Raw genomic sequence first — 105,000 nt, forward strand, 5'->3', positions numbered from 1 at the left:
CAGTGTTTATGTTTATTTATTTACAGTATTTATATTTATTTACTTACAGTATTTATGTTTATTTACAGTATTTATATTTATTTACAGTATTTATATTTATTTACAGTATTTATATTTATTTATTTACAGTGTTTATGTTTATTTAGTTACAGTATTTATATTTATTTACAGTATTTATATTTATTTACAGTATTTATATTTATTTACTTACAGTTTTATGTTTATTTAATTATGGTGTTTATATTTATTTATTTATTTATTTATTTACAGTATTTATATTTATTTAAAATAATAATAATAATAATAATAATAATAATAATAATAATAATAATAATAAAATTCCCATCATCCTCATCGTCAGACAACAATTTCCTACTTGACAGATGCAACTGTCTTTCGAGCTGCATGGGTCAACAGCAAGCTAGACTATGAATGGTTGGGAGCTCACTCTGACCCGAGCTGGCTTTGAACTCATGGTCAGTAGTGATTTAGTACAACTGGCTACTAACTAGTTGCGCCACAACTCGGTCCTTGTACTCCGCTTTTTCTCTCCACCAGGAGATTCAATGTGTTGTTGTTGTTGTTGTTGTTGTGATGGTGTTGATTTACCCCCGTCTTGCGTGTCAGGCGGTCATCCAGGGGGCCTTCACGAGTGAGGATGCGGTGGAGACAGAGGCGGCGGCCACAGAGACGCACTACACGTACTACCCCGCCACAGCCGTGTCCGACTCGGGCGCCTCTTCCGGGACCGGGAATGCCACCGCCACGGCCGTGGTCACCGCCCAGAACTCGGACGCCTTGCTGGGCCAGGCCACCCCCACCGGCACCGGTCAGTCCCCTTCCTGCCCTCGTCCCTTCTCCCATTGCTTCCTTCCTTTCGTTTTTTCCCCCTTTCCTATTTTCTTTCTTTTTTATTTTTCCTTCCTTTCTTTTCCCCCACCTTTCTTTCCCTTTCCCCCTTCCCTCCCTTCCTTTTCTCCCTCTTTCCCTTCTTCTTTTCCTCTTCCATTGCTTCCTTCCTTTCTCTTTTTTCCTTTCCATTTTTCTTCCTTTTCTTCCTTTCTTCTTTCCCTTTTCCTCCCTCCCTCCCTCACTCCTTCTTTTCCTTTTCTTTCCTCTCTCCCTCCTTCCTTCCTTCCTTCTTTCCTTCCTTCTTTTTTCATATTTTATATTATATTATTATTATTATTTATATTATATGTTATTGTTATTTATATTATTATTAATAATATTATATATTATTATTATTAATAATAATAATATATTATTATTATTTATATTTTACATTATATTATTATTTATATTATATATTATTATTATTAATAATATTATATATTATTATTTATATTTTATTATTATTATATATTATTATTATTTATATTATATATTATTATTTATATTTTATTATTATATATTATTATTATTTATATTATATATTATTATTTATATTTTACATTATATTCTTATTATTATTTATATTATATATTATTATTATTTATATTTCATATATTATTATTATTTATATTATATATATTATTATTTATATTTTATATTTTATTATTATTATATATTATTATTTATATTATATATTATTATTTATATTATATATATTATTATTTATATTTTATGTTTTATTATTATTAGATATTATTATTATTATTTATATTTTACATTATATTCTTATTATTTATATTATATATATTATTATTTATATTTTATAAAACGAAACGAATTTTGACGATTAAGGATTGGTAATTACAGACGACGAATTTGGATTGTGATTCCAGTTACGAGATGCATTTGGATCGTTATTGGTGGCCCAATAATTCTGTATTTTATATGTGTTTTTATGTTTTTAAATTGAATATTGTTGTTTTAGATGTTGTAAACCGCAATGAGTCGCCGACTTAGGCTGAGATATTAGCGGTATACAAGTGTAATAATAATAATAATAATAATAATAATATATATTATTATTTATATTTTACATTATATTATTATTTATATTTTATATTTTATTACTATTATATATTATTATTATTTATATTATATATTATTATTATTTATATTATATATTATTATTAATTATACTAATTATTATTATATATTATTATTTATAATTGATTTTATATATTATTATTATTTGTATTTTATATTATATTATTAGCAGAGTGCAGGATTTGCCTTCCTTTCTGCATCAGCGAATACTACTACTAAGAATAATAATAATAATAATAATAATAACAATAATTAATAATAATAATAATATTCTGTTTAAGACTGATGTTTTCTCCTCTCCTTTCCAGGCCAGTTTTTTGTCATGATGTCTCCGCAGGAGATCCTGCAGAGCGGGACGCAGCGCTCCATCGCTCCCAGGACCCACCCCTATTCGCCGTGAGTCCGCTCTTATCCACACGGCTCTTGTTTACATATTTCAAAACCCAGCCTTCTCTTATAAACACATCCCAAAGGACATCTAGTCCAGCCTCCTCCCTATATTCTATTCTATTCTATTCTATTCTATTCTATTCTATTCTATTCTATTATATTATATTATATTATATTATTAGCTGTAGTTGCTGTGGCCAACCTTCCCTCCCTCTTTCTCTCCTTTCTTTCTCTCCTTTCCCTCCCTCTTTCCTTCCTTCCCTCTTTTTCTTTCCCTTCTTCTTTCTTCCTTCCCTACCTGTTTCTTTTCTCGCTTCCTTTGCTCTTTGGTTCCATCCTTCCTTGTCTCTTTCCTTCCTTCTTTCCCTCCCTCTTTTTCTCTTTTGTTCCTTCTCTCCTTCCTTCCCTCTTTAACTTTTTTATTTCCTCTCTCCTTCCTTCTTTCTCTACCCTTCTCCTTTCACTTCTTCTTTCCCTCCTTCTCTCCTTCCTTCCTACTCTACCCTTTTTTCTTTCCTTCTTTATGTCCTTCTTCTTTCCCTCCTTTTCTCCTTTCTTCCTTCTCTACCCTTCTTTTTTCCTTCCTCCTTTCCCTTCTTCCTCCTTCTCTCACTCCTTCCTTCTCTACCTTTCTTTCCCTCCTTCCCTCCTTTATTCTCTCATTCCTTCTCTCATTCCTTCCTTCTCTACCCTTCTTTCCTTCTTTCTCTCCTTCTCTCCTTCTTTCCCTCCTTCTTTCCTTCTTTCTCTCCCTCCTTCTCTCCTTCCTTCTCTACCCTTCTTTCTCTCCTTTCACTTCTTCTTTCCCTCCTTCTCTCCTTCCTTCCTTCCTTCCTTCCTTCCTTATCTACCCCTCCTTCTTTCCTTCCTTCTCTCCTTCTTTCCTTCTCTAACCTTCTTTCTTTCCTTCCTTCTCTACTTCCCTCTTTCTCTCCCTCCTTCTCTCCATCCTTCCTTCTCTACCCTTCTTTTTTTCCTTCCTTCTCTCCTTCTTTCCCTCCTTCTCTCCCTCCTTCCTTCTCTACCTTTCTTTCACTCCTTCCCTCCTTCATCCCTCCTTCTCTCTCTCCTTCCCTCCTTTCCCTCCTTCTCTCCCTCCTTTTCTCCTTCCCTCCTTCTTTCCCTTCTTCTCTCCCTCCTTCTCTCCCTCCTTCCTTCTCTACCTTTCTTTCACTCCTTCCCTCCTTCTCTCCCTCCTTCTCTCCTTTCCCTCCTTTCCCTCCTTCTCTCCCTCCTTTTCTCCTTCCCTCCTTCTCTCCCTCCTTCTCTCCTTCCCTCCTTTCCCTCCTTTCCCTCCTTCTCTCCCTCCTTTTCTCCTTCCCTCCTTCTTTCCCTTCTTCTCTCCCTCCTTCTCTTCTCTCCCTCTTTCTCTCCATCCTTCCTTCTCTACTCTTCTTATCTCCCTCCTTCTCTCCTTCCTTTCTTCTCTACCTTTCCTTTCCTTCTTTCCCTCCTTCTCTCCCTCTTTCTATCCCTCCTTCTCTCCGTCCTTCCTTCTCTACCCTTCCTTTCTTTCTTCCTTCTCTCCTTCCCTCCTTCTTTCCCTCCTTCTCTCCCTTCTCTACCTTTCTTTCTCTCCCACCTTCTTTCCCTTCTTCTTTCCCTTCTTCTCTCCTTCCTTCCTTCTCTACTCTTCCTTCCTCCTTTTTGTGTATGTTTTGTGTGTATATATGTATGTTTGTGTGTATATATATATATGTGTGTGTGTGTGTGTGTGTGGTTTTGTGCCTGCGTTGTAATGTATTTTTTTAATTTGGGGCTTTTTAAGAGGAATGCTAAACACTGGTTCTTCCTGTCTTCAGAAAATCGGAAGCCCCGCGGACGACTCGGGATGAGAAGCGGAGGGCCCAACACAATGAAGGTCAGGCAGAATGCGCTGACATGCAAATTTTGCGCCAATGGGGAGAGAAGGGAACACTGGGGTGCCTGTGGTGGAGGGAACACAGGAAATGTAGGATGGGCGTGCCTGTCTTGCAGTGGAGCGCCGTCGCCGGGACAAGATCAACAACTGGATCGTGCAGCTGTCCAAGATCATCCCCGACTGCTCGATGGAGAACACCAAGTCTGGGCAGGTGAGAGGACACCATCCGATCCCTCCCGACAGATGGACGCCCGGCCTCTGCTTCACAGCCTCCAGAGGAGATGCTGTCATCCTCATTTATTATTATTATTATTATTATTATTATTATTATTATTATATTGTCAGAGAGTTGGAAGGGACAATCCAATCCCTCCCAACAGATGGCCATCCAACCACCAGAGGAGATGCCATTATTATTATTATTATTATTATTATTATTATTATTGTGTCATTTATTATTATTATTATTATTATAGTGTCAGAGAGTTGGAAGGGACAATCCAATCCCTCCCAACAGATGGCCATCCAACCACCAGAGGAGATGCCATTATTGTTATTGTTATTATTATTATTATTATTATTGTGTCATTTATTATTATTATTATTATTATTATTATTACTATTATTATAGTGTCCGAAAGTTGGAAGCGACAATCCAATCCCTCTCAACAGATGGCCATCCAACCACCAGAGGAGATGCCATTATTGTTATTGTTATTATTATTATTATTATTATTATTGTGTCATTTATTATTATTATTATTATTATTATCATTATTATAGTGTCCGAGAGTTGGAAGGGACAATCCAATCCCTCCCAACAGATGGCCATCCAACCACCAGAGGAGATGCCATTATTGTTATTGTTATTATTATTATTATTATTATTATTATTATTATTGTGTCATTTATTATTATTATTATAGTGTCCGAGAGTTGGAAGGGACAATCCAATCCCTCCCAACAGATGGCCATCCAACCACCAGAGGAGATGCCATTATTATTATTATTATTATTATTATTATTATTATTATTATTGTGTCAATTATTATTATTATTATTATTATTGTGTCAATTATTATTATTATTATTATTATTATTATTATTATTATTATCATTATTATAGTGTCCGAGAGTTGGAAGGGGCAATCCAATCCCTCCCAACAGATGGCCATCCAACCACCAGAGGAGATGCCATTATTGTTATTGTTATTATTATTATTATTATTATTATTATTATTATTGTGTCATTTATTATTATTATTATAGTGTCCGAGAGTTGGAAGGGACAATCCAATCCCTCCCAACAGATGGCCATCCAACCACCAGAGGAGATGCCATTATTATTATTATTATTATTATTATTATTGTGTCAATTATTATTATTATTATTATTATTATTATTATCATTATTATAGTGTCCGAGAGTTGGAAGGGGCAATCCAATCCCTCCCAACAGATGGCCATCCAACCACCAGAGGAGATGCCATTATTATTATTATTATTATTATTATTGTGTCATTTATTATTATTATTATTATTATTATTATTATTATTATCATTATTATAGTGTCCGAGAGTTGGAAGGGACAATCCAATCCCTCCCAACAGATGGCCATCCAGCCACCTGAGATGCCATTATTATTATTATTATTATTATTATTATTATTATTATTATTATGTCTATTATTATTATTATTATTATTATTATTATTATAGTGTCCGAGAGTTGGAAGGGACAATCCAATCCCTCTCAACAGATGGCCATCCAGCCACCAGAGGATATTCCATCATTATTATTACTATTACTATTATTATTACTGTTATTATTAGAGAGTTGGAAATTACCCAAGGGCCATCAAGTCTGACTCTTTTCTGCCAGGAAGGAAGACACAATCTAATCCCCCCTGACAGATGGACATGTAGCCTCCAGGGGAAATGCCATAATCATTATCATCATCATTAAGAAACATTATTATTATGGTTACTATTGTTGTTGTTGTTGAGTCGTAGTTGGAAAGGGAACACAAAGGGCCATCCAGCCCAACCCCCTTCTGGAAGGCATTATTATTATTATAATAATAATTATTATTGAATCAGAAGAAGGAACCCAAGGGCCACTCAGTCTGACATTATTATTATTATTATTATTATTATTATTATTATTATTATTATTATTGAATCAGAAAATCAGAAGGAACCCAAGGGCCACTCAGTTTGACATTATTATTATTATTATTATTATTATTATTATTATTATTACTACTACTACTACTACTACTAGTACTAGTACTATGTTATTGAGTCAGAGTGTTGGAAGGGACCCCCAAAGGCCATCCAGTCCAACCCCCTTCTGGAAGGCATTATTGTTGTTGTTGTTATTATTATTATTATTGAATCAGAAAAACAGAATGAACCCAAAAGCCACCCAGTCTGACATTATTGTTATTGTTATTATTACTATTATTATTATTATTATTGAATCAAAAAATCAGAAGGAACCCAAGGGCCATCCAGTCTGACATTATTGTTATTGTTATTATTATTATTATGTTATGGAGTCAGAGTGTTGGAAGGGCCCCCCAAAGGCCATCCAGTCCAACCCTACTCATCGTTTGACCCTTTGGTGCCTCTCCTTCCTTCCTCCCTTGTGCAGAGCATTATTATTATTATTATTATTATTATTATTATTATTATTATTATTATTGAATCAGAAGGAACCCAAGGGCCACTCAGTCTGACATTATTATTATTATTATTATTATTATTATTATTATTATTATTATAAAATCGGAAAATCGGAAGGAACCCAAGTGCCATCCAGTCTGACATTATTATTGTTGTTGTTGTTGTGTTACTGAGTCAGAGTGTTGGAAGGGACCCCCAAAGGCCATCCAGCCCAAACCACTTCTGGAAGGCATTATTATTATTATTATTATTATTATTATTATTATTGAATCAAAAAATCAAATATTATTGTTGTTATGTTATTGAGTCAGAGTGTTGGAAGGGACCCCCAAAGGCCATCCAGCCCAAACCACTTCTGGAAGGCATTATTATTATTATTATTATTATTATTATTATTATTATTGAATCAAAAAATCAAATATTATTGTCGTTATGTTATTGAGTCAGAGTGTTGGAAGGGACCCCCAAAGGCCATCCAGTCCAACCTCCTTCTGGAAGGCATTGTTGTTGTTGTTGTTGTTATGTTATTGAATTAGAGTGTTGGAAGGGACCCCCAAAGGCCACCCAGCCCAACCCCTCTTCTGGAAGGCATTATTATTATTATTATTATTATTATTATTATTATTATTATTTAATCGGAAAATCAGAAGGAACCCAAGGGCCATCAAGTTTGACATTATTGTTGTTGTTGTAATGTTATTGAATCAGAGTGTTGGAAGGGACTCCCAAAGGCCATCCAGTCCAACCCCCTTCTGGAAGGCATTATTATTATTATTATTATTATTATTATTATTATTATTATATCAGAAAATCAGAAGGAACCCAAGGGCCAGACAGCCTGACATCATCATTATTGTTGTTGTTGTTATGTTACGGAGTCAGTGTTGGAAGGGCCCCCCAAAGGCCATCCAGTCCAACCCCACTCATGGTTTGACCCTTTGGTGCCTCTCCTCCCTCCCTCCCGCAGAGCAAGGGGGGCATCCTTTCCAAGGCCTGCGACTACATCCAGGAGCTGCGCCAGGGCAACGTCCGCCTCTCCGAGGAGCTGCAGAGCCTGGAGCAGCTCCACGTCGACAACGAGGTCTTGCGGCAGCAGGTGAGGACCCCGCCCGGCGACGTGTTGGGGACCCCACCTCCGCCAGCGTGCTAATCCTTGTCCCGACTCCTCCGCTTCTCCCGCAGGTGGAAGACCTCAAGAACAAGAACCTGATCCTGCGAGCGCAGCTGCGCCAACACGGCGTGGAGGTCATCATCAAGGACTCGCACTGACCGGACGATCCGTCGCTTGGCATTTTGGATTAATCGGCGCAGAAGGACGACAACGACACCGAGGTCGGTCCCAACCCAGCGCCACCTTGGTTGTATATAGGACCTTATGAAAAAACCCGCAGTCCCGTGGGATGGGAATATGGCCGTCGCTGTGGACATTCGGCCCGCTTTCCGGCCTCCGGCTTTGCCTACGGAAGGACCCTCATCTCTCTCTCTCTCTGGCACGCATGCGGAATCACGGTCGCCATATTGCACGCCCCTATAGATGCCCCCCCCCCCGAACCCGCCTCCCTGGAGAACAAGACCTTCCCTCTTTCTTTTTATTTCCTGTATTATTATTATTATTATTAATTAATTAATAAGATTAATACTGTTTTGTGTTCTGCTGAAGAGAACGGGACGCTGTGTTTTGGTGGACGGAGCCCAGGAACCCGAGTGCCAAGGACCCCAAATAGTCGAGGAACCCGAGTGCCAAGGCACACAAATAGTCGAGGAACCCGAGTGCCAAGGCACCCAAATAGTCGAGGAACCCGAGTGCCAAGGCACCCAACTAGTCGAGGAACCCGAGTGCCAAGGCACCCAAATAGTCGAGGAACCCAAGTGCCAAGGCACCCAAATAGTCGAGGAACCTGAGTGCCAAGGCACACAAATAGTCGAGGAACCCGAGTACTAAGGCACCCAAATAGTCGAGGAACCCGAGTACCAAGGCACCCAAATAGTCGAGGAACCCAAGTGCCAAGACACCCAAATAGTCGAGGAACCCGAGTGCCAAGGCCACCAAATAATCGAGGAACCCGAGTGCTAAGGGCCACCAAATAGTTGAGGAACCCGAGTGCCAAGGCACCCAAATAGTCGAGGAACCCGAGTGCCAAGGCCACCAAATAGTCGAGGAACCCGAGTGCCAAGCCCCCCCCCCCCCCCCAAATAGCACCGCGTTCCTTCACTCCTTCCTTTCTGCTTTTCCTCTCCTGTCTTTTTAAGAAAAAAGAAGAATAAACCTGGGAAATATAACCGGGGAAATAATTGTGTTCTCTTCTGGAAGGTTCATTCCGCGGCTACCAAATGCCTGGATGTGGCCAGTAATCACATTATTATTGCACTACTAGCCGTACCCGCCACGTGTTGCTGTGGCCAACCTTCCCTCCATCTTTCTCTTCTTTCTTTCTCTCCTTCCCTCTTTTCTTCCTTCCCTCCCTTTTTTTCTTTCCTTCCTTTCTTCCTTCTTTCCTTCTCCATCTTTCCTTCCTTCCTTCCTTCCTTCCTTCCTTCCTTCCTTCCTTCCTTCACTTTTTTCCTTCCTTCCTTCACTTTTTTCTTTCCTTCTCTAATTCCTTCCTTCTCTCTCTTTCCTTCCTTCTTTCCTTCCTTCCTTCTCTTTTCTTCTTTCTTCTCTCCTTCCTTCCTCCTCTCTCTCTTTCCTTCTTTCCTTCCCCCTCTCTTTCCTTCCTTCCTTGTCTTTTATTCTTTCCTTCTCTCTCTTTCCTTCCTTCCCTTTTTTCTTTCCTTCCCTTCTCTCCTCCCTCCATCTCTTTCCTTTCTTCCTTCCTTCCTTAATTCCTTCTCTTTTCTTCTTTCCTTCTCTCCTTCCTTCCTTCCCTTTTCTTCTCTCCTTCCCTCCTTTCCGTCTCTCCTCCCTCCCTTCCTTCCCTCCTTCCCTCTTTCCTTCCTTCCTTATCTTTTCTTCTTTTCTTCTCTCTCTTTCCGTTCTTTCCTTTTCTTCTTCCCTTCTTCCCTTCTCTCCTCCCTCCCTCCCTTCCTTCCCTCTCTTTCTTTCCTTCCTTCCTTCCTTCCTTCCTTCCTTCCTTCCTTCCTTCCTTCCCTTTTCTTCTCTCTCTTTCCTTCCTTCCTGCCCTTTTCTTCTTTCCTTCTCTCTCTTTCCTTCCTTTTCCTCTTTCCTTCCCTTCTTTCCTTCTCTCCTCCCTCCCTCCCTCCCTCCCTCCCTTCCTTCCTTCCCTCCCTTTTCTTCTTTCCTTCTCTTTTCTTCCCTTTTTTCTTTCCTTCTCTCCTTCCTTCCTTCCTTCCTTCCTTCCTTCCTTCCTTCCCTTTTCTTCTTTATTTCCCTTCTTTCCTTCTCTCCTCCTTCCCTCCCTCCCTTCCTTCTCCTTCCTTCCTTCATTCCTTCCTTCCTTCTCTTTTCTTCTTTCCTTCTCTCCTTCCTTGCTTCCTTCTTTCTCTTTCCTTCCTTCCTTCTCTTTTTTCTTTCCCTTCCTCTTTCTCCCCTTTCTTCTTTCCTTCCCAGTTCCCTTCCTTCCCTTTTTTTCTTTCCTTCTCTTCTTCTTCCCTTCCTTCCCCCCACCTTTTCTTCCCCTTCCCCTTTCTCCCCTTCCTTCCTTCTCTATCTATTCTTGGACTTCAACTCCCAGCACTCCTCCTGATCGATCGATCTACCTACCTATCTATCTCTCGCCAATCTATCCATCTGGAGGACTTCTGGGAGTTGTAGTCCAGGAAGAGGAAATGGGGGGACGCTCTCAAAGAGACCCAAGGAGAAGGAAGCTTGCATCTTGGAAGCAGTGCATTTGGATCCTCCTCCTCTGGTCTAGGGGATGCTGGGAGATGTAGTCCAAAAGAGAGCGTGGATATGCTCTTGTGTGTTTTGTTTGCCGGAGGAGTCGTTTTTGCGCATGCGCTGTAGCGTCTTTTTGTTTTTGGGGTTTTTTTTAAGCCCCTTCCGCTGAGTTTTCCAGTGTTTTTCTGAGTAATGGTCACTCGTTGGCCTGAGAGGGGTCTTGTGTCCAAATTTGGGGTCCATTCGTCCAGTGGTTTTGGAGTTACGGCAATCCCACAAACAAACATTACATTTTTATTTATATGGATGATTATGATTATTATTTATGGTATTTATTATTATTTATCAGAGGCTGGATGTCCATCTGTCGGGAGGGATCGGGTGGTGCCTTCACGTTGGACCAAATGACCCTGTTGGTGTCTCCCAATTGGGATTCTACGACACAGAGGCCGGATGTCCATCTGTCGGGAGGGATCAGGTGGTGCCTTCCTGTTGAACCAAATGACCCTGTTGGTGTCTCCCAACTGGGATTCTGTGATGCAGAGGCCGGATGTCCATCTGTCAGGAGGGGTCGGGTGGTGCCTTTCCATTCGCCAGAATGACCCTGGGGATCTCTCCCAACTCGGGAATGATATGGGATTATTCATTGATTATGATATTATTATGATTAATATTTATTGAATTTATTATTATTTATTGTTTATCAGAGGTTGGATGACCACCTGTTGGGAGGGATCGGGTGGTGCCTTCAGGTTGGACCAAATGAGCTTGAGGGTGTCTCCCAATTGGGATTCTACGATGCAGAGGCCGGATGTCCATCTGTCGGGAGGGATCGGGTGGTGCCTTTCCGTTCGCCAGAATGACCCTGGGGCTCTCCCCCAACTCGAGAATGATATGGGATTATTTATTGATTAGGACATTATTATGATTATTATTTATTGAATTTATTATTATTATTTATCGTTTATCAGAGGCCGGATGCCCATCTGTCGGGAGGGATCGGGTGGTGCCTTCACGTTGGACCAAATGACCCTGTTGGTGTCTCCCAATTGGGATTCTGTGATGCATTGGCCGGATGTCCATCTGTCGGGAGGGATCAGGTGGTGCCTTTCCGTTCGCCAGAATGACCCTGTTGGTGTCTTCCAATTGGGATTCTATGACGCAGAAGCTGGATGTCCATCTGTTGGGAGGGATCGGGTGGTGCCTTCCTGTTGGACCAAATGACCCTGTTGATGTCTCCCAATTGGGATTCTATGACGCAGAGGCCGGATGTCCATCTGTCGGGAGGGATCGGGTGGTGCCTTCCTGTTGAACCAAATGACCCTGTTGGTGTCTCCCAATTGGGATTCTATGACGCAGAGGCCGGGTGTCCATCTGTCGGGAGGGATCGGGTGGTGCCTTTCCGTTCGCCAGAATGACCCTGGGACTCTCTCCCAACTCGAGAATGATATGGGATTATTCATTGATTATGATATTATTATTATTTATTGAATTTATTATTGTTTATCCGAGGCCGGATGTCCATCTGTCGGGAGGGATCGGGTGGTGCCTTCCTGTTGAACCAAATGACCCTGTTGGTGTCTTCCAATTGGGATTCTATGACGCAGAGGCCGAATGTCCATCTGTTGGGAGGGATCGGGTGGTTCCTTCCTTGGGGGGGGGGGCCTTCCCTAGACCAGGAACCCGGTGGGCCTGGGGAAGGGGCCGGGGGCGGGGAGGGGCTCTTCCTCTTCGAGGGGCGCGTGGGGGTCAGCGGTCCCGCCCGGCAGGGTGGGCGTGGCCGCGGTGGTCCTCCACTCTCGGTGGGCGAAGGTGGCGTTGGGGGCGGCGCTGGTGAAGACCCAGAGGGGCCGGGCAGGCGGGGGACCCCCTTTGGCCACCCGCAGGCGCCCCAAGGAGAAGCTGTCCATCCTGCGGAGGAAGAAGGGATCATCACAACCATCATCCTAGAAACCCATTTTCCGTGGTCCACCCCCCCCCCAAACCACACCTGTGGGTCATGTAAAGTGGGTCATGGGGGGTCCTTGTTCCAAGTGTGGTTTAGGTCCGTCATTCATGGTGGTCACAGTGGTCTCCCTGGAAGTGAGTGAGGCTACTGCAAATCCCATCATCTGTGGTCCATCCCCCCCCCAACCACACCAGTGGGTCATGTATTGTGGGTCATGGAGGGGTCCGTGTGCCAAGTATGAATCAGGTCCGTCATTCGTGGTGGTCGCAGTGGTCTCCGGAAGTGAGTGAAGCTACTGCAAATCCCATCACCCGTGGTCCATCCCCGTGGGCCATGTATAGTGGGTTATGGGGGGGGGGGGCTCTTTGTGTCAAGTGTGGTTTAGGTCCATCATTCATGGTGGTTGCAGTGGTCTATGGAAGTGAGTGAAGATACTGCAAATCCCATCATCTAGGGTCCACCACCCCCCAAACTGCACCAGTGGGTCATGGAGGAGGGTCTGTGTGCCAAGTGTGATTCAGGTCCGTCATTCGTGGTGGTCACAGTGGTCTCCAGAAGTGAGTGAAAGTACTGCAAAACCCATCATCCGTGTGTCATGTATAGTGGGTTATGGGGGGTAGGCTCCTTGTGTCAAGTGTGGTTTAGGTCCATCATTCGTGGTCTCTGGAAGTGAGTGAAGGTACTGCAAATCACATTATCTGTGGTCCATCTCCACCAATAGTGGAGTCCGTGTGCCAAGTGTGGTGTAGGTCCATCATTCGTGGTGGTCGCAGTGGTCTCTGGAAGTGAGTGAAGGTACTGCAAATCCCATCATCTGTGGTCCACCTCCCCCCCAAACCAGTGGGTCATGTATCGTGGGTCGTGGGGGGTCCGTATGTCAAGGGTAGCTTAGATCCATCATTTGTGGTGGCCACAGTGGTCTCTGGAAGTGAGTGAAGGTACTGCAAATCCCATCACCCATGGTCCATCCCCGTGGGTCACGGGGGGGGGGGGGTCTGTGTGCCAAGTGTGGTGTTGGTCCATCATTCGAGCAAATTCCACACCCATGGAGAGAGAAAGGAACATAGGGAAGGATCAAGGGAGAGGCAGTGGGCGGGGTCATGCAAATTCCCCACCAATGGAGAGAGCAAGGAACACTGGGATGTGGTGGTCACTCTAACCCGCAAGGTCAGTGGATTATTACGTGTAGAGATTGATTGTTGTTATTACCGTATTTCGTTATGGGACTCCTCGTCGTCGTGGTCGTGGTGGGCGCCTTCCCTCTGCTTCCGGAGTCCACGCTGGTGGAGCCAGAGGACGAGGGCCATCAGAGCCAGGAGGACCGTGCCCATGGCCAGCAGGAGGGCAATGCCCACCACCAGCGAGGTGGCCCCGTCCGGAGCTGGAAAAGAAGGAGCCCAGAAGGTGACGCGGCAGCCAAGGCGGTTCTAGATCACCCAAGGCGGTTCTGGAAAGGCCAAGGCGGTTCTGGAAAGGCTAAGGTGGTTCTGGAAAGGCCAAGGTGGTTCTAGAAAGGCCAAGACAGTTCTGGAAAGGCCAAGGCGGTTGTGGATTGCCAAGGCGGTACTGGAAAGGCCAAGGCGGTTCTCAAAAGGCCAAGGCGGTTCTGGGTCGCCAAGGCGGTTCTGGAAAAGCCAAGGCGGTCCTGGATCGCCAAGGTGGTTCTAGAAAGGCCAAGACAGTTCTGGAAAGGCCAAGGTGGTTCTAGAAAGGCCAAGGCGGTTCTGGAAAGGCCAAGGCGGTCCTGGATCGCCAAGGTGGTTCTAGAAAGGCCAAGACAGTTCTGGAAAGGCCAAGGCGGTTCTGGAAAGGCCAAGGCGGTTCTGGATCGCCAAGGTGGTTCTAGAAAGGCCAAGACAGTTCTGGAAAGGCCAAGGCGGTTCTGGATCGCCAAGGTGATTCTAGAAAGGCCAAGACAGTTCTGGAAAGGCCAAGGTGGTTCTGGATCGCCAAGGTGGTTCTAGAAAGGCCAAGACAGTTCTGGAAAGGCCAAGGCGGTTGTGGATCGCCAAGGCGGTTCTCGAAAGGCCAAGGCGGTTCTGGATTGCCCAAGGCGGTTCCGGGCCGCCCAAGGCTGTTCCGGATCGCCCAAGGCGGTTCCGGATCGCCCAAGGCGGTTCTGGATCGCCAAGGCAGTTCTGGATCGGAGGGCCAAGAGGGGGTCACTCACGGAGGTGGACGTGGAGCTCCAGGGCGCAGGAAGCTGAGCCCAGCATGTTGGAGGCCGTGCAGCGGTACAGTCCGGACGCCGACGACGTCACGTTGTGCAGCGTCAGCAAGGCCCGGCGGTCGCCTGTCCATCATCATCATCATCAATAGTAATAATAATAGTGAAATAATAATATTATATCAATAATAATAATAATATAATAGCAATAATAATAATAATAATAATAATATTGTTATCATTTAATAATATTAGGCCCGGCGGTCACCTGCCCATCATCATCATCATCAACAGTAATAATAATAGTGAAATAATAATATTATATCAATAATAATAATAATAATGTAATAGCAATAATAATAATAGGTAAATAATAATATCCCAATAATAATAATAATAATATACTATAATAATAAACTATAAAATAATAATATACTATACAGTAGTAGTAGTAGTAGTAGTAGTAATAATAATAATAATAGGATGCTAGTTTGAAGGCCACAAATAAACACAAATAAATCCCTCCCTACAGATGGCCATTCTGCCCCTGCTTAATAATAATAACAGTAATAATAATAATAACATATTACTATAATAATAATAAACTATAAAATAATAATATACTATATTTAATAATAATAATATATTACTATAATAATAATAAACTATAAAATAATAATATCCTATACTATATTAGTAATAATAATAATAAAAATAATAGTAATAATAGGATGATAGTTGGAAGTCCAAAAATAAACACAAATAAATCCCTCCCAACACATGGCCATTCTGCCCCTGATTAATAATAATAATAATAATAATAATAATAATAATAATAATAATAATAATAATAATACTATAATAATAATACTATAATAATAATACTATAATAATAAACTATAAAATAATAATATACTATATTAGTAGTAGTAATAGTAGTAATAATAATAATAATAATAGGATGCTAGCTGGAAGGCCACAAACACAAATCCCTCCAAACAGATAGTCATTCTGCCCCTGCTTAATAATAATAATAATAATAATAATATATTACTATAATAATAAAATATAAAATAATAATATACTATAATAATAATAATAATATATTACAATAATAATAAACTATAATATAATATACTATACTATATTAATAGTAATAATAATAATAATATATTACTATAATAATAAACTATAAAATAATAATATACTATAATAATAATAATAATAATATATTACAATAATAATAAACTATAATATACTATACTATATTAATAGTAATAATAATAAGAATATATTTATATAATAAACTATAAAATAATAATATACTATATTAATAGTAATAATAATAATAATATAATAATAGGATGCTAGTTGGAAGGCCATTAATAATAATAATAATAATAATAATATATTACTATAATAATAATAAACTATAAAATAATAATATACTATACTATATTGATGATGATGATGATGATGATGATGATAATATTGAGATGCTAATTGGGCGGGAACCTCAAAGGCCATCCAGTCCAACCCCATTCTGACATTCGATTCAATCCCTCCTGAAAGATGCCCATCTGCTGAAAGTTCCTCGAAGAAGGAAAGCCCATTGGCATTTGCTAGAGTGGGAAGGGGCTCCCAAAGCCCATCTAGTCCAACCCTGTTCTTTCCACCAGGCAGGCAGGCAGGGAGACGCAAGGAAAACCCTCCCGGCAGATGGCCATCATCCCCTCCTTGCTTACCTTCGTAGGTGGTAACCAAAGGGTGCCAGGCGTCGGCCGGGATTTTCTCCCAGGTGAAGGTGGGGTGGGGCACCCCGTCGCCCACCGAACACGCAAATCGTAGGCCGTCCCCTTCGCCCGAGTCGCCCTCACGCCAGCACTGCGGGCCCGATGGCGGCACTGAAAGGCAAGAGTCCATATAATAATAATAATAATAATACCATATCATAATATCATAATATCATTATAATAATATATGCATAGAATAATAATAAAATAATACATAATAATAATATATAATAATATGATGATATATTAAAATAATAATATATGAATCTTAGAATTGAGAGGGGGCCCCAAAGGCCATCTAGCCCACCCCGCAATGTGGGTTACCGAAGACGGTGAGCTGGACGACCCCGATGTTGGGCAGCTGGTTGTCGGGCGGGTTGAGGACGCTGCACTGGTACCGGCCGCTGTCGGAGCCTCGGGTGTCGTTGAGGAGGAGGGTGGCGCTGGCCGTGGGGGGGAAGGCGAAGGACGCCCGGCCCGTGAAGCCCGACACGCTCTCCACCACCTGGCCCCCTTCGTAGGACAACACCTGCCCCACACGCACAGGGAGGGAGGGAGGGAGGGAGGGAGGGAGGGAGGGAGGGACACAAGCATCAGCTGGCAGGCTGCTAGGGATTGTGGGAGTTGTAGTCCAAAACACCTGGAGGACCAAAGTTGGCCCGTGTCTGGTCTATCATCTATCTAGCCTTCCTTCCTTCTTTCCGTTCATCTATCTATCCATCCGTCCATCCATCCATCCTTCTTTCTATCTATCTGTCCATCCATCTTTCTTTCTATCCATCCATCCATCCATCCATCCATCCTTCTTTCTATCCATTCATCCATCCATCTTTCTATCTATCCATCCGTCCATCCATCGATCCTTCTATCTATCCATTCGTCCACCTATCCATCTATCCATCCATACATCCTTCTATCCATCCATACATCCTTCTATCCATCCATACATCCTTCTATCCTTCTATCCATCCATCCTTCTATCCATCCATTCATCCATCCATCCATCTATGCATCCATCCATCCATACATCTATCCATCCATCCATCCTTTTATCCACCCATCCTATCCATCCATCCATACATCTATCCATCCATACATCCTTCCATCAATCCATACATACATACATACATACATACATACATACATACATCTTTCTACCCATCCATCCTTCTACCCATCCATCCATCCATCCATCCTTCTATCCATCCATCCATCCATCCATCCTTCTATCCATCCATCCATCCATCCTTCTATTTATCCATCCATCCATCCTTCTATCCTTCTATCCATCCATACATACTTCTATCCATCCATACATCCTTCCATCAATCCATCCATACATCCATCTATCCATCCATCCTTCTATCCATCCATGCATCCTTCTATCCATCCATCCATCCATCCTTCTATCCATCTATCCATCCATACCTCCGTCTGTCTATCCATCTGTCTTTTGATCTATTTATCTTTCTATTTATCTATCTATCTATCTATCTATCTATCTATCTATCTATCTATCTACCCTTTGATCTATCTTTCTATTGATCTATCTGTATCTATCTATTTATCTTTCTATCTCTTTTCTATATGTTCCTTTCTATCTCTCTATCTCTCTGTCTATCCTTTGATCTATCTATCCCTCTATCTGTCTGTCTGTCTGTCTGTCTGTCTGTCTGTCTGTCTGTCTGTCTATCTATCTATCTATCTATCTTTCTATCTCCCTGTGCAATGGATGCAGTTTGGACTCACCTGTTGGGGTCTCCCGGGGTCCGAAGACGGGTCCACGGTCCAGATGATGTTGAGCCGGTCAAGCGGAGCCGTGGTCTGGAAGGAGCAAGGCAGGAGGGCGCTGCCCCCTCGGACCACCTGGATGCTGCTGGCCGCCACCGAGACCCTCACCGCCAACGAGGCTGCAGGAGAACCATAATAAAAACCATATGTATTTTCTTATCTGGGTTCTAGCTCACTCTTCATTGGGGTCTGCGTTCTAGACAGCTCTACTGCTGGGTCTAATTTCTCCTTGGTTCTACTTTTCGGTCTAACATTGGGTGTAACTTCCAGGTAGCCCATACTTTCATATTCTCATTTCAGTTCTGGATAACTCTACTGTTGGTTGTGATGCTGGTTCAAAAGTTATAGGTAGCTCTACTGTGAGGTCTAGTTTCTCGTTGGTTCTAATTTTAAGCCCAATTTCCAAATAGAGTTTCCTGCTCTAATTTGGAGTCTATGTCCTAGATAACTTTACTATTGGGTCTAGGTTCTAAGTAGTTCTACTGCTGGTTCTAGTTTCTTGTTGGTTCTATTCTCAGGTTCTATTCTCAGGTTCTCTTACGTTCTGGTCCGCTCTACTTCATTGAGTTCTAGGTAACTCTTTGGGAGCCTCACCATCTGGGTCCCTCTACCTCAGTGAGTTCGAGGTTCTAGGTAACTATTTTGGAGTCTTATGTTCTGGTCCACTCAACTTTATTGAGTTCTAGGTAACTCTTTTGGAGCCTCACCACCTGGGAGCCTCACCATCTGGGTCCTTCTACTTCAGTGAGTTTGAGATTCTAGGTAACTCTGTTTTGGAGTCTTACGTTCTGGTCCAATCTACTTCATTGAGTTTTAGGTAACGAGTTTTGGAATCTCACCACCAGGAAGACTCACCATCTGGGTCCCTCTACTTCAGTAAGTTTGAGGTTCTAGTAACTCTGTTTTGGAGTCTTACGTTCTGGTTCGCTCTACTTCATTGAGTTCTAGGTAACTGTTTTGGAGGCTCACCACCTGGGAGCCTCACCATCTGGGTCCCTCTACTCCAGTGAGTTTGAGGTCCTAGGTAACTAGCCTCACCATCTGGGTCCCTCTACTTCAGTGAGGTTGAGGTTCTAGGTAACTCTGTTTTGGAGTCTTACGTTCTGGTCCGCTCTACTTCATTGAGTTCTAGGCAACAGTTTTGGAGCCTCACCACCTGGGAGCCTCACCATCTGGGTCCCTCTACTTCAGTGAGTTTGAGGTTCTAGGTAGCTCTGTTTTGGAGTCTAATGTTCTGGTCCACACAACTTCATTGAGTTCTAGGTAACTGTTTTGGAGCCTCACCACCTGGGAGCCTCACCATCTGGGTCCCTCTACTTCGGTCAGTTTGAGGTTTTAGGTTACTCTGTTTTGGAGTCTTACGTTCTGGGTTGCTCTACTTCAGGGACTCATTTCTGAGTGCAAATTCGGAGTATAACTTCCAAAAGCATTGGAGTTGACCAGACCTTGGGACCCAGACAATGCTTCTTTGTGTCTGTCTCCCCATGAAAGGGATGTTTTGCATTGACCTCAATGGGAACGGCCCCTCGCATGCCTTCCCAGGCCAGAAAATGCACTAATTGGGGGGGGGGGGAGTGGCATCGCTCGTCAAGGATAATTGGCGCTAATTGGGAGGGAGGACCCGGCGGGGCAGAAGACTCCGGCAAATAACTCAATCACCATTTACCTAATATTACATACATTGCTTTAATAATAATGTAACATAATAGTATTACTCACAATAAAATAATAATCTAATAATAATAATAATAATAACAATAATAATAGTATTAATCGCAATAAGATAATCTATAATAATAATAACAATAATAAAAATTATGTAATACAATGTAATATAATAATATCAATAACAATGTAATATAATAGTATTAATCACAATAATAATCTATAACACTAATAACAATAATAATGTAATGCAATTTAATATATTAATATCAATAATAATATAACATAATAGGATTAATCACAATAAGATAATAATGTATAATAATAATAATAATAACAATAATAATGTAATATAATAATATCAATAATAATGTAATACAATAGTATTAATCGCAATAATAATCTATAAAAATAACAGTAACAATAATAATATGATGCAATATGATGCAATGTAATATAATAATATCAATAATAATGTAATATAATAGTGTTAATCTCAATAAGATAATAATCTATAACAATAATAATAACAATAATGTAATGCAATGTAATATAATAATATCAATAACAATGTAATATAATAGTGTTAATCAAAATAAGATAATAACAATAATAATAATAATAATAATGTAACATAATAGTATTAATCACAATAAGATAATAATCAATAATAATAACAACAACAATAATAATATCAATAATAATGTAACATAATAATGTTAATCACAATAAGATAATAATCTATAATAATAATAATAATAATAATAATGTAATGCAATGTAATATGATATCAATAATAATGTAATATAATAGTATTAATTAATAAGAATAATAATGCAATGATAATAGTGTAATATAATAACAGTATTGATAATAATATTAATGTAAAGTAATATAAAATAATAATGTAACAATATTAATAAGAATATAAGAAGAAGAAGAAGAAGAAGAAGAAGAAGAAGAAGAAGAAGAATTTAATAGAATAGAAAAATGAATAATCCAAAATCCAAAACATGTATGCGTCCTGAGCTTTTGGGATAGGGAAGCTTGACCCACATAGAGAGATAAATTGATTGATTGATTGATTGATTGATTGATTGATATTCCCCATAAAGGGGTCCCTACCTGTCCCACAGCCGAGGAGGAGGATCCCGAAGCCAAGGAAGCGGGCGCAGAGACCCTTTGCCTTTGCCGGACATCCCATGGCAAAAGTGGACGGGTGGGTGGACGGACGGGTGGGTGGGTGGAGGCGAATAGCCCGAGCCCGCCCCCATTGGCCCCCATTGGCCTGTGCCTGGGCTCCTCCAATCGGAGGCCATCCAGCCCAACACCACTATCATATTATTATCCATTATTATTATTATTATTATTATTATTATCATTATACAATTCATATTACATTATTACCCATTATTTGGGGTTGGAAGGGAACCCACAAGGCCATCTAGACCAACCCCACTATTATATTATTATCCATTATTATTATTATTATTATTATTATTATTATACAATTATATTACATTATTATCCATTATTATTATTATTATTACTACTATTATTATTATACAATTCATATTACATTATTACCCATTATTTGGGGTTGGAAGGGAACCCCAAAGGGCATCTAGTCCAACCCCACTATAATATTATTATCCATTATTATTATTATTATTACTATACAATTATATTACATTATTATCCATTATTATTATTACTATTATTATTATTATACAATTCATATTACATTAGAAGGGGTGGTTCTGATCTCCGGTGGGAGAGAGTTCCAGAGTCGAAGGGCCACCACCGAGAAGGCCCTGTCCCTCGTCCCCACCAGATGCATTTGCGAGGCCGGTGGGACCGAGAGCAGGGCCTCTCCAGATGATCTTAATAATCTTGATGGTTCGTAGGGGAGAATATGTTCGGAGAGGTAAACAGGGCCGGAGTTGTTTAGGGCTTTATAGGTCAACACCAGCACTTTGAATTGTGCTCGGAAGCGAATTGGCAGCCAGTGGAGCTGGTGTAACAGCGGAGTGGTGTGCTCCCTGGACCCAGCACCCGTTAGTAATCTGGCTGCTGAGCGTTGGACTAACTGCAGCTTTCGGGCAGTCTTCAGGGGCAGTCCCACATAGAGAGTGTTGCAGTAGTCTAAACGGGATGTAACCAAAGCGTGGACCACCATGGCCAAGTCAGACTTCCCAAGGTACGGGCGCAGCTGGTGCACAGTGAGCAACCAGGGCATCGACAGAATCACCATCCAAGGCAGCAGAAACATCCCCAAGAACCATCAGGAATCCTTCTGGATCCATAAGCCTCCTGGGGCGGACCATCTTAATGGGTCCACCACCCCTGCGGAGGTTAGAAGTTGCAGCCAGTATAAACCTGATCAGGTGGTGGTCAGTCCACGGCAAAGGAGAGATTGAAAACTCCTCCACACCGCCACCTTCTTCCCAGCCCTGACAGAAGACCAAGTCAAGTGTGTGTCCAGCACACTGGGTAGGGCCAGATACTAGCTGGGACAGCCCCATAGTTGCCATGGTGGCCATGAAGTCCTGAGCCGCCCCTGAAAGAGTGGCCTCTGCATGGACATTGAAGTCCCCCAGCACTACAAGCAGCCGGGACTCCAATGCCAGGCCCGAGACCAACTCTGCAAGCTCAGGTAGGGCGGCCGTGGTGCAGCGGGGTGGTCGGTACACCAACAACAGCCCTATTCTGTCCTGATCTCCTTACCTCAGGTGGACACATTCATAATAATAATAATAATAACAACAACAACAACAACAACAACAACAACAACAACAAAAATGCATTTCCACATTGGCAACGAATTACAGAATTGTGTGAGTTGAAGTCCAAAACGCTGGAGGGCCAAAGTGTGACCAGACCTGCTTTAAAGAATAATATACTGGTTGTGGGTTCTAGAACCGACCACTGTCCAGGGTTCCGTGCAAGAGAAGCCACCCTGACCTTTAAACCGTGCCGAGAGAAGGAAGGGGAACGGAGAACGCGTTGCACAAAGTCCGGAGGCGAAAACGCAGGGCAAGTTGAGACGGAGCGAGTTCCCATCCTGGGAAACAGGTGGGGCAAAGGAGAGCGGAGCGTTCCAGGCTCGGATCCAGAGCGGCTCTTCTGGGATGCGGGGCATTCGAACCCAAGGCTTCCCCAAGGAGGGACGGACCCGCTCTCGGCCACCATGAAGAAGATGTTCTCCTGCTCCAGCAACCAAGTGGCCGTGAGTCACACAGGACTGCTCTCTCTTCCGTTCCTCTATTCTTTCGCTCTTTCGTTCTTTCGCTCTTCTTTCCTTCTGTCATTCTTTCGTTCTTTCCTTTTTTCATTCTTCTGCTCTTCTGCTCTTTTTCATTCTTTCCTTCTTTCAGCCTTTATTTCCTTCTTTTGCTCTGTTGTTCTTCCATTCTTTTGTTCTTTCACTCTTTCCTTCTTTTGCTCTTTCTTTCATCCTTTTGCTTTTTTTCTTTCGTTCTTTCATTTCTTCCTCCCTTCACTCTTTCCTTCTTTTTTTATTTCCTTCTTTCCTTCCTTCCTTCTTTCGCTCTTTCCTTCTTTCCTTTTTTCATTCATTCTTTCCTTTCTTTCTTCTTTCTTTCCTTCCATCTTTCTTTCTTTCCTTCCTTCTTTCTCTCTTTCCTTCATTTATTCATTCCTTCGTTCCTTCTTTTTTTCTTTCTTTCATTTGTTCTTTCATTCCTTCCTCCCTTCACTCTTTCCTTCTTTTTTCTTTCCTTCCTTCCTTCCTTCTTTCTCTCTTTTCTTCTTTCCTTCATTTGTTCATTCCTTCCTTCTTTCTCTCTTTCCTTCTTTCATTCGTTCATTCCTTCCTTCCTTCTTTCTCTCTTTCCTTCTTTCCTTCTTTCCTTCATTCCTTCCTTCCTTCTTTCTCTCTTTCCTTCTTTCCTTCATTCGTTCATTCATTCATTCCTTCCTTCTTTCTCTCTTTCCTTCTTTCCTTCTTTCACTCTTTCAATTTTTCCTTCTTTCATTCTTCTGCTGTTCTGCTCTTCTTCCAACCTTTCTTTCCTTCTTTGTTTCTTTTGCTCTGTTGTTCTTCCATTCTTTCACTATTTTATTCTTTCTTTTGCTCTTTCTTTCTTCTTTCATCCTTTTGCTCTTTCCTTATTTTCTTCTTTCCTTCTTTCATTCCTTCCTTCCTTCTTTCGTTCTTTCGCCCTTTATGTCTTTCTTTTTGGTTCTTTTGCTCTTTGATATACACAGTAGACTCCCCATTAACCGGCACCTAGATTGCATCCGTGTCGCTTTCTGGTTGCTTGAGAGTTCCTCTTAAAGTGACAGGCCTCAGACTCTACTCCATTGACTTTGTATTGACTTGTGAAACATAGTCATCATTTATATTGACTGCATATATATAGATATATCTATATATAGATATATATATATATGTATGTTTGCAGTGATGGGCCAGCATCATGACTAATCCCGGGGAACAACGTTCCCAGGCTCGGAGAGGAGCGGCCTCGGGGCTTTGCACGGGCTTCCCTTTCCCAGAGGGATTGTGCAACCCGGTGTGTGTTTGTGTGTTGTGTGGTCCTTGTGAAAGATCCCCGTACGGCGCCTCTCGGGGCGGGACGCCTCCCCAACCGGATTGACTGCCTTCCCTTTTTACAATCACTTTCATATTATTATTATTATTATTATTATTATCCATTATTATTATTATTATTTGCAATTACTATCATATTTGCAATTATTGCCATATTATTATCCATTATTATTATTTGCAATTACCATCATATTATTATTCATTATTATTGTTGTTGTTGTTGCTTGCAATTACTATCATATTATTATTATTTGCAATTACTGTCATATTATTATTATTTGCAATTACCATCATATTATTATTCATTATTATTGTTGTTGTTGTTACTTGCAATTACTATCATATTATTATTATTTGCAATTACTATCATATTATTATTCATTATTATTATTATTATTTGCAATTAATATATTATTATCCATTATTATTATTTGCAATTACCATCATATTATTATTCATTATTATTGTTGTTGTTGTTGCTTGCAATTACTATCATATTATTATTATTTGCAATTACTGTCATATTATTATTATTTGCAATTACCATCATATTATTATTCATTATTATTGTTGTTGTTGTTACTTGCAATTACTATCATATTATTATTATTTGCAATTACTATCATATTATTATTCATTATTATTATTATTATTTGCAATTAATATATTATTATCCATTATTATTATTTGCAATTACCATCATATTATTATTCATTATTATTGTTGTTGTTGTTGCTTGCAATTACTATCATATTATTATTATTTGCAATTACTGTCATATTATTATTATTTGCAATTACCATCATATTATTATTCATTATTATTGTTGTTGTTGTTACTTGCAATTACTATCATATTATTATTATTTGCAATTACTATCATATTATTATTCATTATTATTATTATTATTTGCAATTAATATATTATTATCCATTATTATTATTTGCAATTACCATCATATTATTATTCATTATTATTGTTGTTGTTGTTACTTGCAATTACTATCATATTATTATTATTTGCAATTACTATCATATTATTATTCATTATTATTATTATTATTTGCAATTAATATATTATTATCCATTATTATTATTTGCAATTACCATCATATTATTATTCATTATTATTGTTGTTGTTGTTGCTTGCAATTACTATCATATTATTATTATTTGCAATTACTGTCATATTATTATTATTTGCAATTACCATCATATTATTATTCATTATTATTGTTGTTGTTGTTACTTGCAATTACTATCATATTATTATTATTTGCAATTACTATCATATTATTATTCATTATTATTATTATTATTTGCAATTAATATATTATTCTCCATTATTATTATTTGCAATTACTATCATTGTTATTCATTATTATTATTTGCAATTACTATCATATTATTATTCATTATTATTATTATTGTTGTTGTTGTTACTTGCAATTACTGTCATATTATTATTCATTATTATTGTTATTACTTGTAATTACTATCATATTATTATTATTTTTTTGCAATATTATTATTATCATATTATTATTATCATATTATTATTATTTTTATATTATTCTCCATTATTATGATTTGCAATTAATATTATATTATTCTCCATTATTATTATTTGCAATTACAATCCTATTATTATCCATTATTATTATTATTATCAATTATTATTATTATTATTTGCAATTACTATCATATTTGCAATTATTGCCATATTATTATCCATTATTATTATTTGCAATTACTATCATATTATTATTATTTGCAATTACCATCATATTATTATTCATTATTATTGTTGTTGTTGTTGCTTGCAATTACTATCATATTATTATTATTTGCAATTACTGTCATATTATTATTATTTGCAATTACCATCATATTATTATTCATTATTATTGTTGTTGTTACTTGCAATTACTATCATATTATTATTATTTGCAATTACTATCATATTTTTATTCATTATTATTATTATTATTTGCAATTAATATATTATTCTCCATTATTATTATTTGCAATTACTATCATATTATTATTATTATTATTTGCAATTACTATCATTGTTATTCATTATTATTATTTGCAATTACTATCATATTATTATTCATTATTATTATTATTATTATTATTGTTGTTGTTACTTGCAATTACTGTCATATTATTATTCATTATTATTGTTATTACTTGTAATTACTATCATATTATTATTATTTTTTGCAATATTATTATTATCATATTATTATTATCATATTATTATTATTTTTATATTATTCTCCATTATTATGATTTGCAATTAATATTATATTATTCTCCATTATTATGATTTGCAATTACTATCATATTGTTATTCATTATTGTTATGATTTGCAATTAATATTATATTATTCTCCATTATTATTATTTGCAATTACAATCATATTATTATTCATTGTTATTATTATTATTATTATTTGCAATTAATATTATATTATTCTCCATTATTATGATTTGCAATTACTATCATATTGTTATTCATTATTATTATTTGCAATTAATATTATATTATTTTCCATTATTATTATTTGCAATTACTACCATATTATTATTATTATTATTATTATTATTTGCAATTGCTATCATATTATTATTTATTATTATTGTTGTTGTTACTTGCAATTACTATCATATTAGTATTCATTATTATTGTTATTACTTGTAATTACTATGATATTTTTTTCAATTAATATTATATTAATCTCCATTATTATTATTTGCAATTACAATAATATTATTATTCATTGTTATTATTATTATGATTTGCAATTACCATCATACCATTAATCATTCTTCTTATTATTATTATTTGCAATTACTATCATATTGTTATTATTATTATTATTATTTGCAATTACTATCATATTATTATCCATTATTATTATTATTAATATTTCTATCTAATGCATCATTTTCTACCTGACACCATATGTCGACGATAGGCAATTAATTTCCTTCTCTACGCTGACGATATGGTGCTGATCTCTCCCTCGCAGGTGGGCCTGAGACAGCTATCAAAGGCATCCTTTCCATTGTTATTATTATTATTATTAATATTTCTATCTAATGCATCATTTCTATCTAATGCATCATTTTCTACCTGACACCATATGTCAACGATTGGCAATTAATGTCCTTCTCTACGCTGACGATATGGTGCTGATCTCTTCCTCGCAGGCGGGCCTGAGACAGCTATCGAAGGCATCCTTTTCCATTATTATTATTATTATTATTATTATTATTATTATTATTTCTATCTAATGCATCATTTCTATCTAATGCATCATTTTCTACCTGACACCATATGTCGACGATTGGCAATTAATTTCCTTCTCTACGCTGACGATATGGTGCTGATCTCTTCCTCGCAGGCGGGCCTGAGACAGCTATCGAAGGCATCCTTTTCCGTTATTATTATTATTATTATTATTATTATTATTATTATTTCTATCTAATGCATCATTTCTATCTAATGCATCATTTTCTACCTGACACCATATGTCGACGATTGGCAATTAATTTCCTTCTCTACGCTGATGATATGGTGCTGATGTCTCCCTTGCAGGTGGGCCTGAGAGCTATCGAATGCAGCCTTTTCCCTGTATTCTACCTATTTTCTCTTCCTGAGAGTAAGATCTCTCCTTGTTTGCCTTCTCTCTGCAGTTTGAGAGTTGGAACAAGCAGGACCAGAAGCTCCTCGATGCCGTGGAAAAGGGGGACGTGGGGAGGGTCTCGGCCCTGATGGCCAAGAAGGCAGCCAAGCCCACCAAACTCAATGCGCTCGGCCAGTCGGCGTACGTACCCCCTTCCCGTAGACTGAGTTTTGCATTGGAGGTTGCATTATTATTACTATAGGTTTACTATTCTCTTCAATCTCCTTCTCGCCTAGGTTCCACTTGGCGGCCTCCAAAGGCCTCACCGAATGCCTCACCATCCTCCTGACGAACGGGGCCGAAGTCAACGACACAAACGATGATGGTGAGCCCGTCCCATAATAGTATTATTATTACATTATATTGTCGAAGGCTTTCATGGCCGGAATCACTGGGTTGTTGTAGGTTTTTTTCACGCTATATAGCCATATTCTAGAGGCATTCTCTCCTGACGTTTCGCCTGCATCTATGGCAAGCATCCTCAGAGGGAATGAGGTCTGTTGGAAGTAGGAAAATGGAATCCATAGAATGACCAGGGTGGGACAAAGGACTCTTGTCTGCTGGAGCTAGGTGTGAATGTTTCAACTGACCACCTTGATTAGCATATATGGCCTGGCTGTGCCTGGAGCAATCTTTTGTTGAGAGGTGAGTAGATGTCCTTGTTTGTTTCCTCTCTGTTGTTGTGCTGTTCTAATTTTTTTAAGTTTTTTAATACTGGCTCCGGTGATCTGCTTCCTTTCAAAGCCATCTTCTATGTGCTGAGTCAGGTTCAGCACTTGCCATGTGCAGCTTCTGCCTCTCCTGAAGCACAGTGTGCTCTGGATGCAGGTGAACTACATTGTTGCTGTTGTTGTTGTTGTTATATTTCTATTATTTGGACCTGGGGGCACCCCAGAGTCCATGTAGTCCACTATTATTATTATTATTATTATTATTATTATTATTATTATTATCATTATTTCCTTATTAATATTATTAGATTACATTATTTTATATTATTATTATTATTATATTGTTATTTTTCTATGACATTATTGTAATTGTGATATTTCTTAATTTTCCCACTAGGCAGCACAGCCTTGCATCTGGCCACCATCGCCTGCCAACCTCAATGCGTCAAAGTCCTGCTGCAGGTAAATAATAATAATATTATTATTTGCTGAATTTGGGGTTCGAATCCCATAATTGCCCATATATATATATATACACACACACACACACACACATATATATTCAAATATATTTTGCAGTACGGAGCCAACGAAGACTGCGTCGATGGGGAAAACCGAACACCCCTCCATTGGGCAGGTGAGTTCGGAAAACCCATTGAGATAATAATAATAATAATAATAATAATAATAATAATTGTAATAATTGTAATAATAATATAGATTGTGCCCTCTAATGGTCAAGGAAGATATTGTTAGGTTAATGCAAATAATAATAATAATAATAATGATGATGATGATGATGATGATGATGATGGAGTGATGGAGAGCTCCCTCTACTGGTCTAGGAGTATATTGTTAAGTGAAAACAATAACAATGCTAATAGTAATAATAATAATTATTATTATAATTATAATAATGGAGAGCTCCCTCTACTGGTTAAGGATTATTATTAAGTGAAAACAGTAATAAGACTAATAGTAATAGTAAAAGTAAAGTTAATAGGGAGATGGTTATTATTATTATGTTGTTGTTGTTGTAACTGTTGTTGTTATAGAGCCCCCTAGTGGTTAAGTGTGAGATGGTTAGATAGATACTATTATTATTATTATTATTATGTTGTTGTTGTTGTTGTTGTTGTTGTTGTTGTAACTGTTGTTGTTATAGAGCTTCCTAGTGGTTAAGTGTGAGATGGTTAGATACATTTATTTTTATTGTTGTTGTTGTTGTTGTTGTTGTTATTTGTTTGTTGTTGTTGTTATTTTGGTTATTATTATTTTGTTGTTGTTGTTGTTGTAACTGTTGTTGTTGTAGAGCCCCCTAGTGGTTAAGTGTGAGATGGTTAGATACATTTATTATTGTTGTTGTTGTTGTTGTTGTTGTTGTTATTATTATTATTATTTGTTTGTTGTTGTTGTTATTTTGGTTATTATTATTATTATTATTATGTTGTTGTTGTTGTTGTTGTTGTAACTGTTGTTGTTGTAGATCCCCCTAGTGGTTAAGTGTGAGATGGTTAGATACAATTATTATTATTATTATTATTATTATTATTATTATTTGTTTGTTGTTGTTATTTTGGTTATTATTTTTATTATGTTGTTGTTTGTTTGTTGTTGTTGTTGTTGTTGTTGTTGTTTCTAATGCACGGTCTTGCTTTCCCCAGCCTTGTCCGGATGCGCCTCCAGTGTCTTGCTCCTTTGCGACCAAGAAGCCTTCCTCGACGTCATGGATAATGTATACACAAAATAATATTTTCACATTTGGGGGGTCCGCTCCTAGTTTTAGTCCGAACTTGGGGCGGATTTTGAACCCTAGAAATATTTCCAACCCTAGAGGGCGCTTATATAATCCTGTTGTATGATTCCCTTTAAAATTCGTACTAAAACCCGGAACGGATAGAAGACACGCACACACACACACACACACATATATATATACACACACCCCACAATTAATAATTAATTAATCAGATCTTCTCGTTTGTGATTGCAGGACGGACAGACACCCTTGATGGTCGCTGCGCAAGGAAACCAGCCCGCTATATGCGCCCAGTTGCTCCAACGAGGCGCCAAGGCCGACCTCGCCGAGAAAGAAGGGAAGTGAGTCTCTTTCGTGCCTGGTTTTAGTCCGAACTTTGGAGGAATTAGTCAACGAGCCAATATCAACATCCCTTGAAGTCTGTCCATTCCTGGATTTAGTCCAAACTTTAAGCGAACTAGTTCGGAGTAAAGCTTGGAACAGACGTGACACGCCATTGAATACAGCCATATTAATTGTTATTAATAATAACATGAATAATAATATGAATCCTCTATCCACTCCTGAATTAAGTCCGAACTTTAAGTCAAATTGATCTTAAAGTTCGGAGTAAAACTCGGAACAGACATGACACGCCATTGAATACAGCCGTATTAATTATCATTAATAATAACATGAATAATAACACGAATCCTCTATCCACTCCTGAATTAAGTCCGAACTTTAAGTTACACGGATCTTAAAGTTCAGAGTAAAACTCAGAACAGACCTGGCATGCCATTATTACTATTACTATTATTATTATTATTATTACTATTATGGAGAGCTCCCTCTACTGGTTTAGGAGTATATTGTTAAGTGAAAAAAAATAACTATGCTAATAGTTATAGTAATTATTAATTACTTATTATTATTATTAATTAATAACATGAATAATAACACAAATCCTCCATCTGCTCTTGAATTAAGTCTGAACTGTTAAAAATCAAATGGATCAAAGTAAAGCTTGGGACAGACCTGGCTATGCTTTCTCTCCTTCCCGGCACTCTATGCTCCTATAGAGGCCGCCTAGATTCGTATCAGCCTTGTTCGCTGCAACATCACACTCTTTCGTCCTTTCATTCTGGTAGCTGATATCCAAACAGAGGATGGGCCAGAGATGCCACTGCCTTGGTCCTTTCACTATTGTCTAGCCTGCCACTTTTGGACTCTTGCTTGCTGAGGTGTTCCTGCGAGTATCTCTGTACATCTTAAGAAGCTGTTCCTTAATTTAAGGCAGTGTCTTGGTAGCTGATATCCGTTCTGTCTTTCATTCTTTCACCCAGGACGGCCCTGATCCTGGCTTGCCAACAAGGCCACTTGGAAGTGGCGGAGCTCCTCCTCCAAAACGGGGCCGACGTCTCCGTCGCGGACAAGACGGGGCGCGACGCCCTCCATTACTCTGCGCAGAATAAGAACAAAAAGCTGCGGCGATTGGTCCAGAACGCCCTCCGGAAGCGGAGGAAAAAAGGTGAAGGGCAACGGAAGGAAATCTACGGGAGCTGTAGTTTTCCAAGGTCTTCGTCGGCCTCTCCGTTCGAACATATTTTTTCCTCTCTTTCCGCAGAACGAGGTCTCGATCTTTCGTCTGAAACCGTCTCCCAGGTAAGAAGGAATTGCTATGGAAAATACCGTATCGTTGGATATATGTTCCGGGTTTTTAGCCTGCCACTTTTGGACTCTTGCTTGCTGAGGTGTTCCTGCGATTATCTCTGTGGATCTTAGGAAGCTATTCCTTAATTTAAGGCATTGTCTTGGTAGCTGATATCCGAACAGAGGATGGGCCAGAGATGTCACTGCCTTGGTCCTTTCACTATTGTCTAGCCTGCCACTTTTGGACTCTTGCTTGCTGAGGTGTTCCTGAGAGTATCTCTGTGGATCTTTGGAAGCTATTCCTTAATTTAAGGCGATGTCTTGGTAGCTGATATCCGAACAGAGGATGGGCCAGAGATGTCACTGCCTTGGTCCTTTCACTATTGTCTAGCCTGCCACTTTTGGACTCTTGCTTGCTGAGGTGTTCCTGCGAGTATCTCTGTGGATCTTAGGAAGCTATTCCTTAATTTAAGGCATTGTCCGAACAGATATCCGAACAGAGGATGGGCCGGAGATGTCACTGCCTTGGTCCTTTCACTATTGTCTAGCCTGCCACTTTTGGACTCTTGCTTGCTGAGGTGTTCCTGAGAGTATCTCTGTGGATCTTAGGAAGCCGTTCCTTAATTTAAGGCATTGTCTTGGTAGCTGATATCCGAGCAGAGGATGGGCCGGAGATGTCACTGCCTTGGTCCTTTCACTATTGGCTGCTTCTTCCCGACTGATGTCCGGTGATACAATACCGGCAAAACAGTATAATTTCTCCAGCCTCCTAGGGTGTAGACATCCTGTAATAATGTGGCATGTCTCATTAAGAAACACTTCCATTGTTTTAACGTGGTGAGATGTGTTCTACACTGGGCATGCGTACTCAGCAAAGTGCAAGGACAGATGCCGTCACTGTGTCTAGTTGTGAACCCCAGGATATGCCAGTCCACTTGCGTATGATGTTATTTCTAGCACCCACCTTTTGCTTGATAGTCAAGTAGTGATTCTTGTAAGTCTGAGCATGGACCAGAGTGACTCCCAGGTATTTGAATGTGCTGCAATGCTCCCGTGGGATTCCTTCCCAGGTCATCCTCAGAGCTTGAGATGCTTGTCCATTCTTAAAGTGAAAACCACACGTCTGCGGTTTAGCTGGATTAGGAACCCACTGTTTTTCCCTGTAATAGGCAGTAAGAGCACTTAGAGCTTCGGAGAGCTTCTGTTCTACCATCTGAAAGCTCCCTGCTTGAGTGGTGATGGCACGATCATCAGCATAGATGAAGCTCTCTGTCCCTTCTGGCAGTGGCTGGTCATTTGTGTAGATGTTGAACATGGATGGAGCAAGCACGCTCCCCTGACGCAGGCCGTTCTTCTGTTTCCGCCATCTGCTTCTCTGGCCCTGGAACTCAACAAAAAAGCTCCTGTTTTGTACTAATATTATTTCCAATATTTTCCATTATTTCTCTAGCTCCTCCAAGAACATTTAATAATAATAATAATAATAATAATAATAATGCCATAATTATTATTTGCAATATTATTTTCCATTTCTTTCTCTAAATTCTCCATTTAATAATAATAATGCTATTGTTATTATTACTTGCAATATTTCCTAATATTTTTCTAGTATTCTCTACGTCCAACAACATTTAGTAATACTAATCACAACATTGTTATTATTATTATTTGTAGTAGTAACATTTTCAATTTTCTTTCTCTAGGTTCTCCAACAGTTAATAATAATAATAATAATAATAATAATAATAATAATATTTTCCATTTTTCTCTAGGTTCTCCAACATTTGATATTATTACTATTATTATTATTATTATTTGTAATATTTCCTATTATTTCTCTAGGTTCTCCAACAGTTAATAATAATAATAATAGTAATAGTAATATTTTCCATTTTTCTCTAGGTTCTCCAACATTTGATAATATTATTGTAGTAGTAGTAACATTTTCAATTTTCTTTCTCTAGGTTCTCCAACAGTTAATAATAATAATAATAATAATAATAATAATATTTTCCATTTTTCTCTAGGTTCTCCAACATTTGATAATATTATTATTATTATTTGTAATATTTCCTATTATTTCTCTAGGGTTCTCTAGGTTTAACAACATTTAATAGTAATATTATTTGTAATATTACTTGTAATATTACAAATTTATTGGTAATATTTTCCATTTTTTCTCTAAGTCCAACAACATTTAGTATTATTATTATTATTATTATTATTTGTAATATTTTCCATTTTTTCTCTAGGTTCTCCAACATTTAATAATAATAATAATAATAATAATTCTATTATTATTATTTGTAATATTTCCTAATATTTCTCGAGGATTCTCTAAGTCCAACAACATTTAGTAGTAATATTATTATTATTATTATTATTATTATTTGTAATTATTGTATTATTTGTAATATTTTCAATTTTTTCTCTAGGTTCTCCAACATTTAATAATAATTCTATTATTATTATTATTAATATTAATATTTCCTATTATTTCTCTAGGATTCTCTAGGTCCAACAACATTTAGTAATAATAATAATAATGTTCTTATTAATATTATTATTATCATCATTATTTTCAATATTTTCCATTATTTCTCTATATTTTCCATTTAATAATGATAATGATAATGCTATTATTATTTCCAATATTTCTATTATTTCTCTAGGTTCTCCAACATTTAATAATAATTATAATAATAATGCTATTCTTACTACTACTATTTCCAATATTTTCTATTATTTCTCTAGGTTCTCTAACATGTAATAATAATAATGATAATAATGTTGTTTTTATTATTATTTGCAATATTTTCCTTTATTTCTCTATATTTTCCAACATTTAATAATAATGATAATGATGATGATGATGATGATGATGATAGTAATGCTATTATTATCATTATTTCCAATATTTTCTATTATTTCTCTAGGTTCTCTAACATGTAATAATAATGATAATAATGTTATTAGTAATGTTGTTATTATTATTATTTGCAACATTTTCTGTTATTTCTCTAGATTTTCCAACATTTAATAATAATATTAATAATAATAATAATAATAATAATAATAATGCTATTATTATAATTATTTCCAATATTTTCTATTATTTCTCTAGGTCCTCCAACAACATTAAATAGCATGGCATGATCGTCAGCATAGATGAAACTCTCTGTCCCTTTTGTAGAGATAGATCGATAAAGACAGATCCATAGAGAGCGAAAGAGAGAGAGGTAAAGATAGAAAAATCGATATCGATAGAAAGAGATACTGATAGATAAAACATATTTGTGTTTGTAGTTCCTGTCGGAGAGCGGGAAAGAGACGGAGGTGAGCAGCCTCAGCCTCAACCTCAACGGCCGGAACGACGGTGACGACGACGACGGAGACAACGACAAGGACGACAGCGAGGAGGAAGAAGACCCGGAGCTGAAAGAGTGGAGGAGCCGGTACCGAGAGGAGAAGCTGAAGGTGATCCAGCTGGAGCTGTCTCTGGCCCAGAAGACGAGGGAGTGCGAGGCCCTTCTGGAAGGAGGCAAGGCCGTGAAGGAACGAGTGTGGGACCAGGTCCAGGAGATCAACCAGCTCCTTCCGGACGGAGAGGGCGAGAGCCGCGGATGGAACGAGCTGAGTCGGCGATACAGCCGGGACGCGACGGAGGAGGACTACTACCTCAACCTCTTGGCCGAACAAGTGCGAGAACTCAAGAGGAGGAAGGAGAGAGCGGAGAAGGAGAAAGAGGAGGAGAAAAGGTCTTCTTCTCGGAAGGAAACGAGTCAACCTAGAGAGATCCAGTGGCCGGGAGTGGAAGACGAGGAGGAGAGGCGACGCCATGAAACCGAAGTCAAGTGTCTACAATTAGAAGTGGCCACAGCCCTCGAGGAGAAGATCGAAGCCCTGAAACGGGTCCAGGAGATGGAGGGACACATGGAGAACATGAGAGCGGTCATCAAGGTATACGAATCCAAGAAGAAGCACCAGAAAGAGGTGGAGGCCCGGGCGGCGGAGATGGAGGAGGAGAACCGACGTCTATGTGAGATGTTGGCAAAGAAGCGTCTGGACGGAGATCCTCAAAAGGGGTTCTCTGCATTCTTAATGGAGATGGAGGCAACATACAAGGAAACATGTAAGGAGAACGAAGCTATGAAAGCAGAGAACGCGGCTCTGAAGCGAGAGGCCGAGGAGACCCTCGGGAGCCGCCTCCTGTTCCAAGCGGTGCCATCAGGAGTGGTGAAGAAGGCCATGTTTGCTTGGAAGAAGGCCATCGAAGGCCTCGAAGGCGCCTTGGATAAGGTGGAACGAGCTCATTCAACGCTCCTGGAGAAGGCGAGAACGCTTCGGGAAGATGTTTCGTTAGAAGATGTCAACAACGGACACCATGTCGAGGAGAACATCTCAAAGAACGAGAATGTGGAGGTCAGCGTCACCAACAAGGGACACCATGTTGAGAAGAACATCTCAAAGGACAAGAACGTGGAGATCTGCGTCATCAGCAATGGACACCGTGTTGAGGAGAATGTCTCAAAGGACAAGAATGTGGTCTGCATCATTGACAATGGACACCATGCTGAGGAGAACATCTCAAAGGACACCAAGAAGGCCCGCAACGAAGCCGGAAACGTGATGTCGGGCAAGAACGGGGAGGTCAAGCTCAGGCCGAAGCCTAGCTCGACTGAGGGCAAGGCCCGTCCGTGCCGGAAAAGTTCCGACTTGGAGAAAGAGGTGTGGGACCTCAAGGAGAACAATGGCCACCTCGCGACGGAGTTGTCCCGACTCAGCAAAGAACGGGAGAAGCTACAACAAGAACTGAGAACCTTGTACAGTCCTAAAGAAGGATCTCGACAACCGGAACTGATGCAAGAGCTGAAGCGGAGGGTGGAGTCGTTGTCCAAAGAGCTCTCGGCCGAAAAGGAGGTCTCCGAGAACTTGCGGATGAAGCTGGAAGCTCAGACGGAGGAAACAGCGGCCATGAAGGCCCGCTTCCTGGAGAAGATGGAGGCCACCCGCCTCTTCGGGGCCGAGACCCTCAACAGCTGCATCTTGAAGGAACTCCACTGGAAGCTGGACAACGTGGCCAAGAAGCAGAGCAAGGCTCTACAGCTGGTGTCCGAGATGGAGGAGGAGAACCGCAACCAAAGCTTCCACCAAAGCGAGAGGACAGTGCCGGACATCCCTACGGAAGCCCTGGACGCTGTGGGAGACAACTCAAAGGTCCGGCAGATGTTGGTCAACTTGGAGGACATCCTTCACGAGCTGAAAGAGGCCTTGAATGGTGCTGAGAAGAACGAGGTGGTCTCCAAGTTGAAAGGTCTGGTGGACCGAATGGTGGCCACAATGGCCGCCCTGCGCCAGGAGGAAGAGGAGGCGCTGAGGAAGCACGAGAAGGTCCGCGGGATGCTCTCCGTCCGGGCACAGGTCTTGGCCGAGGAGCTGGCCACGCTCCGGGATAAGTACGAGGAGGCCAAGGGTGAAGCTGGTCGCCGGGCGGAAGCCCTCGAGAGTGAGGCGCGGATGAACCGGGAGCTGCTGGCGGAGATGGCGGAGCGCGAGGAGGAAGTGGAGGAGCTGAGGGGGAAGTCCAGGAGGATGGAGGCCACCATCGAGAAGCTGGGCAAGAAGGTGGAGGAGGTCTCCAAGGCTGGACAGGAAAAGGAAGAGAAGGTAGGAACCGTCTCTGTTGACTCACAAAGCAGTATTGAGTTTGGAGGGACTCCAAAGGTCATCTAGTCCAGGTCTCCTGATAGACATTGCATTGTAGAAGTGGGATAGACCTCAGGGAACATCTACAATCATCTAGTCCAAGTCTTCTGATAGACAAAGCGGTATAGAGTTTGGAGGGACCCCAAAGGTCATCTAACCCAAGTCTTCGGATAGACATTGCATTGTAGAAGTGGGAGGGACCTCAAAGGTCATCTAAGGTCATCTAGTCCAGGTCTCCTGATAGCATTATAGAGTTTGGAGGCACCCCAAAAGTCATCTAGCCCAAGTCTTCGGATAGACATTGCATTCTAGAAGTGGGAGGGACCCCAGGAGTCATTTAAGATCATCTAGTCCAAGTCTTCTGATAGACAAAGTAGTATAGAGTTTGGAGGGACCCCAAAGGTCATCTAGTCCAAGTCTTCTGACTTGGACTTGTAGAAGTGGGAGGGACCCCAAAGGTCATCTAGTCCAGGTCTCCTGATAGATATCGCAGTGTAGAAGTGGGAGGGGCCCCAGGAGTCATCTTAGATCATCAAGTCCAAGTCTCCTGATAGACTTAGCATTGTAGAATTGGAAGGTACCTCAACGGTCATCTAGTCTAGGCCTTCTGATAATCATTGCATTATAGACTTGGAGGGACCCCAAAGGTCATCTAGTCCAGGTTTCCTGATAGACATCGCACTGTAGAACTGGGAGGGACCCCAGGGGTCATCTAAGGTCATCCAGTCCAAGTCTCCTGATAGACATTGCATTGTAGAAGTGGAAGAGACCCCAGAGAACATCTAAGATCATCAATTCCAAGTTTCCTGATAGATGTAGTATTCTAGAACTGAGAGGAACCCCAGGGGTCATCTAAGATCATCTAGTCAAAGTCTTCTGATAGACATGGCATTATAGAGTTTGGAGGGACCCCAAAGGTCATCTAGTCCAGGTCTCCTGATAGACATGGCATTGTAGAAGTAGGATAGATCTCAGGAAACATGTACGATCCTCCAGTCCAAGCCTTCTGTTAGACAAAACAGTGTAAAGTTTGGAGGGACCCCAAAGGTCATCTAGCCCAAGTCTTCGGATAGACATTGCATTGTAGAAGTGGGAGGGACCCCGGGGGTCACTCTAATCCAAGTCTCCTGATAGACATAGCATTATAGATTTGGTGAGTTCCAAAGGTGATCTAGTCCAGGCGTTCTGATAGTCATCGCATTATAGAGTTTGGAGGGACTCCAAAGGTCATCTAGTCCAGGTCTCCTTATAGACATCACAGTGTAGAAGTGGGAGGGACCCCAAAGGTCATCTAAGGTCATCCAAGGTCATCTAGTCCAAGTCTCCTGATAGACGTAGCATTATAGACTTTGGAGGGACCCCAAAGGACATCTAGTCCAGGCCTTCTGATAGTCATCGCATTATAGAGGTTGGAAGGACCCCAAAGGTCATCTAGTCCAGGTCTCCTGGTAGATATAGCATTCTAGAAGTGGGAGGGAACCCAGGGGTCATCTAAGGTCATCTAGTCCAAGTCTCCTGATAGACATGGCATTGTAGAAGTGGGATAGACCTCAAGGGTCATTTAAGATCATCTAGTCCAAGTCTCCTGATAGACATAGCATTATTGACTTCGGAAAGACCCCAAAGGTCATCTAGTCCAGGTCTCCAGATAGACATGGCATTGTAGAAGTGGGATAGACCTCAGGGGTCATTTAAGATCATCTAGTCCAAGTCTTCCGATAGGCAAATCGTTATAGAGTTTGGGGGGACCCCAAAGATCATATAGTCCAGGTCTCCTGATAGATATAGCATTGTAGAAGTAGGAGGGAATCCAGGGGTCATCTAAGGTTATCTAGTCCAGGTCTCCTGAAAGCATTATAGCGTTTGGAGGGACCCCAAAGGTCATCTAGTCCAGGTCTCCTGATAGACATAGCATTCTAGAAGTGGGATGGACCCCAAGGGTCATCTGAGATCATGTAGTCCAGGCCTTCTGATAGACATAGCAGTATAGAATTTGGAGGGACCTCAAAAGTCATCTATGGTCATTTAAGGTCATCCAGTCCAAGTTCCCTGATGGACGAAGCAGTATAGAGTTTGGAGGGACCCCAAAGGTCATCTAGTCCAAGTCTTCTGATAGACATCACAGTGTAGAAGTGGAAGGGACCCCGGGGGTCATCTAAGCTCATCTAGTCCAAGTCTCCTGATAGTCATCACATTATAGAGGTTGGAGGGACCCCAAAAGTCATCTAAGGTCATCTAGTCCTGGTAGACATGGCATTATAGGCTTTGGTGGGACCCCAAAGCTCATCTAGTCCAGGTCTCCAGATAGACTTTGCATTGTAGAAATGGGATAGACTTCAGGGGTCATTTAAGATCATCTAGTCCAAGTTTGGAGGGACCCTAAAGGTCATCTAGCCCAAGTCTTCTGATAGTCATTGCATTATAGACTTTGGAGGGACCCCAAAGGTCATCTAGTCCAAGTCTCCTGATAGACATCACCATATATTTTCTGTTTTATCTCAGTTCAAGAAGCTGTTGAAGGAAACGGAGAAGCTTTCCAGCGAAATCTTGAACCTCCGGAGCGAACGCACCCGCCTCCGCCTGCAAAACGAGGTGAAATAAATATGGAAAAAATAAATAGAATTAATAATAATAATAATAAATGCAGGAAAATTAATAATAATAATAATTAATTTTCCTGCATTATTTATTTATTTATTTATTTATTTTTCCTGCAATTATTATTATTTATTTTTCCTGCAATAATAATCATAATAATTTTTCCTGCAATTATTATTATTATGAATTTTCTTGCAATTATTATTATTTATTTTTCCTGCAACATTAATAATAATAGCAGGAAAATTAATCATAATAATAATTATTATTGCAGGAAAAATAAATAATAATAATCGCAGATTTTTCCTGCAATTATTATTATTATGAATTTTCCTGCAATTATTATTATTATTTATTTTTCCTGCAATAATAATAATAATAATAATATTTTCCCTGCAATTATGATTATTATTAATTTTCCTGCAATTATTATTATTTATTTTTCCTGCAATAATAATAATTGCAGGAAAATTAATTATTATTATTATTATTATTATTATTGCAGGAAAAATAAATAATAATAATTGCAGGAACATTAATAATAATAATAATTATTATTGCAGGAAAAATAAATAATAATTGCAGGAAAATTAATATTAATAATAATTGCAGGAAAAATAAATATTATTATTATTAATAATAATAATAATAAATAATGTAGGATAAATGAAATATTCACAGAATATTCAACAGCACATACACTAAAATTGGAATGATACAGATTAGCAGAATTAACAATTAATTGAAAATCCAATTGGATATATAAATAATTTATCAATTACTTTTCCACCATCAACATTTAATAATATTAATATTCCTAGAATGCAATATATTCCTATTTTTCTGCAAATATTTAATATTAATAATATTTATATCAACATTTATCCTAACAGGTGGCCCAGAAAAACCATCAAGAGATTGTGGCCATTTACCGAACTCACCTGCTCAATGCGGCCCAGGTAAGACTCATATTATTATTATTATTATTATTATTAGTTCCCATATTTCTCATTATTTCTCTTGTCTTTTGGAGGCAAGTGGGAATGTTTCAATTGGCATTGAATGGCCTTGCATCTTCAAAACATTTATTATTATTATTATTATTATTATTATTATATAATTATTATTATGCTATTATTATTTCCAATATTTTCTATTATTTCTCTAGGTTCTCCAACAATATTTAATGCTATTATTATTATTATTATTATTTCCAATATTTTCTATTATTTCTCTAAGTTCTGCAACTATATTTAATAATAATAATAATAATAATCCTCATCATCATCATCATTAAATACTGAACCTAGAAAATCCTAGAGAAATAATGGAAAATATTGGAATAATAATAATAATAATAATATAAATATCACATTTATTATTATTAAATATTATTTATTTTATATAATTATTGTGCTATTATTATTATTATATAATATTATTTATTTTATATAATTATTATTATGCTATTATTATTAATTTCCAATATTTTCTAGTATTTTTCTAGATTCTCCAACAATAATTAATTTAATGCTATTATTATTATTATTATTATTATTATTTCCAATATTTTCTATTATTTCTCTAGGTTTAACAGTATTTAATTTAATGCCATTATTATTATTATTATTATTTCCAATATTTTCTATTATTTCTCTAGTTATTATTATTATTTCCAATATTTTCTATTATTTCTCTAGTTATTATTATTATAACCAATATTTTCTATTATTTCTCTAGTTATTATTATTATTTCTAATATTTTCTATTATTTTATGTGATTATTATTATTATTATTATTTCCAATATTTTCTCTAGGTTCTCCAACAATATTTAATAATAATGATAATAATGATACTATTAATGTTATTATTATTATTATTATTATTTGCAATAATAATCATATCATTATTATATATTATTATATTATTTTTGTGATATGAGAGCCAGCTTATGGACCTCATTTGCTGTGTCAGTATAATAAATAATAATAATAATAATAATAATAATAATGAAAATATGTCTCCAATTTAGGGCTTCATGGACAAAGAGGTGCACGAGATGCTGCTGCGGATCCTGAGGACAAATGACGACTGATGGGCAGAAAAATAAATAAAATGAGATTAAAATAAAAGTCAGTGGTCATCCTTTGTGATATTATACATTTTTCTCAGGGGAAGGGCTGCGAGTTATGGTTCTGAAAGTGTTCTACCATACAAGTCCCGTATCCACAGGGAAAGATTTCCGAATGTACTTTGGGAACAGCACACTACAGCAAACTCGGGTGGTGATGGCATGATCGTCAGCATAGATGAAGCTCTCTATCCCTTCTGCCAGTGGCTGGTCATTCATGTCAATGTTAAACTTGAGGAACCGTATTAAGAGGCATTAGGAAGGTTGGGAAACACTGACTTAAAGCTTTGGAGAGCTTCTGTTCAACCATTACAAAGCTCTCTGCTTCGGTGGTGATGGCACGATCATCAGCATATGTTAAACTATCCCTTTTGGCAGTCGCTGGCCATTTGTGTAGATGTTAAACACAAGGACGTGTATTAAGAGGCATTGGGGAGGTTGGGAAACACTGACCTAAAGCTTCGGAGAGTTTCTGTTCAACCATTACAAAGCTCCTTGCTTGGGCAGTGATGGCATGATCATCAGCGTATATTAAACTCTCTGTCCCTTCTGGCAGTGGCTGGACATTTGTGTCAATGTAAACATGAATGCTGCAAGCTGGTTTTCCCTGTAATAGGCAGTAAGAGAACCTAAAGCTTTGGAGAGCTTCTGTTCAACCATTACAAAGCTGCCTGCTTGAGTGGTGATGGCATGATCATCAGCGTATATTAAACTTGCTGTCCATTCTAGCAGCGGCTGGTCATTTGTGTCAATGTTAAACATGCACGGAGTAAGCACACTCCCCTGATTCAGGTCGTTTTTCTATCTTCGCCATCTGCTTCTCTGGCCCTGAAACTCAACAGAAAAGCTCCTGTTTTGTAGCAGATTTCCTATGAAGTCCTTTTTGATTTTATACATTTTTCTCTGCATTTTATATGTATTAGAAATCAGTCGATTTTCCCTGTAATAGACGGTTAGAGCACTTCAAGCTTCAGAGAGCTTCTGTTCAACCATTACAAAGCTCCCTGCTTGAGTGGTGATGGCCTGATCGTCAGCGTATATTAAAGTCTTTTTCCCTTCTGGCAGTGGCTGGTCATTTGTGTCAATGTTAAACATGAGGAATTGTATTAAGAGGCATTAGGAAGGTTGGGAAACATTGAGCTAAAGCTTTGGAGAGCTTCTGTTCAACCATTTCAAAGCTCTCTGCTTGGGCGGTGATGGCACTGTCATCAGCATATATTATTATTATTATTATTATTATTTCCAATATTTTCTATTATTTTATGCTATTATTATTATTTACCAATATTTTCTATTATTTCTCTAGTTTCTCCAACATTTTATTATTATTATTATTATTATTATTATTATTATGCTATTATCATCAATATTTTTATATTATTTCTCTAGTTATTATTATTATTTCCAATATTTTCTATTTATTATTTATTATTATTATTTCCAATATTTTCTATTATTTATTATTATTATTTCCAATATTTTCTATTATTTATTATTATGCTATTATTATTTCCAATATTTTCTATTATTTCTCTAGTTATTATTATTATCATCAATATTTTCTATTATTTCTCTAGTTATTATTATTATTTCCAATATTTTCTATTATTTATTATTATGCTATTATTATTAGCAATATTTTCTATTATTTCTCTAGTTTCTCCAACATTTAATAATAATTATAATTATTATGCTATTATTATCATCAATATTTTCTATTATTTCTCTAATTATTATCATCATCAATATTTTCTATTATTTATTTATTTATTATTATTATTTCCAATATTTTCTATTATTTCTCTAATTATTATTATCATCATCAATATTTTCTATTATTTATTATTATTATTATTTCCAATATTTTCTATTATTTATTTTTATTTTTATTCTTTCCAATATTTTCTATTATTTATTATTATTATTCTTTCAAGTATTTTCTATTATTTCTCTAGTTATTATTATTATTTCAAATATTTCTATTATTTCTCTAATTATTATTATTATTTCCAATAATTTCTATTATTTATTAATATTATTATTTCCAATATTTTCTATTATTTATTATTATTATCGTTCTTTCCAATATTTTCTATTATTTCTCCAGTTTCCCCAACATTTAGTAATAACTATTCCATCCTATTCTGCGTCTGCTGCGAGGGTTAGCTCTTTAGCGACGCTCCCTGGAGCTTCCCAAGCCGTTCTTTACCGAGGCTGCCTTCGGCCCCGCCCCTTTGTGGGCGTGGTTTCTGGAGGCCCCGCCCCCTCCTGCGTGGCTTTGGCTTCGGCTTCTTCTGCGCCTGCGCCTCAGCTTGGGAGTTTGCCTCCGCTCCCTAGCGAGGATGCCTCAAGATGGCGGAGGCGGCCGAGCTGAAGGTAGGCGGAAATCGGGGAGCGGGCTCCGAAAAAGGGAAAAAGCCGGCCTCGGGGGACCACGGGGGTGTCCCCAAAGGAAGCGGGGTGCCCGAAATATAGGGGGGCCCGGGAAGCCCGGCTCGGGGTGAAAAAGTACCGCCAAGGAGGCTTCGTGAGGGGAAGTAGGCCGCACAAGATGGCGGCGATTCGGGCTTGGGAGAGGGCGGAAGTGACGTCACGCAGGAGGAGGATCTCAAGGCAGAATGGTCAGGCTGATGTCAATAATATATAATAATAATGCCGTAAAATAAATATAATTATATTAATACAAGAATAACAGTATTTAATGTAGTATAGTTATAATAATTTTAATTAAAATAATATTAAATAGTAATGTAATATAATATTTATTAAATAATATTAAATAATAAAGTAATATAATAAGATTGATTAAAATGATATTAAATAGTAATGTAATAAATATAACATACTATAGTAATATAACTTAAAATATTAAATAATAAGGTAATATAATAATATTGATTAAAATGATATTAAATAGTAATGTAATATAATAAATATAATAAAATATAGTAATATAACTTAAAATATTAAATAATAATATAATATAATTAATATAATATAATATAGTAATATAACCCCTGCCCATCCTGGCTTCTGAAGGAGGCCAGAGGGGGATTGGCCGAGTGGGTGAAGGTGGTGGTTAATGCCTCCCTTCGGGAAGGCAGAATTCCAGCCAGCTTAAAGCAAGCTGTGATAAAACCGCTGTTGAAGAAACCATCATTGGACCCCACTCAATTTGACAACTTCCGGCCAGTTTCCAATCTCCCCTTTTTGGGCAAAGTCCTGGAACGTGTGGTGGCCTCACAACTCCAGGTATTCTTGAGAGACACGGATTATCTGGATCCGGCACAGTCTGGTTTCAGACCGGGACATGGTACCGAGACGGCCTTGGTCGCCTTAGTGGATGATCTGCGCCGGGAGCTCGACAGGGGGAGTGTGTCCCTGTTGGTGCTGCTGGACCTCTCAGCGGCCTTCGATACTGTTGACCACGTTATCCTTCTGGGACGCCTCGCGGGAATGGGTCTTGGAGGGACTGTTTTACGGTGGCTCCGGTCCTTCCTGGAGGGTCGCACCCAGAAGGTGTTATTGGGGGACACCTGTTCTACCTCACAACCTTTGTCTTGTGGGGTTCCACAGGGTTCAATACTATCCCCCATGCTGTTTAATATCTACATGAAGCTGTTGGGAGAGATCATCTGGAGGTTCGGGGTACAGTGCCATCTGTACGCGGATGATGCCCAACTCTGTCACTCCTTCCCACCTGCTACTAAGGAGGCTGTCCAGGTCCTGAACCGGTGTTTGGCCGCTGTGATGGTCTGGATGAGGGCGAACAAATTGAAATTAAATCCAGACAAGACAGAGGCACTCCTGGTCAGTCGCAAGGCCAAACAGGGCATAGGGTTACAGCCTGTGCTGGATGGGGTCACACTCCCCCTGAAGACACAGGTTCGCAGCTTGGGTGTGACCCTGGACTCATCGCTGAGCCTGGAACCCCAAGTTTCAGCGGTGACCAGGGGAGCATTCGCACAGCTTAGGCTCATGCGCCAGCTGCACCCGTACCTTGGGAAATCTGACTTGGCCACGGTAGTCCACGCTCTGGTTACATCCCGCTTAGATTACTGCAACGCTCTCTATGTGGGGTTGCCCTTGAAGACGGCCCAGAAGCTTCAATTGGTCCAACGCGCGGCAGCCATGTTACTAACAGGAGCGGGATGCAGGGAGCACACAACGCCCTTGTTGTACCAGCTCCAGTGGCTGCCGATTTGCTACTGGGCTCAATTCAAGGTGCTGGCATTGGCCTTTAAAGCCCTAAATGGTTCTGGCCCAAGATACCTATCTGACCGCATCTCGGCCTACGAGCCCACCAGGACTTTGAGATCGTCCGGGGAGGCCCTGCTCTCGATCCCGCCTGCCTCACAGGCACGCCTGGCGGAGACGAGAGACAGGGCCTTCTCGGTGGTGGCTCCTCGGCTGTGGAACGCCCTTCCCGTGGACATCAGACTGGCTCCTTCCCTAAAATAATAATACTGTAAATAATTGTAATTATATTAATATAATAACAGTATTTAATACAGTATAATTATAATAGTACTAAGGCAGAATGATGAGGTTGATGTAAATAATATTATAATAATAATATAACAATAATAATGTAATAATATAATAATATAGTAATATTATTAAAAATAATAATATTATATTATATAATAATATAATAATAAGGTAACAATAATAATGTAATAATAATATAGTAATGTTATTAAAATAATAATATAATTAAAATAATGATACAATAATAATATAACAGTAATAATATAATAATATAGTAATATTAAAAATAATAATATAATATAATTATATTACATAATAATATAATATTATAATAAAAATATATAACAATATAATTAAAATAATGATATAATAATATAACAATGATAATGTAACAATATAGTAATATTATTAAAATAATAATGTAATATTATTATAAAATATATAATAATATTATTAAAAATAATAATATAATAATATAATATAATGCCTCTAGACCATGGCCATATAGCCTGAAAAACCTACAACAACCCAATAATAATAATAATAATAATAATAATGCTGTAAAATAAATGTAATCATATTAATAGAAGAATAACAGTATTTAATATAGTATAATTATAATAATAAATAATACTAAATAGTAATGTAATATAATAATATTGATTAATATGATATTAAATAGTAATGTAATATAATAAATATAATATATAGTAATATAACTTAAAATATTAAATAATTTAGTAAATATAATATAATATAGTAATATAAAACATTAAATAAAATAATAAATATAATATAGTGATATAACTTAAAATATTAAATACTAATGTAATATAATAATATTGATTAAAATGATATTAAATAGTAATGTAATATAATAAATATAATATAATATAGTAATATAACTTAAAATATTAAATAGTAATGTAATATAATAATATAAGGCATGATAATAATAATAATGCTGTAAAATAAATGTAATCATATTAATAGAAGAATAACAGTATTTAATATAGTATAATTATAATAATACTAATTAAAATAATATTAAATAGTAATATAATATAATAATAATAATAATAATAATATTAAATGAAATGTAATGCAACAATTACAATGAAAACAAAATAATAAATAAAATAGAATGATTGTTTTAATAAAATAAATAATACTGTAAAATAAATGTAATTAGATCAATATAATAATAACAGTATTTAATATAGTATAATAATATTAAATAGTAATGTAATATAATAATATTAATTAAAATAATATTAAATAGTCATATAATATTATTTTTGTTGCTAACCCATAACTGTAATTTTGCTACTGTTACGAATCAGCATGTAATTATCTGATATGCAGGATGTATTTTCATTCCCTGCACCAAATATGGCACAAATACTTGATATGCCCAAATTTGAATATTGGTGGGGCTGATTTTTTCATTTGGGAGTTGTAATTACTGAGATTTACAGTTCATCTACATTCAAAAAGCATTCTGAACTCCACCAATGATGAAATAGGAACCAAACTTGGCACACAGAACTCCCATAACCAACAGAAAATACTGGAAAAGTTTGGTGGGCATTGACCTTGAGTTTTGGAGTTGTAGTTCACCTACATCCAGAGAGCACTGTGGACTCATGCAATGGTGGATCTGGACCAATCTTGATATGAATACTTAACATGCCCAAGTGTGAACAATGGTGGAGTTTGGGGAAAATAGACGTTGATGTTTGGGGGTTGTAGTTGCTGGAATTTATAGTTCACCTACAATCGAGCATTCTGAATTCCACCAATGATAGAATTGGGCCAAACTTCCCACGCAGAACCCCCATGACCAACAGAAAATACTGTTTTTTTCTGATGGTCTTTGGTGACCCCTCTGACACCCCCTTGCGACCCCCCCCCCCCCGGGGTCCCGACCCCAGGTTGAGAAACGCTCTAGATCTTCCAACATAGAATAATAATGCTATTATTTGCTATATTTCCTATTATTTCTCTAGGATCCTCTAGGTCAAACTACATTTAGTAGTAGTAATAATAATGTTATTATTAATGTTATTATTGGTTTTTTTGCAATATTTTTTGTTATTTCTCCAGATTATCCAACATTTAATAGTAGTAATAGTAATAATAATAATAATAATAATAATAATAATAATCTCTCCCTTCTGAGACAGAGACTTTCTGTATATATTCCATATTTCAACATTAATATTGAAATATCAGTATTTCTGTATATATTTCATATTTCAATATTAATGTCAAACATACGTAGTAAGATTTTACATAGGATTTGTTCTACTTTGGAAGAGTAAAGACAAATACCACTTAAGTAAAATAAACATTAAGTATTAAATAACGAATAACTTCAACATGGCAGCAACCTACCTGTTGACACGTGTCCTTTCCCTCTTTCTCCCGGCAGCACATGGTCATGAGCTTTAGGGTCTCGGAGCTGCAGGTGCTGCTGGGTTTTGCCGGTCGTAACAAGAGCGGGCGCAAGCATGAGCTGCTGACCAAAGCCCTCCAGCTGCTGAAGTCCGGCTGCAGCCCGGCCGTCCAGATGAAGATCAAGGAGCTCTACCGCCGCCGCTTCCCCCGCAAGATCCTCTCCCCCTCGGACCTCTCCATGCTCCACCTCCAGGCCGCCGCCGCCACTGCCTCAGCCTCCTCCTCCTCCTCCGCGGGGCAGATCCCCTCGGCCGCCGCGCTCACCCAGGGCGCCATGTGCCACCTCTCCTACGACGGGGGCCCCTCCGCGGGGGGCTCCTCGGGGGCCTTGCCGCCCGGCCTGCTGCCCCCGGTGCCCCTCCTGGGCCCCAAGCGCGAGGGGGACGGGGCCCCCCACCTTCCGCCCCCCGTCCACCCTGTCCACCCCGACGTCAAGATGCGCCGGCTGCCCTTCTACGACGTCTACGACGAGCTCATCAAGCCCACCACCCTGGGTGAGTCCTGCGGGTGGGGAGGGGACACCGCTATTATTGGGTTACTATGAGTTTTCAGAGCTCAACATTCTCACCTGACATTTCACTTATTATCATTATTATTATTATTATTACTACTACTACATTCTCACCTGACATTTCACTTATTATCATTATTATTATTATTATTACTACTACTACATTCTCACCTGACATTTCACTTATTATTACTACTACTACAGTCAGAACTGACCACGGAACAACAGACTGGTTCAAGATTGGGAAAGGCGTACGGCAAGGCTGCATCCTCTCACCCAACCTTTTTAACTTGTATGCAGAACACATCATGCGAGGATGTGCGGGGCTTGAGGAATGCAAAGCTGGGGTGAAAATTGCTGGAAGAAACATTAACAACCTCAGATATGCAGATGACACCACTCTGATGGCCGAAAGCGAGGAGGAGCTGAGGAGCCTTCTAATCAAGGTGAAAGAAGAAAGCGCAAAAGCCGGGTTGCAGCTAAACGTCAAAAAAACCAAAATTATGGCAACAAGAATGATTGACAACTGGAAAATAGAGGGAGAAACCGTGGAGGCCGTGACAGACTTTGTATTTCTAGGTGCAAAGATTACTGCAGATGCAGACTGTGGCCAGGAAATCAGAAGACGCTTACTTCTTGGGAGGAGAGCAATGTCCAGTCTCGATAAAATAGTAAAGAGTAGAGACATCAGACTGGCAACAAAGATCCGCCTAGTCAAAGCCATGGTATTCCCTGTAGTCACCTACGGATGTGAGAGCTGGACCTTAGGGAAGGCTGAGCGAAGGAAGATCGATGCTTTTGAGCTGTGGTGTTGGAGGAAAGTTCTGAGAGTGCCTTGGACTGCGAGAAGATCCAACCAGTCCATCCTCCAGGAAAGAAAGCCCGACTGCTCACTGGAGGGAAAGATACTAGAGACAAAGTTGAAGTACTTTGGCCACATCATGAGGAGACAGGAAAGCCTAGAGAAGACAATTATGCTGGGGAAAGTGGAAGGCAAAAGGAAGAGGGGCCGACCAAGGGCAAGATGGATGGATGGCATCCTTGAAGTGACTGGACTGACCTTGAAGGAGCTGGGGGTGGTAACGGCCGACAGGGAGCTCTGGCGTAGGCTGGTCCATGAGGTCACGAAGAGTCGGAGACGACTGAACGAAGGAACAACAACAACTACTACTACTACTATTTTATTACTATTACTATTATTATTGCTATTATTATTATTACTACTACAACATTCTCACCTGACATTTCACTTATTATTATTATTACTACTATTATTATTTTATTACTATTACTATTATTATTGCTGCTATTATTATTATTATTACTACTACTACTACTACAACATTCTCACCTGACATTTCACTTATTATTATTCTTATTCTTATTATTATTATTACTACTACTACATTCTCACCTGACATTTCACTTATTATTATTACTACTACTACTATTATTTTATTACTATTACTATTATTATTATTGCTATTATTATTATTATTATTATTATTATTATTACTACTACTACTACTACAACATTCTCACCTGACATTTCACTTATTATTATTACTACTACTACTATTATTATTTTATTACTATTACTATTATTATTGCTATTATTATTATTATTACTACTACTACTACAACATTCTCACCTGACATTTCACTTATTATTACTACTACTACTACTACTACTACTATTTTATTACTATTACTATTATTATTGCTATTATTATTATTATTATTACTACTACAACATTCTCACCTGACATTTCACTTATTATTATTACTACTACTACTACTACTACTACTATTTTATTACTATTGCTATTATTATTGCTATTATTATTACAAAATAATAGATTGCCATCTGTTGGGGGTGCTTTGTGATTTTCCTGCGTGACAGAATAAAAGGTTGGACTGGATGGCCCTGTGGTTATGTTATTATTATTATTATTATTACAAATGCTGAATGGGCATCTGTTGGGGGTACTTTTATTGTGCTGTCTCTGCATGACAGAATAAAGGAGGTTGGACTGGATGGCCCTGGGGTTGTATTATTATTATTAATTATTATTATTGCTGTTATTACTATTACAAGTGCTAGATGGCCATCTGTTGGGGGTGCTTTGATTGTGCTTTCCCTGCATGGCAGAATAAAGGACGTTGGACTGCATAGCCCTAGGGTTGTTTTTTTATTATTATTACTACTACTACTACTATTGTTATTACTGTTATTATCATTATTATTATTACAAATGCTAGATGGCCATCTGTTGGGGGTGCTTTGATTGTGCTTTTCCTGTGTGACAGAATAAATGAGGTTGGACTGGATGGCCCTGGGGTTGTATTATTATTATTATTGCTATTATTATTGCTATTATTACAAATGCTGGATGGCTATATGTTGGGGGTGCTTTGATTGTGCTTTTCCTGCCTGGCAGAATAATAGTGGGTTTGAGTGGGTGGGCTCTGGGGTCTTCCACTGAAATTCTCTTAAGCTTACGTTGCTTAAATATAATAATAATAATAATAATAATAATAATAATAACCAGATTTTTTCTCCAACAAGGAGACTCAAAGCGGCTTATGTTAAACACTAATAATGATAATTATTAGCATAATAATATTTTATTAAAAGTACATTATTGTTATCATTGCATTATATTAGAATTATATTAAAAACATAAAATATTATTTTATAAATAATTTTATATTATTTTATAAATACATATAAAATATTATTTATTAAAAGTACGTTATCATCATCGTGTGACATTATAACTGTCATTAAAAACAAAATATTATTAAATATAAATATATATATTATTTTATAAATAAATATAAAATACGTTATCATTATCTTTGTGTGACGTTATAATTAAAAACATATTAAAAACATAAAATGTTATCATTTTATAAATAATAATTATGTATTAAAAGTACGTTATATTATCGTCGTGTTACATTATAATTATATTAAAAACAAAATATTATTTGTTAAAAGTACGTTATAATTATCTTCGTGTTATGTTATAATTATATTAAAAACATAAAATGTTATAATTTTATAAATAATTTTATAAATATATATTATTTTATAAATAAATATAAAATATTTATTAATGTACGTTATTGTTATCATTGTGTGACGTTATAGTTATCATATTAAAACATAAAATGTTATTATTTTATAAATAATTTTAATAATTAAATATAAATAAATATTTATTATTTTATAAATAAATGTAAAATATTATTTATTAAAAGTACATTATTGTTATCATCGTGTGACGTTATAATTATCATATTAAAAACAGAAAATATTTTTTATAAATAATTTTATAAAGAAATATATATTATTTTATAAATGAATATAAAAAATTATTCATTAAAAGTATGTTATCATTATCATCATGTGATGTTATAATTATATTAAAAACAAAGTATTTTATAAATAATTTTATAATATATATTATTTTATAAATACATATAATATATTATTCATTAAAAGTACGTTATCATCATAGTGTGATGTTATCATTATATTAAAAACAAAATATTATTTTATAAATAATTTTATAAAGAAATATAATTCTATAAATGAATATAAAATATTATTTATTAAAAGTACGTTATCATTATCATCGTGTGACATTATCATTATCCTATTAAAAACATAAAATATTATTATTAATATATTTAAAAATACAATGCAACTGTTTAGTTTGTTCCTGACACGATAAATCAAAGTGCGATGGTGACGATGTTATGAGCCACGTTGTTTCACAATTAAGAGAGAAAAGTGGCGTATCAATGAATATATTAATAATAATAATAAATATTTATTTTAATATTTGCAGCGTCGGTGAACAGCCAGCGCTTCGAGGAGGCCCACTTCACCTTCGCCTTGACCCCTCAACAGGTACAGCAGATCCTCACCTCTCGGTAAGAGGAACAGCTTCCTGTTTCCCGTGTCGTTTTCCTCCCCGCTTCCGGTTGTTTGGATGATGTTTTCTCGGCCTTTCCCTGACTCCTCCCCTTCCTTTTCCCCTTCCAGCGACATCTTACCTGGCGCCAAATGCGACTACACCGTGCAGGTACAATTGAGGTAAGGACGCCGGAGATTCGGCCATCTTTGGGGATGGAAAGGTGACCCTTCCTCCTCCTCTTCCTCCTCGACATATTTCCTCTTCCAGGTTTTGTTTGTGCGAAACCAGCTGCCCGCAAGAGGACTACTACCCTCCCAATTTGTTTGTCAAAATCAATGGGAAGCTCTGCCCTCTCCCAGTAAGTGAACCCTGCCATCAACATTCATTATTATTATTATTATTATTATTATCTGCTTTTCTCTCTTAATTGTTAACCAAAGTGACTCACAACTTCATCATCATCATTATTCTGCTTCTATCTCCTGATCGTGAAGCAAAGCAGTTCAAAACATTATTATTATTATTATCATCATTATTATTTTCTTCTATCTCTTAATTGTGAAGCAAAGCAGCTCAAAACATTATTATTATTATTATATTCATTTACATGTCATGGTCACCATTGCACTTTGATCTCTTGATTGTGAAGCAAAGCAGCTCACAGTATTATTAATAATAATAATATATTGATTGATATGCCACTTTTCTCCCTTAATTGTGAAATAACGTGGCTCATAACATCGTCACCATCGCACTTTGATCTCTTGATTGTGAAGTAAGGTAGCTCACATTATTATTATTAATAATATATTCATTGATATGCCACTTTTCTCTCTTAATTGAGAAGCAAAGTGGCTCATAACATCGTCACCATTGCACTTTGATCTCTTGATTGTGAAGTAAGGCAGCTCACATTATTATTAATATATTCATTGATATGCCACTTTTCTCTCTTAATTGTGACATAACGTGGCTCATAACATCGTCACCATCGCACTTTGATCTCTTGATTGTGAAGTAAGGCAGCTCACATTATATTATTATTATTAATAATAATATATTCATTGATACACCACTTTTCTCTCTTAATTGAGAAGCAAAGCAGCTCACATTATTATTATTATTATTATTATTATTATTATTATTATATTAATTGATATGCCACTTTTCTCTCTTAATTGTGAAATAACGTGGCTCATAACATCGTCACCATCGCACTTTGATCTCTTGATTGTGAAGCAAGGCAGCTCACATTATTATTATTATTATTATTATTATTAATATATTCATTGATACACCACTTTTCTCTCTTAATTGAGAAGCAAAGCAGCTCACATTATTAATATTATTATTATATTCATTGATACGCCACTTTTCTCTCTTAATTGTGACATAACGTGGCTCATAACATCATCACCATCGCACTTTGATCTCTTGATTGTGAAGCAAGGCAGCTCACACTATTAATAATAATAATAATAATAATAATATATTCATTGATACACCACTTTTCTCTCTTAATTGAAAAGCAAAGCAGCTCTCATTATTATTATTTATTTTATATATATATATATATATATTCATTGATACGCCACTTTTCTCTCTTAATTGTGAAGCAAAGTGGCTCATAACATCACCACCATCGCACTTTGATCTCTTGATTGTGAAGCAAGGCAGCTCACATTATTATTAATATATTGATTGATACGCCACTTTTCTCTTTAATTGTGAAGCAAAGTGGCTCATAACATCGTCACCATCGCACTTTGATCTCTTGATTGTGAAGTAAGGCAGCTCACAACTATTATTATTATTATATCAACCAATTCTTTTTCACTTGACACCCCCGCTTTCATCTTGTAATTTAATCCCATTATATACCAAATTTATTATTTATTAATGATTACAAGGGTTTCAGGATAGTGGTCAGTGTCTGTTTGTGTATTTTTTGTCTTTGTCGATCTACCGTCAGTGGACTGATTTGTAAACAGACCACTGCAATACACCATTTGGAAACCTAAAGGTGCCCGCCAATCACAACAGAATGCCATCTCGTTTGCAGGGCTACCTTCCTCCCACCAAGAACGGGGCGGAGCCCAAGCGCCCCAGCCGGCCCATCAACATCACCCCGCAGGTCCGGCTTTCGGCCACCGTGCCCAATACCATCGTGGTCAACTGGTCCTCCGAATTCGGCAGGGTGAGCTGTGTACAAATTGTCAGGATTAATTTAGACTAGCTGTCCCCTGCCAGGCGTTGCTGTGGCCCAGTCTGTTGATCTGGAAAATAAAATAACGAGAAAGTGTTGGTTTCCAATTATATGTAATTTCTTTCTGCTTGTGGGTAAACAGTATTTCTTGCTATTTCTTTGTCAGTGTTGATGTGGAGATGGTCTGGTTTGCTTACTCTGGAACATGTGACATATAATTGTCCTTCTTTAGGGGTCCTTTTCAAATCTATGATACTATATCTGTGTGTATTTGAATAATATCTATCTATCTATCTCTATGGCTGAATGGCTCTTTGTCGGGAGGACTTTGATTACGTTTTCTTGCCCTGGTGAAGGTAGTTGGACTGGATGACCTTAAGTATTTTCTGTTGGTCATGGGGGTTCTGTGTGGGAGGTTTGGCCCAATTATGTCGTTCGTAGGGTTCAGAATGCTCTTTGATTGTAGGTGAACTGTGAATCCCAGTGACTACAACTCCCAGATGTCAAGGTCTATTTCCCCCAAATGCCATCTGTGTTCATATTTGGGCGTATTGAGTGATTGTGCCAAGTTTACTCCAGATCCATCATTGTTTGAGTCCATAGTGCTCTCTGGATGTAGGTGAACTACAACTCCCCAACTCAAGGACTATACCCACCAAACCCTTCCAGTATTTTCTGTTGGCCATGGGAGTTCTGTGTGCCAAGTTTGGTTCAATTCCATCATTGATGGAGTTCAGAATGCTCTTTGATTGTAGGTGAACTATAAATCCCAGCAACTACAACTCCCAAATGACAAAATCGTAATTTTTTGAGTGATGGTCACTCCTTGTGTAGTGAGACGTTTTGTTGCCAAATTTGGTGTGATTCCGTTCATTGGTTCTTTTGTTTTTAAGGAACTAATTATGCACAGAGCATTTTTATATATATAGATGTATGTGTGTTTTCAAATGTGTTTCTATGTAATTTCAAGATGGAGTCTCCTGTGTGTTAGAAATTGCTATGCAGAATGTCCATGAGGCTGTGATTAAGTAACCTTGAGAGAAATGAGATAATGTCTGCTCTAGCTGGGAACAGAAGGGAGTCACCCGTCTCAGCCAGAGAGAGATAAGCAGGTGTGCAGAGAGACTTTCGGTTTTCCACTAGTTCCTGTTTGTAGCTCGCTGTGTTAAGACGTGTGTTTGATGTACTTAATAAAACTTAGTTTCTTTTGCAACTGTAAGCCTGCAGAGTCCTTATTTCGCATCACAAAGTGTCTGTTGATCTAGCAATCCTTCTGCTGCGCACCCCCAAACTCTGACACAAATTAGGTATATAATTATATTATTTATCTGGCTCTGAATATGTAAACAACCCCCTTTTGCTTCTCTCCAGAATTACTCCATCTCGGTTTACTTGGTGAAGCAGCTGACGTCGGTGACGCTGCTGCAGAAGCTGCGGGCCAAAGGCATCCGGAACCCAGACCACTCGCGAGCCCTGAGTACGTATTATTATTATTATTATTATTATTATTATTATTAATATTATTGCTATTACTATTTACCTGACATCTACCAATTTCCATGGGTGCCAGTTAACTAACAGTCTACATTGTTGTTGTTGTTATTGTTATGGAATCTACCAATCCCCATGGGTGTTGAGATTCTGTTTTGTTGTTGTTGTTGTTGTTGCTATAATTATTATGGCATCTACCAATCTCAGTGGGTATCATAGGTTAACTGAGAGTCTACTTTAATGTTGCTGTTGTTGTTATGGCATTTACCAATCCCAATGGGTGCCATAGGTTAAATTAGAGTCTATTATTATTACATTATTGTTATTATTATTATTATTATGGCATTAACCAATCCCAATGGGTGTCATAGGTTTAAAAAGTCTATTATTATTATTATTAATATTATTATTATTATTATTATGGCATTTACCAATTTCAATGGGTGTCATAGGTTAAATTAGAGTCTATTATTATTATTATTATTATTACATTATTATTATTATTATTATGGCATTTACCAATTTCAATGGGTGTCATAGGTTAAATTAGAGTCTATTATTATTATTATTATTATTATTACATTATTATTATTATTATTATTATTATGGCATTAACCAATCCCAATGGGTGTCATAGGTTTAAAAAGTCTATTATTATTATTATTATGATTATTATTATTATTATTATTATTATGGCATTTACCAATTTCAATGGGTGTCATAGGTTAAATTAGAGTCTATTATTATTATTATTATTATTATTATTATGGCATTAACCAATCCCAATGGGTGTCATAGGTTTAAAGTCTATTATTATTATTATTATTATTATTATTATTATTATGGCATTTACCAATTTCAATGGGTGTCATAGGTTAAATTAGAGTCTATTATTATTATTATTATTACATTATTATTATTATTATTATGGCATTTACCAATTTCAATGGGTGTCATAGGTTAAATTAGAGTCTATTATTATTATTATTATTATTATTACATTATTATTATTATTATTATTATTATGGCATTAACCAATCCCAATGGGTGTCATAGGTTTAAAAAGTCTATTATTATTATTATTATGATTATGATTATTATTATTATTATGGCATTTACCAATTTCAATGGGTGTCATAGGTTAAATTAGAGTCTATTATTATTATTATTATTATTATTATTATGGCATTAACCAATCCCAATGGGTGTCATAGGTTTAAAGTCTATTATTATTATTATTATTATTATTATTATTATTATTATGGCATTTACCAATTTCAATGGGTGTCATAGGTTAAATGAGAGTCTATTATTATTATTATTATTATTATTATTATTATTATTATTATTATTATGGCCAATCCCAATGGCTGTCATAGGTTAAATGAGAGTCTATTATTATTACATTATTATTATTATTATTATTATTATTATTATTATTATTATATCTGCTAATCCCAATAGCTGCCATAGATTAAATGAGAGCCTACTTTATTGTTATTGTCATTATTATTGTCATTATTACTACTACTACTACTATTATTATTATTATTATTATTATGGGGCTCTATGGTTCTGCTGAGCCTACCAATGGAGAGGGCCCCTGTTTTTTTAAAGCATGGTGGTTGTTAATATTATCAATTATTATTATTATTATTAAACTTTATTTGTACCCCGCTAGCATCTCCCAAAGGACTCGATGCGGCTTGCAAAGACCAAGGCCTCAACATAACAACAACAAACAATAACAATGCAAGCAAATTAAAAACATAAGCAATAAGACAACAAAACATGACACTATTACACAATAAAATCAGGGCCGAGCCAATGATGGGTACAAGTTAAAAATGCTGGGTGGTGTTGTTGCTGCTATTATTATTATTATTATTATTATTATTATTATTATTATTGGGGCCCTATGGTTCTTTTGTGGCTACCAATGGAGAGGGCCTCTTATTTTTTTCAGAGCAAGGTGGTGGTTGTTACTATAATAATATTCCCCTTTCAGTCAAAGAGAAACTGACGGCCGATCCTGACAGTGAGATCGCGACCACCAGCTTGCGGGTGTCCCTCATGTGCCCGGTGAGTCTAGTTTCCCGTCCGTGGGTCAGTAATTGGCCCCATCTCGGGGGGGGGGGGTCCCGACCGCCTCCTTTCCCCCTCCTGACCCTCTCCTTTGCAGCTGGGCAAGATGCGCCTGATCGTCCCCTGCCGGGCCTTCACCTGCACCCACCTGCAGTGCTTCGACGCGGCCCTTTACCTCCAGATGAACGAGAAGAAGCCCACCTGGACCTGCCCCGTCTGCGACAAGAAGGCGCCCTACGAGACCCTCATCATCGACGGGTGAGGGGTTGGCTCGGAAGGGGTGCGGCGTCTCGTTATCGTTCTCGACCCGGGTCTGTTTGGACCCTTTGCTCATTTGACCGTTGTCCTCCCCGAATCCGCAGCTTGTTCATGGAGATCCTGAACTCAGTCACGGACTGCGACGAGATCCAGTTCATGGAGGACGGCTCCTGGTGCCCCATGAAGCCCAAGAAGGAGAACCAGGAGCTCTGCCAGCCCTCCGCCTACAACGGGGTGGAAGGTAGGAGGTCAACGCCTGTCCGGGAGATTAGGAAATAAAGAGACGAGAGATATTGGGGCGGGCGGTGGGCCACAACGCTTTTGGTGCATGGACCGGGACACGAGAAAATGGTTTCCCTTTCAGACCTCCTGTTTCCAATTGGAAGACGCAGGTTCGCAGCTTGGGAGTGATCCTGGACTCGCCGCTGAGCCTGGAACCCCAGGTCTCGGCGGTGGCCGGGAGAGCTTTTGCGCAATTAAAACTTGTGCACCAGTTGCGCCCGTACCTTGGGAAGTCCGATCTGGCCACGGTGGTCCATGCTCTTGTTACATCCCAAATAGACTACTGCAACGCGCTCTACGTGGGGTTGCCCTTGAAGACTGTTCGGAAACTTCAACTAGTCCAGCGAGCGGCAGCCAGGATGCTCACTGGAGCGACATACAGGGAGCATACCACCCCCCTGTTGTGCCAGCTCCACTGGCTGCCGGTTCAATTCTGAGCACAATTCAAGGTGCTGGTTTTAACCTACAAAACCCTATACGGTTCTGGTCCAATGTATCTGTCCGAACGTATCTCCCTTTACGTACCACCTCGGAGTTTGAGATCATCTGGGGAGGCCCTGCTCTCGACCCCACCACTCTCACAAGTGAGGCTGGTGGGGACGAGAAGCAGGGCTTTCTCAGTGGTGGCCCCTCACCTGTGGAACTCACTCCCGGGGGAAATCAGAACATCACCATCCCTCCTCTCCTTCAGGAGGAGGGTGAAGACATGGTTGTGGAACCAGGCCTTTGGGCAACCAGGCAATTAAATAAGACAACTAAGTAAGACAATCAGATGTGTAAGAGCAGCAGGACTGTCGAAATGGAATCAAAACAGATCTTTGAGTTAGTGCACACTGATGGGTAGGAGGAAGAACTAGGTTTGTATGTTTTATTGATTTTATCATTTTATTGATTTTATTGGGATATGGCTGAATTGTGGGAACTTGAATTGTTGTACTTTTGTGATGATTGTTTGTGTGGCAGGCGTCTAAGTGCGCCTTGCAGCTGTAAGCCGCCCTGGGTCCCCTTCGGGGTGAGAAATGACCCACTCTGCATTCTGGTCAGGTCTGGGGGAGAACAAACTATGGGTGATGGGACTTGCAGTACCTTAACTCACTTTCTGAGACCACTGTGACCCTCATCCAATGACTGATCAGGACCAAACTTGGCACACAGGGCCCCCATGACCCTCTTTACGTCTTCGTGAGGATTGGGGGAGGTGGACCACGGATTATGGGATTTGTAGTACTTTCAAACAGTTTGGTTCCCATGGATCACTGTGGCCCCCAACAAACACCAATAAACACCAAACTTGGCACACAGAGCCCCCATGACCCACTCTGCATTCTGGTCAGGTCTGGGGGAGAACAGACTATGGATGATGGGACTTGCAGTACCTTAACTCACTTTCTGAGACCACTGTGACCCTCATCCAATGACTGATCAGGACCAAACTTGGCACACAGGGCCCCCATGACCCACTCTACATCCAGGTGCTGTTTGGAGGAGGGTGGACCATTCACGATGGGATTCGCAGTACCTTCACTTATTGATAACTGATAAAGAACACCTTTGCCACACAATGCCTTTCTCAAATAACCCGGGCAGCGCTGGGTCCTCAAGCTAGTAATAAACAAATCTAATGGAGGCTCGGCCATCCCAGAATCCTGAGCTACATCACTCTCCTATCCAAAATCCCCAATCTGCAGGATCTTGGTCATTTGACCTCAGGGAATGAGACAATCGCAGGCTGTCCCACAACTCTTTTCCATCCTTCCCAGCGTCCCTGTACGCCGTGGGTTCGGAGGGGAAGGCGCTGGGCGAGAGCAAGAAGAAAGTGGAGGTCATCGACCTGACACTGGACAGCTCCTCGGACGACGACGAGGAGGAGCCTCCCGCCAAGAAGCAGGGCCCCCTCACTACAGCCGCCGTCCCCTCGGCCCCGGGGACCAAGGGGTAAGGACACGGACGGGGTTCGAATCCTGGGCAGGTCACATTCTCTCCGCTTCGGGGGACGGCAAGGAAACCCCTCAAGTAAAAAAAAAATCACTCCCATTGAATCAACTGTTCCATGACATTAAAAAAATCTAATATTATTATCTGGTTATGCAGATAAATTACTACAATTTTCCCTTTTTCCCAGAAACAGTTATTCCTCTGCTCCTTATATTATTTTCTTTGTTCAATCATTAATATTGTTTGATTTAATTCCTTATATCCTTTGGCCTTCCGTGCTGGGCCTGACGCCCCTCCCATTTCGTCCCTTCCCAGGGTCCTTAGCGGCGAAGCTCCACCCCCTTCCGTCTTGCGCAGCCCCCCGATGAGCAACGTGGGCGGTGACTTCCTGTCCAGCCTGCCCCTCCCGGACTACCACCCCTCCTACCAGGTGCCCTCCGACATCCAAGGTAAGGCGGGTCTCCTGTCACCAACAGGAAGGTGTCAGGTAGCGAAAGGCTGCGTTAGATAGGAATGCATTGGGAAAATACAATTCTAATCGACATGTGTTCCCAGCTCAGTCCACGGAAGGGTTAAGAAAAGTAGAGATGAAATCTCTGCAAACTGTGACCAAGACTCTGCAGAGTTCCTCTTTGCCATGTGGCCAGAGCTCAAGTGGGCTTATTTAAGGTCATCGGGGAAATCTCTGCAAACTCTGACCAAGACTCTGCAGTGTGCTTACTCTCTGCCAACTGCAGACCTGTAAATACTTGTATGTAGCAATGGCTGAGGAATCAACCTCCAGAGGAGTTTGGGTGGAAGCCAGAGCTCAAGTGGGCTTATTCCAGGTCAGAGGCTGGGATATGAAATCTCTGCAAACTCTGACCAAGACTCTGTAGCATTTCCTCTTTGCCATGCGGTCAGAGCTCAAGTGGCCTTACTCCAGGTCAGAGGCTGGGATAGGAAATCTCTGCTAACTCTGACCAAGACTCTGCAGGGTTTCCTCTTTGCCATGCAGCCAGAGATCAAGATGGCTTATTCCAGGTCAGAGGGTGGGATAGGAAATCTCTGCTGACTGTGACCAAGACTCTGCAGCATTTCCTCTTTGCCATGTGGTCGAGCTCAAGTGGGTTTATTTAAGATCAGAGGTTGGGATATGAAATCTCTGCAAACTGTGACCAAGACTCTGCAGCATTTCCTCTTTGCCATGTGGCCAGAGATCAAGACGGCTTATTCCAGGTCAGAGGGTGGGATAGGAAATCTCTGCTAACCCTGACCAAGACTCTGCGATGGGCTTGTTCTCTGCCAACTGCAGACCTGGAAATAGTTGTATGTAGCAACAGCTGAAGAATCAACCTCCAAATGAGTTTAGATGGAAGCCAGGGCTCAAGTGTGCTTATTCCAGGTCAAAGGCTGGGATAGGAAATCTCTGCAAACTCTGACCAAGACTCTGCAGCATTTTATTATTTTTCACCTTTTTTTTCCAGGTTTGGATTTGTTCCCATTCCTTCAAAGCGAAAACCAGGTACATCTCCTTCCTGGACATCCTTATAATTTCATACTAATTTAATACTTTAACACTAACACTGTGCTGTGCTAATCATATAATACCTTCTATACAATATAATATTGATAATATTATAATGTAATAATAATAATATTATAATGTAATAACAATATAATAATTCTATATTTTATTTTTAAATGTAATATTACTAATAATATTGCAGTATAGTGGTATAGTACAACATACTAATATCTAATATTAATGTTGTGCTATGCTAATCTATATATATAAAAATGCTCCGTGCGTCATGAGTGCCTTAAAAACAAAAGAGCCAACGAACGAAATCACACCAAACATGGCAACAAAAGTCTTGCAATACAAGGAGTGACCATCACTCATGATTTTGTCATTTGGGAGTTGTAGTTGCTGGGATTTATAGTTCACCTACAATCAAAGAGCATTCCGAACCCCACAAACGAGAGAATTGGGGCAAACTTCTCACACACATAGGAGATGGGTAATACATTTATTATTATTGTTATTATTATTATTATTATTACACGTGCCTGCATGTGTATGCCTCACATGCCAGCCATAGATGCAGGCAAAACGTCAGGAGAGAATGCTTCCGGAACATGGCCAGGCAGCCCAGAAAACACGCAACAACCCAGTGACTGGCCGTAAAAGCTTTCAGCAATACAATATTTATTTATTTACATTATTATTATTATTATTATTATATACATTATTATATACATTATTATATAAATTTATATTATTATAATAATAATAGCAGAAATTCTAGTAGCCATCCAGCCTTTGCAATAATAATAATAACAACAACAAAGCACCCCCCAACAGATGGACACCCAGCCTTTTTATAATAATAGCAGTATTATAAAAATATAATAAATTTATATACATTTATATACATTTATATATATATAAAATAATAATAATAATAATAGTAGTAGAGGCTCCGTGGAGCGCCCTTTGAGAGCCGCTGTTGTGCCTAACGGAGCCTTGTGTTGGGGTCCCTCTCGCTCACGGGGCGCTCTGTCTCCTTCCAGCCGCACTACAGCCCTTCGGTGATCACGTCTCTGGACGACCAGGACAGCCTGAGCCACTTTTTCCAGTACCGTGGGGCCTCCCCGCACTTCATGGGCCCGCTGGCCCCCGTGGTGGTCAGTTCCCACGCGGCTCCGGCCAACGGGCGCCTGACCAACATGGTCTCCTCCTCCTCCTCGCCCTCGGCCGCCCACCGGCCCCACAGCCCCCCCGCCTTGACCGCCTGCCGGCCGGACATCATCTCCCTAGACTGAATGGACATCGGCGGGGTCATCGGATGCATCACGTCGCAGCTCGTTCCCCGTTTGGCTTTGGAGATCTGTCTTATCGCTTCGGATTGGAACTTCGTCTTGGATTCATTCGATTTCGTTCCGAATTTTTTTCTGCTCTGTGGATTAATTCGTCTCGGTTTTTTCTCGCGTGTTTTTGTGGCGTAACATCAAACAAAGACCTCAAACCACAGAAATACGGCTTTGCTCTTGGCTTTCTGGATCAATTCGATTCGTCCAGGACGTGGAAGTTTTCCGTCTATTTGAATTTTTTCTCTCTGCTAACTGTGACCAAGACTCTGCATTTTCCCCCTTCGGCGTAACGTCCAGTGAATTCCACCGAATTTTTATTTTTTTTAAAGATTCATTTGTTGCTTTTGGAGAAATATCAAATGAATTACCCCCCAAAAAAACACTGAAATATGGCTTTGGTTTTGGACGTTTGCTTTATGGATTAATTCGATTTCATCCAGGATGTGGGAATATTTGGATTTTTTTCAAGCTATTTTTTCCCCGGCGCAACACCCAATGAATTCCACCAAAATGAGGATTTGTACTTGGATTATCCATCTGATTTTAAGATTCATTGGTTGCTATTTTTCGGGGGAAACATCAAAACAATTACCCCCAAAAACACCTTTGAAATATGGTTTTGGGCTTCCCTTTGCTCTAATAATGATATTAATTATGAATAATATTATTAATATTCTTAAATATCAATATCAAGCAATATTAATGATTAATATTAATTAATATTACTATTTAATATTATTTATTATTATGCTTTGAAAGGAGTTGACCTTGTGATTATTGTTACAAATATCAATATTATTAATATTAATATTAACTATTCATATCAATTAATATTTATTTATATTGATAATTAATATTACTATTTAATCTTATTTATTATTATGCATTAAAAGGAGTTGACCTTGTGATTATTGTTACAAGTATCAATATTAATATTAATTATTAATATCATCGATATTTATATTAATAATTAATATTATTATTTAATCTTATTTATTATTATGCATTAAAAGGAGTCGACCCTGTGATTATTTTTACAAATATCAATATTATTAATATTAGTATTAATTATTAATATCATCAATTAATATTCATTTATATTAATAATTAATATTACTATTTAATATTATTTATTATTATGCCTTAAAAGGAGTCGACCCTGTGATTATTGTTACAAATATCAATATCATTAATATCATCAATATATTAATAATGAATATTAATATTTAATAATATTAGTATTATTCACTGAAAGGAGCCGATCCTCTGATTATAAATATCAATATTATAAGAATTAATATTAAGAATTAATATTGCTATTTAACATTATTTATTATTATTATTCATTAAAAGGTGTCGACCCAGTGATTATTGTTACCAACCTCAATATTATTAGTAGTATTAATTATTAATATCGTCAATATATTAATAATTAATATTAACATTTAATAATTTTAGTATTATTCACTAAAAGGAGCCGATCCTATGATTATCGTAATAAATATCAATAATAATACCAATATTAATTATTAATATCATTGATTAATGTTGATTAATATTAATATTTAATAATATTGCTTATTAATATTATTCATTAAATGGAGCCAACCCTATGATAATTGTTTTCTCCTGGATATGAACTTGGCTTCAGTCTTGGCCAACATGGGGTTTTTTTAAAGTGTGGAGTCTGCACCTATATATATATATATATATATATATATATATATATATATATTTGCTTATCTAAGGACAATTGCGTTGGACTGAGTTCAAAAAGATGCCGGTCTTAAAGGATCTAAGAAGGAGAAATATACCAGAATGAAGATTGCAACAGCCATCAAACGTGAGTAGAAATATTATTATTATTATTTAATTGTTAATAATATTTATTTTATTGTTAATAATAATAATTATTATTATTATTCTTTATTAATAGTTAATAATGTTTATTTTAGTTTATTAATAGCTGGTTTGATTCTACTTTGTGGAAAGAAGCAGGATATAAATAATAATAACAATAATAATAATAATGCATTCTAATACTAATAAAAGACGCATAGCTGGTTTGAGTCTACTTTGTGGAAAGAAAAAGAAGGCTATAAATATAATTATAATATTAATGCATTATAATATTAATAATAGACACATGGCCCCTTTGAGTCTCCTTGTGGAGAGAAAACAGGGTAATAATAATAATAATAATAGATGCAAAGCTGTTTTGAGTCTCCCTATGGAGAGAAAACAGGATAATGATGATAATGATGATGATGATGATGATGATAATAGATGCACAGCTGTTTTGAGTCTCCTTTGTGGGGAGGAAAAGTGGGAGTATTATTATTATTATTATTATTAGATGCAAAGCTGTTTTGAGTCTCCTTGTGGAGAGAAAACAGGGTAGTAAAAATAATAATTATTATAATTATAATAATAATAATAATAGGTGCAAAGCTGTTTTGAGTCTCCTTGTGGAGAGAAAACAGGGTAGTAAAAATAATAATTATTATAATTATAATAATAATAATAATAGGTGCAAAGCTGTTTTGAGTCTCCTTGTGGAGAGAAAACAGGGTAGTAAAAATAATAATACTAATATAATAATAATAATAATAATAATAATAATAATAGGTGCAAAGCTGTTTTGAGTCTCCTTTGTGGGGAGGAAAAGTGGGAGTATTATTATTATTATTATTAGATGCAAAGCTGTTTTGAGTCTCCTTGTGAAGAGAAAACAGGGTAGTAAAAATAATAATAATAATAATAATAGGTGCAAAGCTGTTTTGAGTCTCCTTGTGGAGAGAAAACAGGGTAGTAAAAATAATAATACTAATATAATAATAATAATAATAATAATAATAGGTGCAAAGCTGTTTTGAGTCTCCTTTGTGGGGAGGAAAAGTGGGAGTATTATTATTATTATTATTAGATGCAAAGCTGTTTTGAGTCTCCTTGTGGAGAGAAAACAGGGTAGTAAAAATAATAATTATTATAATTATAATAATAATAATAATAGGTGCAAAGCTGTTTTGAGTCTCCTTGTGGAGAGAAAACAGGGTAGTAAAAATAATAATTATTATAATTATAATAATAATAATAATAGGTGCAAAGCTGTTTTGAGTCTCCTTGTGGAGAGAAAACAGGGTAGTAAAAATAATAATACTAATATAATAATAATAATAATAATAATAATAATAATAGGTGCAAAGCTGTTTTGAGTCTCCTTTGTGGGGAGGAAAAGTGGGAGTATTATTATTATTATTATTAGATGCAAAGCTGTTTTGAGTCTCCTTGTGAAGAGAAAACAGGGTAGTAAAATAATAATAATAATAATAATAGGTGCAAAGCTGTTTTGAGTCTCCTTTGTGGGGAGGAAAAGTGGGAGTATTATTATTATTATTATTATTATTATTATTAGATGCAAAGCTGTTTTGAGTCTCCTTGTGGAGAGAAAACAGGGTAGTTAAAATAATAATAATAATAGATGCAAAGCTGTTTTGAGTCTCCTTTGTGGGGAGGAAAAGTGGGAGTATTATTATTATTATTATTATTATTATTATTAGATGCAAAGCTGTTTTGAGTCTCCTTGTGGAGAGAAAACAGGGTAGTAAAAATAATAATAATACTAATATAATAATAATAATAGGTGCAAAGCTGTTTTGAGTCTCCTTTGTGGGGAGGAAAAGTGGGAGTATTATTATTATTATTATTAGATGCAAAGCTGTTTTGAGTCTCCTTGTGGAGAGAAAACAGGGTAGTAAAAATAATAATACTAATATAATAATAATAATAATAATAATAATAATAGGTGCAAAGCTGTTTTGAGTCTCCTTGTGGAGAGAAAACAGGGTAGTAATAATAATAATAATAATAATAATATAATAATAATACAAGTTAATAATAATAATAATAATAATAATAATAATAATAATTCCTCCTTCCACAGCCATCCTTTTAGCCTTCTAACCAACGGAGCTTTCCAGGAAGTGGTTGAGAAGAAAGGATATAAGGAACACACCGCGAAATTGCGAAAACGGATGGGGACGTATCGAGATTTGAGTATTACGACAGTATTTTATATTTTGCAAGAAGCAACTCCTCGTATTTCCCCGCTTCCCTCTTTATCGCTCTTCTTGTACAGAGAACAAAAAGATCTATATTATATTATATATATTAATATTATATGATAATAATCTATATTTTCGGGGGGTTTTGTACATAAGCGACTCCAAAGATCCGTTTTGTGTTGTTGTCGTTGTTTTCTTTTGAGGACTCGAGGAAGGTTGCGCTCGAGGTGACGATTCCGACGTCCTTTGCACAATTTATTTATGGTATTTAAACGTGTATAATTTTGTGTATTGTTTTTTTGTTGTAACGGCGGCTTCTTCCTTCTCGACCTTGCTCTCGTTTCTTATTTATTCCGTCTGTCCAAAGCTTTGGTGTATTTTTTAGAGGAAAATAAAGGGGTTTTCACGGACCGCCTTTCATTTATTTATTCGATTTTATTGATTTTATTTGGCCGGATCAAGTCCATTGACCTTCGTTCCTTTACAAAAAAAAACTTTACGCAATTGTGAAAATACTTTTCTTTTTGGGAAAATAATATTTAATTGGTTTTGTTATTGGCACGTGAATGGGAAAAGCAAAATGCGAAATATTTTACAAGGGAATAATATAAAGTTGGAATAATATTCTATATATGTGTGTGTGTGTGTGTGTGTATATGTATACATATTATTCCAACTTTATATTATTCCGTTATAAAATACTTAATTATTATATATTGTTATATAATATATAATTATATATTATTACATATTATTATATAATAATATAAATTAATAAATAATAATGATATAATAATATCATATATTAATATATTATATTATATTATATATATTATTATATAATAATATTATAATAATATTATTTCCTTATAAAATACTTAATTATTATATATAATTATATATTATTACATATTATTATATAATAATATAAATATATAATAATGATATAATATATATTATTATATAATAATATTATAATGTTATTTCCTTATAAAATACTTAATTATTATATATTGTTATATAATATAATTATATATTTTTACATATTATTATATAATAATATAAATTAATATATAATAATGATATAATAATATATTATCATATATTAATATAATAATACAATACAATATATATTATATAATTATATAATAATATTATATTTCATTATTATATAATATATAATTATATTATTATATATTATAATAATATGTATTATTATATAATAATATATAATAATACTATATATTATCATTATATAATAATATATAATAAACAATAGGTAAGAATGAGGTTAAGAATGGGAATATGGATAAGAGTAAGGCTAAGGTATATTATAATAATGATATAATAATATATTATCATATATTAATATAATAAATTATTATAATATATAATTATATAATTGTATTATAATAATATATTATATATCATTATATAATGATATTATATATTATATATTAATACAATAATATAATATTATTATATTATATATAATACTATATATTATCATTATATAATAATATATAATAAACAATAGGTAAGAATGAGGCTAAGAGTGGGAATATGGATAAGAGTAAGGCTAAGGTTATGGGTAAGAGTGGGAATGTGGGTAAGAAGGAGAGTCAGGCTACGAATATGGGTAAGGATAAGGGTAAGAACATAGAGAAGAGTAAGGGTCAGCCATGGAATATAGGTAAGAAGGGAATGGAAAGAATGGGGGTAAGAATAAGGATCAGAATAAGAATAATTGAGAGTAAGGATCAGCCGTGGAATTCGGCTAAGACGGAAACGCTAAGAATATGGGTAAGAATAAGGTTAAGAATATCATTGAGAGTTAGGGTAAGCTGTGAAATTTGTATAAGACCGCGGTTCTCAACCTGGGGGTCGCAACCTCCAGAGGGGTCGCATGGCCATTTTATAGGGGTCGCGACGTTGCTTTTTTTGGCCCCGCCCCCTCTGACTTACTGGCTTAGCTGCTAAGAATAGGGGTAAGAATACGGTTAAGAATATCATTAAGAGTAAGGGTAAGACGTGGAGTAAGATAAGGTTAAGAATATCACTGAGAGTAAGGGTCAGCCGTGGAATTTGGGTAAGAGGGAAATGCTAAGAATAAGGTTAAGAATATTGGTGAGAGTAAGGGTCAGCAGTGCCATATGGGTAAGAATAAGGCTAAGAATATCATTGAGAGTAAGGGATATGGGTAAGAGTAAGGTGATTCCCTGTCCGCCAGGCCAGACCAGGCCAATGCCATGACCAGCGTTGTCTTCCTAAGCAAAGCCCTTGGCCGTCCACCAGCTCATCCTTCCGCTTGCATCGTCCGGAGCCACCTCCACAGGGCGAACCGTGTCCCAGCACTGACCCCTTTGCTGTTGCTGGCGTCGTGGTCGAAGAACGTGGCCGTCGGGATCGGGACCCTCCTGGACGAGCCGTTGTCCACTTCGGTGATGCTGCTCCAGAGAGAAAGGAAGGAAAGAAGAGGAGGACATCAGATGATTTGTCTGTCTCATTCTCTTTGCTTTCCTACTTGACAGGTGCAACTGTCTTTTGGGCTGCATAGGTCGACAGCAAGCTAGACTAAGGGCCGGAAGCTCACTTCGACTTGGGCTGGCTTCGAACTCATGACCTCTTGGTCAGTGGGGATTTAATGCATCTGGCTATCCGCTAGCTGCATCACAGCCCGGTTCTTGTTGGTTCTCGTTGCAGTTTTTGTTTCAATGTTTTCAATACCTGACGGTCGGCGGGAGGGTGGTCCCTTCGTGGTCGCCAATTCCTGCGCCGGCGATTGCTGCTGCAACGGGCACATCGAGCCACGCATAGGCACTCACTTCGCCTTCGTTGGGCTTCAGCCTCGCCTGAAATATTGTAATATTATTATCTAATGCTTCTGTTATTTTATATTATTGATACTATATTATTATTGTATCAATCATCAAAATCATTATCTATTAATTTATATTATTGCTATTACATTATTATTATATCAAACATCACAATAATTGTTATGTTTTATTTTAATTTATTGCTATTATATTACTGTTATTCTTATCTATTATTACTTTATATATTTGCTATTATATTATTATATAAATCATCACAATCATTGTTATTATCTATTGTTTTATATTATTGCGTTTTGTCTATTATTATATATTATTGCTATTATTATATCAATCACCAAAATCATTATCTATTATATTATTGCTATTACATTATTATTATATCTAATATCACAATAAATGTTATTTTTTGTTTTATTGCTATTATATTACTATTATTTTTATATATTTTTATTTTATTTTATTGCTATTCTATTACTATTATTCTTATCTATTATTATATATTATTATTGCTATTATTATTATATCAATCATCAAAATCATTATTTTATATTATTGCTATTATATTACTATTCTTATTATTCTTACATTGCTATTATATTACTATTGTATCAATACTCAAAATCATTGTTATTTATTATTTTGTATTATTGCTATTACTTTATTATATCTAACATCACAATAATTATTTTTATTATATTGCTATTACTATTCTTATTTATTATTATCTTATTGCTATTATTACTATATCAGTCATCACAATAATTATTATTTTATATTATTGCTATTACTTTATTACATCTAACATCACCATAATTTTTATTTTATTGCTATTTTACTATTATTCTTATCTATTATTACTGTTATTATTATATCAGTCATCACAATCATTGTTATCTGTTATATTATATTATTGCTATTATATTATTATTGTGTCAATACTAAAAATCGTTACTTTTTTATATTATTGCTATTACTTTATTACATCTAACATCACAATAATTATTTTTATTTTATGTTATTGCTATTATATTACTGTTATTCTTATCTATTATTATTATATATTATTGCTATGATTGTTATATCAGTTATCACAACTATTGTTATCTGTTACTTTATATTATTGCTATTATATTACGATTCTTATTCTTATATATTATTGCTCATCACAATAATTGTTATTTTTTATTTTATTGCTATTATATGACTATTATTTTTATCTATTATTATTATTGCTATTATTATTATATTTTTATTTTTTATTATTTAATTAATAAATAATATTTTATATATTATTGTTATTTTATATATTATTGTTATTATTATATTTATCTATTATTATATATTAATGCTATTATTATATTTTATATATTATTGTTATTGTTATTTTATATAACTTTTTATTATTATTTCAGTCATCACAATAATTACTATTATTTTTATCTATTATTATATATTATTGCTATTATTATATTTATCTAGTATTATTTTTATGTTATTGCTATTATTATTACGTTTTATATATTATTGTTATTATTGTTATATTATATATTACTGTTTTTAGTATTATATCAGTCATCACAAAAATTACTATTATTTTTATAAATTATTATTATATATTATTGCTATTATTATTATATTTATCTATTATTATTATTATTATACATTATTGCTATTATTATTATATTTATCTATCATTATTATTATATATTATTGCTATTATTATTATTATATTTTATATATTATTGTTATTTATTGATGTTTATTGTTTGCTTTATGAGTTTTATTGCTGTATTATTATGTTGTTTTGTTGGCCACATCGAGTCCTTCAGGAGATGTTAGCGGGGAATAAATAAAGTTAATAATAATAATAATAATAATAATAATAATAATTGTTATTTTATATTTTATATATTATTATTATATCAGTCCTCACAATAATTGTTATTTTTATTTTTTTTATTTTATTGTTATTGTTATTATTATTTTATGTTATTGTGGAGAGGAAATAAAGCGGGGAATAAATAAACATTGTAATAATAATAATAATAATAATCCTACCTCTAATTGGCCGTGGCTCTCGTACGAACGCAAAAGGAGGTAGGCCACAACGTGATGGTGGGTTGGCCATCCAAGGCTCAGCAATGGCGGATACACAGACTGGACGGGAAATTATATTAGAATATTTAGAACAATATAAAATAATACACTATACTACATAATTCATTGTGATGTTATTTATATATTATATCATTTAGAATAATTATGACGACATAAAATGATACATTATAACATATAAATATAAAATATAATATGTAATATATTATGTATAGTTGTATAATGAGAACAGTATAAATAATAACATGTATACTGTGATATTATTCGTATTATAATTATAACTATAACGTATATTGTGATATTATTTAGAATTATTAGAACAATATAAAGAATATAATAATTTATATTATTATAATATAAATAGTATTGTGATATTATTTATATTATAATAATTATAACATAATGTATAATATTGCGATATTATTTATATTATAATTATAACAATGTATAATGTTGCGATATTATTTATATTATAATAATTATAACATAATCTATAATACTGTGATATTTATATAATAATAATTATAACATTATGTATAATATTGCGATATTATTTATATTATAATAATTATAACATAATGTATAATATTGCGATATTTATATTATAATAATTATAAGATAACGTATAATATTGTGATATTTATATAATAATAACTATAACATTATGTATAATAGTGCGATATTTATATTATAATAATTATAACATTATGTATAATATGGCGATATTTATATTATAATAATTATAACATTATGTATAATATTGCGATATTATTTATATTATAATAATTATAACGTAATGTATGATATTGTGATATTATTTATATTATAATAATTATAACATAATGTATAATATTGCTATATTGTTTATATTATAATAATTATAATGTATAATGCGATATTATTTATATTATAATAATTATAACATAATGTATAATACTGTGATATTATTTATATTGGAATAATTGCAATATAAATAATACATTCTAACGTATAATATATTGTGATGTTATTCATATTAGAATTAGAACAATAATAATAATACTTGATTTGCCTCCCTTACCTCCCAAAGTCCCAGCATGCTCCAGGAGAACTCTCCTTCACTCAGCTTCAAGCCCGTTTCCTCTTGCAATTCTCTCAGCCCCGCGTCCAGCAACTAGGGAAAGGAAGCAGAAGTTCGGAGCAGAATCCGGACCGTTTCCAGAACACATCAGGGTCTTTGGAGCCATTGCAAGAGGTCGCAAAACACCTATTTACCTGCTCATTTGGTTCAATGTGGCCACCTGGAAAAAGGGAAAAGGGACATCTCTTGCAAATCAATTATTATTACCATCGTTATATTATTTTTTTATTTTTATCAATATCATCATATATTATTTTATTTTATTATTATATATTATTTTATTTTATTATCATATATTTTATCAATATTATCATATATTATTTTATTTTCATTATTATCATATATTATTTTATTTTTATTATATATTATCACCATATAATTTTATTTTATTATGTTATTATTTTTTTCAATATCATATTTTATTTTTATTATTATATAATTTTATTTTATTTTATTATTATATTTTTTATTTTATCAATATTATATATTATTTTGTGTTTATTATATATTATTTTATTTTTATTATCATATATTATATATTATCACCATATAACTTTATTTTATTTTATTATTATTATCAATATCATATATTATTTTATTTTTATTACTATATATTATTACTTTATTTTTATTATTATATATTATTATTTTATAATTATCATATATTATCAATATTTTCACATTATTTTATTATATTATTATTTTATTTTATCAATATCATATATTATTTTATTTTTATTATTATCATATATTATTTCATTTTTATTATCATATATTATCACCATATTATTTTATTATATTATATTATTATTTTATCAATATATTTTATTTTTATTATCATATATTTTATTTTATCAATACTATCATATATTATTTTATTATATTTTATTTTTATCATTATCACATATATTATTTTTTCATATATTATTATTTTATCACATATTTATTATTTTTATCAATATTATTATAGCATTATCATCATCATTATATTTTAATATTATATTATTAATTTTATCATATATTATTATTTTATTATCGCATATTATTTATTATTTTTATCAATATTATTATAGCATTATCATTATATTTTAATATTATTATATTATTAATATATATTCTTTCTTACATGCCTCTCTTCAAAGTGGGATGAATTATTTATTATTATTATTATTATTATTGGAAACACAACAAGATGAGTACACAGCAAACAAGATCACTCTGTTGTCATTTATTATTATTATTATTGTTATTATTATTATTATTATATCATATATATAGGGTGCCAAGTTGTTGTATACAATGGGTCTTGAGCATTGGAGGAATATATATAAAAATAGAAATTTTTATATATATTGCTTTGAGCATCCTCCTCCTCCTCCTCTTCCTCCCAGTGCTTACCTGGCGGGACCCAGACGTCCGGGAAGAGGGCCATCCTTGGGGATCGGCGGGTCAGCAGGACCTTCCCTCCGGCCGATTGCAGGAGTGTGGCCACGGCAGCGTCCACCCCGCCATGCAAAGGCTTGACCGCCGGAAGGGAGGCCGAGGGGTCGCGGCTCAAGAGCTTCATGGGGCAGGACGCAGGGCGCTGCGGGGACGAGAAGGATTCATACACGGAGGGAGGCATCGATAAGTAGGCGGATGGACAGGCGGACGGGATTGATAGATAGATAGAGATAGCTAGATTAAATAGAGAGAGAGATGATGCATGGATGCATGGAGAGGTAGATAATAAATAGGTTGGTGGATGGATGGATAGATAGAGAGATAGATAGATAAATGGAATAGATTGATAATATATAATTAGATGGATGGATGAATAGATGGAATAGATAGATAATATATAATTGGATGGATGGGTAGATAGATGGATAGGTAGGTAGGTAGGTAGATAGATAGATAGATAGATGGAATAGATAGATTATATATAATTGGATGGCTGGATAGATAGATCGATAGATAATATCTAATTAGATAGATAGATAGATAGATAGATAGATAGATAGATAGATCAATAGATAGATAGATGGAATAGATTGATAATATATAATTAGATGGATGGATGGATGGATGGATAGATAGATAGATAGATAGATCAATAGATAGATAGATGGAATAGATATAATTGGATGGATGGATAGATAGATAGATCGATAGATAATATCTAATTAGATGGATGGATGGATAGATAGAGGAATGGATAGATAGATAGATAGATAGATAGATAGATGGATGGATGAATAGATAGATAGATAGATAGATAGATAGATAGAAGTAGATGATGAATAGCTAGATGGATGGATGGATGGATGGATGGATGGATGTATAGATAGATAGATAGATAGATAGATAGATAGATAGATAGATGATAGATGATAGATAGATAGAAAGAGGAATGGATAGATAGAGGGATGGATGAATAGATAGATAGTTCGATAGAAGTAGATGATAAATAGCTGGATGAATGGATGGATGTATAGATTGATAGATAGCGGACGGACAGATGGACGGACGGACGGAAGGGTGGATGGATAGATAGATAGATAGATAGATAGATAGATAGATAGATAGTAGAGATTCTGGATGGATGGATAGATGGTTAGATGGATGAATAGCTAGATGGATGGATGGATGGATGGATGGATGGATGGATAGATAGATAGATAGATAGATAGATAGATAGATAGATAGATAGATAGATAGGAAGATAGATAGCTAGGAAGATAGATAGCTAGGAGGATAGAGAGATAGATAGAGAGAGAGAGAGAGAGATAGTTGAGGTCTTGGTGGGCTTCTGACCTGAATCCAGGCCCCTCTTGACCCGGGAAACTCCTTGTTGGAGATGAGGAAGCGGCTTTGCTCCATCCCGCAGTGGACCCTCAAGGCGTCCTCTTGGACTCCTTGGCAGAAGAAGCCCACGATGCTCTGCAACGACACGGGAAAGGACCCTCTCAAGACCCTTTCCACCCAAAACAATCCCACCATTGTTCTTTAGGACTTACCTGCTGGAAGTCTGCAGCTTTGGGGATGCCATTCTCCTTGGAGAGGTGCACCAGGACCTTTCGGAAGGTTTGCATGGTCATTTAGATGGAAGGATAGGGAAAGAACTCAGTCAAGAAGAGAGCCAAGGTTGCAGTGTTGCATCCCATGGAAGGATGGAGAGAGAAAGAGCTCAGTCAAGAAGAGAGCCAAGGTTGCAGCGCAATGCACACAGCAGCCTCCCTCCCAGGGACTTTGCAAACATTTGCAGGAAATGCATGCTGCAGATTTAATGCATGCATGCGATGGAGGAATATTGAGACAAATAGATGGAGAGATCGGTCAGAAAGAGAGCAAAGGTCAGTGCAAGGCACGAAGCTGCATTCCCAGCATGTGCCGGAAATGTGTGCCGCATGTTTCATGACAACAGGAAGTGATGTGCATGTGCAGGAAAATGCATGCCTCCCAATGCTTCCCTCTTGCCTTCTGGAGGAGGCATTGCAAGCAAGGCCTTCTGCACTTATTATTTTGCATTAGATGTTACTTATTATTATTATACTTTAATATTATTTATATGTTTATTATATTATATATTACTATATTTATTATTTTATATTACATTATTTTAATATTTTATTTTACTTCATATTATATATATTATTATATGTCAATTATTTTGTATTATATATTACATTATACTTTTATATTATTTTATATTTATTATTTTATATTATTATATTATATTTTTTATATTTTTTATTTTATTTGACTTCATATTATTATATATCATTTTTTATTATATATTACATTATACTTTTATATTATTTTATATTTATTTTTATATTATTATATATTTTTATTTTTATATTGTATTTGACTTCATAATATATATTATTTTGTATTATATATTACATTATACTTTTATATTATTTTTATATTTATTGTTTTATATTCTTATATATTTTTATTTTATATTATTTTTATTTTAGATGTATATATTTTATATTTTAGTGTTTTATTCTTATTTTATTTTTATTTCTTCATTATATATTATATTTAATATTTTATATTATTGGTAACATTTTATACTAATATAAAAATCTATAATAAAGAAATAAAAATAGTATAAAATAATAATATAAATTTATTTTATATTATGTAGTATATTTATTATTTATATTCTTATTTTATATTCTTATTTTATTTTTTATTTCTTTATTATATATTGATTATTTTATATTGATATTTATTCTTATTTTGCTTTATATTATTATAACATAATAAATAATAATATAAAGTAAAATGAAAATAAATACGAATAATAATATAAACGAAAAATATAATATATAATAAAGAAATAAAATAAAATAACAATATAAAATTATTTATATAAAATAATTTTATATTGTTATTTTATTTTATTTCTTTATTATATATTTTTCATTTAAATTATTATTCGTATTTATATAAAAATATTTATATAAAATAATAAATATTATATATATTATATTTATTATTTTATATTCTTATTTTTTATATATCATATTTAATATTTTATATTATTGGTAACATTTATTTTTATTTTACTTTGTATTACTATTTATTATGTAAATAATGTTATATTATTATTTATTTATGTAGAATAAATACTAATAATATAAAATAAAAACATAATATATAAAGATAAAGAAATAAAAACTATAAAATAAAAATAATATAAAATTATTTTATTTTTATATTATATATTATATTATTTTATATTCTTATTTTTATTTCTTCATTATATGTTATATTTAATATTTTATATTATTGGTAACATATATTTTTATTTTACTTTGTATTATTTATTATGTAAATAATGTTACATTATTATTTTTGTAGAATAAATACTAATAATATAAAATAAAAACATAATATATATAAATAATAAAGAAATAAAAACGATGAAATAAAAATAATATAAAATTATTTTATTTTTATATTATGTATTATATTTATTATTTTATATTCTTATTTTTATTTTTTCATTATATGTTATATTTAATATTTTATATTATTGGTAACATTTATTTTTATTTTACTTTGTATTATTATTATTTTTATTTTTATTATAACATAATAATATAAAGCAAAATAAAAATAAATAATAATATAAAATAAAAATATAATATAAAAAATAATAAAGAAATAAAAACTATGAAATAAAAATAATATAAAATTATTTTATTGTTATATTATATATTATATTTATTATTTTATATTTTTATAATAATAGAAAGTAAAATAGTATGTTCTGGTATGTTCAGTTGCTGATCAATTCCTGTGTTTGCTGTGTGCCATAGAAAAGATTAGGAAATGGTTGAAGGAGAGGCAGTGGGCGGAGTCATGCAAATTCCACACTAATGGGGGGAGAGAGGAACACTGGGATGCCTGTGGTGGAGGAGCTATAGATGTTTGTGTCTGTGTAAGTGGACACCCCAGCCACAGATACACATATACATATTTATGTGTATAGATCGCTTATGTCATTATATTATACATTATCATTATCATATATTATTCTTAAATATTATTTTATATTAGATATTATTGCTTTATGTTGTTGTTATTTTCAAAAGCCAAAACCACAACATTCGAGATCAAGCCTTGGCTGCATTTCCAAAGTTGGCCATGAGGGGGCAGGCTGCACCAAGATTAAGGATACATAGATGGGTTCCAGCAGCATTCTCTCCTGACGTTTCACCCACATCTACGGCAGGCATCCTCAGGGGTTGTGAGGTCTGTTGGAAACGAGGCGAGTGCGGTTTATATGTCCAGGGTGGGAGAAAGAACTCTCGTCTGTTAGACAAGGTCAATGCCCACCAAACCCTTCCAGTGCTCTCTGGATGTAGGTGAACTACAACTCCCAAACTCAAGGTCAATTCCCACCAAACCCTTCCAGTTATTGGTCATGGAAGTCCTGTATGCCATGTTTGGTTGAATTCCATCATTGGTGGAGTTCAGAATGCTCTTTGGTTGTAGGTGAACTATAAATCCCAGCAGTTACAACTCCCAAACGTCAACGTCTATTTTCCCCAAACTCCACTATTGTTCACACTTGGGCATATTGAGTATTTGTGCCGAGTGTGGTCCAAATCCATCATTGTTTGGGTCCACAGTGCTCTCTGGATGTAGGTGAACTACAACTCCCAAACCCAAGGTCAATTCCCACCAAACCCTTCCAGTGTGTTCTGTTGGTCATGGAAGTCCTGTATGCCATGTTTGGTTGAATTCCATCATTGGTGGAGTTCAGAATGCTCTTTGGTTGTAGGTGAACTATAAATCCCAGCAGTTACAACTCCCAAACGTCAACGTCTATTTTCTGCAAACTCCACTATTGTTCACACTTGGGCATATTGAGTATTTGTGCCGAGTGTGGTCCAAATCCATCATTGTTTGGGTCCACAGTGCTCTCTGGATGTAGGTGAACTACAACTCCCAAACCCAAGGTCAATGCCCACCAAACCCTTCCAGTGTTTTCTGTTGGTCATGGAAGTCCTGTATGCCATGTTTGGTTGAATTCCATCATTGGTGGAGTTCAAAATGCTCTTTGGTTGTAGGTGAACTATAAATCCCAGCAGTTACAACTCCCAAACGTCAACGTCTATTTTACCCAAACTCCACTATTGTTCACACTTGGGCATATTGAGTATTTGTGCCAAGTGTGGTCCAAATCCATCATTGTTTGGGTCCACAGTGCTCTCTGGATGTAGGTGAACTACAACTCCCAAACCCAAGGTCAATGCCCACCAAACCCTTCCAGTGTGTTCTGTTGGTCATGGAAGTCCTGTATGCCATGTTTGGTTGAATTCCATCATTGGTGGAGTTCAAAATGCTCTTTGGTTGTAGGTGAACTATAAATCCCAGCAGTTACAACTCCCAAACGTCAACGTCTATTTTACCCAAACTCCACTATTGTTCACACTTAGGCATATTGAGTATTTGTGCCGAGTGTGGTCCAAATCCATCATTGTTTGGGTCCACAGTGCTCTCTGGATGTAGGTGAACTACAACTCCCAAACCCAAGGTCAATTCCCACCAAACCCTTCCAGTGTGTTCTGTTGGTCATGGAAGTCCTGTATGCCATGTTTGGTTGAATTCCATCATTGGTGGAGTTCAAAATGCTCTTTGGTTGTAGGTGAACTATAAATCCCAGCAGTTACAACTCCCAAACGTCAACGTCTATTTTACCCAAACTCCACTATTGTTCACACTTAGGCATATTGAGTATTTGTGCCGAGTGTGGTCCAAATCCATCATTGTTTGGGTCCACAGTGCTCTCTGGATGTAGGTGAACTACAACTCCCAAACCCAAGGTCAATTCCCACCAAACCCTTCCAGTGTGTTCTGTTGGTCATGGAAGTCCTGTATGCCATGTTTGGTTGAATTCCATCATTGGTGGAGTTCAAAATGCTCTTTGGTTGTAGGTGAACTATAAATCCCAGCAGTTACAACTCCCAAACGTCAACGTCTATTTTACCCAAACTCCACTATTGTTCACACTTAGGCATATTGAGTATTTGTGCCGAGTGTGGTCCAAATCCATCATTGTTTGGGTCCACAGTGCTCTCTGGATGTAGGTGAACTACAACTCCCAAACCCAAGGTCAATTCCCACCAAACCCTTCCAGTGTGTTCTGTTGGTCATGGAAGTCCTGTATGCCATGTTTGGTTGAATTCCATCATTGGTGGAGTTCAAAATGCTCTTTGGTTGTAGGTGAACTATAAATCCCAGCAGTTACAACTCCCAAACGTCAACGTCTATTTTACCCAAACTCCACTATTGTTCACACTTAGGCATATTGAGTATTTGTGCCGAGTGTGGTCCAAATCCATCATTGTTTGGGTCCACAGTGCTCTCTGGATGTAGGTGAACTACAACTCCCAAACCCAAGGTCAATTCCCACCAAACCCTTCCAGTGTGTTCTATCGGTCATGGAAGTCCTGTATGCCATGTTTGGTTGAATTCCATCATTGGTGGAGTTCAGAATGCTCTTTGGTTGTAGGTGAACTATAAATCCCAGCAGTTACAACTCCCAAACGTCAACGTCTATTTTCCCCAAACTCCACCATTGTTCACACTTGGGCATATTGAGTATTTGTGCTGATTGTGGTCCAGATCCATCATTGTTTGGGTCCACAGTGCTCTCTGGATGTAGGTGAACTACAACTCCCAAACCCAAGGTCAATTTCCACCAAACCCTTCCAGTTATTGGTCGTGGGAGTCCTGTGTGCCAAGTTTGGTTCCATTCCATCGTTGGTGGGGTTCAGAGTGCTCTTTGGTTGTAGGTGAACTATAAATCCCAGCAGTTACAACTCCCAAACGTCAACGTCTATTTTACCCAAACTCCACTATTGTTCACACTTAGGCATATTGAGTATTTGTGCCGAGTGTGGTCCAAATCCATCATTGTTTGGGTCCACAGTGCTCTCTGGATGTAGGTGAACTACAACTCCCAAACCCAAGGTCAATTCCCACCAAACCCTTCCAGTGTGTTCTGTTGGTCATGGAAGTCCTGTATGCCATGTTTGGTTGAATTCCATCATTGGTGGAGTTCAGAATGCTCTTTGGTTGTAGGTGAACTATAAATCCCAGCAGTTACAACTCCCAAACGTCAACGTCTATTTTCCCCAAACTCCACCATTGTTCACACTTAGGCATATTGAGTATTTGTGCCGAGTGTGGTCCAAATCCATCATTGTTTGGGTCCACAGTGCTCTCTGGATGTAGGTGAACTACAACTCCCAAACCCAAGGTCAATTCCCACCAAACCCTTCCAGTGTGTTCTGTTGGTCATGGAAGTCCTGTATGCCATGTTTGGTTGAATTCCATCATTGGTGGAGTTCAGAATGCTCTTTGGTTGTAGGTGAACTATAAATCCCAGCAGTTACAACTCCCAAACGTCAACGTCTATTTTCCCCAAACTCCACCATTGTTCACACTTGGGCATATTGAGTATTTGTGCTGAGTGTGGTCCAGATCCATCATTGTTTGGGTCCACAGTGCTCTCTGGATGTAGGTGAACTACAACTCCCAAACCCAAGGTCAATTTCCACCAAACCCTTCCAGTTATTGGTCGTGGGAGTCCTGTGTGCCAAGTTTGGTTCCATTCCATCGTTGGTGGGGTTCAGAGTGCTCTTTGGTTGTAGGTGAACTATAAATCCCAGCAGTTACAACTCCCAAACGTCAACGTCTATTTTACCCAAACTCCACTATTGTTCACACTTGGGCATATTGAGTATTTGTGCCAAGTGTGGTCCAAATCCATCATTGTTTGGGTCCACAGTGCTCTCTGGATGTAGGTGAACTACAACTCCCAAACCCAAGGTCAATGCCCACCAAACCCTTCCAGTGTTTTCTGTTGGTCATGGAAGTCCTGTATGCCATGTTTGGTTGAATTCCATCATTGGTGGAGTTCAAAATGCTCTTTGGTTGTAGGTGAACTATAAATCCCAGCAGTTACAACTCCCAAACGTCAACGTCTATTTTACCCAAACTCCACTATTGTTCACACTTAGGCATATTGAGTATTTGTGCCGAGTGTGGTCCAAATCCATCATTGTTTGGGTCCACAGTGCTCTCTGGATGTAGGTGAACTACAACTCCCAAACTCAAGGTCAATGCCCACCAAACCCTTCCAGTGTGTTCTGTTGGTCATGGAAGTCCTGTATTCCAATATTTGGTTGAATTCCATCATTGTTGGAGTTCAGAATGCTCTTTGGTTGTAAGTGAACTATAAATCCCAGCAGTTACAACTCCCAAACGTCAACGTCTATTTTCCCCAAACTCCACCATTGTTCACACTTGGGCATATTGAGTATTTGTGCTGAGTGTGGTCCGGATCCATCATTGTTTGGGTCCACAGTCCAACAATATAAAATAATAGAAATAAAATAATAGTAATAAAATAATAATAGTATAAAATACTATTAATAAAATAATAATATTGTAAAGTAATAACAATATAATAATATAAAATAATGGCAATAAAATTAAAATATACAGTAATAGTAATAAAATAACAATAATATAAAATAATAGTAATAAATGTATTGTCGAAGGCTTTCATGGCTGGAATCACTAGTGGGTTTTTTCGGGCTCTAGGGCCATGTTCTAGAGGCATTTCTCCTGACGTTTCGCCTGCATCTATGGCAAGCATCCTCAGAGGTTGTGAGGTCTGTTGGAAATAGGACAATGGGTTTATATATCTGTGGAATGGCTGGGGTGGGGCAAAGAGCTCTTGTCCGCTGGAACTAGGTGTGAATGTTTCAACTGATCACCTTCATTAGCATTTGAAGGCCTGCCTGAGCCTGGGAAAATCTCTTGCTGGGAGGTGTTAATCTGTGCCTGGTTGTTTCCTCTCTGTTGTTTTGCTGTTGTAATTTTAGAGTTTTTTTAATACTGGTAGCCTGATTTTGTTCATTTTCATGGTCTCTTCCTTTCTGTTGAAATTGTCCACAAGTCTTCAAGTTCTTCCTAAAGACAGCCAACGTGGGTGCTAGTCTAATGTCTTTGGGGAGGGTGTTCCAAAGTCGGGGGGCAACCACAGAGAAGGCCCTGTCCCTCGTCCCCACCAAATGCGCCTGCGACGCAGGTGGGATCACGAGCAGGGCCTCTCCAGATGAACGAAGGGAGCGGGTGGGTTTGTAAACGGAGATGCGGTCACGCAGGTAGGCAGGTTCCAAAACGTTTAGGGCAGTGTTTATCAACCTGGGGGTCGGGACCCCTGAGGGGGTTGCGAAGGGGTGTCAGAGGGGTCACCAAAGACCATCAGAAAACAGTATTGTCTGATGATCATCTGGATTCCATGTGGGAAGTTTGAGGGAATTCTATCGTTGGTGGAGTTCAGAATGTTATTTGATTGTAATGAACTATAAATTCCAACAACTACAACTCCCAAAAGTCAAGGTCTATTTTCCCCAGGCTCCACCAGTGTTCACATTTGCGCATATTGAGTATTTGTGCCAAGTTTGGTCCAGATCCACCATTGTGTGAGTCCATAGTGCTCTCTGGATATAGGTGAACTACAACTCCCAAACTCAAAGGTCAATACCCACCAAACCCTTCCAGTGTTTTCCGTTGGTCATGGGAGTTCTGTGTGGCAAATTAGGTTCAAATCCATTGCTGGTGGAGTTCAGGATGCTCTTTGATTATAGGTGAACTATAAATCCCAGCAACTACAACTCCCAAATTACAAAATAAATCCTCCCCCAACCCCACTAGCATAGTGGGTGCATTGGGTATTTGTGCCCAGTTTGGTCCAGTGAATGAAAATACATCTTGCACATCTGCTATTTAATTATGATTTATAACAGTAGTAAAATGACTGTTATGAAGCAGCAACAAAAACAATGTTATGGTTGGGGGTCACCACCACTGTTATGTATTAAGGGGTCACGGCATTAGGCAATGTTATGTATTAAGGGGTCACGGCATTAGGAAGGTTGAGAACCACTGGTTTAGGGCTTTGTAGGTAAGCACCTGCACCTTGAATTGGGTTCGGTAGGTAAACGGCAGCCAGTGGAGCTCCTTAAACAGGAGGATTGACCTCTCTCTGTAAGGAGCCCCAGTTAATATCCTGGACCAACTGAAATTTCTGAGCCGTCTTCAAGGGCAGCCCCACGTAGAGCGCATTACAGTAGTCCAGTCTAGAGGTGACCAAGGCATGGACCACCCCGGCCAAATCAGCCTTCACGAGGTACGGTCGCAGTTGGTGCACGAGTCTCAATTGTGCAAAAACCCTCCCGGACACTGCCGACACCTGAGCCTCAAGCGTGAGCGATGAATCCAAGAGGACTCCCAAGCTGCGGACCTGTGGCTTCAGGGGGAGTGTAACCCCGTCCAGCACAGGTTGCCACCCTAGACCCCTTGACCAAGAGGACCTCTGTCTTGTCGGGATTGATCTTCAGCTTGTTCCTCCTCATCCAGATAGACACAGCGGCCAGGCACTCGTCCAGCACTTGAGGGGCTTCCTTGGAGTTAGGTGGAAAGGAGTAGCAGAGTTGGGCATCATCTGCGTAGAGGTGGCACCCAACTCCAAAACTCCGGATGACCTCTCCCAGCGGTTTCATGTAGATCAGTGGTTCTCAACCTTCCTAATGCCGTGACCCCTTAACACAGTCCCCCATGTGGTGGTGACCCCCAACCATAATATTGTTTTGCTACTTCATAACAGTCATTTTACTACTGTTATAAATCATAATGTAAATATCTGATCTGCAGGATGCATTTTCGTTCACTGGGCCAAACTGGGCACAAATACCCAATACGCCCAAATGTGAATGCTAGTGGGGTTGGGGGAGGATTGCTTTTGTAATCTGGGAGTTGTAGTTGCTGGGATTTATAGTTCACCTTTAATCAAAGAGCATTCTGAACTCCACCAGCAATGGATTTGAAATTAATTTGGCACACAGAACTCCCATGACCAATGGAAAATACTGGAAGAGTTTGGTGGACATTGACCTTGAGTTTGGGAGTTGTACTTCACCTATAGCCAGAGAGCACTGTGGACTCACACAATGGTGGATCTGGACCAAACTTGGCACAAATACTCAATATGTCCAAATGTGAACACTGGTGGAGTCTGGGGAAAATAGACCTTGACTTTTGGGAGTTGTAGTTGCTGGGATTTATAGTTCACTACAATCAAAGAACATTCTGAACCCCACCAATGATAGAATTAGCTCAAACTTCCCACATGGAATCCCCATGACCATCAGAGAATACTGTGTTTTCTGATGATCTTTGGTGACCCCTCTGACACCCCCTCACGACCCCCTCAAGGGTCCCGACCCCCAGGCTGAGAAACACTGATGTAGATGTTAAAAAGCATGGGGGACAGAATGGAGCCTTGCAGGACCCCACAGGTCAACGGCCAGGAGTCCAAGCAGGCGTCTCCCAGCTTCACCATCTGGGTCCGTCCCTCCTGGAAGGACCGGAGCCACGACAGGACCGTGCCCCCGAGACCCATCCCGGAGAGACAACCCAAAAGGATACCATGATCGATGGTATCGAAAGCCGCTGAGATGTCCAAGCGAACACTCCCCCTGTCCAGCTCTCTATAGTAATAAAATAAAAATATAAAATAATAGCAATAAAATAACAATAGTAATATAAAATACTAGCAATAAAGTAATAACATAAAATAATAGTAATAAAATAATAATAATATAAAATGCTAGCAATAAAATAAAAATATAAAATAATAGCAATAAAATAACAATAGTAATATAAAGTAATAGTAATATAATAATATAAAATAATGGCAATAAAATTAAAATATACAATAACAATAATAATACAAAATAATAGTAATAAAATAAGAATAATATAAAATAATAGCAAAAATAATAATATAAAGTAATAGCAACAAAATAATAATAATAATATAAAATGCTAGCAATAAAATAATATAAAATAATAGCAAAAATAACAATATAAAATAATAGCAAAAATAACAATACTATAAAATAATAGTACCGTAATAAAATAATAGCAATAAAATAATAATATAAAATAATAGTAATAATATAAATAATATAAAATAATAGTGATAAAATAAAATAATATAAAATAATAGCAATGAAATAATAATATAATGTAATAGAAATAATAATAGTAATATAAAATAATAGCCATAAAATAACAATAATATAAAATAATAGTAATAAAATAATAATAATATAAAATAATAGTAATAAAATAATAATAAGTTATAATATAAAATAATAGTAACAAAGTAAAATAATAGCAATAAAATTATAATATAAAATAATACCAATAAAATAATAATATAAAATGATAGTAATAAAATAATAATAATATAAATAATAATATAAATAATATAAAATAATAGTAATAAAATAATATAATATAAAATACTAGCAATAAAATAATGGTATAATATAATAGCAATAATAATAGTAATATAAAATAATAGTAATAATATAAATAATAATATAAATAATAGTAATAAAATAAAATAATAGCAATAAAATTATAATATAAAATAATAGCAATAAAATAACAATAATAATATAAAATGCTAGCAAGGGAAGGCCCAAGTTGGCCCAGGCCTGAGGCCTTGAGGAATGATGGGAGTTGGAGTCCAAAAACACCTCAAGGGAAGGCCCAGGTTGGCCCAGGCCTGAGGCCTTGAGGAATGATGGGAGTTGGAGTCCAGCAACACCTCAAGGGAAGGCCCAAGTTGGCCAGGCCGGGCCTAGCGGGACCCCAGAAGCCTAAAGTAGAGTAGCAATCCCTGTCATGTCTTGGAAAGCGCCACTCCCTTCGCCTCGCCTCCTCATTGGCTCCCCTTGACTCCCCTTTCCCCATCCTCGTCCTCCGATTGGCTCTCCCTCCTGTCACTCCGAGGAAATCCCCCCGCCCCCGCTCTTACTACCTTCTCTCTCTCAGTTTCCCTCAGCGAGGCATCCTCTCTGCACACGCTGTCCACGCGCCGCCGGCCGCGCGCTGATTGGTCCGCCGGGTTGTAAACACGGCGCGTCGGCCAATGGGAGCGCTGTGCACGAGGGCAGCACGAGGGCGGCATGGAGATCAACAGGAAGGGCGGGGGTATAAAAGGGAGACTCCGGGGCGGAGCTGGCCAGACGCCGAGAAGGCAGCCGAGGGGAAGGAGCTCCTCAGCGCGCAACATAATCATTTTTTTGGGGCAAAAAGGGCTATTTTGGAGATTCTTTTAACATTATAGGAAATCATTACTATATTATACTAATATAATTTCCTATATTTAATATTATAGGAAGTTATTATTGGATAATAATTCATAATAATTACTAAAATTGGCAGTTTGGGAAATAAAAAATACTTCTGAGTTATTACTATTATTGTAATTAAAATATAGTATATAATTTGGATTTTTGGGGAATTAAAAATACTTTATTACTATTATAGTAATTATAATATTACTATTATAGTAATTTTATATAATTTGGATTTTTGGGGAATTAAAAGTACTTCAGATTTATTACTATTATAGTAGTATATAATTTGGATTTTGGGGGAATTAAAAATACTTTATTACTATTATAGTAATTATAATACACTGATAATTGATTTCAATTGGCTGTTATATATTGCATATAATTACTGAAATTATTTTAATTTTTTTTAGAAATTTATCGTAATTGGGAAATTTATAGAATCTAAAAATATTTGAGAAATTTATCATAACTGGCAAATTTAAAAGACTCAAAATACTTCAGAATTTATTCTAATTGGGAAATTTATAGAATCTAAAAATATTTTTTGAAATTTATTCTAATTGGGAAATTTAAAAGAATCTAAAAATATTTTTTAAATTTACTATAATTGGCAAATTTATATATATTTGCCCCCTTTTTATGCTCCATTGGGAGGCACAACAAGACCCCCGTGCCCCTTTCGTGTGGTCAGTTGACCCCTTGAGCGTTTGGCCCATTTGATCAGGAGGACAAAACCAAGGTGTGAGCCATGGTGATGTTCAAGAAGCTGAAGGTCTTCCAGCTGTCCTTCTCCGAACCAGACGAGAAGGTCTACGGGAGCGGCGAGAAGGTCTGCGGCCGTGTTGAGGTCCAGGTCTCGGAGGTCACGCGGGTCACGGCCTTGCGCCTCCTGGCCTGCGGGGTGGCCAAGGTCTGCTGGACCGCCGGGCCGCAGCAGCGCAAGCAGTGCATGGAGTACCTGCGCTATGAAGAGGAGCTACACCTGGAGGACCAACCTCAAGGTGAGCATCTCCTGATTTCCTACAGCAAGTACGGGCCAGATTTGGCCCTCCGGGTGGTCAACAGTAAAAATGTGGGAGTGGGGTTAAATAAATGGGAAGGTGAGCATCTTCTAAGGAAGGTACGGGCCAGATCTGGGCCTCCAGGTGGTTTGGACTCCCAAGTCAACAATGCAAGGGTGGAAGTGAGATTCAATAAATAGGAAGGTGAGCATCTTCTAAAGAAGGTACAAGCCAGATCTGGACCTCCAGGTGGTTTGGACTTCAGATCAACAGTGAAAATGTGGGAGTCGGGTAAAAGGAATGGAAAGGTGAGCATCTTCTAAAGAAGGTATGGGCCAGATCTGGACCTCCAGGTGGTTTGGAGTCCCAAGTCAACAATGAAAGGGTGGAAGTTGGGTTCAATAAATAGGAAGGTGAGCATCTTCTAAGGAAGGTACGGGCCAGATCTGGACCTCCAGGTGGTTTGGATTCCCAAGTCAACAGTGAAAATGTGGGAGTTGGGTTAAATAAATAGGAAGGTGAACATCTCCTGAAGAAGGTATGATCCAGATTTGGCCCTCCAGGTGGTTTGGAGTCCCAAGTCAACAATGAAAGGGTGGAAGTGGAGTTCAATAAATAGGAAGGTGAGCGTCTTCTAAAGAAGGTATGGGCCAGATCTGGACATCCAGGTGGTTTGGAGTCCCAAGTCAACAATGAAAGGGTGGAAGTGGGATTCAATAAATAGGAAGGTGAGCATCTTCTAAAGACGGTACGGACCAGATCTGGACATCCAAGTGGTTTGGACTCACAAGTCAACAATGAAAGGTTGGGGGTGGGGTTCAATAAATAGGAAGGTGAGCATCTCCTAAAGAAGGTAATCTTTCAGAGTTGGCCAGGCCCGTTCCGAAGTATCGTTCTCCCATTGCTAGGTCTGGGAAGTCTGCACAAAGGTCACACAATTTGGATGGTCAGTGTCAAAACCAGGCCGAGCTGGACGCTGAGAGTCTTGAGACAGAAGGACGGACAGGAGAAAGGAGCAATAATAATAACTCTTAATCGCTCCTGTCCACCTGCTGCTACTGGCGTTTGGCAGCTGTGACGATCTGGATCGAGGGTGTACGTATCGAAATTGGATCCAGACAAGACGGGAGTACATCCTGGTCAGCCAAAAGGCCAAACAGGGTCTAGGGTTACGGGTCTGGGCAGTGGCCAGGGGACCTTTTGCACAGTTAAGACTTGTGCCCGTACATTGAGAAGCCAGTCTTGGCCACGCTCTTGTTACATTCCCCGAATAGACTACTGCAACGCGCTCTGGGTGGGGCTGCCTTTGAAGACTGTTCAGAAGCTTCAAATGATCCAATGCAGCAGCGGGCATAGAGATCTTGTTTGTTGTGTATCAAGCAATAATAAAAAATAATAACATAGCTACTTTATAAATAACCACTTTGAGTCTCCTTCGTGGAGAGGAAAAGAGGAATATAAGTAAACATCGTAATAATACGGTTGTTTTGAGAGGTCTTTTTTGTAAACAGTTAACAAAAGAATGGGTTGCGGTTTCCAATGATTCATGGCTTAAAATAGATGTCAACAGAATCTGTTCAGCAAGAGATCAGTGGAATGAGCTCAACTGCTCATTAAGGAGTTATGTTGAATGATATGGGTGACTATATATATTATATATATATATATGTATATAAAAATGAAGATTCAAACTGCATTGTCCGTACAGTCAGGGTAGATCCAGCTTGTGTTGGATCTTTGGGTTCATAGCTTGGTTGTGTTTACATGTGTTTCTAGGCACTTATCTTATTTATTATTTATTATCTTGGTTTGCATATTTGAAAAATAGATACGTAGGGTGCACCTACAGTGTAGAAATGAATGCGGTTCGATGCCCTTTTGAAAGTGGTTTGACACCACTGTAATATATTATATGTGTGGTTTGATACCACTGCAATATATTATATATGCATATTAGGCTTGGGCAATCCGTGGTTCTAAATGGTTCTAAAGTACTTACAAAACTAAAGTTCTGGTGGTGAAAATTTCAGAACTCTTAACAAAACTTTCAAAATTTAATTATTATTTAATTATTGGTGATTTTAATGACAGAACCAATTAGGAACTGCCATTTATTATGAAATTTTGAGAGTTTTGTTAGAGTTCTGAAATTTTCACCACCAGAACTTTAGTTTTGTAAGTACTTTAGAACCATTTACAACCATGGATTGCCCAAGCCTAATGCGTATTATATGTGTGTATGTATATAGTGTAATATTTGTTTGTGGGATTAACATAGCTCAAAAACCACTGGACAAATTGACACCAAATTTGGACACAATACTCGTATTAGGCCAACAAGTGACCATCACTCATAAAAACACTGAAAAACAGAATAGAAGAGACTTAAAAAGCCCCAAAAAATTACAACACATGCACAAAACCACTTATACATATATACACACACACACGTAAGACATATACATTGGCTGGGCCACAGCAACGCGTGGCAGGGGATGGCTAGTATATATCTATATAAATAAAAATGTTTGTGGGATTGCCGTAACTCAAAAACCACTGGACAAATGGACACCAAATTTGGACACAAGACCCCTCTCAGGCCAATGAGTGACCATCACTCATAAAAACACTGAAAAACACAGCAGAAGGGACTTAAAAAGCCAAAAAAAAATACAATCCATGCACAAAACCACATATATATGCAAACACACATATACACACACAAAACACTGCCTGGGCCGCAGCAACACATGGCAGGGGACGGTGTGTGTGTGTGTCAAAGCATTGGTTTCTACTGTCTTGAGATTATATATATACACACATACTTTTTGTGTATTGTGAGTGCTAGCTCCGAATGTGCAGCGTGAGGACTATTGCATAATCATAATATTTGCTGAGTGGCGAGAAAAGTGCTGAGTGGCGAGAAGCGTCTCTGCTTTTGAAGAAGGAAGGGAGCGGGGCCAGTCGGGAAGGGATGCCCTTTCTGGGCTTTGTAGGAGATGCCTTGGCTGGCTCAGCAAGGCTTCTCAAGGAAGTACAGTCCGTCCCCGCTGCGGCCCATTCAGCGGTCAGTATTAATAGGCGGCACTTCCCTCTTTGAGAAGCGTTAAAGAGGAGAGGTGTCATCTGTTGGCGAAACTTGGCTGAGGGTCAGAGCTTTGCTGCGGGAGAAAGATAAGGCCACCAAAGCCGCCGTAGTTTCTGGACAGCGATAAAAGGGTTGGGATGGGGCCTCCCATGTAGTAGTACGTAGTAGTAGTGGACATCAAAGTCCCTCTTGGGACCTTGATATCATTTCTTAACAGCCATTATTATTATTATTATTATTATTATTATTATTATTGGACATCAAGGTACCTTTTGGGACCTTGATGTCATTTCTTAACAGTTAATATATTTTTATTATTATTATTATTATTAGTAGTAGTAGTAGTAGACATCATATTATTATTATTAGTAGTAGTAGTAGAAGTAGTAGTAGACATCAAGGTACCTCTTGGGACCTTGATGTCATTTCTTAACAGTTAATATATTTATTATTATTATTATTATTAGTAGTAGTAGTAGTGGACATCAAGGTACTTCTTGAGACCTTGATGTCATTTCTTAACAGTTAATATATTTATTAGTAGTAGTAGTATAGTAGTAGTAGTAGTGGACATCAAGGTACCTCTTGGGACCTTGATGTCATTTCTTAACAGGTAATATATTTTTATTAGTAGTAGTAGTAGTAGTAGTAGACATCAAGGTACTTCTTGGGACCTTGATGTCATTTCTTAACCGTTAATATATTTATTATTATTATTGGGCATCAAGGCACCTCTTGGGACTTTGAACTCATTTCTTAAGTTAATAAAATCATTTATTTATTGTTATCATCACACCTTACCTTGTGGTCCAAGGCAGGGTACTATTAGTATTATTTTCCTTCTTATTGTTTGAGGGCAGGGTGTACGACAGAGTAAGCCAAAAATTATTGTTTATTTGCTGCCATTATTATTATTATTATTATTATTCTCCTCCTTGCAGCATGAGGAATGGGTACTTCACATTGAAAACAGGGAAGCAAAACAAAACACTTAGTAAAATACATATAACAAGATGCACACAGGTGTCAAATGCAGATCAAATTATCTATATGGTATAATATGTATATATAGAGAGAGAGAGTCAGAACAGCAGCTCATGAAATAGGGTGTTTGCAAGGGGGAGTTCAGGGTCAATGAGGACTGCAATTATATGTGTGTGTGTATACATATATATAAAATGGCTTTGCAAGGGGGAATTCAGGGGTCATTGCAGGCTGCAATTTTATATATCTAAGTCAAATAAATTACATATAATTTGAATAAATTGCCTGTATATGGAATCAGAATGGTGTCTCTTCTTCAAATATCGTGTTACGGCTTTGCAAGGGGGAATTCCGAAGCCATTGGAGACCGCGTTGTGTTGTATTTCATGCTTATTTCGGCAACAACTCTGTTTTAACGGGCCTCTCTCTCTCTGTTTCCTCTCTCTTCCCAGATGCAGACGGTTCCGTGATTCTGAGGCCCGGAAACTCCTACGAGTACAAGTTCTCCTTCCAGCTGCCCCAAGGGTCAGTATCAGCCGGAGAAAGGCGGCCATTGCGGTCTTGGTTTAGAAGCCACCCTAGCTCAGGTGCTTGTATGGTGCTATGTTTTGACCCCTGTGTGTGTGTGTCTTTTCTGTAGGCCGCTGGGGACCACCTTCAAGGGCAAGTACGGCTCCGTGGACTACTGGGTCAAGGCCTTCCTGGACCGGCCTTCTTTCCCCACCGAGAAGGTCAAGAAGGAGTTCAAGGTCATGGACGAGATTGACGTCAACACGCCCGACCTCATGGTGAGCCTTGCCTCCTGACCTCTGGCCTTTCCCAGGCTCACCTTTGACCCCAACCACAGCTAAGCCAGAAATGCAACCCAAACTAACGTTGCAACGTTATTTTCCTTGCAGTGCCCCATCTCTGCCAAGAAGGAGAAAAAAGTCTCCTGCATGTTCATTCCCGATGGCCACGTCTCGGTCAGCGCCAGGATTGACCGCAAAGGCTTCTGCGATGGTGAGTTTCCCTATATATTACTATATTTATATAATATTTGTATATAGGTTTATATAGATACAGATTTTGATATATAGGTTTGAGTGTTGGATTCTGGTTCTGAAAATATTTATAAATTATATATATATTAGCATATAGGCTGGTTTTTATATATCGATATGGTTTGAATGTTGGGCGGTGACTATATAAGGCTATAGGTAATCCAACCTCTGGTTTCTGGAATGACTCGCCCTGTAGACGGCAAAAGAGTCTGCGGTTTGGTGTGTGACGTTTCCCGCTTCCTTCCTCTCCTCGCAGGTGATGAGATCTGCATCAACGCAGACTTTGAGAACACGTGTTCGCGCATCGTGGTGCCCAAGGCGGCCATCCTGGCCAAGCACACCTACCTGGCCGGCGGTCAGACCAAGGTCTTCTGCCAGAAGCTCTCCTGCGTGCGCGGGAACCACATCATCTCCGGGATGAGCGAGTCCTGGCGCGGGAAGAGCATCCGCGTCAAGAAGATCAAGCCCTCCATCCTGGGATGCCACATCCTCCGCGTGGAGTACTTCCTCCAGGTCAGCAGCATCATTGTCACTATGGGGACGATTATATCATATTATTTTATATTATTATAGTAATAAATAATAATAAAAAACTATATACCACTCCATTTTATTACACTATTATATATTCATTTTATATCTATTATACTATTATTTTATAATATAATTAGCAATAGCAATATCATGATCATTATTTTGTTATGCTATTATTTGGATATCTTTTTGTTCTATTATATTTTATATTATTATAGTATATTATTTTATTAAACTATTATAAATTATTTATTATTGTATTTTGATATAATATTTTATTGTCATTTTATTATTATAGTATGTTACTTTATTATACTATTATGATTATTCTATTTTGATACAATATTTTATTGTCGTTTTATTATTATAGTATGTTACTTTATTATACTATTATTATGATGATTATTGTATTTTAATATAATATTTTGTCATTTTATTATCATACTATGTTACTTTATTATACTATTATGATGATTAATTATTCTATTTTGATATAATATTTTATTGTCATTTCATTATTATAGTATGTTACTTTATTATACTATTATGATTAATTATTCTATTTTGATATAATATTTTATTGTCATTTTATTATTATAGTATGTTACTTTATTATACTATTATGATGATTAATTACTTATTATTATTTTTAACTTGACGCCATGCCTGTGTCTCACTTTTCTTTTCCTCCTCCTCCTTTCTTTCCTTCTGTTTAGATCTACGCCAGCGTGCCCGGGTCCAAGAAGGTGCTTCTGGAGCTTCCGCTGGTCATTGGGAGCAAGTCGTCCGGAATCGGAAGCCGCAGCTCCAGCATGGCCAGCAGCCAGGCCAGCTCCGAGATGAGCTGGGTCGACCTCAACCTCCCCGATGCGCCCGAAGGTGAGACACGAGGGGGATGGACTGGGTGTCCCCGTGGGTATCTCATAGAGGGTAGGGCTGGATGGCCTTTGGGGGTCCCTTCTGCAATGATGTCTCCCAAGGCAGTTCCTGGGTGAGCCCCCCCCCCCCCTCGTATAGACCTCATACTAACCCTATGTGTGTATTTGTGCTCACAGCCCCCCCATGCTACCTGGACATTGTCCCCGAGGACCACCGCCTGGAGAGCCCGACAGCCCCGCTGCTGGACGACCTGGACGGCTCCTCCTTCGACAGCCCCCTCTTCATGTACGCCCCCCCGTTCCAGTTCATGCCCCCGCCCACCTACACCGAGGTCAGTCGGAGTCAAAGTTGAAAAAGCGGAATATTATTTATTTCATGCATTGCTATTACTATTGCAATAGTAATGGTGGTGACGATAATGATGGTGATGAATGTTTAAATTGTATTGTACTTGGCTTTAATCTTATCATAACTTGGTTTTATTGTGAGCCGCTTTAAATGGTCATAATTTTTATTATAGCAGTAAAACGGGATGGTAATTACAATAATAATACTTTAATTGTATTGTGCTCGGTTTTGTTGCGAGCCACTTTGAAAAAGCAGAATAATAATAATATAATAATAATAATAATAATAATAATAATAATAATAATAGTGTTTTAATTGTATTTACTTGGTTTTATTTTGTGCTACTTGGAAAAAAGCAGGATATTATTAATAATATTATCATTTGCCAGCTTCTATATTATTATTAGTAGTAGTATTATTACTCATTATATGCCAGCTTCTATATTATTATTATTATTACTATTTCTCATTATTTGTCAGTTTCAATATTATTAATATTAGTATTATTATATGCCAACTTCTATATTATTATTAGTATTATTACTCATTCTTTGCCAGTTTCTATATTTATTTATTATATGCCAGTTTCTATATTATTATTGGTATTATATGTTAGCTTCTATATTATTATTATTATTACACATTATTTGCCAGTTTCTATATTATTATTGGTATTATATGTTAGCTTCTATATTATTATTATTATTATTATTATTACACATTATTTGCCAGTTTCTAAATTATTATTATTATTATTTACCAGTTTCTATATTATTATTGGTATTATATGCAAGCTCCTTTATTATTATTATTATTATTATTATTACTATTACTCATTCTTTGCCAGTTTCTATATTATTATTATTATTATTATTATTATTATTATTATTATTCACCAGTTTCTATATTATTATTGATATTATATGCAAGCTATTATTACTATTACTATTACTCATTCTTTGGCAGCTTCTATATTATTATTATTATTATTACACATTATTTGCCAGTTTCTAAATTATTATTATTATTGTATTGTCGAAGGCTTTTTATTATTATTATTAATTATTATTATTATTCACCAGATTCTATATTATTATTGGCATTATATGCAAGCTTCTTTATTATTATTATTATTGCTCATTATTTGTCAGTTTTACTATTATTAGTATTATATGCCAGCTTCTCTATTATTATTATTATTATTATTATTGAACCCCCAGTGGTGCAATGGGTTAAACCCTTGGGTTGGCAGGACTGCTGACCAAAAGGTCGGCAGTTCTAATCCGGGGAGTGGGGTAAGCTCCTGTCTGTCAGCTCCAGCTTCCTATGTGGGGACATGAGAGAGGCCTTGCACAGGATGGTCACACCATCCAGGCAGTGTCCTTGCAGACAGCCAATTCTCTCACACCAGAAGCAACTTGCAGTTTCTCAAGTGGCTCCTGATACTATACTATACTATACTATACATATAATATGTCATTTTCCAATCTGGCTCCTGTTCCTTTGCAAAGCAAACCCAATAATCATCCCTCCCATTGCTTTCCTCTCTTTCCAGGTGGATCCCTGCACTGTCAACAACAACAACAACAAGGTGCAGTGAGAACCAGAAAGAAGCAACAATGAGTTATCTTTGTTTTTCTTCCTTTATGACGGACTTGTATTCCAAAGAGTTGCACCCGTTCCTTGCAACGGGACGAAGAAGAAGAGGAAGAGACACTCCTCCTCGCGTGGTTGGGCCTTTCCTTCTGTCTTTTGGGGGGAAAAACTTCCTTTCTTCTCCATAGAAATGGCCACGTGGAGCCAGAAGTGTGGGTGCGCAACAAAAGGACAGGCGCAGCAGTGGTGGCGCTTCCCTTTGGGAAAAGGAGAAGGAAATAACTACTGATGGAATCTCAGATGGAGCGGTTGCGATTTGAGATCGAAGATGGACAGTGGATGTTTTTGGTGTGGAATTGTGGCTTTTGTGTATATGGTGTATGGTTCCTGTGGATAGAGGCGATTCTTGGGCATTTGGAGGCCTCAAAGACTCGATTTAAGGTGGATTTTGGGAAGAGAGAGTTGCATCGAGATCAATAATGTCTATCAATACTGAATAGAATCAATACTTGGGCATTTTAAGGCCTTAAAGTCTCAATTTAAGGTGGATTTAAGGTGGACTTTGCAAGGAAGAATTGAATCAAGATCAGTAATTTCTATCAATACTGAATAGAATCAATTCTTGGGCTCTTTAAGGCCTTAAAAGTCTCAATTTAAGGTGGAATATTGCAAACAAGAACTGAATCGAGATCAATAATTTCTATCAGTACTGAATAGAATCAATTTTTGGCCTTAAAGTCTCAATTTAAGGTGGATTTTTGCAAGGAAGAACTGAATCAAGATCAATAATTCCTATTATCAATTATTGGGCTCTTTAAGGCCTCAAAGTCTCGATTTAAGGTGGAATTTTGCAAACAAGAACTGAATCGAGATCAATAATTGCTATTAATACTGAATAGAATCAATTCTTGGGCATTTTAAGGCCTTAAAATCTCAATTTAAGGTGGAATTTTGCAAAGAAGAATTGAATCAAGATCAATAATTACTATTTATCAATTCTTGGGCTCTTTAAGGCCTCAAAGTCTCAATTTAAGGTGGATTTAAGGTGGAATTTTGGAAGAGAGTTGTATTGAAGTTGGTGTTTGTTATGTTTATTATGATGAGAACGCGGCAATAAACGCACTCCGTTCGATAAGCAATAAGCAAATTAACCTTATTTTGCAATTTCAAAGCAAAGCCAACAAGCATTATTTGTTATTTACTTGATTTCTAATGACGTTTTTGTTTTTGTTTGTGGTTGTTTTGTTGTTTTTTTGCGTGTGGATAAACCAGTAAAAAATTGGGAAATATTTTGGGATATTTTCCCATTAAGTATCTATCTATATCTATCTATATATCTCAGGCATTTTTCACGGCATCTTTATAAATACCGAAAAAGACCAAAATATGCAGATTTGTTTGTAAACAAGTAAACAACCAGGTGCCAAAATGGCTTTGCCTTTGTTTTTCCACCCAAAGCCTTAACGAGCCTCTTGATTTTTCTCTCTTAATGACGTGGTTTATCCTCAACGGAGATAAGTAAATGCACTTTTTTATTATTGTATTCTTTCTGATAGCACTGCATTATTGTTATTGTTGTTGTTTTGTTGTTGTTGTTATTATTATTCAAAGTGTTAATGAAGCCCAGGTTTCAGTGTAATTAATGCAAGAGAGAGATGCTCATCTCCTGTTTTCTACTCCTTTTGTGATGCTTTTCTTCCTAATTTTTTTTGTATTGGTTTGGAAAAGTTATATATTTTATATTGTGTTAATATAACCTCTTTTATGCGGGGTTGACATTTCGTAAATATAATAAAAAGTTTCCAAAACTTTAAAGAAGAGTCAAATTTCTTGTATTGCAGGGTGTATTTTCATTCACAAATGCCCAAATTTGAATACTGGTGGAATTGGTAGGGATTGATTTTCTCATTTGGGAGTTGTAGTTGATGGGATTTGTAGTTCACCTACAACCAAAGAGCATTCTGAACTCCACCAATGATGGAATTGAACCAAACATGGCACAAAGAACTCCCTTGACCAACAGAAAATACCAGAAGGGTTTGGTGGGCATTGACCTGAATACTGGTGGAATTGGTGGGGATTGATTTTCTCATTTGAGAGTTGTAGTTGGTGGGATTTGTAGTTCACCTTCAACCAAAGAGCATTCTGAACTCCACCAATGATGGAATTGAACCAAACATGGCACAAAGAACTCCCTTGACCAACAGAAAATACCAGAAGGGTTTGGTGGGCATTGACCTGAATACTGGTGGAATTGGTGGGGATTGATTTTCTCATTTGGGAGTTGTAGTTGGTGGGATTTGTAGTTCACCTTCAACCAAAGAGCATTCTGAACTCCACCAATGATGGAATTGGCTCAGCCTTGGCAGAAAGAACTCCCTTGACCAACAGAAAATACCAGAAGGGTTTGGTGGGCATTGACCTGAATACTGGTGGAATTGGTGGGGATTGATTTTCTCATTTGGGAGTTGTAGTTGATGGGATTTGTAGTTCACCTACAACCAAAGAGCATTCTGGACTCCACCAATGATGGAATTGGCTCAGCCTTGGCAGAAAGAACTCCCTTGACCAACAGAAAATACCAGAAGGGTTTGGTGGGCATTGACCTGAATACTGGTGGAATTGGTGGGGATTGATTTTCTCATTTGGGAGTTGTAGTTGGTGGGATTTGTAGTTCACCTTCAACCAAAGAGCATTCTGAACTCCACCAATGATGGAATTGGCTCAGCCTTGGCAGAAAGAACTCCCTTGACCAACAGAAAATACCAGAAGGGTTTGGTGGGCATTGACCTGAATACTGGTGGAATTGGTGGGGATTGATTTTCTCATTTGGGAGTTGTAGTTGATGGGATTTGTAGTTCACCTACAACCAAAGAGCATTCTGGACTCCACCAATGATGGAATTGGCTCAGCCTTGGCAGAAAGAACTCCCTTGACCAACAGAAAATACCAGAAGGGTTTGGTAGGCATTGACCTGAATACTGGTGGAATTGGTGGGGATTGATTTTCTCATTTGGGAGTTGTAGTTGATGGGATTTGTAGTTCACCTACAACCAAAGAGCATTCTGAACTCCACCAATGATGGAATTGGCTCAGCCTTGGCAGAAAGAACTCCCTTGACCAACAGAGAATACTGGAAGGGTTTGGTGGCCAGTGACCTTTGAATTTGGGAGTTGTAGTTGCTGGGATTTATGGGATTGATTTTCTCATTTGGGAGTTGTAGTTGGTGGGATTTGTAGTTCACCTTCAACCAAAGAGCATTCTGAACTCCACCAATGATGGAATTGGCTCAGCCTTGGCAGAAAGAACTCCCTTGACCAACAGAAAATACCAGAAGGGTTTGGTGGGCATTGACCTGAATACTGGTGGAATTGGTGGGGATTGATTTTCTCATTTGGGAGTTGTAGTTGATGGGATTTGTAGTTCACCTACAACCAAAGAGCATTCTGGACTCCACCAATGATGGAATTGGCTCAGCCTTGGCAGAAAGAACTCCCTTGACCAACAGAAAATACCAGAAGGGTTTGGTAGGCATTGACCTGAATACTGGTGGAATTGGTGGGGATTGATTTTCTCATTTGGGAGTTGTAGTTGATGGGATTTGTAGTTCACCTACAACCAAAGAGCATTCTGAACTCCACCAATGATGGAATTGGCTCAGCCTTGGCAGAAAGAACTCCCTTGACCAACAGAGAATACTGGAAGGGTTTGGTGGCCAGTGACCTTTGAATTTGGGAGTTGTAGTTGCTGGGATATATAGTTCACTCTACAAGCAAAAAGCATTCTGAACCCCACCAATGATCTAATTGAACCAAACGTGGCACAAAGAACTCCATTGACCAACAGAAAATACTGGAAGGGTTTGGTGGGCATTGACCTTGAGTTTGGGACTTGTAGTTGCTGGGATTTGTAGTTCACCCCACAAGCAAAACGCATTCTGAACTCCACCAATGATATAATCGAACCAAACGTGGCACAAAGAACTCCATTGACCAACAGAAAACTGGTGGTTTGGAGGAAATAGACCTTGACATTTGGGTGTTGTATTTGCCGGGATTTATAGTTCACCTACATCCAGAGAGCACTGTGGATAGATCTGGACCAAGTTTGGCACAAATATTCCATATGCCCAAATGTGAACACTGGTGGAGTTTGGGGGGAATAGACCTTAACATTTGGGAGTTGTAGTTGCTGGGATTTATAGTTCACCTACAATCAAAGAGCATTCTGAACCCCACCAATGATGGAATTGAACCAAACTTGGCAGACAGAACTCCCATGACCAACAGAAAATACTGGAAGGCGTTGGTGGGCATTAACCTTGCGCTTGGGAGTTGTAGTTCACCTATATCCAGAGAGCTCTGTGGACTCGGACAATGATGGATCTAGACCAAACATGGCATGGATACTCCATATGTCCACATGTGAACACTGGTGGAGTTTAGAGGAAATAGGCCTTGGCATTTGGGAGTTGTAGTTGCTGGGATTTATAGTTCGCCTACAACCAAAGAACATTCTGAACACCACTAATGATGGAACTGAACGAAACTTGGCACACAGAACTCCCTTGACTAACAGAGAATACTGGAAGGGTTTGGTGGGCATTGACCTTGAGTTTGGGAGTTGTAGTTGATTTTGGGAGTTGTAGTTCACCTACATCCGGAGAGCTCGGACAATGATGGATCTGGACCAAACTTGGCATGGATACTCAAGAAGCCCAAATGTGAACACTGGTGGAGTTTTGGGGAAAATAGACTTTGACATTTGGGAGTTGTAGTTGCTGGGATTTATAGTTCACCTACAATCAAAGAGCATTCTGAACTCCACCAATGATGGAATGGAATGGAACCTGATGGAATGGAGCATTCTGGGACCCGAGAGACATAAGAGAAGCGTCCCCGCGGACATCCAGGAGTCCCCTGGGCAACAACGTCTTTGTAGACGGCTGAGTCTCTCACGCCAGAAGTGACTTGCAGCACGCAACTGACCCAACCTAGAGACCTTTTCAGGAGCAACTATGATAATGATCTCAATCAACGCCCAAGGCATGTCAGCGGCCAAAGAACAGCCGCTCTGCTCTACAAACTGTGCCGAGATAAGGAATGTGACGTGCCGTGAAACACACAGGGAGACACAACAACACTACAAGTTCCAGGAAGGATCTTCGTGGGGGAAAGAACACACGCAAGAACACACTGAAGAAAACAATATGGAGGCAGTTCTCTAAGTTGGAAGGGACCCCTGAAGGTCATCCAGTCCAGCCCTAATACTAATAATAATAATAATGATAATAAT

The 105,000-nt window shown here is 37.1% G+C and overlaps 6 protein-coding genes and 1 long non-coding RNA gene across 9 annotated transcripts in view; 5 read left to right on the forward strand and 2 right to left on the reverse strand.

Annotated features, from left to right (window-relative positions):
• Positions 1 to 9,217, forward strand: part of USF1 (upstream transcription factor 1) — a 17,967-nt gene extending 8,750 nt beyond the window's left edge. For both annotated transcript variants that reach the window (XM_067472574.1, XM_067472575.1), the window contains exons 6-11: positions 628 to 829; positions 2,307 to 2,394; positions 4,191 to 4,249; positions 4,366 to 4,460; positions 7,905 to 8,033; positions 8,120 to 9,217. In XM_067472574.1, the coding sequence (XP_067328675.1) occupies positions 628 to 829; positions 2,307 to 2,394; positions 4,191 to 4,249; positions 4,366 to 4,460; positions 7,905 to 8,033; positions 8,120 to 8,206 (660 nt within the window). In that variant the 3' untranslated portion in view covers positions 8,207 to 9,217. The remainder of the gene's footprint in view (positions 1 to 627; positions 830 to 2,306; positions 2,395 to 4,190; positions 4,250 to 4,365; positions 4,461 to 7,904; positions 8,034 to 8,119) is intronic.
• Positions 9,218 to 12,181: 2,964 nt separating this feature from the next.
• Positions 12,182 to 21,308, reverse strand: LOC132764551 (immunoglobulin superfamily member 11-like). Its single transcript, XM_067472576.1, has 7 exons — positions 21,205 to 21,308; positions 18,373 to 18,533; positions 16,948 to 17,152; positions 16,576 to 16,734; positions 14,834 to 14,956; positions 13,873 to 14,044; positions 12,182 to 12,626 (listed from the first exon to the last, which is right to left on the reverse strand). The coding sequence occupies exons 1-7, from the start codon at positions 21,281 to 21,283 to the stop codon at positions 12,386 to 12,388; spliced, it is 1,140 nt and encodes a 379-aa protein (XP_067328677.1). The 5' UTR covers positions 21,284 to 21,308; the 3' UTR covers positions 12,182 to 12,385.
• A 1,831-nt stretch (positions 21,309 to 23,139) lies between these two features.
• Positions 23,140 to 42,853, forward strand: ANKRD35 (ankyrin repeat domain 35). The gene is made up of 13 exons (XM_067472577.1): positions 23,140 to 23,308; positions 28,363 to 28,493; positions 28,589 to 28,677; positions 29,421 to 29,485; positions 29,603 to 29,660; positions 30,688 to 30,758; positions 31,017 to 31,123; positions 32,108 to 32,292; positions 32,389 to 32,426; positions 35,721 to 38,081; positions 40,623 to 40,712; positions 41,612 to 41,677; positions 42,753 to 42,853. Exons 1-13 carry the CDS (start codon positions 23,270 to 23,272, stop codon positions 42,813 to 42,815), a joined length of 3,363 nt encoding a protein of 1,120 aa, XP_067328678.1. The 5' UTR covers positions 23,140 to 23,269; the 3' UTR covers positions 42,816 to 42,853.
• A 2,266-nt stretch (positions 42,854 to 45,119) lies between these two features.
• On the forward strand, positions 45,120 to 66,116 carry PIAS3 (protein inhibitor of activated STAT 3). Its single transcript, XM_060757848.2, has 14 exons — positions 45,120 to 45,227; positions 49,777 to 50,296; positions 54,174 to 54,258; positions 54,371 to 54,421; positions 54,510 to 54,600; positions 56,305 to 56,439; positions 57,820 to 57,925; positions 59,948 to 60,021; positions 60,122 to 60,282; positions 60,387 to 60,523; positions 62,325 to 62,499; positions 62,815 to 62,948; positions 63,966 to 64,003; positions 65,056 to 66,116. Exons 1-14 carry the CDS (start codon positions 45,204 to 45,206, stop codon positions 65,305 to 65,307), a joined length of 1,983 nt encoding a protein of 660 aa, XP_060613831.2. The 5' UTR covers positions 45,120 to 45,203; the 3' UTR covers positions 65,308 to 66,116.
• A 672-nt stretch (positions 66,117 to 66,788) lies between these two features.
• LOC132764046 (uncharacterized) lies at positions 66,789 to 69,843 on the forward strand. Its single transcript, XR_009630318.2, has 2 exons — positions 66,789 to 67,198; positions 69,299 to 69,843. It is a non-coding gene; the product is annotated as an uncharacterized lncRNA (long non-coding RNA).
• Positions 69,844 to 71,456: 1,613 nt separating this feature from the next.
• Positions 71,457 to 79,011, reverse strand: NUDT17 (nudix hydrolase 17). Of its 2 annotated transcripts, XM_060757859.2 has the most exons (8): positions 78,494 to 79,007; positions 78,291 to 78,416; positions 76,893 to 77,079; positions 75,629 to 75,654; positions 75,435 to 75,527; positions 74,318 to 74,416; positions 72,147 to 72,271; positions 71,457 to 71,866 (listed from the first exon to the last, which is right to left on the reverse strand). In XM_060757859.2, the coding sequence occupies exons 1-8, from the start codon at positions 78,572 to 78,574 to the stop codon at positions 71,716 to 71,718; spliced, it is 888 nt and encodes a 295-aa protein (XP_060613842.2). In that variant the 5' UTR covers positions 78,575 to 79,007; the 3' UTR covers positions 71,457 to 71,715. The 2 variants fall into 2 exon arrangements, with proteins under 2 accessions (XP_060613842.2, XP_067328679.1); XM_067472578.1 differs by lacking the exon at positions 74,318 to 74,416 and having other exon boundaries at positions 78,494 to 79,011.
• An 11,682-nt stretch (positions 79,012 to 90,693) lies between these two features.
• Positions 90,694 to 101,523, forward strand: TXNIP (thioredoxin interacting protein). The gene is made up of 8 exons (XM_067472579.1): positions 90,694 to 91,233; positions 95,758 to 95,830; positions 95,946 to 96,093; positions 96,205 to 96,307; positions 96,605 to 96,861; positions 97,599 to 97,761; positions 97,938 to 98,092; positions 99,665 to 101,523. The coding sequence occupies exons 1-8, from the start codon at positions 90,981 to 90,983 to the stop codon at positions 99,707 to 99,709; spliced, it is 1,197 nt and encodes a 398-aa protein (XP_067328680.1). The 5' UTR covers positions 90,694 to 90,980; the 3' UTR covers positions 99,710 to 101,523.
• The last annotated feature ends 3,477 nt before the right edge of the window (positions 101,524 to 105,000 follow it).

This window comes from Anolis sagrei, chromosome 12 (genome assembly GCF_037176765.1).
Source record: "Anolis sagrei isolate rAnoSag1 chromosome 12, rAnoSag1.mat, whole genome shotgun sequence".
In the NCBI taxonomy this organism is placed as follows: Eukaryota; Metazoa; Chordata; class Lepidosauria; order Squamata; family Dactyloidae; genus Anolis; species Anolis sagrei.

What these genes read in the sequence shown, in the direction of transcription:
- LOC132764551 (XM_067472576.1), bottom strand. Translation starts at nt 21,283, where the DNA reads ATGGGATGTCCGGCAAAGGCAAAGGGTCTCTGCGCCCGCTTCCTTGGC. An exon ending in ACCCCGGGAGACCCCAACAG is followed by an intron (nt 17,153 to 18,372) that starts GTGAGTCCAAAC and finishes CGTGTGGGGCAG; the next exon opens with GTGTTGTCCTACGAAGGGGG. An exon ending in TTTGGTTACCACCTACGAAG is followed by an intron (nt 14,957 to 16,575) that starts GTAAGCAAGGAG and finishes GATGATGGACAG; the next exon opens with GCGACCGCCGGGCCTTGCTG.
- ANKRD35 (XM_067472577.1), top strand. Translation starts at nt 23,270, where the DNA reads ATGAAGAAGATGTTCTCCTGCTCCAGCAACCAAGTGGCC. An exon ending in GCGTCAAAGTCCTGCTGCAG is followed by an intron (nt 29,486 to 29,602) that starts GTAAATAATAAT and finishes TATATTTTGCAG; the next exon opens with TACGGAGCCAACGAAGACTG. An exon ending in GCCTCCGCCTGCAAAACGAG is followed by an intron (nt 40,713 to 41,611) that starts GTGAAATAAATA and finishes TTATCCTAACAG; the next exon opens with GTGGCCCAGAAAAACCATCA.
- PIAS3 (XM_060757848.2), top strand. Translation starts at nt 45,204, where the DNA reads ATGGCGGAGGCGGCCGAGCTGAAG. An exon ending in CGGAGGCGGCCGAGCTGAAG is followed by an intron (nt 45,228 to 49,776) that starts GTAGGCGGAAAT and finishes TTCTCCCGGCAG; the next exon opens with CACATGGTCATGAGCTTTAG. An exon ending in CGCCTACAACGGGGTGGAAG is followed by an intron (nt 60,524 to 62,324) that starts GTAGGAGGTCAA and finishes CATCCTTCCCAG; the next exon opens with CGTCCCTGTACGCCGTGGGT.
- NUDT17 (XM_060757859.2), bottom strand. Translation starts at nt 78,574, where the DNA reads ATGACCATGCAAACCTTCCGAAAGGTCCTGGTGCACCTCTCCAAGGAG. An exon ending in CAAGAGGGGCCTGGATTCAG is followed by an intron (nt 77,080 to 78,290) that starts GTCAGAAGCCCA and finishes TCGTCCCCGCAG; the next exon opens with CGCCCTGCGTCCTGCCCCAT. An exon ending in ACATTGAACCAAATGAGCAG is followed by an intron (nt 75,528 to 75,628) that starts GTAAATAGGTGT and finishes TCCTTTCCCTAG; the next exon opens with TTGCTGGACGCGGGGCTGAG.
- TXNIP (XM_067472579.1), top strand. Translation starts at nt 90,981, where the DNA reads ATGGTGATGTTCAAGAAGCTGAAGGTCTTCCAGCTGTCCTTCTCCGAA. An exon ending in CCTCCCCGATGCGCCCGAAG is followed by an intron (nt 97,762 to 97,937) that starts GTGAGACACGAG and finishes TTGTGCTCACAG; the next exon opens with CCCCCCCATGCTACCTGGAC. An exon ending in CCCCGCCCACCTACACCGAG is followed by an intron (nt 98,093 to 99,664) that starts GTCAGTCGGAGT and finishes CTCTCTTTCCAG; the next exon opens with GTGGATCCCTGCACTGTCAA.